This window comes from Callorhinchus milii, unplaced genomic scaffold (assembly GCF_018977255.1).
Source record: "Callorhinchus milii isolate IMCB2004 unplaced genomic scaffold, IMCB_Cmil_1.0 Scaffold13, whole genome shotgun sequence".
NCBI lineage: Eukaryota > Metazoa > Chordata > Chondrichthyes > Chimaeriformes > Callorhinchidae > Callorhinchus > Callorhinchus milii.
In genome coordinates, this window is record NW_024704754.1 from 11,733,099 (window position 1) to 11,877,277 (window position 144,179).

General features: G+C 42.4%; 1 protein-coding gene across 1 annotated transcript; it reads left to right on the forward strand.

Annotated features, from left to right (window-relative positions):
* Window positions 1-11,344: 11,344 nt before the first annotated feature.
* On the forward strand, window positions 11,345-108,308 carry jakmip2 (janus kinase and microtubule interacting protein 2). Its single transcript, XM_007891387.2, has 22 exons — window positions 11,345-11,413; window positions 63,196-63,451; window positions 65,356-65,853; window positions 71,702-71,917; window positions 77,287-77,385; window positions 79,273-79,419; window positions 82,798-82,938; window positions 84,005-84,061; window positions 84,752-84,871; window positions 88,306-88,434; window positions 89,783-89,866; window positions 90,896-90,958; window positions 93,988-94,086; window positions 95,491-95,589; window positions 100,133-100,186; window positions 101,345-101,410; window positions 101,884-101,952; window positions 102,758-102,835; window positions 103,879-104,082; window positions 105,570-105,635; window positions 106,873-106,947; window positions 108,253-108,308. Exons 2-21 carry the CDS (start codon window positions 63,323-63,325, stop codon window positions 106,921-106,923), a joined length of 2,469 nt encoding a protein of 822 aa, XP_007889578.1. The 5' UTR covers window positions 11,345-11,413; window positions 63,196-63,322; the 3' UTR covers window positions 106,924-106,947; window positions 108,253-108,308.
* Window positions 108,309-144,179: the final 35,871 nt, after the last annotated feature.

Consider the following 144,179-nt stretch of genomic DNA (forward strand, 5'->3'; position numbering starts at 1 on the left):
TCTTGTAGCTTATTTTGCTTCCACAATCATTGCCTTTAAACCTGTTAGTTTGACACTCTGGTAATGAGGAACGCTCCCCAGAGACCGAAACAACTAAGACCTTAGGTTTCATATGTCACTCAATTCATGACTGTTTGTGGGACATTGCTGTGCGCAATTGGCTGCCACATTCCACCCACAAAATATACAGTCAATTCACTTTATAGTATATTCTGTGAAGTGCTTTGGGACGTCTCAAAGTGATAAGGCGCTACATCAAATGCAAAGATTATTATTATGGTGAAAGTGCATTCTCTGCACAGTCACCAATTATTATTCATAACTACAGATATATTTCATCTCTTAGTGGAATTAACTGCCAGATAAACAGATGTTCCTGACTATAGAAATAGGAGGGAAAATAGGGAATGTTATATGACATCATATACCCCCACCCCCAACCCCCATAATCCATCTGTTGTTCTATCATTTGCCCTGAATCTACTGTACATTCTGTGACATATGGAAATCACGTGTTCAGTTTGTCAGACAAGGCCAGGCCGTTGTTGAGTTGGCAGTTGAAAAATCTAATGCCTATTTATTCAATAAGCATAAGGAATAACTAACCAGGCTGATTTAACAAGAAGAAGAATCCTTGCATTTGATATAGCGCCTTACAACAACAACAACCTGCATTAATATAGCGCCCTTCAGGCTGGATGACATCTCGGAGCGCTTACAGTGGTGGATTCTGATCACATCATTAAAACTTCTGAAAGCATTTTACAAGATTTTATTGGAACCTATTTTTAGTGTACCTGTTGTGCATTTGTAGACAGATGTGGCAGCCAATTTGTGCACAGCAATATCCCACAAACAGCCATGAAGTGAATGACCAATTTAATCTGGGAAATTGTTGGTCAGAACACTGGGATGCAATCTTTAACATCTATATTGAGAAGATGAAACAGGCAGACAAAATGGCATCTCTGACAAGTTAGTGCTTCTTCCAGGATTCTATTGAAGTATCAGTCTAGACCAATGGTGAGCAACATTTTGGGTCGGCCAACAATATAAATGTTCTTGATTTAATTGTTTTTGATTTATACCATTAATTAAAAAAATCAATCAAGAAAAAAACTGGAAACAAAACAATGATTTAAAACAGACTCACCTAGATTCATGGGCCCTGGGTTGGCCACCACAGGCCTTGGCTGTGAGTTCAAAGTGTTGATGTTGGGCTTGAACCTACAACCTTCTGACTCACAGGCAAGAGTGATACCAACTGAGCAAGGCTAGCACTTAGGTGTAAGGTGGAACATTCCACCCAACAAGAGATAGGTTTCTTTCCAACCCTCTGATAAACAAACCTAACTCTTTCGGTAAAACCAGAAAATGCCGTAAATGCCCACATGTGAGCAGTCAGCGTCTGAAAGATAAAGATGGGTTAGTTTCAGTTGTAACCCTTCATGAGAATTTACAGTTCTGACGAAGAGTCCCACCCAAACTCTTAACCTCTCTTTCCCTTTCAGATGTTGACCAATCTGCTGCACACTTACATCATTTTCCATTATTGTTTCATGTTTCCAGTTCTCATCTTCACACACCCTTTTACAATACAATTTACATTTGCATAGCACCGTTCATGTCAAGACATCAAAAGCGTTTGACAAAGTTGAATTGGTACCTTGAGCTGAGCTTGAGAGCCAGGGGATAAGATGACCACAAGGTTAAAGAGATACTTAGAATCATAGAATCTTAGAATATTATAGCACAGAAGGAGGCCATTCGGCCCATCATGCCTGTGCTGGCTCTTTGGAAGAGCTACCCAATCAGTCCCACTCCTCTGCTCTTTCCCCATTTTTTGAGACATGCCTGGAACAAGGGGAGAGAGCGAGTCAGAGAGACTCCAGGATGACGTTACAGAAAGCAGGGGCCAAACGGCTGAAAGCCTGTCTCTCATGGTAGGGCAGATAAAGGCGTACATATTGACGTACATACAGATGTACTTATGAATATATGCACATACATATTAATGTACGTAAAGCTTGTCAGTTGATTTTGGTGTACATATAAATAAACTAGATAAGGGTATCTATTCCTGATCAGATTATTCCTGTTTTTCTAGTGGCTGAAGAGAGTGACTGGTTGACTTTGTTGGCGAGCAGCGGGAAGAGGAGGGGGAGTTCGGTGACCAGCAACAGGGTGGGGATGGGGTTGAGGCAGCAGGTGGTCGGCTTTATCTAGGAGATGGTGGTTGAGAGGGAGGTGGGAGTAATCAGGGCAAAGGAGTGTAGGGAGGGAGGAGTGATAGGGGCCGTGGTGGAAGGAGTGGGTGTGTAGATGATCTGGAGGTGCGGAAGGGGACGTGGGGAGGAGGATGCAGTCAAGTTAATATTTTCAATCTTTGACAGCTTGGGGGGTGCGAGGGGTAATGAATAGTGGAGAACAGTGCCTTTGGCTGTTTTTGGCCTCCAAAATGGTTTTGGAGTAAAAGGCAGTGTTGGCCTGTGAGAGGGAGAAGCAATGTCCTGACGACATGATAAGGGACTATCATCAAATCCAATAGGGACTATCATCAAATCTCACTTCTTCTTGGATCCCACTTGCACCATGTAAAGAGGTCAGGCAACACATTTCCACATTTTTGTCCTTGCCACACATGAGTAGGAGCACTGCTAACTTGCTTACTCTCCAAATTGCCCTCCATCTGGTAAAATATCTCACCTCTGCTCAGCACCTCTGTAAATAATCTGCCTCCTCACTGGGGGTGAAATATCAGAAGTTACCACGCTGTGGTGCCAAATGGCACACTATGCCATATCATATTTAATTCAGTATTATCCCTGAACATTGACATAGATGAGTAATTAGGATAATGTAACTGCACTGGTTTCTAACTTTCCATCATCATCTATGAGTTAAAGTATGTTTCCAGTCAAGGTTCTTTGAAGTCGTTTGAAAGCATACTGAAATGTTAATTCATCTAAGGCTGAACGTGTGCGCATGTGAGTGTATGCGTGTCTGAGAGAGAGAGATTAATGTTCTTTATGCTTCCAGTAATTGGCTAGAAAAACCTTGGGAGCTGAAGGCTTAAAGTTTCACCTAGTCTTAGCCTTAAAAAAACTTAAAATTAAAGAATTTAAAATCACGCAGAATTGTGAAAAATTAATGAGGCACAGAATCGTGAAAAAAATAAGTTCAACCTTAATTGGTAAGATTGTTTCTTTCTACAGACCAGCAAAATTCTGCACATTTAAATTTTACGGCAAAATGCTCCGAGAGACTCTGTCTGGGTGGAATTTCAGGCCGTTGTTTTTAACCAAGGGAGAATTTGATTCAAAAGCTGGATCCTACCCCCAAGTTAGTGCATTGATAAAGCTACAGGCATTGCATTCTCTACTTATAAAATATTCTATGTGGCATAGTTTATAATGGAAAAATTGGTCATTTGTTTGCCGAGCAAATTTACTAACAACTGAAGAATTAGCTCCTCGGAGAGTCCTCTGAAGTTATAAAAATTAGGAGCAGATAACAACATAGTTTTCACTCTCCTCTCCCTCTCCCACTCTGACACTCCGCCCCACATACACAAACAAAAAATCAGGTAAACCAGCGTCTCATTTATGATCCACATCACCAACTGCCTCACTCTGGGCTTCAGACAATAATCCTAAAACAGATGTTCAACAACAATGTAGAACAATATGAAACTACAATAATTACTGTAACTTCCAAACGATTGCTAAGCAATTTGTGACATTCAGCAATAAGCCTACAGCAACGCAGTCCACACAGGGTAACATTTCCATCTCAACCCTCTCACCGCCCCCCACCCCAGTTAAATGTTATAGAGTTTAGGGGTCATAAAAGTATTAATTAAATTCTATTAATTAATTAGAACTTTTATTTTACCTCAGCCAAAACAAACATGAATGGCTCCCACCTTGCTTCCAGTCAGACTCACCCTACTGAACATGTACAAAACTTTAAATAATCCCTAGGCTCAGCCACAACAAGAACCTCTTCCAGACTCTACAAATATTCCCATAAATGCAGAGATTATTACAGGCTGCAGGCATTTTTGTTTTAAAATGTAAGTGTGCAATATGTGGAAAATTCTTAATTTCAGTTTCAATTTGGAAGTTCTGCACATTCATATGTTTAAAGATAAAATAATATTACAAATTAAGACCCGAGAATTCAGACTCCACACGCCTAATAATAATCCCTCCAAAAAACAAAAACAATAATAAATTGGTCATTTTCAGTCCACGACTGTTTGTGGGACACTGCTGTGCGTAATTGGCTGCCGCGTTTCACCCACAAATATACAGTCAATTCAATTTACAGCATATTCTGTGAAGCGCTTTAAGATGTCTAGAAGACGTGAGAAGCGCTATATCAAATGCAAGGATTATTATTATTATTATTCAGGTTTGTGATGTGTGAAGTTGTCTGATCTCAGCTGGGCTATGAATTGGCAAGGTGTAGGGGTGTCTACCAAGGCCTTTGTATCCATGCATTGGGAGCATAAACATCAGCCAGATTTCCTGTTCTTATTCACTCCTGTTTGTTTCTGACTTGAGCGTAAGTAAGGATAGAATCAAGCTGGGCTTGACTTCTGTGTTAATACCAAATGCCTAGGGTTCCACATAAAGAATAACAATAATATAATCCCTGTATTTATTATAGTTCCTTTCACATTGCTTCCATAAGCGCTTCACAGGATTTACTGCAAAGTGTAATGATGAATGCGCACAGCAATATCGCAAAGCCATGAAGCGAATGGCCAATTTTATCTGGAGGATTGTTGGCGAGGACACCAGGAGAAACGCCCTTCTCTTCTGTCCATGGGATCTTTAGTGACCACCTGAACAGCATAGGAGTGTCAACTTGGACTACGTGAGTTCAAAGTCCCACTTTGTTCTGACTTAACGGCAAGAATGTACCAACTAAGCTAGGCTGATACGTGGGCACTCAGTAAGTTGCCAGAGCACAGCCACCAGCTGTCGAACAAGGAAAAACAAAAGGGAGAAATATCTCTCGGCTTAATGAATGATTATTGAAATGTTGACCAACTGGATAGTGACACTTTAATGATTTAGAAAGCTATAGTGCATTACACACTGTAGCTCCGTGCTGCTGGACATTGTGCACAGAGCAATGCCACACACAGATTTATGCACAATTGATCTCTTGAATATTTTGTTCACAATTTGCATAATTACTGTGTGTTTCAGCAGTTTGAACTGAAACCCACAAGTGGCTTGTTTAAACGTTCAGCAGCAGCATGGGTTAAAGTAGCAAATCATATTTGTAACACAATCTGACTTCACAGTAAATTTCAAAGGCGTTGTCTTAAAATTTAAGAGAAATCTGAGGAAAAAATGTTTAATTCAATCTTATTTTGGAAGTTTTTTTTAAGAACCGTGGAAAACTGACTTCCAAATAATTAAAAAATTATCTAAAATGATTTTTCGCTAGAGAAGAGACATTTCAGGGGGAACTTAATGGAAGTGTTTAAAATTATAAAAAGGTTTGATAAATTTAACATAAAGAGGCTGTTCCCACTAGTTGAGAATCCATTACTAGAGAACACAAATACAAGATAGTGACAGAACATCTAAAAGAGAATTTAGGAGGAATGACTTTACGAGGAGGATAGTAAGGTCGTGGAATTCGCTGTGTGGTTGAATACATTCAAGAGGAAGCTAGACCTTCACGTGAGGGAGAAAGGTGTTGGAGGGAGTAAGAAATGAGTGGAGACTTGAGTGGAGTATTTTGGGTTGAGGCAAGAGGCCTGTTTTCATGTTGGACATTCTTTGTAATTGTACTCTTTGTAATAAAAGTAGATTGTTAACATCTTTAATCTCTCTGTTGATTGATATTCAAATCCAATAAAGTCTAGTTGAATGGATCGCCCTGTCAAGTTTCTTTACTTCCCAAATAATACATTATCACCAAAATTACAGATAATATTTTATAATAATTTCTATTTGCAATCTGCGTGTGCGTAATTATCATGAAAATATCACACAAACCTGAGCTATTGTCAGAGAAGTCCTGTTAAAAAATTAGCTTGTTTAAAAGAGAAATTATATTGTTTTAAAGAGAAAGGCTTCCTGCACAGCAGAGGGACTATGTATAATGTAAAATAAAATTATCATTTTATTCCGTTTTGAAATGACAGACTGATTACAGACAACCATTTCCCTCAGGACCTGGTTTCCATCTATATTAATAAGGAGACAGATGTTTATCCCAAGACAGGAAGAAATAATGAAATCTGGTTGGTGGGAGCCCTATGTTATGGAAAACAACTTTATAATTCATCAAAATGAACGGACATATGTTATCTAGATTCTAGGCTTGGAGAGATTAGTTACTAAAAGCTACTGATTATGAGTGCGAGTTTATGTTGCTAATTTTTTTTGCTTCACAGTTAATGAACAGCATCTCCTGTCCATCTTAACATTAACTGTTGACTGAATCCATCACATGCAGTTTATCAGTCCGTTCTTTTCATCTTTCCCCTTTTGTAAAATAGAATCTGGAAGCATTCCGCCCGTCACGCCTGTCAACCAGATTGGTTATGGCCTAATCACTAATGCACTTCCACTGTAGAAGTTACCGACATTAAAGTGCACAGTTACTCAAAGTGAGAGCATGTTCAGTGCTGCGGTTATACTGCACAAATTAATAATATAATTTTGTATATTGAAAATTGTGACATCAAAATGTGTCGACACATTTCACAAGGAATTGTGGTAACTATACATCTGTAGGCAAATAAGGTGGTTAATTTACACATAGCAAGGTTCCACTAACAGCCATAAAGTGAATAATTATAATAATAATAATAATCCTTGCATTTGATATAGCGCCTTATCACATCTTCAAGACATCTCAAAGTGCTTCAACCTACCAATGTGGATCACAAATTTTTAGGGGGTGAAGAAGGTCCTTTGGCTCATGTAACCTCCTCGTTCTAGAGCACCCACACTACTGTCCCCCTAACACCAACCTCAAGGATTTTCTTGTCATTACAAAAGTGGGAAACGAAAAGATTATGGATGTTTTCTGGCTATTTTGCCACCAACTGAAATGAGTTATTGTCATCTTGAGGGTCTAGAATCCTGCCGGGTTCCCTTTGGGATATAGTGTACAGTTTTGGACATTGTAACTTCAAAAGCATTGCAGAGCTTGAGTCAGTCTCGCTTCTGAACATTATTGTGAAGTGGAAACTGATGAAGAGTAGACGGTTTGCAATGGTAAATACAGAGATCATCACCTTGTGGACAGACATAAAGAATATTACTAGCACAGTTAGGATTTCAGTGCCAAGACAAGCAGGACAAGCGGGTCTCAAGTACGTGAAAGGAAATTTCAGGCCAGATCCCAGCAAATATTTCTTTACACAGAGAATAATTGATGTCTGATAGGATGATAAATGACAGGTCACTGGGCTCATTTCAGAAACAGTTTGATATTGTAGTGGGAAGATAGTAGGGTAGGTATTCTGGAATAATTAGATCAAATGAGCCGAAAGAGTTCTTTATCCGAATCTCTCTTGTGATCTTGTAGAAATGTGTCCTTTTGCATCCATTAGCTTCATAAGGCCGCTATGGTAAACCAGTCTCCTTGCCAGCATACTGAAACATACATCACACCCTGGTCAGTAACACTAGCAATCTGTTTGTTATGTGTATACAATGAGTATTTGTTTCCATTATAATCACAAAATTAAAAGAATGCTATTGCTCGATCAGAGTATGTGGAACCCAGTAATATTTATGAATCTCAAAGCAGTGTAAAGACCAGTTACGTCTGACTGAATAAAGAAAGGTCAGTTTAGCACAATCACCAGTCAGTCCATCAGCAGGGAAACCTGGCATCCCCCATTCTTCAGCAGAGATGCGTCAAGCATGGCAGCACTGGAACATCTGGCTGAGCTTTTATTGCCACTGACGATATTTGAAGCTAGATGAGCACAGCAGGCTTGTTTAGATACTCTCCATCACGTTAAGTACAGCGATGCCAAAGACGGTATCCCTGTGGACTGCATTACCACCTGAGTAACTTACATTTATACGTGATGGAAGTTCCAAACATACTCACTGTTTTGGTACTTTATGCGTCTGTAAATTCAGTTGACAAGAGCCGGGTATTAAGAGATGCAGAAACATGGTTATGAACAATGTGTCTGATCCCACAGCAAAAGTTTTTAGCCCACATCAAAGCAGAATAATTAAATCCTGCTGGAAAAGCTAGTGCACGCTTCCTTACTGTCAAAAGATATGAGCAGTGCAATATGTTCATAGTATATTAATGCACTGGCAACTCATAACAGCCTGGATTGATCTTGAAGCGTGTATTAATTCAAGTCTGTCTGCAATGTGAGAGAGTGTGGCAATTATCTGCATTAATTGAAATGATAAATAAAACAATAATACTCCAAGTTTTCTTCTCTATTTCTAGGATCACTTAAAAGTCACAATGAGCATTGTTGACTGAAAAAAATAATATACTGTAACTTGCATTTGAACCTCTTTGAACCTGCAAGTAATATTATATTGCAATATCATCCAATTTGAAATGAATGTGGAGGGGTCTATCATGCGTTGATTGCTAACCCTAGCGATCTCTTTATTATCTGTTTATAGTAAGGTAATCCCACAGCAGTGATCAGTATGAACAACAACAATTTGTATTTATTCCATGCCATTCGCATAGGGAAGGTGTCTCAAAGCACTTTATTGAGTGGTTGCCTAAGCTTGAAGGGTGGTAGGAAAGGTTGGGGGAAGGTGGTTGAAGACACAATCAAAGAAATAGCTCTTTAGTTAGGCTCTGAAAACCGAAAGGAAAGGGTGAGTCAGAGTGATTTTGCAAGTGAGTTCCAGATGATAGAGACAAAATGGCTGAAAGCTCACCTGCTGCAGGTGGGGTGGAGTGGGCGGGGGGCAGGCATGAAGCAGATTAAGGACAAAGGAGGTCACAGAGGTAGGGTGGGCTAAGGACATGGAGGGATTTGAAGGCAAGGATGCTGGACCTGCAATGATGGATAGGGAGGCAATGGGGGAGATGGGTTCACATATCCTTATATCCTTCAATCTTGCGCCAAGTAGAGCTGTATCCAGTTTTGGTGTGAAATTAAAGACTGTATCAGCACCTGGTTTTCTTAGGAGTCTGTTTCACAGATCTATTTTCTTTCTGTTCTCATCATTTTAAACATTTGGTTCATGTTCCTCCTCAATTGTCCCTTTTTCAGTGTTGAAGTTACTCTCACTCAGGGCCGGTAAGAAATCTAAGCTAGAAATTCTATTTAGCTCTGAATGTACACACAGGGGAGGTATAACATTATTGTATACTGAGTTTGCTGTAGTTTGTAAAAATAATTGGCTTCTAAATTAAGACAAATTAAAAATATTCCACAATTCCGCACAATCTTAAAGTTTAAGACAGAAAGACGGGGAAGATTTTGAACCATAAAATTCTGTCTACAAGTTTATTTATGGAAGAATCTCTATCTAAGACCCTATTACTCTAACACTGACGTTTGTTGAATCCTAAGTTTCCTAACTACTTTTGCTGCAGAAGTTTCCTAGTCTGTCTTTCTGTTTACTCTGTCTACTCTTTGGAGGGCAGCGAGGGTGGCTGAAGGCTTGGTCGAAGAGGAATATTTTGAGACACGCCTTGAAGGAGGTTTGGGAAGGAGCGAGGTGAATAGAATAAGGGATGGAGTTCCATAGGGTGGGGGCAGAGAGGCTGAAGGCCCAACTGCCGATGGTGGTGCAGGCCGGGCGGGGGAACGTGGAGCAGGCCAGAGCCTGCTGAGCAGAGGGAGTGGACAGGTTGATATGAGGTCAGCAGGTTGCTGTGGAGGGCCTTGAAGGTGAGGAAGAGGAATTTTGAACTCTATCTGAGGGATGGGGAGTCAGCGAGGGTGGATTGATGGGGTCCCGGAACCTGCTGCGGAAGAGGACACAAGCTGCAGAGTTCTGGATGATCTGCAGCTTGTGGAAGGAAGAGTTGGGAACAAAACTAGAGAGGAAGGGAAGAACCCAGCCAAAGTACTAATTCCTGATTGTGATGCAGTTACACCTGTTGCAATGAACAACTGTGGATATTGACTGAGCATAGAATAGCTTCACTTTCCTTTCCAAGAATAAAGCCTGCTGATACTGGCCATTTGGACTCCCATATGAGGAATAGCCACAGAGTGTGGCCATTGTGAAACAAGGGAAGAAAACATTGCACTGACTAGCATCAAGTGCATCACTGGGGCTCCCTGTCCAGACTGAAATAATAGAATGTATGATTTGTTTTGGCCAGCCGTGTGCGTGACACATGCAGAAGCCCATTACGGTGCTTAAGTGTATCCAAACCAAATTGAGAGCTCTATGCATCCCAGCTACACATGAAAATTCCCGAGATATTTATTGGAATGGAATGCTCACTCTCTTCCTGGAGGAACACATCCTGCTTAGTATTAGGCACAGGTTCACAAGAGCTAATTTGCTGCTTGTTGTTATTGTCCTTCTGAATCGTCATCTTTCAAGACTAAAGAGGCCTATCTTGTCTAATCATTGCTCATAGCTCATTCCTCTGACATTGGGGATCATTCTTATTGCTCTTCTCTGCACTGTATTTACTTTCTATTTACTTTTTTTCTATTTTTTTTCCATTATTTCTATTATCTGGCAAGCCAAAATCAGTATTTTGAAGCGATGTGCAACGAAAATTGACTTTACTTCAATTATCATAGAATCATAGAATCTTACAGTACAGAAGGAGGCCATTCAGCCCATCATACATGTGTCAGCTCTTTGAAAGAGCTATTCAATCAGTCCCATTCCCCAAAGTCTTGCAGATTTTTCCTTTTCAAATATATATCCAATTCCCTTTTGAAAGTTATTATTGAATCTGCTTCCACTACCCTTTCACATTTCAGATCATAACAAATTGCTGTGTAAAAAAATCCTCCTCATCGCCCCTCTCTTTTGCCAATTATCATAAACCTGTGTCCTCTGATTACCGACCCACCTGCCAGTAGAAACAGTTGCTCCTTATTTACTCTATCAGAACCCCTCGTAATTTTGAACACCTAATCCTCATCGTAAAGAAAAAAAACTGCCCCTTTAAGGATGTGGATGTTGCATCTTCAGTGGATCTGATTCCAATGGTACTGTGCTGTCTGCTTGCCTGTCCTAACAGGATAGCCTCTGCTGCTTCCTTTGTCTTTGCCATAATGACAGCACTCCTGCAATGAGGGAGGACCGCGCTGCAGTTTTGAGGCTATCAATGAGCTCATTCTGTTCAGAGAGGGGCGGGTTCATTAGCATCCCCAGAAAGCCAGCTGCTGCTGATCTGAGAAGGAAATGTGTTTAGATCTGAGCTTTCCAGGCCTTTATCTTCAGTGGACATGTATGTGGTGAGTATTTTCATTTCTTATATTGCGACAAAACAAGATTGTAACTATTGATCTTGCCCCCCCGCAACCCACCCACACCCATGAAAAATAATTAAGCTCAGAGCTGAGCTGTGATTGTGTGTGATGGGTAGAGGATTTCAGGAGCAAATGAACCAGCGATGTACCATCCAGTAAATTTATCCCAACTTGACGTTGCAGTCATTATTTTATTTAAGATAAAAATTGTGAAATGCGGAATGGTTAAGATCAATCCGTAAAAAATTTGATGTTGATGTGTCGCTGGATTATTTTATTCCAATATCTGTGGCAGAGGTTTATCTGGCAAGCAGCTGTTTCAAGGGGCTGGGCCTGGAGTGAACACAGCACAGCAATGGTGACAAATACAGTTGTTGGCAAAGATGTAGGGTTGGAACGCACAGGTTTATGTTTTATTATGATAGTTTATTATATTCATAATGTTGCTTTTTTAAAAAAAATGTATTTATTTTGCATGATTTTTTGTTCAAAAAAGAGAAAAATTATTCAAGCTGTAATATTATAGATTGTGGGTGCAGGCCTGTGTGGACTTGCCTCTGGATTATATACGTGTGTGTGTATGTATACATGTCTGTGTCAATGTGTGGGTGCAGGCCTGTGCGGAGCTTCATTTAAAACCCCCTTAACCAAAATGAGTTTCATTATTAATTTACAGGCCTGCAATTCTTTAAGCATGAAGCTTGTGGCTTCCCAAAATAGCTACCTTTTCTAATTCATTCCATCTATAAATGCCTGCAGCTGAATAAATACACTATAAAATCGAATACTGTACAAAGAACAGAAATAACTAGAGGACGATTAATTTGCTTAACATTATTCGCCAAAACAATAGACACCTATTTGATATATGAGATAGACAAAATAAATGCTTTTCAGGATTATATAATCCAGCTACAATTTTATCCAAAATGCCATAAATATCACATTGAGACAAATGGTGACTGCGTTTCTCTCCATATCTTGCTGCTTTTAATTGCCATGAAAGCCCATTTTCTGGAGCAAACGAGCCCTCTTCCTCACCGGTAATGTACACTGTATTAAATATTCAGCCTTACAGTAACTCATTATAATTAGGTACTCTCATGCGTTGGCTGATGCTGTCAGTATACAAGCACCAGTCAAACAGTATTGCACACATACACACGAGAGAATTAAAGCAGAAACGAATGCCAGCAATGGAGTGACACGATTGAAGAGACTGATGATAGTGGATCAGGCTATTCCATAATGCATCTCGTCTTAGTTATTTCTGGGTGCCATGTGACCTTGAACTCTTGTTTTATTGCACCAAGCTAATGTATTTAATTACTTTTAGTCTGCACACTTCATTTCTTCAGCTTCCTCAATTTCATTGAGTTTAAGATAAGGTCAGATTGCACTGCTCCTAAGCCATGATTCATGTGGACCTTCAGGCTGAGATTATGGTTCATATCTTCTGGGCTGGGTTCATGGAAGATGGTTTATAATTGTAGATATGGAAATGAGAATCGTTTCATGATGGGGAAGGGGGAACGTCTCAAGAGATTCACAACCTACTGAAAATAGCGCCTGGAGTAGATCAGTGTAGACATTTCCCCAAATTAAACTATTCATTCAAGAATGCAACTGGGAGAGATAATGGATACACTGAAGGCAGGAAAGGACACAAATCAATGTGGGCCACATAAGGTGAGTTTGTTTCCAATTGAATGTTAAATAACCATGTTGATTTACAATTGCCATATTTTAGATGTAAAAGTACTTTGACGGATAATCCTGCTGTTAAAAAAAAACCACGATCTGAATCAAAATGGGTTTGGCAGACTCATTTTTCAAAGAGATTAAATAAGATGAGTCAAAATGTTATTGTCGCCTTTTCACACAATTGCAATGAATACTCTTCCCTGTCCTCAAACAAACCAAAACATTGTCACACACATTGGCCTGAGGACATGGAAGCCAGTTGTAGAAGTCACTACTGATGACATGGTTGAGTTTGCCTAACTGTGACCTTTCTGATCTGTGTGGCTCAGCATTGCACCACAAACCCAGGTCATTTGCCCCCATTTAGTATCTGAAAAAGATGTTACATAAACAATATCTGCAACAGTGGAAACTGCAAGTTTCACATTGTTGTCCTTCGTTAATTTTTACTGCAGTTTGTTAATGGACTTCATGATGCAATACTATGTGTGTGTGTCTGTGTGGGTGTGTAATGTGTTAACAGTTTGACATGCCATGAGTTCAGTAAGTTCAAGTGTGTTATTGCAGTTTTAAGAGGTCCACTTCCATCGGATTATTTCCCACAAACATAAAATGGCTGCATGTCAACCCATTGTACAACACTGTCAGGATGCATTGATTTTTAAAAGCAGAAAAGCAACATATCCACTGCTCAGAATTATTGTGGAATGACACAATCTTCATTTCACATCTGCCTATAAATACTGCATCTTAGTCCTGATGTTACTGTTACCTGGTAGATTCACTTGCTCCCTGGCGTTCACTCTGATGCATTTCCTCCTGTATGTTCACAGCAATCCCTGGCCTGAATATTTCGTGCTGAGCTGTGCAGTTCACTCCCAGTGAGGTCCTTTTTGATTTCAAGCCAGATATTGCATTGAAGAGTGACAGGAGAGTGACCGCAGTAACAGAGCAATGCAAATTTAGTTTATTTGTGTTTTTGCACAGTTGTGTTTAGTTTAGTGACAAATTGCCCATGTGAAGTAGACACAAGATAGCAAAAAGCACTCAGTGAATGACTGGAAAGTAATTCAGTGGTTAGTTTCTGGTAAAGTCTAAAACACCAGAGGAAAGATTGAGCATGTTTTAACTTTAAAACAATCCTCAAGTTTGAAATACCAACGTTAACCTAATTGCCAGCCATGTATTATCTTATGCCACTGGTACATGGTAAATCTCCATAATAATAGTGTTCTCTGCTCTTATCAGCAAATGTTGTCAGGAGGTAATGTGATGTAGGTGAAAAGATAATTAAGCTGATAGTCATGCAGGTCCTAAAAGCACACATGTGATGGATGTGATAGTGTTACAGAGCAGTAGGAGTTAGGTAAATCAATGTTTATTTCTTGTGTACAGAGCAAAGGATGGTCAAGTTGGAGTTTGGAGTTATTTTGAACCATTGCTTCTTTTACTTCCTGAAACTAACCCAGGAATACATATCACACGTCCTGCAACTCAGTCATTCTCTGATGGTCCATCGTTTATTAGTTTATTAGTGAAGCTCAAGAAGTTGTATCAGTTCAGCTTTATTACTGTTACTTTGTTCGCAACAGATGATCTACAGCTTTTTGATGGGTTCGTTTGGCCAATATCCCGAGCTCACCCTTCTCCCTGCTACAATCCTCAAGGTTTGATAGGATACTCTTTAGCGCTTTGATTCATTTGTTCTCAGGGAATGGCTGTGTATAAGTGCAACTTGTAGTTGATTATCTGTGCTTTACCAATTTAACTTGAAAAGTTACCTCCATGTACAAAAAGGAAAACAAAAAGCCTTGTGCTTATTTTCATTGCTTCTTTGCAACTACTATTTTCTGAAAAGAAAAACAGAAAGCCAAATGCAGTGGTAAAGCAGTGTGAGTGGGAGCAGTAGTTGCTGTGGGTAATTTGACAATGCCATTTGTGTTTGGCTCTATTATCTATTATCATCTGAATATAGGTCAGTTGGATGGCCTGTTTTGCCATATAGGTAGCATTGCAAGGCGTATGGGACTGTACATGAGTCATGGGTACAGAATCTAAATCTTCTTATGAGCTACTCGAGGCTGCTTGTAGTAAATGCGGGAGTCCTTTCTTCAAATTTGTCTGCTTTACACCTGTAGCACCCTGTCATATTGAATTTTTCCATTAGAATACATTAGAATACATGAGAATACACAGCACAGAAACAGGCCATTTGGCTTAACTGGTCTATGCCGGTGTTTATGCTCCATATGAGCCTCCTCCTGCCTTTCCTCAACTAAGCCTTCCAGTATAACCTTCTATTCCTTTCTCCCTCATGTACCAATCTAGCTTCCCCTTAAATACATTTATGCTATTTGCCTCAACAGCTCCTTGTGGTAGCATGTTCCACATCCCCACTACTCTCTGTGTGAAGAAACTTCTTTTAACTTCCCTGTTTGATCTACTTGTGGTTATTTTATATTGATGACCCCTGGTTTTGGTTTCCCCCATAAGTGGAAACATCTTCCCTATGTTTACCCTATCAAAACTTTTCATAATTTTAAAGACCTTTATCAAGTCACCCCTTACCCTCCTCTTTTCAACCAGTTACTGTAGTTTATAATGTACAATGGTTGTTTAATACCAGAGGGAAAAACTGGAATGGAGATGATGTCTAAAGGGCAACATTACAGATAAACTCAATTGTCTGCTCTAATGGCAGTGTCACTGCTTGAGAAAGCAAAAAGAGCATTGGATATGCTGGACTTGATCTCTATACTCTTCCCGTTTAGTAATCTATCAATGACTAAGCTTTTTATTTATCATTTACAATAAAGTCTAGAACAGACGCGAAAAAGAAAAGTCCTACAATAAAGTCTACAATGGACATTTGGCTAATAGCCCTTGGGCTAGCCACGCTGAATTACATTAATTATGTAATTAATCACCAACGAAAGAGATTACAGATGGTGTGTAGCATCCAAATCCACGTTTTGGACATGTGGATTCACCTGATTCCCACACACAGATCACAATGCCAAAATGTTTATTGTTGCGCTCATCCTAGAATATCAAGTAACCTTCTAAAAAGCGGTCTCTGCACTCCACAGTATTTTGTGACATGCTTCAAGACATTTCAACAATGTGATAAAAAACTATGTCAAATGCAAAGATTCTTAAGTTTATTCTATATTACTAGAATGTTGATCTTTCTCAACTAGTGTATTTAATATAAAGTTAGCTGTGAATTTCCTTTTAGAATATTTCTGATTGTAGGTTGACTGCGCTATGTATCCTCGTCCTCACTTTCAAAGCTCTCCATGGTCTTGCTCCTCCATACCTCCTCAACCTACTAATATCTTACTAACCATCCCTCTCCCTCCACTCGGTGGGCACTGGCCTTCTCCATGTCCCCTGCCCTGTCCGCTCCACCATTGGCAGGCCTTCAGCATTTCTGCCTCCATCCTATGGAACTCCATCCCAGAATCCCTTTGCCTTGCCCCCTCCTTTGCCTCCTTCAAGACCTATCTCAACACCTTTCACTTTGACCATGCCTTCAGTCATCCTCCCACCTCCACCCACTTGCTTACCACCCTTCTTGATTTCAGCCCTCAGCTCGGGTGCAAATCCTTGATGGTTCAATACTTTGGGATATCATCCCGATGTGAAAGGTCCTGTACAAATGCAATTTGTGGTTGTTGTTGTTATATTCTTTAGAGCTATTTAATAGAATAGCTATATCCACTATAACAATGTTATAAAATCTAACCAACACAATCAGTTCAAAACATTGGAGTTATTCAACACAATTGTTCATAAGTACTCCTGACTTTACAACAACAATTTACATTTATATAGCACCTTTCACGTGAGGAGGATGTTTCAAACCGCTACACACAGCTGACTGAGCTACGGGGCTGGAAGTTGGCCAAAAGTGCAGTCAATAAGATACATCTTAGAAAGTATTCTGACATTGGAGACCATCCTGCACCAATTCACCAGAGTAATGCCTAAAATGAAGGGTTTTAGTTTTTATAAGAGGCTGGGTAGACTTGGATTACATATTGAGTTCGCCTACAAAACACACAGTCACACCTCTTTGCAGTGTATGATCTCAAACACTTTGAGATATTTCGCCTAGCTTAGATGCTGCAAAAATGCAAGCTATTTACTGCTTGATGTAAGATAAAGCACTGAGGTAATCCACATTTTAGAGCATGTCAAAAATCGCCCTTTGTTTCCAATATATTGTTTTGGACTGAATGAACTTCAAGTCTCAGTCAATCTGTGATTGGTTGTAGAAGAAAGCATATTATATAATATAATCCTTGTGTTTGGTATAGCGCCTTATTACGTCTTCTAGATTTCTCAAAGCGCTTCTCAAAATATATTGTAAAGTGAATTGACTGTATATGTTGTGGGCGAAACGCGACAGCTAATTGATTGCGCACAGCAGTGTCCCACAAACAGTTGTGGATTGAGTGACCAAATTATTATTATTTTTTGGGGGGAGTTTAATGGTCTTATCTCTGTGTGTTGCTGGGGGTGAACGTTTCACCCACAAAATATACAGTCAATTCACTGCAGTATATTCTGTGAAGTGCTTTGAGACGTCTCGAAGACGTGATAAGGCAGTATATCAAATGCAAGGATTATTATTATTATTAACAAGGAACCTGCCTGATGGTAGACACTTATTTTACTTACAGTTGCTATTCTTCTATCTTATTCACAACCCATTATTCACTTATTTTTGGAGTCCTGCAGCTTAGTGTTTAGAGAACTTGCCTCGCAAGCGAGAGGACCTGGGTTCAATTCCTGAGCAGGGCGAAACGTTGGGCAAGTTTCCTTACTCCACTCGCCTCTGTTTAACTAGTAGTAAGTTGGAACCCGGTTGTTTGTTGATTGGTGGATCGCCTTTCCAGGGGTAATAATCCCTATCGGACAATGATTTTATGAGCACTGCTGTGTCAATTGGCTGCTGCGTTTCACCCACAAAATATACGGTCAATTCACTTCACAGTATATTCTGTGAAGGGCTTTGAGACGGCTCGAAGATGTGATAGGGCGCTATATCGAATCCAAGGATTATAATTATTATGTCAAATACACGGATTATTATTATTATTTTACTCTTCCAGTGTGGGGGATGTCCTCCCCACGTGAAAGGTGCTATACAAATGTAATCTTGGTTTTGTTGTTGGTCTGCTGTCCCCTCTGTCGAGTAGGAAAATGTTTAACACTGCCCAAATATTGAAGGAAGCATTTTTATCCAGATATACTGTACTTTCCATATAATTTCTCTACTAGTCTTGAGTTCTGAATAAGCAGTGAGTTTTAATAAGAGCTAGATTATCATTGTCAAATACAAATATCCGGGACCCATTTTTGCATTGTTTCTGAGACATGTTTAATCCTTCCTGACCCAGTTCAGGCTCAGTGATACTAAACTACAGTTAATTACATTGAATGACACAGCATGAAAACAGGAAAACACATGAGCCTCCAACCCTCCTATTACCTTCTCTTAAACTGCTCTCTTCCCTTTTCCCTTGTGAATGCATCATGTTTGGTCTTAAATATGTTGATGCTGTCTGCTTCAACCACTGAACTGTCAGTGAGTTCCACATCCTCACCACTCTCAGAATAAAGAAGTTCCTCCTAAACTCCCTTTTAGCAAGGCTACTGGCTATCGTATATTTTTGATGGTCTTATAATACTGTTTTTCAAATTGGTTCCAAATGAAAAGGAAATATTGTAATATTTGAGGTCATATTGCAATGCTACAGATCCAAGGTCAAATTATGCTCAATTTTGTTCTGAACACAGTATTCTCAGGTATCAATTGCTGATGATGTTTTTGTAATCCCAGTGATAATGACATGACTATTAATCTTTCTGTTTGAATGTCATTGTTTATTCAACATGCACCTCAATGTTTAGTACCCACACCCACTGCCTCCCCTCTCAGAATATAATACGGTATACCTCCCATGTCAAAGTGGAATTTGTAACATACATATTACATCCTGCAGAGTGAATTGAAGGCTATTTTGTCATCTCGAGGTCTCCAGTATGATGTCTTCTGAACCCTTTCATCAGATCTCATCTTGCACTTTCTCCGCTATACAATAATCTCAATGTAACTACACTATGCCCTTCCCCTTCACTTAATAAAGCATGACCTCTGTTATGTTAAGAATTAATTGCTCGCTTTCCAAGAGAGAAACCGTGAAAAATGCACTCTTATAATAATTCCTTTCACTATGCAAATATTCAAGATTTCTGTGCGGCTCCCACAGATAGACTTGTGAGCCTATCTCCATGACAACAGGGCCATCATTTTTCAGGTAGAATTGTGAGCCACAAATAATAATTATATTAATAATAATAATTCTTGCATTTAATGTAGCTCCTTATCACATCTTCAAGACATCTCAAAGCACTTCACAGAATATACTGTAAAGTGAATTGACTGTATCATTGTAAACGTATAGAATATTTATTGTTTAGGTTAGATCTTGAAGAATTTGCCTTGAAAATGCTTCAAAACCAACCCCATATTCCTAATTCTCTGAAATTCTCTACTTGAGTGTTTTCGAATCCTGTTTGTTTAGCGATTGCTGCATTCCTGGCAGGTGCTGTGGAACAAAATCATGTTGAAAAATTCTCTGGTTCTGAGCTGTAAAAACTTAATCCAAACACATTTGACATAGTGTATCGGATAATGATTTTATGAGCACAGCATACGAGTGTGCTGCCCTTTCTCTGGTGGTTATATTAAAGTATTAATAGAGGATGTTAAAAATTTAGAGCATATTTCAACCAGTATTAAAATAAGATGCTGGTTCTCGAATGAAGTGCAATAATTACAAGTAGAAAAGTTAAGTAGAATAATCATGAACAATTGTAAATTGGTAGGAAAGAGTGAATGTAGGGACACATGGGATTATTGACCTGGAGGACTGTACAACCTCAGTATAACCATGAATTAAAACTTGATCAATGTTATTCACATACCTGGATGCAATCTAAGAGTAGCACACTCGGTTTTAATTCTGCGTTCTGTTATTAAAATCTGCACTCTTGCTCTTGGATAAGATCCCGTTGTATTGTTCTAGGGCCCGAGCACTTCTAATGGTTAATCTTATCCCTGTTTTGTACTCTGACCATCTCTCCCTTTGTTTCCATTTTGGTCCCTCTGGAGTTACCCTTCACACACAGATAAAACAAGCTGAATAAATTTGCAGCCCCACACACAGAATCTCATCCATATACAGATAAAAACACACATTTATGTTTCACATTGCATCTGGTGGGAGAAGAATCTAGCCCGCCACAAATTTAACGTCTCTATTGTCGTTGCTAATGATATTCAGTTCTAATGCATTGAACACTGTATAAAAAGCTTTAAAGGAAGGTCAGTTGGATTGTTACAATATTAGCGCTTTGCAAGCTCAGCTTCCTGTTCTACCTGACTTTGCTTTGCTGAAGCTGTACTTTTCTAAATTCATACAACAATTTTCAGTCATTGTTTTTAATATTTCTGCTAAAATTAAATTGTGGAAATCCATTTGCTGCCAAGTCCCATGGCTCCAGGTCACAATAATATTCGTTGCATTGGGGCAGTGCTTAGAATATTGAAATAGCTTGGAGAGGATTGATTCAGGTGAAGTGACTGTGTATTAGTTTTCCATGAGATGTTAACCTGAGGCAGCCAAAATGCTCACAGCAAGGTCTCACAAATAGCCCTGAAATATATGATTATCTGGAGGCATTTTGGCCAGGACACCAGGAGAAGCCACTTTCTCCTTTCGAAAAGTGTCATTATACCTCTTGTATTTTAACAGGCAGATGGGACATTGGTTTTAACGTCTCACTCGAAGGACGGCATCTCTGAAAATGCAGCTTCTCCAGTATTGCAGTGGAGTACAGTCAATATAGTGAGCTCAAACCCTTGGGATGATCAGGTTCACACAGCTCAGCCAGTTCTTCTGGCTTCACAAGAAGTGGGGATATAATTTAGTGTGATTTGTAATACACTAAATTAATAATGAGGAAGGCTAAACCTCCCGTCAGATATCTGCCTTATATACTGTGCAATTGTAGAAACTGAAAGAGCACCAATGTCTGCACCAACATCAGAAAATGTCTCTGAGAACGTTGTTAGTTCAGGGCTTTTTCCAATCATTGTGTAACATTTATCATATAATATAAACTCTATAATATGCAGTTCTCCAAGACTTTATCCTAACTGAAGGGCAATATATTTATGCATGTTTTTGTTTAAGTTGTATCACTGGAGGCTGATAGCTGGGGCCGGATCCTACAGGGACAAGAATCCATTTGTTATAATTTTATTTGAGAGACAAACAATACCAGTGACTGATGTTGCAAGTTTGCATATACAAAAACAGAGATAAGGCAGGTCTTGTCTGAATGTGCAATTTAGTCTACAGATGAATGAAAAATCATGTAATTTGGGCAATCTAATTCAAGAATAGCACCCACGTAATGTTTATTCGTGCACAGAAAAGGTTTAGATCCTGAAACGAATTTAAACTGGGTCACAAGTGAGATTGAAAAAGTGTTTGTTTTGCAGCTTTGCCCAAATAAATGCTTTGCCTAAACTTGCTTTGCTTTTGTGCTCTGAAGAAAGCTCACAGATTGGCAGTTGACAGTTGCCTCGGCAGCTGATGAGTCATCAATGAACTGAGAAAAGAACTGAAATGTGAGGTGTTTGGTGGAGCTGTAATTGTAAATGTTCTAGCTTCGAATTCAGCCATTTGGTCTGGATAATTTGTAGTGAATTTAAATACCACTGATAACAAATCTGTTTAACTGCTATAATATCAAAGTTAAGGCATATCATTTAATTAAAGATGGAATTATAATAATAAATGGCTTGTAACAGTAACACAGAAGACCAGAGAAAGGGCTGTTTTAAATGAATTTAACTCTTTGATCGTCCTTGTTCTTTATAATAATCTGCAATGTGACTTTATTATACTTTTTGAGAGAATTTAAGACATTTTTGATGTCAGCACTATTTGTTAAAGGTCAGCACATTTAGATTTTGATAACCCATACGTACTATAAGTACAAACATTTATAAATAGCGTTGAAGCTATACTGTGCCTGATCTAGTATCTGCCAGAGAATAGTCTTTGTAGCAGATGTCTACATTTATATTTGTGTAGCTTTCTAACACTGAATATTCTGAAGGAAAATTGGGGACCTGCTTACAATCCAAGGACATTCCTACTTACAGCAAGCTAAAACATGCCAATATTTTTTATTGGAAAGTGAGGAGAGCACTAGGCTCTCCCGGAGCGTGGTGATTAGTGCGCTCGCCTCGCAAGTGAGAGGACCCGGGTTTGATTCCTGGGCACTGTGAAACCTTAGGCAAGTTTCCTCACTCCACACACTTTCTTTAACTAGCAGTAAGTAGAAACCAGGTTGTTAGTTAATTGGCGGATCACTTTCCAGGGGTAATAATGCCTAAAGAAATTGGTCACTCATTCCACAACCGTTTGCCGTGGTTCACCCCACAAAATACAGTCACTCCACTTTACTGTGTATCCTGAACAACGCGATAAGCACTATATCAAATGTAAGGATTATTATTATTATTTATTTTTTGGGTTAACACGATCATCAAAAGGAACATATATATCCAATGAATTTTGCCTTTTAATTTGATCTTAATTTTTGCAAGAAATTGGATTTGGAGCATATCTGAGAAAAATGAATCTGAACTCTAGATATGAATTTTCCAATGATGCATTCAGTCCCCAGGGTGGTTCAGGTGCTTTCTTCCATCTTGCCTCTCCCTTGGGTACCTCGGTCTGAAATGTAAATTGGTGACAGCCAGGATCACCCCAGGCATGTTTGAACGCTATTCTGACTGATCCACAAAGCTTTATTGCTTGCGGAATTTAAACCGTTCAATGTTTGTGAAGTCTAAACTGCAGGCAGTGGTGTGATAGCACTTATCTGAATCTGGACTGAATGTGGGCTGTGGGGACTCCCATGAAGGATCTCTGACAGTAGTGAGGAGGTTTTTGTTTTTTTGAAAATAACCTGTGGAATGTGGCAGATTTAATTTATATACGCTAATTGTCTTGTGAATACTGCAGTGAGCGCTCACACTCCACAAACAGCTTAATACTGGTGGAGGGGAGTGAAGAGCTAGATCTCCTTGGGGCTAAGGTGGCTCCAATTCATTGTCTTGTTGGTCTGGTTCCTGAATAAGGTGGGTTACGGTAGTCTAAGGCACTGCTGATGACAAACCAGCCAGTCTCGTGCATCAGCAGGAATCGGAGGGGCAGACCAGTCACTGGAGGAAAGATTCACCCCTTTCACTTCTTTTTAAACCTGCAAATCAAAGCCCTAATGGCCAGGGTGGTCCTAGATGGACAAGCAGCCCGAAGCTTGCCAGGCAGTGCTCACAATGTTTTTGTGGTTTTAGCTGGTTAAACTCCAGCAATAGGGGAGAACAAGTTTGCAGGTCTATGTGGAGTCCTGTGGCTCAGTGGTTAGAGCACTCGCTTCGCAAGTGAGAGACCTGAGTTCATTTCCAGGCAGAGGGCGAAACCTTGGGCAAGTTTCCTTACTCCACACAGAGCCTAATAATAATCCCTCCAAAACTAAAAACAATAATAAATTGGTCATTTTCAATCTACGACTGTTTGTGGGACATTGCTGTGCGCAATTTGCCCACAAAATATACAGTCAATTCACTTTACAGTGTATTCTGTGAAGCGCTTTGGGACGTCCTCCCGACGTGAAAAGCGCTATATCAAAATGCAAGGATTATTATTATTATTATTATTATAGAGAGCAGGGGAGTGGGATTGATTTGGAAAGCTCTTTTCAAAGAGCCGGCACAGACACGATGGGCCAAATGGCCTCCTTCTATGCTGTATAATTCTATGATTCTATGAATATCTCATAAGATGCAATGGAGTTCCCAAATCTTATTTCTCTATACAACAGTTACTGAACCTTAAATTCATCGTACAAAGCATATTGAGATAAGCATAATGTGACAAGATGCTATAATTTATAATTTATAGAAGATCATTAAGGCTGATATTCTTATTTATACTTCATTTATGAAGGATTAAACTCCACTACTGACTATAATGAAGATTCTTTTCTAGCAAAGGCTAGAATTTGCTTTATAAATAATGACCTTGTTTAACATAATAATAATCCTTAGCACCTTTCATGTCAGAAGGATGTCTAGAAGTGCTTCACAGGATTTACTATAAGGTGTGGTGACTATATTGTGTACAAGAACATTGATGTTCATCCACAGATACATTTTCAAATTGGCAAATCACATCCTACTAATAGTTTTACAGTTTGTCGGAAAATGTGTTATGTAGCATGATACATCAGTGACAGTTATCCCCACCGTAATTCTGAAGTAGTCCAGAAGGAAAGTTTGCAAGAGTGATCATAGTGATGGATGTGACTATCTGCTCATTTCACTGGTGATATTTGCAGAATAGCGTTTCCTGAGGTAGAGATCAGGGATTGTAAAGGAAACAGCAAGATGAAACATATTAAAATCTTGCTCAGTAATAACGGGAGTCATCAGTTCCCCCTGGAATTGTTTCTTTCGATACTTCCTAACTGTTAAGTTGCTTTTACTTTAATTAGACTGAACCCAACTTCAAAATAAATCCCCTTGGGCGGGACCTTGGTATAATTTAGTGAAGATTTGTAGTCATTTGTGTGAGGTGTGGTGGTTCTAATTGCTGGACAGATAGGTGCATGGATGGATAGACATTCTATATTCATTCCCTATAAGAGAGGCATCTATCAACCCTCACTTTAAGAGTCCTGTCAATGTCAAGAACATTGTGCAGCCGATGGAAAGCGAAACATAATTTAAGCACCTTTCAAATACAAAGAGGGGAGAAAATTAGTGCAGAGAGAATTTTTTTTTTTAGTTTTTCTTTATGTCAGGTGTAGATTCCTGGAGAGGTACCACGGGTTGTTTTCATTCAACAGGAATTGGGTTGGGTAGAGTCAATGAAGGGGCAAATTGTACATGCTATGTGGGCAACAGACTTACTGTGTGAATTGTCTTTTCTCATTCCACGCCCTTCAATATTTTCATCTTTTCATTTCTTATTATAAAAGTTGCCATTGTGCATGGGCAGGTGTGTCAGAGGATGTGTGGCAACTGATGACAAGGGTCCTCAAACATGCAAATCACTGGGTCCTGCTTCTTTCAGGGTGAAAAACGAGGAATGAGGAATAATTTGGTCACTCAATCCACGACTGTTTGTGGGACACTACTGTGCGCAATTGGCTGCCGCATTTAGCCCACAAAATATACAGTCAATTCACTTTACAGTATATTCTGTGAGGCGCTTTGAGACGTCTCAAAGACGTGATAAGGCGCTATATCAAATGCAAGGATTATTATTATTAATCTATTGACACCGCAAGATGTTAATTTCATGTCATTACAGAACTCCGATTTGTCTAATTGTGTTCTAACTTTAATGTGTATACTTGATAAATCAACATTTTCTGAGGAAAACATGAGACAGCACAAACCTGTTTACGGCATCAATAAGTGTCCACACACGACTAACAAATTTAATGGGATTTCAGCTTTATATCAAAAGAATGGCCTCTCAGCATTGAATCTGGTGCCGATACACCAAAAATACCCAATGACAGTTTAATGGGCCAATTGATCGAGAGGTTAAACTTAATTAATTTACTGCACATTCACTGGCGACAGAGCAGATTTCATCTATTACGTAGCCAATGATAGCCACAAGAACTGAAATAATGGATGGCAACTGATCCATTATAAAGCAGTTATAGCACTGACGCCTGAGATTCAAGCATGGGCCCGAAACTCTATGTGTTTATCTGCTATTTTATTGATTAGATTTGTAAAATATTTATTAGACTCAGTTCTGCCGCCAAGACCTCTGACATTAAAGATGCATTGCTCTGATAACAGCTTGGTATATACAGCGATAACTATTAGTGTATTTGGTCTTTGCAAATGTTCATGTGTCAACAACTATAGTTCCCATGACGTTATTCAAAAAGAGAAAGGAGTTTCTTTCAGTGCTGCCAACAATCCTCTCGATAAATTGATCATTCATGTCATGGCTGTACCTTGCTGTAGGCAAAATAGCTGCCCTGTTTGCCAACAAAAATAGTCAGGATGCTGTGAAGTGTCTTGATTCAATGAGCTGCTTTATAAATGGAAGTTCATTCTACAGACATCTATATTATCCCAGTCTATCCCAGGCCACATTGGAAGACAATATTGAGCTTTTTTTCCCCCTTTTTCTTTCTCTCCCATTCAAAATCAGGGAAGAACATTCAAATGCCCATGGCCTGGGAAGGTGTGCTGCTCATTTTATGTCTTTTTTTGAAAGACTGAAGATAAAATGCTAGGGCGAAGTTTGACAGTAAATATAAGACGATTGTTCAGATCATGTAGCAGAAGAATTCTGCTGGTAAGTTTCATATGAGGCAGAAGTCCAATAGGAAAGAATTCCTGGATGATCTGTATTTCCTACTGAAATTTCCAACCTTCGATTTCCTGGCTTAGATTGCCTGTGTCTTAACTATGCTCTTTGCTTTGGGTGGTTTAACTTCTTTGGCACTGAGATCTACGCTGACTGTAGCAGCATTCCAATGTGCTCAACATGCATTACATGTTACTAAAATAATAATGCATTTGATATAGCGCCTTATCACGTCATTGAGATGTCTCAAAGCACTTTATCAAATTAAACAAATTATTATTATTGGGGAGGGTGATTATTACCCCCGGTTCACAATCCGTCAATCGACTAACAACTGGATTCCTACATACTACTTGGTAAACGGAGGTGTGTGGAATAAGGAAACTTGCCTAAGGTTTTGCGCTGCCTGGGAATTGAACCTGGGTCCTCTCGGTTGCGAAGTGAGTGCTCTAACTAATACGTAGCAGGACTCCCCTCTTTAAATATTAAATTGATGTTTAGGACATAACATCAGATCCTAAATAACAGATTGAAACCCAAGGTTATGAATAACACCCATGTGTTTATTTACTGTCTCAAAGGAGAAAAGGCTGGTGTATTTTCTCAGATTAGCAGAGAGTAAATAATTTCATTAAACTGGTGAATGAATGTTCATTGAACTAGAGAAATTGATACAAATTCTCTTTTTCAAGCATCAAGCATGTAACTATGTCTTGTAGCTCAATGGTTGGAGCACTTGCCTCGCAAGCGAAAGGACCTGGGCTCGATTCCTGGCAGGGTGAAATGTTGGGCAGGTTCCTTATTCCATACACCTCTGTTCACCTAGGAGTTGGCAGGAACCCGGTTGTTAGGCGATTGGCGGATTGCTTTTCCAGGGGTAATAATAATAATCCTTGCATTTGATATAGTGCTTTTCACGTAATAAACCCTTTAAAAGAAATTGGTCACTCAATCAGCCTCTTAGAACAGAGTTGAGGAAACATTTCTTCACTCAGAGGGTAATGAACTTATGGAATTCACTACCCCAGAAGGCTGTAGATGCTCAGTCCTTGAACATTTTCAAGGCTGAGACTGATAGATTCTTAAAAAATAGAGGGATTAGGGGATATGGGGATAGGGCAGGTAATCAGAGTTAGGTGAGAAGATCAGCCATGATCTTATTGAATGGCGGAGCAGGCACGAAGGGCCGAATGGCCTACTCCTGCTCCTAATTATGTTCTTATGCTCTTAATCCACAACGTGAAAAGCGCTATATCAAATGCAAGGATTATTATTATTAACTGTTTGTGGGACACCACTGTGTGCAACTGGCTACTGTGTTTCGCCCACAAAATGTACAATCAATTCACTTTACAGTATAGTCTGTGAAGAGCTTTGAGACGTCTCAAAGATGTGATAAAGTGCTATAACAAATGCAAGGATTATTATGTCCAGCTTCTTAAAACCTGCTGAATGGCCCTAATAGGGATATATTCGTTCAATACCACTTTTGATCAGCTTTGCTTGTAGAAACTGCAAGTTGCCAGATATAGGATCCACTCTCTAACATGGCTTGTTCATTTCATTAATCTATAAAGCAGAATGATGAGAAATTATCTGTAGTCGTTATTACAAGGAAGTAATCTTACCAAAGCTATTAAATTCACATTCCTATCTGAATACAGATTCTACACATTATTAACATCTGAATGTGGATTTTCCATATCGTGTCGAGGTCATGAAAGGTATTTTGCTACCTTTTTAATTAGCTACCATGTTTAAACATGGTTTGACCACAAGATCTCTTGTATCAGAAAATAATAACAGTTGATATAGCACCTTATAATGATATATATAGTCCTCTCCCACACCAGGCTCCATGACCCTATCACCCATACCCTCGCCCAACTCCACTGGCTTCCCATCACACAGAGAATACAGTTCAAGATCCTGGTCCTCATCTTCAAAGCCCTCCGTGGCCTTGCTCCCTCTACCTCTACAATGTCCTAACCCCCTACCTACCTGCCCGCTCCCTCCGCTCAGCGTGCTTCGGCCCACTTCATGCCCCCCGCCTCACCCGTCCCACCGTTGGTGGGCGAGTGGGGCTTCAGCCACTCTGCCCCCACCCTCTGGAACTCCATCGCACAGTCCCTCTGCCTCGCCCCTCCCTCCCTTGCCTCCTTTAAGACCCATCTCAAGACCCTCCTTTTCGACCGTGCCTTCAATCATCATCCTTCCCTGCCTGCCCTTCACCAAAATTCCTGATCCCGACCCCCAGCTCGGATCCGAAACACTAATTCGGAGCCTTGAGAATTTCAGGTGGCATCAGCACTTGATTTTGCATGAGAAACCTTTTCTCTTTTCAAATATATGGATTTTTTTTTTACATGATAAACATACTTTCATAATTTAATGTTTTTTTAGTTCAGTTTTTACAAATTTTACAGAAAGAGGTGGAGTTAATTCATTTTTTGTTTTAATGGTGCCATTAGCCTTCATGAAAAATTTCAGAAAACATAAACAGGCAGGTATTTTGTGTAATGAAAAATTTCAGTATGGACAGAGTTCAAAGTGTGATACATCATCTGTTTGTGTGCAAACTGGCGGCTGCATTTGACTACCAAAATACAGTCAACTCACTTTACTGTGAAGCACTTTGAGACATCTCAATGACATGATAAGTTGCTGTATCAAATGTAGTGATTATTATTATCATTCCCTGGCTGTTCTGCTCCGTGTGCTAAACGTCACATCACTGATATTTTTCCCCTCTCTCCTCTTAACACGTTCAAGCCATTAAGGTCATTTTCGTTGCTGACAAAAGCATTTTAATGGAATAACCAAGGTGCTGGCCTACACAGACCGGGAAGAAAGGCTTTTGAAAATGTCTTTTACAGTTCAGAGGAAACAAAATATTTATAGTGAACCATTTAATGAGATCAAATGAGTGTAATTATAAAATGTTTTCAGTCCAGCTTCCACAGGGTAATAGGAAAAAATCCAAATAATAAGAGGTTAGGGTAGGAATATATGAAAATATATACTGGGACTGCATACAGGTCATCGATTAAAGAGATGACAGTGTGACCAGACGTGACCGTTTGAATTTTTTGTGGCATTGTATTATAGGATTTTCTATTGTAACTGTGGAACAAAAAGGTAACCCTGGCAAACTGCTTGTCTCTAGTGCTGATGCCACCTGAAATTCTCTCCCCACTTTAATTTTATTGTCCGAAAAACCATGGGACTCAAATCCCACACTGTGTCAACCTGCTACCTCGCTTCTTTCTACAGTGCTGGAGCAGAGTTACTGATGCACAAAAGCTGCCATCTCCCAGCTTTCCTTTCATTACCATATGAATTACTTGCAATTTACCACATCTGTGACTTTGGGGAGAGATGTCACAATTGTGCAGGGAAAAAAATAATTCCATTGTGATCTCTGCATGGTGGCTTTGTGGGTCATTTTTGTTTGAAAGCAGTGCCCATTATTCCATTATGGAAATTGAAATGAAATTGTTATTGCTGTGTTTAATAGGACTATATTCTATCCACGCTCCACCCAAATGGACTATTGATACTGCTGAATGTGTACAGTTCATAAATTTGAACAGTAATGAGGTACAGGAGTGTCATCTGTAATTACGGGCAAATAGATAATAAGAACAGTTCAGCCCTGGGCCATGGGGATCGTATGTCCTTGAAGCTGGGAGTCTCTCTGCTCTCACACTGTTAGGATTCAGATTTCCTGCAAGAGATTTTGGAATATCTTGTATTTGTATTGAATTAGATACAATATTAGTCTAAATATTGCCCAGCTATTACAGGAGCCGAAAGAAAGGGAATCAGGTGGAACAGCCGGCCAGATGTTGGGTAAAGAATGTGCAGAATGTCAGGCCGATTCATTAATGTGCATGCCTGGGACTGTGACTGGCAATTATATTTAGCTGGTAGACCGTGTAATACCTCCAGCATATTTTGAAACAAAAGAGGAGAATCTCATATCTTTTGTTGCGTTTTTTTTATTTGTATAAATTATATTTTAGCAGAAGTAAAATAATCCTTGCATTTGATATATCATCTTTCACTTCAGGAGCACTTTTTTTCCGGTCAGCTGGGTGCCTGACATATGTGGAAACCCATCACCATGCTTACGAGCATCCAAACCAAGCTGAGATTTGCATGCATCCCACATGCACCTGGAAATCCCGGAGATAGATTGTTTGAATGGAATGTGCACTCTCTCCCTGGAGCGATGCATCCTGCTTACCTAATTCCTGAAAGTATCAGTCACAGGTTGGCAAGAATCAAGGCTTAGGAACCCCAGACTGTGTGTTGGGGTACTACTGGAGTCTAACCAGCTAAAACTGCATAGCTAGCCATTGATATTGCTGTCCAGGAAGCTTTCCCTCCGCTTGTCCAGCTAGGACCACCTTACCCGTTGGGCTTTGGCTTGCAGGGTTAACAGGAATTGAGTGGGATGACTCCCTGCCCCCAGTGACTGGTCTGCCATTCCACATTCTGCTGATGAGCCAGGCTGTGCTGGTCATCAGCAGTGCCCTGGAATACTAGGGATCCCTCTAGGCTCAGGAACCAGACTACCAAGACCACCACAGAGGGCTGACTTGATTCTGACATTCCATTGCCAGGCATGTCACCTTGGAGCCAGCTCAGCTCCAAGGAAACCCCACTTACCTCCCCCTTCCCCCAAGGAGGATAGTCTGGAGGATATCTGTCAACAACAACAATAACAACAACAAGATTACATTTGTATAGCGCTTTTCACGTCGGGAGGATGTCCCAAGGTGCTGGACAGTGTACAGCATTTCAGACCCGAGCTGGGGTCAGGGAGGGAGAAGGGAGGGGAGAGGAAGGGGGCTGACCAATGGCATGGTCGAAGAGGAGGGTGAAGAGGTGGGACTTGAAGGAGGCTAAGGCGGGGGCGAGGCGGAGTGATTGGGGGATGGAATTCCAGAGGTTGGGGGCAGAGTGGCTGAAGGCTCTCCCACCAATGCTTCGGGGCGGGGCGGTAGGGGGACGTGGAGCAGGCCAGAGCCGGCTGAGCGGAAGGAGCAGGCGGGTTGGTAGGGAGTTAGGAGGTCGCAGAGGTAGAGTGGAGTGAGGCCATGGAGGGCTTTGTAGGTGAGGACCAGGATCTTGAACTGGATCCTCTGAAGGATAGGGAGCCAGTGGAGTCGGGTGAGAGTGGGGGAGATGGGGTCACGGAGTTTGGTGCAGGAGAGGACACGGGCTGCAGAGTTCTGGATTATCTGCAGCCTGTGGAGGGAGGAGTTGGGAAGGCCGACAAGCAGGGGGTTTGCATAGTTGACCCTGGAGGTGATGAAGGCATGAACAAGAGTTTCAGCGGCCTGAGGGTTGAGGTAGTGGCAGAGTCGGGCGATGTTACAGAGGTGAGGAAAGGCAGAGTAGGTCATGGCTTGGATGTGGGGAAGAAAAGACAGTTGAGGGTCGAACAAGACACCGAGGTTCCTGACTGGTTGGTGAGTTGTCGTGTGCAACCATGGAGGTTGATGCTGCCAAAGCCTGCAGTGCTGAGGCGCTGGCGTGAGCCAATCAGGAGGGCCTCAGTCTTGTTCACATTCAACTGTAGGAAATTTGCCCTCATCCAGGACTTGATGTCCGACAGCCAGTCTGTCAGGACAGCAGTGGTCCTGGAGTTGAGGGTGGAGGCAGGAAGATAGAATTGGGTGTCATCCGCATACATATGGAATTTGACCCCATGTCTGCGGATGATGTCACCAAGAGGAGAGGGCCAAGAACAGAGCCCTGGGGGATGCCAGACGTAACAGTGCGGGGGCTGGAGGAGATACCATTGGAGGCAACAAAGTGGAGACGGTGGGAGAGATAGGATTCGATCCAGGCAAGGGCAGATCCGAGAAAATTAAGTAAAGAGGAGAGGCGGTGTATGAGGATGGAGTGGTCAACAGTGTCGAAGGCGGCAGAAAGGTCAAGGAGGACAAGGAGACAGAGGGAGCCCTGATCACAGATGGTCAGAATGTCATTAGTGACTTTGACCAGGGCTGTTTCCATGCTATGTTAAGTGGAGTCACTGTGTTTTTTGAGCAAGTACCCACATATGAACAGGTAACAATAATAATAATAATCCTTGCATTTGATATAGCACCTTACCATGTCTTCGCGATGTCTCAAAGCGTTTCACGGAATATACTGTATATTGAGTGAAACGCGACTGCCAGTTTCACACAGCAGTATCCCACATACAGTCATGTATTGAGTGACCTAATTGAAGGTACGTGCTTATTAGAGAAGCTAAAGGTAAGGGAAAAACTCTACACTTTTTGAATAGTGTCATAGGATCTTTAATGTGCATCTGCACAGATGGAAGGGTCTTCAGTTTAATGTATCATCTGAAGAACAGCATGTCCAACAAAGCATAAGCATGATTATTAATAATAACAATAATAATGCTTGCACGTGATAGACTGTTCTGCACATTAACAACAACTTTTATATAGCGCCCTTCCGCGGGGTAGTGTCCTGGAGAGCTCTGACACTGAGCCAGGGGGAGAGGGAGGAGGAAGGTACCATAAGCATGATCAAAAAGGAATATCTTAATATCTGAAAGTGGGAAGGGAGGGGGCAAGGCGGAGGGGTTGATGGAGAGATGTTATCTATCTTCGAGATAAAGAAGTCCAGGAATTCTTTGCACTTGGCATCTGAAGTTAAGATTAAGGGTGCTTGGGAGGGCGTGGAGGAGGTGATGGGTAGTGGAGAACAGGATTTTTGGGTTGTTTTGCGCATTGAGAATGACCTGCGGTTTTGGCTTGAGAGAGAGAGCGACGGTTGGTATGAAGATGCTCGAACCACAGTTGACGGTGAACCGTGAGGCCGGTTTTGTGCCATCTGCTCTCGAGAGGCTGGGTCTTGGATTTTAGGGAGCGGTGATGACTGTTACACCATGGGGAATGGTAGGGTTGGAGATGGACCTGGTTTTCAGGGGGACAGGGGAATTGAGGAGTTAAAGAGAGGTGATCGTTCGGATGCATCTGGATCACTGGGGGATGGATGCATCTGGATCACTGGGGGAGGAAGACCAGAGGGAGCGAAGATCCGAGGATGAGAGGGCATTTGTGAAGGAATCAGGGGAAGCTTTTTTCATGGGTGGAAAAAGATGGTGGAGGGTTTGGAGGAGGGGAGGGTGATACGGGAGGAGAGGGAGATGAGGAAGTGGTCAGAGATTGACAGTGGTGGACAGACCAGAGATGTCTAGGCCATGGGTGATGATGAGGTCAAGGGGATGGCCACTGTTGTGGGTCGGGGAATTTATGTGGAGGATGAGGTTTAGCTTGGAGAGGAGGTCATAGGAGATGGGGCAGGGGAATTGAGATGATGGTTGAAATTGCCTATTATAGCAGCTGTTTTGTGCAGAGGGATGAGAGAAGAGAGGAGAAATCCATGAGGAAGGAGCCAGGAGGTTTGGGGGGGGTGTTTTCGCCCAGAAAATATGCAGTCAGTTCACTTTACAGTATATTTTGTGAAGAACTTTGAGACGTCTCAAAGACATGATAAGGTCCTATATCAAATACCAGTCCAGGTGGGGATCCATGATATTGGTAAAAAAAAAGGGCTGAGACTCTACAAGGTCAATATCAAAAGCTGGGGAAGATACTAAAGAATCGAACATCCAAGGTGGCGATCTCTGGATTGCTCCCTGTGCCTCGGGCAAACAAGTACCAGAATGGCAGGATCAAGCATATGAATGCTTGGCTGGAGAAATGGTCCAGAAAAGAGGGCTTCAAATTTCTGGATCATTGGGACCATTTCTGGAGCAGGTGGGACCTGTATCATATGGATGGGTTGCACCTAAACAGGGCTGGGGCGAATGTGTTTGCAGACAGTCTATCTAATGCTGTTCGGGAGGGTTTAAATTAGTTTTGAGTGGGGGAAGGGAATGCAAAAAACGAAGAGCTAGAAAATGGAGAAATAAAACAAGGGGGAAGCGCAGAACAGGTCAAGTCGGTCTTGGAGTGCATGTGCCTAAATGTACGGAGTTTAGCAAACAAGATTGGTGAGCTGCAGGCTCAAGTGGTCATAGGGGGATACGATGTAGTAGCAGTAACAGAGACTTGGCTCAAGCAAGGACAGGAATGGGAGCTGAATATTTCTGGCTATAATGTATTCAGGAGAGATACGGAAGACAAAAAAAAAGGGGGTGTGGTCCAATGTTAGTCAAAGATACGGTTATAGCCGTGGAAAGGGTCGAGGTGCTGGAGGGCCCCAAAACGGAATCTATCTGGTTAGAGTTAAGGAACAAAAAAGGAGCTGTTACGCTGGTAGGGGTATACTATAGACCACCAAATAGTGGGAAGGAAATAGATGAGCAGATCTGCAAGCAGATCTCAGACAGATACAAGGCCAATAGAGTCGTGATAATTGGGGACTTTAATTATCCCAACGTAGACTGGCAAAACAACAGCGCAAAGGGCAAGAAGGGGGAAATATTCCTAAATGCATACAGGACAACTTTCTTGATCAGTACGTTTCCAGCCCAACAAAGAAGGAAGCAGTGCTAGATCTAGTTCTGGGGAATGAAGTAGGACAAGTGGAGCAGGTTTCAGTGGGAGAGCATCTGGGTAATGGTGATCATAACATCATTAGATTCAAAGTGCATATGGAAAGAGACAAGGAACCATCTAAGGTAGATATTCAACTGGAAGAGGTCAAATTTCAATGAGTTAAAAAAGGACCGAGCCAAGATGGACTGGAAAGAAAGATTGGCAGGTAAAACAACTAAAGAACAGTGGGAAGTCTTCAAGGATGAGATAGCTCCGGGACAAAATAAATACATTCCCACAAAAGGGAAAAGTAGGGCTTCCAAACCTCTGTAATTGTATCTAAAATGAAGCAGAAAAAGGAGGCGTATGACAAATGTCAAACCCAAGATACAGAAGACAACCAAATCGAATATAGGAAGTACAGAAGAGGTTTAAAAAGGAAATAAGAGGGGCAAAAAGATTATACGAAAAAAGGTTAGCGGGTAACATTAAAGGGAATTCTAAAATATTTTACAAACATATCAAGNAAAAAGGCTAGTCAAAGGTAGGGTGGGGCCAATTAAGGACCAAGGGGGAAATCTTATTGTGGAGGCAGAGGGCATGGCTGATGTGCTGAATGAGTACTTTGCATCTGTCTTCACAAAAGAAGTGGATGCACCAAATGCCGCAGTATCGGAGGAGAGGGCAGAAGAAATGGATAGGATAAGTATAATAAAGAGGAAGGACTGAAAAGGTTGAATGCGCTGAAGGTAGATAAATCGCCCGGTCCGGACGGAATGCAACCAAGGTTACTATGGGAGGCACGGGTACAAATAGCGGAGGCTTTGGCTACAATTTTTCAATCTTCGTTGGACACAGGAGTGGTGCCAGAGGACTGGAGAGTGGCCAATGTGACTCCCTGTACAAAAAGGGACAGAAGGACAAACCTGGGAACTACAGGCCAGTCAGCCTAACATCAGTAGTGGGGAAACTCCTGGAGACTATAATCCGGGACAGAATAAATCTTCACTTAGAAGAATATGGGTTAATTAGGGACAGCCAACACGGATTTGTTAAAGGCAAATCTTGTCTAACAAATCTAATAGAATTTTTCGATGAGGTAATGGAGAGGGTGGATAAAGGTAGTGCAGTTGATGTAGTTTATATGGACTTTCAAAAGGCATTTGACAAAGTGCCACATGAAAGACTTGTAAGAAAGATAGAAGCCCATGGTATAAAAGGGACAGTGGCAGCATGGATCCAGAACTGGCTGGGAGACAGAAAGCAGAGAGTTGTGGTGAACGGCTGCTTTTCTGACTGGAGGGAAGTGTACAGTGGTGTCCCCCAGGGATCGGTATTAGGACCACTGCTCTTCTTAATATACATAAATGATCTGGACTTGGGTATAGCAAGTACCATTTCCAAGTTTGCGGACAACACAAAGTCGGGTAGGGTAGTAAACAGTGAGAAGGATAGTAACCAACTGCAGGAAGACATAGACAGAATGGTAAAATGGGCAGACACATGGCAGATGAGTTTCAATGTGGAGAAATGTGAGGTAATGCATTTTGGTAGAAAGAATGAGGGGAGGCAATATAGGCTGGTAATACAATCTTAAGGGGGTAAAAGAACAGAGAGACCTGGGGTGCAGGTAAATGAATCCTTGAAGGTGGCAGGACAGGTAGATAAAGCTGTAAAAAGGGCAAATGGGATTCAGGGTTTTATAAATAGGGGCATAGAGTACAAGAGTCAGGAGGTTATGATTAACCCATATAAAACACTGGTTAGGCCTCAGTTAGAATACTGCGCCCAGTTCTGGGCACCACTTTATAGGAAGGATGTTAAGGCATTGGAAAGGGTGCAGAGGAGATTTATGAGGATGGTACCAGGAATGCGGGACCTTGATTATGAGGAAAGACTAGTGAGGTGAGGATTATTCTCATTGGAGCAGAGAAGGTTACGAGGAGACTAATAGAGGTCTTCAAAATCATGAGGGGATTTGATAGGTTAGAAAGGGAAAAACTTTCCACTGGTGGGTGTGTCGTTGACTCGAGGTCACAGATTCAAAATAGTTTCTAAAAGAAGCGGAGGGGAGGTGAGAAGAAATGTTTTCACGCAGTGAGTTGTTGGAATCTGGAATGCATTGCCTGAAAGGGTGGTCGAGGCCGATTCGATAACTACTTTTAAAACGCGGTGGACAGGTATTTGAGGAGGACGGGTCTGCAGGGTTATGGGGAAAGGGCTGGGGAGTGGGACTGACGTTACATTGCTCTTTTCAAAGAGCCGGCACAAACTCGATGGGCCGAATGGCCTCTTTTTGTGCTGTACGATTCTATGATTCTATGATTATTACTTTATTATAACCAGGCGGGGAGGCTTCAACGAGGGGGATGTAGTCACCGGGGGATAGCCAGGTTTCCATGAGCTTGAGCATGTCTATTTGTGGTCATGGATTGTAAGAGATTGATTTGAGGGGGAGCGGACATTTTGCGAGTGTGGGCACAGGCGGGGGAATGACTGTCCAACATGAGTGGGGAGAGTTAGGAAGGATGTGGATGAGAGAAGGGGTTTTACCTGACGGAGATGGGGGACGTAATGTTGGGACTTCCTCCCGAAGTGAAAGCCGCTATATAAATGTAGTTTTGTTGTTGTTGTTGTTGTTGTTGTTGAGGCGGGCCTTGCAGAGTAGGTGGGCGATGGGGCAGTCATGGTGGCTGCTCTGGGACAAACCATCGATGAGGGCTGAGGAGGATACCCAGACTGGAGCAGAGAGTATCCTCCGCCAGACTGAGTGGGTTTTGGGAGGGTTTGGCTCGGGTCAGGGGGCAGCCAAATGCGCAAACTGGGAGCAGAGTGATCAGAGGGACTTCGTCAGCCCACCGGCATGGTGGCTGCAGGAGGGTAGAGGAGTGTAGTAGGGAGAAAGGGGTTAGGGCTCTCCCAGTGTTATTTACCAGGTTGCCACTACCTCTGGCCTTGGCCTCGTGCCGGTTGCTGATCGTTGGCTCACCCGAGGCCTCTGATCTGGCTGCTTCGACCTCACCGCTCGCTCCTTCCTGACAGAATGCAGCAACAGGCAGCTTTATTTTGACTCCCCCACAGCTCAGTGAGCTGCAGTGGGTCAGCAAGTCTCTCCTGAGCTGAGGAGAAAGCAAGCGGCTCTCCTTACCAACTGCGTCCTCCCAACCGCCGACTCCAGCTACTGCTAGATAGTGGCATCAGGCGTACGTCACAAAAAGCTTAACAGAATATAATGTAAAGGTAGTGACTGTGTATTTGCAGGTAAACATAATGCAACATTAGACATTTGAGCCCATATAAATGCACGGAAATGTACAATACGATACAATACAACACAAAATTACATTTGTAAAGCGCCTTTCACGACGGGAGGACGTCCCAAGGCGCTGAGCAGTCAGGGATTAGGACCCAAGCGTGGGTGGGGGGGTGTTGGGATCAGGGAGGGTGGAGGGCAGAGAAGGTAGGAGAGTGGCCTAAGGCACGGTTAATGTGAAGGATCTTGAGGCATGCCTTGAAGGAGGCAAGGGAGGAAGTGAGGCAAAGGCAATGTGGGATGGAGTTCCAGAGGGTGGGGGCAGAGAGGCTGAAGGTCGACCGCTGATGGTGGTCAGGCTGGGTAGGGGACGTGGAGCAGGCCGGATCCTGCTGAATGGAGGGACCGGACGCGTTGATAAAGGGTTGGCAGGTTGGAGAGGTAGGAGGGGACAAGAGCCATGGAGGTCCTTGAAGATGAGGACGAGAATTTTGAACTCGATCTTCTGAGGGATGGGGAGCCAGTGGAGCCGGCCGAAGGTGGGCGTGATGGGGTCACGGAGCCTGGTGCGGGAGAGGACAAGGGCTGCAGAATTCTGGATAATCTGTAGCTTGTGGAGGGAAGAGTTTGGAAGGCCGACAAGCAAGATGTTTGTATAGTCAAGCCTGATTGTAATGAAGGCATGTATGATAGTTTTGAAGGCTGAGGGGTGAGGCATTGGCTGAGTCAGGAAATGTATAGCTTAAAGTGAATAAAAAGTGGACTGTGTATTTTGTGGGCAAAACAAAATAGACGCAGCACAGCACATTGTGCCTGTCCTGGGCCTATTAACAAGCAATGCTTTCAGTCCCAGGGCTTTATCGTGTCTCCTGAAATGATTTGATGAGAAATATGTTGTGGACAGAAAGTCTGTTCTAGCAAAGATGGGCTCACTGTCCAAATCAACCCTTAATTTAATCCAAATCCAAACCAACTGACCACAGAGTGCTCTGGGACACTACCCTGCGTGATGAGCACTATATAAATACAAGTTGTTGTTGTTGTACTTTGGGACTGAATTGGGATCCACTTTTGAAGAGATCATGGTTTGGCTACTTTGGAACTAGAAATATCACAAGAAGCACTTTTTCTGAGGTTCAAGCTTGTTGAGAGAAGACCAGAGGGAACCTGACAGTGCTGCACCTATCCTGGGAGTCCCTAACGCTGGCTTGGTGCTGTAAATAAGAAAATGTTGCATTCACCAAGCAAGAATATGTTTCACTCTGATGACCACAAAGAAAAAAATTGAAACAAAATTGAGAAGTCTCACATCATGAATATTGTAAGTTAAGAGAGATGCACTGGGTGCCAGTCAATGTGTGAAATATAGGTGAACAATACAATATGACATTTATATAGTACTTTTCACATTGGGAAACATACCAAAGTATAATACCAAAGTACATGAATTAATCTCAAACCATGGCTGTTTCATAAAGCCAAGATCAGACAGGATTTAATCAAATGGAGGACTGGAAAGCTTTTTGCTAATCCTTTCTCCAGCTCCATTTGTTAAATCACAAAGAACTAAATGGCAAGAATTCACATTATAGGGGTTTGATTATCGTGCACATCAGATGGTGAACAGAATGATACTTAACCAGGTTCAGGTGTATAACTGGTCTTCACAATGTGACATAGAAGCAAATAAGCTACAATTTGTGAAATATGGACATGCATTGCTCTGCTTATACAAAGAGTCAGACTTATTAAGGTAAATTTAAGAAAATAACATGTAAAGAAATTAAGCTGCTAACATATCACACAGTATGTCAGTTACCGGTGAGATTTAGACAGATTAAGGGGCCAAGACGTTTCAAGAGGCAATTTTTAATGTTAGTTAAAGACCTTTCGGGGACATTTAAAGACTTGAGTTTGTTCTAAGGTTCTAAGGTTCACATGTCTTAGAATACACTCCCCTGAGCCAGTAAAGTATAAATCCTTGCATTTGATATAGCATTTTTCACGTCTTCTAGACGTCTCAAAACGCTTCACAGAATATACTGTAAAGTTAATTGACTGTATATTTGTGGGCGAAACATGGCAGCCAATTGCACACAACAGTGTCCCACAAATAGTCGTAGATTGAAATGACCAATTTATCATTGTTTTTTTCTTGAGGGAATATTATCAGCCTTGTGGAGTAAGGAAACTTGCCCAACATTTTGCCCTGCCGGGAATCACACTCAGGTTTCTCGCTTGTGAGGCGAGTGCTCTAACCACTGAGCTACAGGACTGCAGGATTTATATAGTGCCCCTTAGGCAAGGTAGCGTCCAGAGTGCTTAACCCTGCAATAGTAATAGTAATAATCTGCTCTTTGCTTCCAGTACATATCAGATTACTGTTTGGGTCCTTTCTTGTAATTTGTAAGAAGAGACAACAGCGACAACAGGAGGAGCCGATGAAATGCCAACTTTCAGATGAGACGTTAAACTGAGGTCTGTTCAGGTGATGAAGGATCCCAGGGCTCGACCCAAAACGAGAAGGGGGATTACCTAGGTCCCGGCCAACAACCTCTCCCCCCATCCTGCCCCCAATAAATTGGTTATTAACTTCAATGACTAATTCCATGTTGCTCTGTTGAAGAACATTATGGAACATTGCTGTGCGCAAATTAACTGTCATGTTTGCCTACAAATACACAGTCACTTCATTTCACAGTTGTGAAATGCTTTGAGACATTATAGGTGTGATATCAATTGCAAGGATTATAAAGATTATTATTATTATTTATTATAAAAAAGTGGGTTTGTACTTGCAGATGCATGATTTTATTACATGGTACCCAAATGAAAACAAGCCCCGCTTAAAGCAAGATATAGTATTTATATTCTGCTTCAGCCATTTAGAATATTCAAGAACAGCAAAATTACTTTTGTATAGCGCCTTTCACACCGGGAAGACATCCCAAGGCACTGGACAATCAATGTTTCGGACACAATGAGACTCAATGGGCTGACTTCTCTTGTTCCTGTGTTTCTATAAATCCCTCCATAATGTTTGGTGACTGGTAATGTTCATGTATATTGGAATATAATTACACTCAGTGTAACAGGAGGAGGAATAGGAGCATTGAGTTTGTTCCGAGGGAAGGGATTGAGGTATTTAATGTTATGAAAATAATTGACAGGTTAGATAGTGGCCGAGTCTTCTCTCTCGGAGACAGATCAGTACCCTTAGTATGTGGGTATGAATGACATTGGATGGAAAAGCCTCAGCTGTAAGCCAATGCTCCAAGCATTTTTGTAGTATCTAATACATAGAAACTCATCTCATTCAAGCAGTAATAGTGGCACGGGTCACTTTACCTATAGGCAAACTAGGCAGCTGCCTAGGATAGCAGATTTCTGGGAGAAGCAATTTTGTAAATTGTGAAATTGAGACTTGTGGGGCTGTAGCAAGTGCCATAACAGTTTGTAGGTAAATTTATCTCTCTTAAGTTAAAGCTAAAGCTCTAAGGGCGGGGTGGTGGTGGTGGGTGGAGGGGGCAGGGGGTTTGTCTCGGGTGAGAGATTGTCTTGAGCGACTTCTGAACAGAAGTTTCCTCAGAAATGAAAGGCTGGACAATTCAAGACTATTGCTCGAGTCCATCAATTTCCCAGTCTGGCTTTAATTTGACTGGACGGCATAAGTTCATCCATTACTGTTATCAAAGCAATTGATAACAGTAATGTCAACCCCAACCCCATTTATTCAGAAAAAATCGATTGCATTGCAATTTCAGTTGAAATTGACAGCTACTTCAGCAGCTTGAGATGGGAAAGAGTTAAAGATTTGTTGATCTTGCTGTTGCATTTGATTGATGATAGCTGCAGATATTGTAAACCCCAGCGAAAACAGCAAACTCCTGGATGATGTAATAACATGGACCCAATTTGATACTAGTGGCCTGACTTGTACCTTAATGCACTGCATTGTTCTGTGGTGTGAAATCGTGTTTTGGTCAACCCAATAAATGTAAATTATTCTGACACATTTTTACCTCAGTGGCAACTTCTTTGCATTTGGTCAACACCGTTAATTCTCCTGTTCCCTCCCACGTATTTGTGAAGCGCTTTGATGTTCATCACAGGGTAGGTGCCGAATAGAGTAAATTGTTGTATTTCAGCTGATTCATTAGAGAGGAAATGAAGTCACACAGTCCAAAAAAATGCTAACAGTCACTCATCACACTGCTGTGTCGGAACAAAAATGAAGGGAAATTAAGCAGAGATGGGTAAATTCGTCAAAAGACAACTGTATCTTTTGAGAAATTTCACAAGGTCTCTTTCACAGTATCTCTTGTGAAGACTGAAGTTTTGGGATTAAAGGTGTTATATTGCTGATAATTGAACATGACTGTTAAGAATAAGACAATATTGACCAGATGTGATAATAGTTCATTTTAATCAGTTCAGTGGTTACCAAATACCTCATTGATTGGTATCAGACCAAGGGCAGACCGTTGATTTAGTGGCACAGAATGACAGCTCGAGATGAATGTGCAATTTAAAATAAAAGGTGCGTGTGTTTTAAAAGCTGCTGCAGTGAATAGTCTTCAAGTGTTAACAAATAATATTTGTGCAGAACCTCAGCAGAGAGATGTGGAAGTCATCAAACTCTGTTTGATGAATGAATGTCAGCAGCACTGATGTTTGGATTGATTTTTGAAACGTGAGAATAAGCAATGATGGAGTATTTATATCCGAACTTATAGAAACCGGCAGAAATGTGTAATCAGCGCATAGTTAGTATAAAACAGCTAGACTGAGCTGTCAGTGTTGCATGCCCTTTTCTTCACTGGCACCTATTGTTTTCATTGCTTCACAAGAAAGGTTTGGATAAAGAAGGCCTTTTGGTCCATTCAAACTCAAACCTTCCAGAATGCCAACCCTATCATCTTCCCATTACAGCATCAAAGTGTTTCTTCAACAAGTGACTTAATAAGATGAGGTACAACATTACAGAGTAATCCCATTTCCTCATCCACGTTCTCTCGACTCAGGAGAACTCAGCAGTTGTCCTTGTTGCAGGAACAATACTTAATTATGCTGAGATAAAAGACTGGAGAAAATTTGTTAGCTTACCGTGTATATTTCAGCAGTTTAGTGAGAAATACAGACAGTGTAACTGATTGTAATTTTAACTGAAGGTGGGGATTTATCAGGTTGCCTCTAGACTGGAGGGTGAAAGTTGGATTAAAAATATTCTCAATTGCCATTTCTTCACAATATGAATATAATCCACAGCTGTTTGTGGGACACTGCTGTGTACAATTGGCTGCCGCGTTTCACCCACAAAATACAGTCAATTCACTTTCCAGTATATTCTGGGAAGCGGTTTGAGACATCTCAACAAAGTGCTCCTTAAGATCATTGCACATTACTTAAGCAATTGCTCTAACAGACCTAACAGGTGTGGTTTCACATGCCTATGCGTGGAATAGAAAGATGTATGATATGCCACAGCATTCCACTCATCACTTGAGTTCCTGCTGGTGATATTCTCCAACCTTATTTGGGGTTGTAAATAATTTCTGATGCATTTGTGTATAAGTGCATCAATGACGGTCAACTAGTCTCTCCTCAGGCTCTGTTCCACACCCCCTGAAAACCACTGTTATCCTCCTCAAAAAACCCACCCTCGATCCCTCTAATCTCTCACACTACTGTCCATTTCCAACCTACACTTCCTCGCCAAAGTCCTGGAACGCATTGTTGCAGATCAACAGATGGAGTCCTGTAGCTCAGTGGTTAGAGCACTCGCTTTGCAAGTGAGAGACCTGAGTTCAATTCCAGGCAGAGGGCAAAACCTTGGGCAAGCTTCCTTACTCCACACAGAGCCTAATAATAATCCCTCCAAAACCAAAAACAATAATAAATTGGTCATTTTCAATCTACGACTGTTTGTGGGACATTGCTGTGCGCAATTGGCTGCCGCATTTGCCCACAAATATACAGTCAATTCACTTTACAGTGTGTTCTGTGAAGCGCTTTGGGACGTCCTCCCGACGTGAATAGCGGAATATCAAATGCAAGGATTATTATTAACTACGGTCACACCTCTCCCTCCACTCCCTCCTCGAGCTCCTGCAGTCTGGTTTTCGCCCTGCCCACAGCACAGCACAGAGACAGCGCTCATCCAAGTCACAAATGACATTCTCTCTATTTGTGACCAGGGCTTCCTTGGCCTCCTCGTCCTCCTGGATCAATCTGCTGCGTTCGACATAATCAACCACACCATCCTCCTCCACCACCTCTCCTTCCTCATCCCACTTTAGTGGGTCCGCACTGACACGGTTTGAGTGCTACCAACTGCCTCCATTTCACCTCGGCAAATAGTTTCTCCTCCCGCCCCTGCCTGGTCTCCTGCAGGGTACCCCAATGCTCCATCCTCGGCCCTCTTCTTTTCCATTTATATGCTCCCAATGGGCAATGTCATCTGTAGTCACGGGGGAAAACTTCCACATGTATGCAGATGACACACAAATCTATATGTGCCTCCTCCAATACCAACTCCAGGTCCGCCGATTTTCTATCAGCTTGTCTGGCAGACATCAGGGCCTGGATGAGTGCAAACTTCCTGCAGCTGAATGCGGAAAAGATGGAAGCCATACTCCTTGGCTCCTGTCAACTTCTTCACTCCTGCGGATCTAAACTCCTCAACCTCCCTGGGCGCTCCCTCAGACTCACCAAACCAGAGTGTAATCTAGGCATCCGATTTGACCCCTAGCTGTCCCCCAAATCCAGTCCCTGACCAGGACCGCCTTCTTCCACCTCATTGTCCACCTCTGAACATATCTTACCCCAAATGCAGCCAAAACCCTCATGCATGCGTTTGTCATCTCCTGCTTGGATTACTCAACACACGCCTCACCGGTCTCCACAGCTCCACCATTCACAAGATTCCAGCTCATTCAAAACTCTGTTGCCCGCATACTGACCCAGACCAAACTCTGTACTCACATCTCACCAGTTCTGGCCAGGCTCCACTGTCTCCCCATCACCTAATGGATCAACATCAAGATCCTCACACTTGTGTTCAAATCCTTCACTCTGGCACTTCCCTACCCACCTCTCTGACCTCCTCACTCCCCAATCCACCACCCGGCACTTCCGCTTGACTGGCACCGGCCTCCTGCTCATCCCTCGCACCCCACGCCCCACCATCGGAGGTCACGCTTTCAGTCAATAACCCCTGAAACTCTGAAACATTTGTGAGAAACATTTTTGGTTGTGTTTGGTTTTGTGTGTGTTAACCTTGCAACATAGATAGTATTGTGATCAACACAAATACACATTGGTGAATGACATCCTTCCCAGTGGGGATTTACAGCATTTCTTAAAGGTTCTCTTTAATATGGAATTCTTGCTAATCTCCTTTCATACTTACCATGGGAAAATGGCAACAAGTTATAAGTTAATTTAAGAATGTACACATTGCTTTAAAGGGTTCTTGTCTTTCTAAGACTCTTGAAGTGATACAATCCCGTGATTAATCTAGCACAGAATTGTGCCCTGCAAACTGCAATGCCACCCTGTGTGAGGGGCGCTATATAAATGTAAGTTGATGTTGTTGTGTATGGAGTTTTCCACACTGCAATTTATAAAGAACCTTTCCATATCAGTAAAAAAGAAAGCTTTTTTTGCTTGTGATAATTATAAAATATATTTATAAACACTATGCACAGAAACAATTTAGTAGCATTGCAGATACATTTTGGCTAACTTTAGCATTACAAAAAACTGAAATATGATGGATGGATAACTCAGTGACTCATCATCACTCGTACGAATGAAATTAAAGAGAAAATGTAAAACCCATTCTCTCAAGAGTTACAGTGGAAACTAACATCCTAGTGCCTTCTCTTTCATTGCTTCTTGTGCTTTTTGCTTTTAAAATAGTGGTTGGGAGGAACAGGCCCTAATGTAAAGGTCCACTCCAATGACTTCACAAATGGTGAATACTGCCCACATTACAATCGTGTTTTATATCAAAGGTGGAGAAAGTAGATTGCAATCATGCCCCAACCCACACCACCACCACCACCAACAAAATTACATTTATAGAGCGCCTTTCACGTCAGGAGGACGTCCCAAAGCGCTGAACAGTCAGGTGTCGGGGCCCGAGCATGGGGGTGGGGTGGTGTAGGTGTGAGGGAATGCAGAGAGAATTGGGAGGGAGACCAAAGGCACGATTGAAGAGAAGGGTCTTGAGACCGACCTTGAAGGAGGCAAGGGAGGAAGCGAGGTGAAGGGACCGTGGGATGGAGTTCCAGAGTGTGGGGACAGAAAGGCTAAACGTCTGGCCACCGATGGTAGGGTGGGTCGGGTGGGAGACATGGAGCAGGCCGTAGCCCGCTGAACGGAGGGAGCGGGCTGGTTGGCAGGGAGTCAGCAGGTCAGGGAGGTAGGAGGGGGCAAGGCCATGGATGGCCTTGAAAGTGAGGATGAGGATCTTGAACTCGATCCTCTGGGGGATGGGGAGCCAGTGGAGTCGGGCGAGGGTGGGAGTGATGGGGTCACGGAGCCTGGTGCGCCTGTCTGTTGTATACTGGTGAAAGATAATGTTTGCCCTACATCTTCACATTATATGAGATGTCAAACTGCCTGATCAGGGGCAAATACTGTACTCCAGTATTCCAGGACACTACTGATGACAACCCAGCCAGCCTGAGCCATCAGCAGGACTTGGAAGGGCAGACTAATCACTGGGGGCAAAGATTCTTTCCACTCAAATTCTGTTAATCCTGCAAGCCAAAGCCCTAATGGGTTGAGTGGTCCTAGCTGGACAAGCAGCGGGAAAGCTTGCCAGACAGTGGTTTCAATGGCAAGCTATGTGATTTTAACTGGTTAGATGCCAACAGTACCCCAAGCTTTGGGTCTTGCCAACCTGTGCCTAATACTTTCTGTAATTAGATAAGCAGAATGCGTCCCTCCAGTGAGGGAATCTACATTCCATTCCAATGTATATCTCTTAAATTTCCGTGGTTAGGTGGGATGCACAGAACTCTCAGTTTGGTTTTGATGCTCCTAAATATGGCTATGGTTTTACGCACGTGTCAGACACTCGCCGACCAAAAAGAAATTCCATGGCACTATTCGGAAAGGGAAGGGAGTTTCTCCTGGTATCCTGTCCTACAATTCTTAGATATATATGCCATTCATTTAATGGCGTTTGTGGGATCTTGCCTTGTGCAAAATGGCTGTCATGTTTGTCTACAAGTATAGTAACAATTGTTTGTAGATGTTGTAACTTTATGTACATGAAAGGGGCTATATCAATTCCAGGGATTATTATGATATTCATATTATTGCAGCAAGATTTATTATTCTTAACAAACTTCAATTAAGGGAGACTCTACTCCAATATCTGTTGATTGTCTTGTTAGCTTTCAGTGGGTCTGGGACAAATTATACAAATTGTCCAAGTTTCAATTAAGACAATATTATCAAACTTTCTCTCAAGAAGCAGCAGTGTAGAGAATGAAAAGACTGGGAGCACATAAGGAATTTATTTTTACATATACTATTGAGGCATCAATGGAACTGCATCTTATTGATGTAATATCCTGACCTGAGTTTGCTTGCTGTTATCACTGCGCGAAAATATTTTATTTCCTGGAATCATCTCTGCCCTTTCTCCTAATGAGAACACGAACACCAGGGTGGGGATAACAATTAATCTGCTGAAAATCTGAAGATATGTAAGGATAAGATAAAAAGATATGCGAGGATAAGATCAGTCTTGGCTGTTAAACCCCTCCAATTTATAAATGAAGCCTGATCTTGTACATAAAGGATAATAACTTGAATGGCATTCTGGTTAACTGTTGGCACCCATTGAACAATAGCACGTGTGACTAGTGATATCTTACAGTATATTCTATGAAGCACTTTGAGACGTCTCAAAGAATTGATAAGACGCTATATCAACTACAAGGCTTGTTATTATTGTTATCTTTTAGGTGAAGAAGAGTAAAATCAGAACAACAGATGAAAATTGGAAATGTTTTTAAAAATTTTAAAAACAAATTCTACACAGCTAACTAATAATGTATATATATTTAAAAAAACTTCCTTTTGATTTTTGATAACAATCCTTGCATTTGATGTGGCACCTTATCTTGTCGTCAAGACATCTCAAAATGTTTCACAGGATTTTGTTGACTAAATCTGTGTAGTTTTTAAATGCAGCACCCAATTTGTGTACAGCAATGTCCCACACACAGCGAATCATCAACTTTATCTGAGGGAATTGTTTGCCAGGACACCCTTTTCTTTCCAAGCAGTGACATGGAATTTTTAACCTTCATCTGAAGAGTCAGACAGGGACCTTGGTTTAACAGTTTATTCGAAGGACAGCACCTGCACCAATGCAGCACTCCCCAATACAGTATTGCAGTGATTAAATCAGCCCAAGGGTGTGTTTTTGAATTCACAGAAAGTTGAATTGTCTCGTGAGCACATAGTTTCTTAGGATTCCAGTCTTCTTTTGGGCAGCTTCAGCAATGCATTTACAACTGTAACCGAGTAAGAGATTGAATGATAGAAGCTTTATAAATAATTTCTAAATCTAGTGTACATATCAGGGCCTTTTTTTGATGTAAAAGCCCCTGATATCTACAGTAAAAAAAACTTTAGAATAGTGTTCTGATAATTTGCTACATTTATTTCAACTATTTGTTTTATATATTTCATATATACAAGAAGCATATAGAAAGACTATAGTCACAAAAAATATCTTTGCACAGAAGATGGTTGGAAATGTGGATTTCTCTGCCACAAACGTGTTCATGCAAAGTCAATAGGATTTGATACATGCCTTAAAATGGAGCAAGAGGAAAGGTTATGGGGAGCGAGCAGGAGTGTGGGATTAGATGGTTGTTGTGGAGAAAAACAGATGTAATGACCTGGCTCTGTGTTGTAACATTTTATGATTCTGTACACTTTAAGATATAGTAACTCCCCTCCCCGCCTTTCCTGGGACGTCCTCCTGACGTGAAAGGCGCTTTATAAATGGAATCTTGTTGTTGTTGTTGCTCGTATACAAATTTTGTACCGAGCCAGAACGGACAAGAAATGGAAATTTAAAAAAAAATTCCACTGACCCAAATTTTTCACATACCCACATCTTCTGCTTGTGGATTGAAACAATTACAATGCCGATATTGGCATTGTAATCACACTTAGATGGAAATTCTGTCTGGCTAGGCTTGATCTTCCCCCTTCTCACCCAATAGCCAGGGTTTAAGTGCACTTATTTTGGGGAAAAGGATCATAAATATTAAATACTTCTTGCTTCCAATACAGCACCTTTGCCGGGCCTGTCAATTTCCATTCAGATATACTGAATGGAGTCGAACTGTGTGTAACCACCCAGTCACATGCTGAGCCCATCTCTCAGCAGCTCGTGGCATAGCAACCGACACGCGAAGCATGCTATCACATCTGTCTCTCCATCTGACCCAGAGGCGGGGTGGATTGCAGAGATGTAGAACTGATTGGATTAAGGAATCTGTTCCTGAATTTAAATATAAAATTCTGAAATCGATTCTGCATCAAATTGAAATTTATTTTGTCATAGTCCAAATTTGCTATCAATTTGATGCTCCCATTCACACACTCAGACGTTCCAGGTTAATTTTTGAGGACTTTTATTTTATAGAATGAATAATATTCACTAAATCCTTATGAAAGTATTTTTCAATCAATCTTTCTCTAAGCACATTGGCATTTGTGATCTACATAACCCAAAGCTATATTCCAGAATTGTTGCGTATGATTTAATTGCCTTTGCTTAATTCAAATTTATTGTCAAATTATGGCTTTGTAAATTCTTTGGATATTTTATTTGAATCAATTGCAAAGATGAGGGTTTGCGACAGGGCACTGAGGAGAGAGAGCCACTTAGAAAATACTTGGAATGGCAATAAAATAGAAAGTAAAATTGCTGGTTCAATTGGGTGGCAAGCTCTACATTCTGGGAAAACTTTCAGGGATGGGCACTGAGTTACACTGAATGACACTGAAAGAGGCCACTCAGCCAATTAATACATGTATACGTTTTATACTCCACAGGAGTCTCCAGTCATCCCCTCTCGGTCTCCTATAACACTCTTTTCTAAATTAAGACAGAATTTACGATTTTTCCCAAAGTTCTGCACCATCTTCAATTTTCAGATAATTACATTGAGGTATTATCTGTAACAATGGGAGTATCACATGAGGAGACTGTATAGTACAACTTACAATTATATAGTGCCCCTCACGCAGGGTAGTGTCCCAGAGCGCTTGACAGTGACAGAGCACGATGCCGAGCCGTGTTGGGAGGTTGAAGAGGATGGTCTTCAGGTGTGACCTGAAGATGGGGAAGGACAGGGCAAGGCAGAGGGATTGAGGGAGAATGTTCCAGAGTTTCAGGGCGTAGTGGCTGAAAGCGCAGCCACCGATGGTGGAACGGAAGGCACGAGTGACAAGCAGGAGGCTAGAGCCAGTTACGCAGAGGCAATGCGTAGGTGGTTGGAGCGTAAGCAAGTTAGAGTTAGGGAGGTGCCAGGGCATGAGGGGATTTGAAGACCAGTGTGAGAATCTTGAAATCAATCTGTTTAGTGATAGAGAGTCAGTGGAGCCTGGCTAGGACTGGTGTGATGAGGGTATGAAGTACAATAGAAGGTGATGAATGGTAAAGAAATGAAATATTGATTTTCAGCGTACAAGTTATCTGTTGTTCCAAGAATTCCATCAATCCAGTTTACATGCATACAACAATTAGAGAGAAATGTGGCCTGCCTACAAGAGAATAACATTCTCCCCATTAATGGAATCAATTTCAAGACTTTTAAAGTAATTGACTAATGATCTTGTCATTGATCCATCCAGTGCCTGCATGATTTGGAATCTGATCTGTGTGCAGAAGACACAATTTGAAGAAACTTACACTGAGATGTTAGTTACCCTCAGGGTAAAGAAATTTTAGTTGGCTTAATAATTTCCAGACTTATTTGTTTGAAGGAGGGTAATACTTTGCTGCTCAGGGTTAGGGATGTGAGTGCATACGGTGCATAGGTAAATTCACTCGTTCCTCCCACTGAGCCATCAGCACAAGTGGACACCTGCCACCAAAAATCTGACGTTCAGGAGTCCTAACTATGAAAAACAGAACTGTGCTCAGTTCTTAGATCTTGTTGCACTGCAATATAACATACAGGCAGTTTACTCTAGTGGACTTTTTTGCTCTACACTTATTCTAAGAAACCCTATTCTAAGACCATAGTGAAAGCTTGCTGTTAAGTGTTAAGTGAATCTCACTGTCTAATAATATGCCTCAAACTCACTAGAGTTTTCAGTGCTTTGTTTTCTATGCTCACCACCACTGTGACCAAAAAAGTGGATTACCAAAGGAACAGGCAGTTTTGTCGAAATAAAATTGGTCATTCAGTCCATAGCTGTTTATGGGACACTGTTGTGCTCAAAATGGTTGGCACATTTCATCCATAAAGTATCCAGTCAATCCACTTACAATATATCCAGTGAAACGCTTTGAAGTGACTTGATGACGTGATAAGGTGCTCTATCAAATACAAGGATTATTATTATAGTTTTGTGCTATTCACTCAGGTCTAGTAAGAACCAGGTTAGGACAGACACTAGGAAATGTTTCTTTACCCTGAGGGTAACTAACAACTGGAATAGGTTACCAGGAAGGGTGGTTGAGGCCAGAACACTGGACACATTTAAATAACATCTCAATGCTGCGACAGGAAGATGGTAGGGTGAGTATTCTGGAAGGTTGGGATCAAATGGGCTGAAGGACCTTCTTAATTCAAAGCTGATCTTGTGAATTGTCGTGCCTCTTTTACTTTGAGCTTCAACAGCTACTGGAGAAGAGTTTCACTGTACAGTGTCTGTCAAGACAAGATTCAGATACAGATTGCAGAGGTGACTGAATGCTTATTCCACTTCTTACAAATGCATTGTATACAATTTAATTTCTTTACTAAGTTATTGTCTTGCTATGCATGCTAACTGACCAATATTGCTAACAAGCCGTATGTTATCATTGCACAATTCTCTGAGCGAGATGCTATACCTCTAAGTGTAATATTGTAAACTATTGGTAGTATAAAGGACCACAGTCTTCACTAAAGCGACCTTGGCAAACTTTATTTTATTTTAGGAACTTAAAAGATTTGTATGCCAATTGGATCATAATGATCAGTGTAAGTGACTTGGTGATATGTTTTGACAGGATTAAAACATTGTTTGTGTATAAATAAAGCAAGGCTTGCCAAATAATAGATAGGCCTCGCTGTCCTGTGAACACATTCTGCATTGCAATTTCAAGGCTAATTTGAAGGGTAACCTGTGCTATTGGAATTATTTCCTAGCAATTAATCCTTAATTATCACTCCATAAACATATTAATTGATTGTTTCTGTTATTAATCAAGATACATCAAAGCAACAGGAAAGAGAACAGTTAACATTGTGAGTGGCAATTTCACAACAGACACCAGGAAGTAAGGGCAGGAGCCTGAGCTGGGGTAGGGGAGCTTGGGAGGCCCAACGGGCAGTCAAAGACATAGGTTTGCAGGTGGGATTTGAGAGCAGAGGGAGAAGGAGGCGAAATGGGATTTTGGGACAGAGTTCCAGAGAGATGGAATAAAGTGGCTTGAACACCTACCTCTGCCAATGGTAAAACAGTGCTGTTTTATGGCTGGCGGTTGTGTATTGTGCTTACATTGCATGTAGCTCAAGTGCTAGAACAATAAAGAAGAACAATATTTCTGTAATACTGTGCTATGCACTTGATAAGTGTATCTCTCCCAACTGAGAAAACAAAAACAATCTGAAACATTGATAGACCCACAAACATTTTTTCATGCTTTGTTTTCTGTCATAAGTTACATTTTGGGTTTTAACGCACTAACTTCCTGCAAACAGTCACCGTAGGTTTGTAATGCTGCCAATATTCCAAATATTTCAAAAACAGGCTATAAATGTCATCAGTTCTCAGCAAGGCTGGGTTGTCTCCAGAACATGCTATCTGTTTTTACCGAATCGGGGAATGTCACCTCATGTCAGTGATTGGTAATATTCAGAAGCCAAGGAGGAATCAGCAGTCTGTTTGCCCTTTACACGCAGCTACAGACGGCATACAGAGGTGAAACTGAGGACAAATGATATGCATTCACTCGAAAAGGTGCACTGCAGCACAAAATCTTGTCCTTCCGAAGCAAGGCTGCACCTCCTGTCTGTACGTAACACTGTCTGTTGGTGTTATTCAATCTATCAAAAAGCACTGCACATAATTTTTCTAATCTTTATTACTGTGATTTGAATACCGCTTCACCGCAGCATATAGATGACCATTTGGGCTTTGGAATTTGAGAATGCCTCAGTGCTTACATTGCAGGGGCCCTTGTTAATGGTGTGATTGAATAATTTAGTTTATAGTTACCCACCGTCTTTTGCAATGTGTTAGCAATGAAGGGATCTCCATTTGTGAGTGACACCTTTGTCGTTTCCCCACCCCTTTCTATTTCTGGGTGAGTTGAACTAAAATCGAATTAAGGTCTCGTTTTGCAAAAGAAAATCTTTGTGGCTGTTGTGCCAGGTTCTTCTCCACCTGCTACATATTTGCAGTATTTTGAATTTCAAACTCAAGATTTGCTAAAGCACTGATTGAAAGAAGCTCGTAAAATGGTACATCATCTCTGCAGAAACAGATGAGGAGGTTGAAAAGCAGCCAATATCTTGTGAATAAATCGCCCTTTCTCTCAAGTGGATTGCTTGCACTTCTGCGTGAAGGAACTGCACACTTAGCAAGTGTTCATGCATAGCACCCGAAACACCACATTTGCATATTTTGTCTTCTGTACAACATTAGCCACATTGACACGTGGATTCCTGCTCTCTCGAGATGGTAACTGGTTAGTTAATCCGTTGAATGAAGAGATGGAAGTTTAAACCTTTCCTGCTTCATATACAGGCCAACTAATCCTCTAAAGAGCTTTATCTATCCAATACGGTAGCAGAGTGTCTCATGTGATACTATCATGCCGCAGTCTAGCCATCTAGGGAGTGAATATGTTATGCAAATTACTGTTTAATAAAATTAGCACTGTTATTGAGACTGTATACACAGACCTGCAGATGGGACTGGGTGACTTGAAAGCTTGGATTTGGGGATGTAGATTGATGGTTCTAATACATTGCAATTTGCCTACTACACATAAGCAAACCCATGTCTTTTTTAATGCCTTCTCCTTTTCTCGGCTTCAACTCTCCACAGAGATCCTCTCTATTAGACCTTAAAAATTATTTTAAAAGGGAACACTGTAGAAACACGTTTGAAAAGAAGAATATTAAAGAGTATGGAGAGCAACCAGGAGAATTCAACTAGATTAGGTGTCTCAGATGGAGAAAACAAAATACTCAATCACTACACTTTACAATATATCCTGTGAAGTGCTTTGCTAACCACGATGAGCGCCCACCCCCCTCTGCACCACCTCTAGCGCCCGCAGCCTCCTGCAGGCTGACAATGGCCCACTAAACCCGCTGCCTCTCATCCCAGCGTCCGGGTCTTGCCTGCCGCCCCCGACCTGAGCCGGCCTTCCCTCAAACGCCCCCTCCCTGCAACTCTCCCGCTCTGTCCTGCTCTCTCTCCGCCCTCCCCGCCTCCTACCTCTGCTTGACCCCCCCACTGCCTCCCTCTGTTCCAGCCTGGGAATCCTTTGCTGGGCTCATCGAGGCACTCTGCGTTGGCTGTCCAGCAGCAGCCACACCGACTGCCCCATTCCCCACTACTGCCACAAGCCATCCTGGACCCTGACCCCGGGGGCTAACCTCTCCTCCCTTATCCGTATCCCCACCCTCCCTGCCAACCAATCCACTACCCCCTCCCATCCCACAATCCACTACCCCCTCCCATCCCACACATCTCCCTGCCAACTGTCCACTCCACATTGGGCTTCAAAATGTCCGCTCCATCGCCAACAAGACCCTAGCCGTCAATGAACTCATCCTTGATGAGAACATTGACATTATGGCCCTCACTGAAACTTGGATCACTCCAGGTGATACCTTCCCCCTCACTGAGGCCACACAACCCAGCTATACCTACCACCATGCCCCACCCCACAACCATCGTGGCGGTGGGGTGGCCCTCATCTCCAGGGCATCACTTGCCCTATCCCCCTACTCCACTGGCTTATTCCTCCCTTTTGAACACCTTACCCTCTGCCATTCCTCTCATCTCTCACTAAAAAATTTCCTAATTTATCGCCCCCTCAAATCCTCCCCCACCTTCATCTCTGACATTTCCACCCTTCTAGCTTCACTCTGCCTCTGCTCCGACTGCCTCATCATCCTAGGCAACTTCAACCTCCATTTCATCCCCTCTTGCTCCATCTCCTCAGACTTCTCTCTCCTCTCCTGACCTCTTCCTCCACATCCACTCTGCTACCCACACCCACGGCCACTCGCTTGATCTGGTGAACAACCGGGGCCTCAGCGTCTCGGATGTCACCATCACCGACAAGGCCATCTCTGACCACCATTTCATTTCCATCAAACTCCTATATCCCTCTCCCCACTGCCTCGAAACCCTCCACCATCGCCCGTGGAAGAAGATCTCCCCGCAATCCCTCTCCGCTGCCCTGGAGTCCTCTGAACTTCTCCCCCTCTGGCCCACCTCCCACACCAACCCACCCTCTGCGTTTACTCTCCTCCACAGCACCCTCTCCACCATACTCGATGCCCTTGTCCCCCTCACCTCCCGAACTGCCTCCTATTCCCGATCCTCACCCTGGTTCACCAGCCACCTCTGCTCGCTCAAGGGCCAGGTGCGGGTTGTCGAACGCACTTGTCTCAAATCCGGCCTAACGGTCCACCGGCACATCTGGCTGGACCTCATCAAAACCTACCACTCTGCTCTCGCCTCGGCCAAATCGTCCTTTTATTCCAGATTAATCCTGGAGGCGAAAGGCAACCCCAGGTTCCTGTTCTCCACCACCAACCGGGTCCGCCGCCATCCTCATCATGCCTGGCAGATTCTTTCCTCCGACTCCTACTGCGAGGAAATGCTGGACTTCCTTGAGTCCAAAATCGAGGGAATCCCCTCAGCTGCCACTGCCCTCCCAACTTCCAACCCCTCCCTACACCACCACCCCCCCACACCCCCCCCCCCCACGCTACGACTACTACCCAACCCTCCTTCCACACCTTTGAACCTGTCACCCCCTCCTTATTCATCACCACCATATCCTCCATGAAGCTCACCACCTGCTCCCTGGACCCCATCCCCACCCCTCTCCTTAAATCCCAGCTCCACCTCCTTGCCTCATTACTCGCCGACATCCTCAACTTCTCCCTGTCATCTGGCACTGTTCCTATCCCTCTCAAACAACCACTATCACCCCCACCTTGAAGAAATCTTCCCTTGACCCAACACAACTATCCAGCTACCTGCCCATCTTCAACCTCCCTTTTCTGTCCAAGGACCTTGAAAGAGCTGTTGCCTCTCAGCTTTGCTCTTTCCTCTCCTCCCACTCCCTCCATGAGCCCCTCCAATTCGGGCTTCGGTGCTGCGCACAGCACAGAAACTACTCTGGTCAAGGTCAAAAATGACATCCTGACCATGTTTGACCAGGGCTCCCTCTGCCTCCTCGTCCTTCTCGACCTCTCCGCCGCTTTTGACACTGTGGACCATTCAGCCCTCCTCCTCCACCGCCTCTCCTCCCACCTCAACCTCCAAGGTTCTGTCCGTGACTGGTTCAGGTCCTAACTTTCACACCGGCTCCACTTCGTCTCAGCTAACGGCTTCTCCTCCAGCCCCCGCACCGTCTCGTGCGGCGTTCCTCAGGGCTCTGTCCTCGGTCCCCCCCTCTTCACCCTCTACATGCTCCCCCTTGGTGACGTCATCCACAGACATGGGGTAAATTTCCACATGTATGTGGATGACACCCAACTCTACCTCTCTGCCTCCACTCTTAACTCCAGGACTACTGGCGTCCTGACCGACTGCCTGACCGACATCAAGTCCTGGATGAGGGACAACTTTCTCCAGCTGAAAGTCAGCAAGACCGAGGCTCTCCTGATTGGGTCGTGCCAGCGCCTCTATACCTCGGGTGCTGGCAGCATCAGCCTCCATGGCTGCACACTCAACCTCACTCAGCCAGTCAGGAACCTGGGTGTCTTGTTTGGCTCTTGAGTTGTCCTTTCTCCCCCACATCTGCCCATGACTGACACTGGCTACAAACATCCATGAAGTGAGTGACCAATTTTATTTGGGGAGTTGTTAGCCAGAACATTGGGAGAAACTCCATTCTCTTTTCCAATAGTTCTGTGAAATTTTTAACGTCCAACTGAACAGGCAACGCGACCTTGATTTAAAGTCTCATCCAAAAGATGGCACTGTACTGACATGATCTGTAGTTGTTTGATGTTGTGATTTCCTGGAGTGTTTCCTGCTGCAATTTGTGCTCATTTTGGGCAGAGTGTGGGATAGCACGGAGGGGGCTTTGTGAAGTAGAATTGATGCTTTTGACTCTCATACTCTTATTGTAACCGTATTACTTTGTTGCTCGCATTCTTGCAGAGAATGGGATTTTCGGTTCTTTGTGTCATCTTGGCAAACTTGGGAAGGCTTAAGTTTTTTTTCTTGAGAACCTCTGCTCTAGACTATGAACTCAAAGTCCCAATGAAGGGCTTAAACCCACACCCTTCTGACTCAGAGGCAAGAGTGGTAACAACTGAGGCCAAAGCTGAGCCACAGATTACTGTCCGTGATGCTGGGTTTGAAAGGGGAAATTCCCATTACAATTCCCTTTAGATACGAAGATTGAGGTCAGCAACTTCACCAACCAGTGGAATTTTATATCTTTTCTTTAATATACTAAAGTAAGAAAAAATAAGAGGTAAAGAAAGTTTGGGTCAAAAATGACATGGCTCTGCTGCTTTAAACACCAAAGTTGCCAAATTTACTTGAAACTGATTTTAATATTGAATTCACAAAATAAAAAGAATTGAAAATTTCATACCCAGCTATGAGCCTGACTCAGTTGGTAGCATTCTCACCTTTCAATCAGAAGGTTGTGGATTCAAGCCCCATGTCAGAACTTTGAGTTCTTTTCTCAAGTTTCCTCATTCCACACGCTTTTGTTTACGTAGCATTAAGTAGAAACCTGGTTGTTAGTCGATTGAGGGATCGTTTTCTGGGATAATAATCCCTGAAAAAAAATTTGGTCACTCAATACATGACTGTTTTTGGAACACTGCTGCGTGCAATTGGCTGCCGTGTTTTGCTCACAAAATATACAATCAATTCACTTTACAGAATATTCTGTGAAGCGCATTGAGATGTTTCGAAGACATGGTAAAGTGCTACATCAAATGCAAGAATTATTATTAAGCGCTCTGAGATGCTACTCTGCATGAAGGGTGCTATATAAATGCAAGTTGTTGTTACATTCATTGACAAAGAACACAGTCACTGCACTTTACGGTAAATCCTTTGTGCACTTTGAGATGTATTTCCAAAGGGATGAGACCCTATATCAAGAAAAGAATTATCATTATTATTGTTATTATTACCATTATAATACCCACGCTGTAGGTCTGGCTCAGAGAGCAATATGTTTCTCGGCTCTCACTTATTCTCTTTTCTCTCACTTGTTCATGTGTCTATGTTTACAAAGCATTTTCCCTCAGTGTTGTGGCTGAAGTGTACTTAAGAACATTTAAGATTGTTGTCAGCTGAAGCTGCCAAGCAATTGGATTGATTCCCTACGTGGCAGATCAAAGACTTCACCTGTCAATCAGGGGATTAATTCAGTTAGTTCTTGGTATGTATGCGCTCTTAAGATTTAATTGCTCGAGTTAATCCATGGAATGACAGGCAGAGGTGTTTGATCTGCCTCATACAATGTCTGAGTGAAGCTCTCTTTGTAGATGGGTCTTTTGTTGTGTTATTCTGCTTCCTGAACCTGAAGATTTTGATATTACATGTCTCAGTCTGTCATTGAGGTACTGTATGATATTATTGCCAAGGGCCTGACCATATGCCAGACAAAGCCTAATCTTTTGAACCTGCAAGCTGTCTAACAGTGGGGGAAAGAGCAAGATCTCTTCCCTACCTGTGCTTAACACAGTACACCATTTAATAATAACTTTTGTTATGGCGCCTTTTACATTAGGAAGACATCGCAAAGCACTTTACAGGATTTATTGTAAAGTCCAGTGACTATGAATGCAGTAAATGCATATTGCAACACAAGTCAAATCAAACAAAGTGCATTCACTGCCACCCAGTTGTCAATATCATCTCTGTGATCAAGCTGCCCTTCGGAGCTTTTGAAAACTCGCAATCCTTTACTATTAAATGCAAGCTTTGCTGAAATTACAGTGTTTCCAATCCAACCATTATGTTCCATAATGAAGTGAACCAAAGTCTTATTACTTATAACTATTGATAGAGTCAACAAAATAAAATTGAACAGAATTAGTTTTAGATATTCTGGTACACTTGGGGGAAATGGATTGGAGTCTAATTTGCAGTATTTTTTCATAATGTGAATCCCAATAATGAATCCCTGTAGAATTCCCGTCAGCCCACGGGAGCTTTTCTCTGGAAGGAGAGTGCACTGGGCAGAGCTCTGCAGGGTTGGTGTAATGCATTTCTAGTGACTGAAAGGAGCATTCATTTACATTTCTTATTAAAGAATCATGTTAGGCAATATTGTATTGGAACTAAGACTCCAATGTCTATTTACTGCAAACATAAGGCAGTGGTGAATCAGCAAGTTTTACATCAGTGGATTTTAAAGAATAGAGAAGTTAAATGTCTTATACTTTTAGTTCCACTTGTCTATTTTCTAATAAACCACAAAACTGTTAATTACATCTGGACCGTCACCAGACTGTCACCTCTTCTGTCACCCCCCCTCCCCCACCACCCATAGGTATCTGATTTTAGGAGTTAATGGTGCCACATTTTGATTGTATTTTTACCCTTACGGTAGAACTCCCACCCCCTCCTTATCTACCTTGTATTTTGTTAACATTTTTCCTGTACACATATAAAAGCTGAACCAAAATATATTTCTGTGCCTAAACCGTTTTTTAATAACGTCAGTGCTGAGGAACTGGAATATATTTTATTACATGTTGCATTAGACTGTGGTCAGAAGATCTATTCCATAAACTCGTGTTCTCTTTCCGTTTTCATCCATTTTTCCTTTCAGTTTTCCAACGTTTATCATTATCGTTCTCCTTAGTGCACCCTGTGCTTGTCTTCAGTGGAAGATGAGAGTGCAAAATATATTACAGATATTCCAATTCCCCAGCACTGTCTGTATTATTAATTAGACTTCTTCAATTCACATTCAAAATAGATCACCTTAGGTCAATGAGATGACCTGTAGCTAAAGAGAGGGTCTATGTCTGAGCAGAGAAGCTGGATTCTAAAAGACATCAACTGGAAAAAAATCCATATCTGTACAGTGAATATTGACAAGAATGAAGAAAGAGCTTATAATTTTATAGCTCCTTACCTTATTGAAACATCTCAAATAGATTTGCAGTAATATCAGTCACTCATATTGACTTTTTCTTAGGAAAGCAGCAGTCATTTTGAACACTGGAAGGTGGACATTAAAAACCTCCTTATAGTATTGGAAGAGGGAAATGTCCTGGTCATCAACCCTCCAGATCAATCGATTGTTTGGCCGATTGTTGGACTGTGCATCATAACTGTTATGTTTGCCTACAAAAAGCAGTTATTGTACATGACAATAATTTCTCTTGAGACATTTTGAAGGGTAAAAAGCTATAAAAATAAAACAAATTTATGTAATTCAAACTTCCAGTTTAGACAATGTATTCCAATTGAGAGGGATGTATAGACACTTAGCCTGCTTCACTGTGCAAGCAGGACAGTACACTTGATTCTGGGTCAGAAGGTTATGGATTCAAGACCCAGGATTCGAGCTGTAGTTAGTTTGATTCAAGGGATTGTGACCAAACAGTGGTCTAAATGAAAATGATCCGAGAAAAATCCTGTATAGTTAAAGCTGAAGAAACAGTTTAGTTTGGCTAACAAATTATATTGGAAGGGCTAATCTGATGAGTGTGACAAAGAAAGTGTAAGCGGTCCGGGACACTACCCCGCGTGAAAGGCACTATGTAAATACAAGTTGTTGTTGTTGTATCTGAATCCTTGTCCCGCTGGAATTTAAGTGGTATTCAAGACATACACAGTATTGGTGGTTACTGTCCCTGCCCCCTTTTTAGGTAAAACATGGGTTAGATACAGAGAAAAGCGATCTTCAATGACAATAATAATGAGAATTAAGCTCCATCTCAGATACATATCCCCTGCTGCCAAACTACGTCTTTCCATATACTGTACCAGCAATCTTTGTCCCTCTGAAGTAAGACTGCCAGTTCGGTGTTGAAATATAGAGTTCTGTGTAATGGACTTGGGGCAACTCAGAACTAGTTGGATAACAGGGAAGTGAAATTAGTTTGAGACTGGGATGTCATAGGCACAATATGCAATATGCAAAGAAAAAAGATAAATGACAGAAATCTGAAGGTAAACCAGAAAGTGCTGGGAATGCATAACAAGAGACAGGCTAGGTAATACTTTGGGGTTTCAGAGCTGTCCAATACTGATGAAAGGTCACAACTATAATGTTAAAATATTTTTTCATTTCATTTGGGATATCTACCACCAGTAGAGAGGAAGTTTTCATCCATCCAGGAGACTGGATTTAAGTTCAAGAGGTGAAATGGTTGGGCGAGTAAAACTGTGCCTTATAATCTAACGATCTTTGTTACTAGGTATCCCGTGTGATTCAATCAAAAATATTCTGGTGCTCTGTGCTTCAAAGTAATAATAATAATCTTTGCATTTGATATAGCACCTTATCACATCTATGAAATGTCTCAAAGCGCTTCACAGAATATACTGTAAAGTGAATTGACTGTGGATTTTGTGGGCGAAAGTGTTATCTATCCGTGATTCCCAGCACAATGACTTCCCGATCTCTTCTGACTCTGGGTAAAGCACTTTCTCAAGGGGAATGAAGAATGTAAGGAAATATAGAAGGGCAGTGAACTAGCCTGTGTCTCTCAACAGCTGTTTCTAGTCTATTTCTAGAAATTTCCTTTGATTAACATAACATTTCTCTCTTTTTGTATGATAACATACTATATCATCGCAATTAAAAATAAAATACAGATTGTTTATATTTACTGCCTATCTTTGCTCTTTTATTTGACAGTTAATGGCTGTTTTGTTTGATAACTGGATGGTGATGGATGGATGAAGGTATGACTAATAAACAAAAATCACATAAGAAATTGCCATAACAAGAATCATTGGCTCAGTACTATTAGCACAAGTCAGACAGGAGTTTTGCAGCAAGTGTGTGCATTCTCTCCGTAAGTGAGTTAGACAGAAACTAATTTGCAGTAATTTGTAACAGGAGTCATTAATATTGCCTCCAACCAGCAAAACAGGAATCTGGAAATGAATAGTGAAGGAATTAGAGAGGTTGGGGGCAGATCAGTCACTGTATTGATTAGCCTCATCAATGATGTGATAATTATCAGAACACACTAGTGATAACACATTACACATCAAAATACTCACCTTATCATCACAAGGGCAGCAATTTTCCAATACTTATCGTAATATCACTAATGGATGCAGAAACATGCACCTGCGTTTTCCATCCTAACTGCATCATTACCTTTGTCTGTACTCTAGGCCTTGCACAGTCCTACTGGTGATGGGAAAGATGCGAGGAATGTGAAACACAATGTGCGAGTGGATTTGCACTAAATAAAATGGCAATTTATTCTTGAATTGAGTGGAATAAAAGGAATCCCTGAAGATGTCCAAGAAGGGGCGTGGGAAGGCTGAAAAGCCTGAAGCCCTGATTACAGCCTTGCAGGCTGCTAATGAGGACCTCAGGACTAAACTGACAGATATACAAATCGAGCTTCATCAGGAGAAATGCAAGGTAGGTGATGCCTATTTATCTGGTTAAATCCTGGGCTAAAATTTGCCACATTTCTAAACTTGTACCTTGACAGAGCGAATGAATCATGAATACCACATCTTTCATCCCAATGTCTCAAACAAATATAATCCACGTTCGAGATTAACTTTGTGGTCAATCTCTAACTTCTGTGAGTAATTGTTTAGAAAATGTGGAGTTTCTCAAGTGCTTCTCTGAACAATGTATGGTTACTAAGAATGGCCTACTGTTCACATGTTCCTATTTAGACCCCAGAAATAGGGTCCCTTCTGCCCATCAAGTCTGATTTCCTTCTCTACATGAATTACTAAATTAAATCCCATTCCTTTGCTGACGTTTTTTTTTAATCTTTAATATTCTTTTCTTGTTGCTGTGGTGTGAAAGTCCTGGCTGAATCTCACCTTGTGGTATGTCAGTAATGAGGGCGATTCACTTTGAGACATCAAACCGAGGTCCCATCTGCATGGATGTTAAAGATCTCATGGCATTATTTGAAAAGAGAAGGGAGTTTCTCCTGGTTTCCTGGCCAATAGGATTTTAAAAAAATGATCATTCATTTCATGGCTATTTACAGGATATTGGTGTGTTGTAAATTTGCTGCCTTGTTCATCTTCAAATATAAGTTGCTACATTTTAAAGAAAAATTCTGAAGGGTTTTGAGATGATTTGATGTGATAAGATGCTGTAACAAATCAAGTATTATTAGATTTATTATTATTAACACTCTTTCAGTCTTTTCTATTTGAAACTGTTGGCGGCCAAATCCCAAACAATATTGAGGGCATCTCACTAATAAAGGCAAAGTAAGCTAAATTATTGACAGCTTTAAAATAGTGTAAGATTGCACTGCAGTTAGTTAATGGATGAGAAATAGTCTTTTTTTATTCTTGAATTGTTCCGGATATATTCAAAAAAGTAATACATGTCTTAGAGGAGGTTGTGGGATATTAAGACAGATGTGAGCAGTCTCTTTTGATGGGATGTTTTGCTTATTTGAGTCTCTATTCAGTGAATACTATAAAGCCAGTATTTCACTGAAAGCTAATCAGCTTTCTTCAAGTTATCATTTTTGCTCACTTACATAAATAATCAAAGTGCTCAACTCCAACCAAAGAGTACCAGACCAACTTCCAGGACTATTGTCTTTCTAAGTCGCTCAATTACACAAACCTTGTCAATCCAATTCAGGCAGTCGGGAGAATGGTATATAGAAGCAATATATCCCATCTGAGACAGAACAGAGATGCAGACTACTTTTTGGGTTGAGTTTGGTTTCAGCTGATACTGAATTTATAATCTACATTAGAGTGTTAGGACAGGCACTGAGAAAAAATACTGGTCCTATTCAACTTATTACCAGCCACTCAGCAAAGAACCCTGCCCTCTGACCCCCTCCTCCCATATCTCATCCCAAGCAAATGACTTTCACTATTTATATACAAGAACATGGAAAAATATTACGACTCCAGAAGAAAGCAATATTTTGCAGCATTTAGCATTGCCAGCAGACAGCCTAATGACTCATTTAATAAATGCTCTGTCTGATGATGAAAGCTGATGAATAATGTAATTTAAATCATGTAACAGGAACCTCTTGGGTCACTTTATACCACTCTGTTTTGACTTCTTGCTCACTTCAAGAATGAGAGTACATCTTACCCATTAAGTCACTCACTCCTTCCAATTGTTGGCACCTTGCATTGTCTGCCTGTCAACCTTTGTTGTGGTTCACTCTGAAAAGATGAAAGCTTCATTCAGATGAGTGAAATGACTATGCAGACATCTCGTTTGCCACAATTGCTCAAGGGCGCCTGAGGGCTTCACGTATTTCCCCCACAGAAGAGTTTTTGATCTGTTGGCCTATGCTTTGTGTGCTCTATTTGTAGGTGAGCAAGCTTGAACGAGAAAAGGTGCAAGAGGCTAAGCGAATACGAGAGCAGGAGCAGCACAAGCACACGGCAACGGTGACGGATCTGAAAAGCAAGCTGCACGAGGATAAGATGAAAGAGCTGCAGTCTGTTCGAGAGACACTGATCAAGCAACATGAGCAGGAATTGGCTCGTTTGAATAAAATCAAAGACCATGAGATTCAGCGACTAAAGTCACTTGTGAACTCGCTGCGAGATGGCAGCAGTGACAAAGTAAGAACAGCCTTAACCAACGAGGCCCGGGATGAGGCCAGGAAAGCATTTGACTCCGAGCGCCTTAAACTTTTACAGGAAATCCATGAACTGAAATCATCCAAGAAGCAGGTGGATGAGGCACTGAACAACATGATTCAATCGGATAAGATAAAAGCAGGCAATCTGCGCAGTGAGCATCACTCCCACCAAGAGGCCATAAGCAAAATCAAATGGGAGTGTGAAAGGGATATCCGAAGATTGGTGAGTGGCAGTGACTCCCTAACATTGATATTGCGGGTAAAGTTTAAAAGGAAGATGCTATTGTCATTTTTATTTTTGCTCACAATATAATAGACTTGCAAAATCCCCCAGTTTTGTGCTGTTTCCCATTGTTCATTTTATGCTTTTTAACTTCCTAAACTTCTAAGCATTGAGGTGACCATTTGTCCAAAAGAAACACATCACAGGGCTAATGCTATTAGTGACATTGTATTCTCAAACAATCAAAATACAATAAGCATAAATTCCGATAAACTACAATGTTAACTCTTTGCGCCCACCTCTTATCATTATTACACAGACATTTAAAGGTCATCTGGACTATGCCCTCTTCTGCTGATAAAATTGTGGTGAATCATGCAACTTGTGATAGTTTTGAGCAGAAAGCAAAATATGACCTAAAGCTGTATTTTCACTAATCCATTCAAACCAAGATTTTCTATCAATTACAGAGCATGTTCTGTGACATTTATTGGTGAAACTAATCTTTACTCAGTTGATGAAGGTAAGTGCATACTTAGAAATCACAACTGAGGCAAGAACCAACATCTGCAACTCGGATTCCCAGTTTGTTGTGAGGTGAAACTGGTGGGAAGGTGGTTGGAGATGCACTTTGAAAATTAAAACCAATGTTGAAACAATTACCTGAATCATGAGGTTTCTTTTCCTGCCTGTAAAAATAGAATGGGGGTTGCACATAAATATGTCCTACTTTTGAAGCTGCAGTGTGGTGCCTGATTTAATCTTCTTTGTTCCTATGTCTCTCAGAAGTGTGGATCAGACCTGGACATAGTGACTTTTTTTGTATTTAATTGTTATTCCAAAATCAGCAGAATGTAGGAGTTTGGTTTAACTTGTGGACATATCTTCAAAAGCCCTGGTATTTGTGGAAGAAATGGCACACTTGCAACCTTTGTCTTATCATTCCAGAATCTGGACAGACATTAAGCATGCACTTACTTAGAGAGGTCCAGTGATGATGGAAAAAAACATGATGAACCAGGCAGATATGTGAAAGCAAGTGATAGCTTTGGTGGAAGATCATAAGAAAGTGATATATTTACAAGGACAGACCTGTCAAAGGAGGAGCCCAGGGCAATAACAAATAAGATATCAAATTGTCAAAAGTACATAACAACAATAACAATACACAGGAATAGGAGAAGGCCATTAGATTTTATTAGAATGGGGCAGATCTTTTAATCCAATTTTCCACCTTTTCTCTCAATACCTTTAATTCCCAAGGACCAATGTTCAGATGCTTCATGAGGGCAAGAAAATCGACAGTTTAAAGTCAATTCCAAAAATTATTCTCATGATTATGATTGTAGAAAGATTTTTTAAGAGGATGGACAATTTGACAATTTTCAACACTTTAGAGGTATTGGGGCGTAATTTGAAAGATAAGTGCAGTTAGGATGATGCATAATTTCCACTAACAGCAAAAGTAGATTATTTAACAGAAACAGGATTCAATTATTTTATTTTGGGCTCATAACCTAGGCCAATAGAAAAGTGTGGAAATATTTGCCCCAAATTGCAGGGAGATTTTTGGCAAATTTTGCAGCAAATGGCAGGGAGTTGTTTCTTCAGCATAAACTGTGTGGCCTTTATTGGGGGGGGGGAGGGGGTAAGGGGGGACACCAGCGAGGCTACAGGAGCTCTCAGGGCCCAGCACCGCACACAGACCCAGGGAGAGAGACACACACACTCAGAGACACAGACAGGGACACACACTCACAGACAGAGAGAGAGATACACACACTCAGAGACACAGAGAGAGACACACACACTCAAAGACAGAAACGTACATAAGGACATGAGAAATGCTAGACGAAAAGAGACCAAGGTCCATTTGGTTCGCCTTTCACCTTCCTGGTGGTCACATGAACATATGTCCCAAACTACCGATGTACTATATCTCATAATGTTATTTCCTAAAAGAAAACTATCTAATCTGTGTTTGAAAGAATCAACATTTCCTGCTTCAACTGTCTCCCTCGGGAGCCTGTTCCACAGGTTCACTATTCGCTCACTGAAATAGTGTTTGCATAGATTCCTTCTGAATTTATCCCCCTTCAATCACAGGCCATGTCCTCTGGTTGTGAAACACACACACACTCGCAGACACAGACAGAGACACACATTCTCAGAGAGAGAATTTTGAGGGGATCCGCTCAGCTGCCTCGCCCCTCAATCTACTCACCTCTCCCCATTTCACCCTCTTACCCCAGCCCCTTCCCATCCCTCCCTCCACAACTTCGAACCTGTCTCCCACTCCTCTCTCACCACCACTATAACCCGCATGAAACCAACCACCAGCTCCCTCGACCCCATCCCTACCCTTCTCCTTACGTCCCAGCTCCACCTCCTTGCCCCTCTCTACTCACAGACATCATAAACCTCTCCCTGTCCACTGGTACTGTTTCCACCCCTTTAAAAATGGCCGTCATCATTCCTATCCTTAAAAAAAACCTCACTGGACCCATCACTGCTCTTAAACTACTGCCCCATCTCCAACCTCAACCTTCACGGCTCTGTCCTTGACTGGTTCAGATCATACCTTTCACGCCGTCTCCACTTCATCTCCAAAACGGTTTCTCCTCTAGCCCCTGCACCGTCTCGTGCGGCATTCCTCAGGGCTCTGTTCTTGTTCCCCTCCTCATCAATATCTATATGCTCCCTTTTGGTGATATCATCTGCAGATATGGGGTCAACTTCCACATGTATGCGGATGACACCAAACTGACCTCTCCACCTCCACCCTTGAAACCAGGACCACTGCTGTCCTGACAGAATGTCTGTCAGACATCAAATCCTGGATGAGAGTTAACTTTCTTCAGTTGAATGTCAACAAGACCGAGGCCCTCCTGATTGGCTCCCGTCAGCACCTCCTCACCTCAGGCACTAATAGCAGCACCAACCAAGGATGCACCCTCCACCTCACTGAGCCAGTCCGGAACCTTGGTGTCTTGTTTGACCCTCAACTATCCTTTCTACTCCACATCGGTGCCATGACCCACTCTGCCTTCCCCCATCTCTGCAACATCGCCCGGCTCCGCCATTGTCTCATACCACAGACCATTGAAACCCACATACACACATTCATTCCATCCAAGCTTTACTATGTAAACTCAATGCTTGTCAGCCTCCTCAACTCCTTCCTCCATAGGCTGCAGATCATCTAAAACTCTGCTGCCCATGTCCTCTCCCACACCAGGCTCCATGACCTTATCAACCCCATCCTCGCCCGACTCCATTGGCTTCCCATCACACAGAGGATCCAGTTCAAGATTCTGTTCCTCACCTTCAAATCCCTCCATGGTCTTGCTCCCCACTAGCTCTGCAACCCAACCCCCTACCATGCTCCCTGCTCCCTCTGTTCAGCGTGCTTCAGCCTGCATCACTTCCCTCTCCTCACCCACCCCACCATTGGCAGGCGGGTCTTCTGCCACTCTGGAACTCCATCCCGCAGTCCCTCCGCCTTGTCCCCTCCCTTGCCTCATTCGAGACCCATCTCAAGACCCTCCTCTTCGACTAACGCTTTTGATCACCCTCCTTCCCCCCACTGCCCTCCACCCTCCCTGATCCCGACCCCCAGCTCAGGTCCAAAATACTGACTGTCCAACGCCTTGGGACATCGCACCGATGTGAAAAGCGCTATACAAATGTCCACAAACACAGGGAGTGCGACACAGACATACTCACACAGACACTCACAAACAGAGAGAGAAAGACGCACAGACACACTCATAAATGCTTATAGAAAGACACACTCACACAGACACACACACAGAAAACAACAACAACAATTACATTTATAGAGCACCTTTCATGTCGGGAGAACGTTCCAAAGAGCTGAACGGTCAGATGTCAGGGCCCGGTATGGGGGAGGGGTGGTGTAGGGTGAGGGAGGGCAGAGAGGTGGGAGGGAGACCAAAGGCACGGTCGAAGAGAAGGGTCTTGAGACCGACCTTGAAGGAGGCAAGGGAGGAAGCGAGGCGAAGGGACCATGGGATGGAGTTCCAGAGTGTGGGGGCAGAGAGGCCGAAAGCCCGGCCACTGATGGGAGGGCGTGTCAGGCGGGAGACATGGAGCAGACCGGAGCCCGCTGAACGGAGGGAGCGGGCAGGTTGGTAGGGAGTCAGTAGGTCAGAGAGGTAGGAGGGGGCAAAGCCATGGATGGCCTTAAAGGTGAGGACGAGGATCTTGAACTCGATCCTCTGGGGGATGGGGAGCCAGTGGAGCCGGGCGAGGGTGGGAGTGATGGGGTCCCGGAACCTGGTGCTCGAGAGTACACGAGCTTCAGAGTTTTGGATGATCTGCAGCTTGTGAAGGGAAGAGTTGGGAAGGCCGATGAGGAGGGAGTTCCCGTAATCGAGCATTGACACAGACAATCATAACAGCAGGCCTCTGAGTAAAGCCCATTTGCTGCTTGAGGCACATTGCGCCTGAGCGTCCGTAGCCGCTCCACCCACAGACGTCAGGTAAACAGCGGGCCAGAACCATAGAATCATAGAATTACACAGCAGAGCTTGTGCCAGCTCTTTGAAAAGAGCTATCCAATTCAATCCCACTCCCCCACGCTCTCCCCATAGCCCTGCAAACTTCGGCTCCCCAAATAATTGGAGTTCTGTAGCTCAGTGGTTAGAGCACTCGCCTTGCAAGTGAGACACCGGGGTTCAATTCCAGGCAGGGCAAAACGTTGGGCAAGTTTCCTTACTCCACACGCCTAATAATAATCCCTCCAAAACAAAAAAGCAATAATAAATTGGTCATTTTCAATCCACAACTGTTTGTGGACACTGCTGTGCGCAATTGGCTGCCGCATTTCGCCCACAAATATACAATCAATTCACTTTACAGCATATTCTGTGAAGCGCTTTGAGAAGTCTAGAAGATGTGGAAAGCACTATATCAAATGCAAGGATTATTATTATTATTATCTACATTTGTAGAAACTACATTTCTAGCAGGTTTGTCACAGATTCTGCGGCCCCACTTTTCTATTAGTCCAGCTCCTGACCCATAGAGGGATGGAGAGAGGGTGAAGGCTTTTAAATTGTATTTAAGTCTAGGTTCAGGAAACAAACAGCATATTCTAACCCCAGTTGCTGCATAATATAGCTATCAAATGAGTAGTTTTTGAAGCAGTTTCAGAATTGTAAAGCTGCCAACTGAAACAGGTGGGTAACTAATGTCAGAGAGTAAACGGATAGAAGCAGGAGAAGGAGCTGCTAATAAAGAAACAGCTTTTAATATTTACATGGTCATATATCAGCATCATACTGTACTATACAGGTGTATTATATGCAAACACTGTATACAAAAGGGTTGTTTACAATAAAACAACTGATTTATTATCTGAGTAATTAAAAACAATCCCCTTCATTGGTTGTTAATGATTAAGGGCACCTATAATTCTCTCTGTGAATTATTATTATGGGGCCTTCTGCCACTCTACCCCCACCCTCTGCAACGCCATCCCACAGTCCCTGCGCCTCGCCCCCTCCCTTGCCACCTTCAAGACCCATCTCAAGACCCTCCTCTTCGACCGTGCTTTCGAGCTCCTTGCTTCCTCGCCTGACCTCCACCCTCCCCGATCCCAACCCCCAGCTCAGATCCGTAACTGTCTGTGCAGCGCCTTGGGACATCCTCCCAACGTGAAAGGCTCTATACAAATGTAATTTCGTTGTTGTTGTTGTGGGCAAGTATTTACACATAGTTTAATAATATACATAATGCCTCTGATCGATGGGTGTAAACGTCAAAGGAAAAGCCTTTGCTCATACCAGCATTTAACATCTGTCTTTTTTGTGTGTATTTTAAGATGGATGAAATAAAATCTAAAGACAGAACCATCTTTTCACTGGAGAAGGACCTAGAGGTGCAGGCAGGATATGCACAGAAGCTCCAGCTGCAGAAGGAGGCTCTGGATGAGCAGCTCTTCCTTGTGAAGGAGGCAGAATGTAACATGATCATGAGCAGCCCCAAGCGGGAGGTGCCAGGCAGTGCACGGGATGGCATGGACCACCCAGGCAGTCCGGTGAGCACCACAAACGCAGAGCATTGTCTGAATCTAAGCTGCTTTCACAAGACACAAGTAGAGATTAAATATCTAACGCCTGAAATTTTAATAGCCTTGAAGACATCGTCATAAACATTAAGATTATAGAGAATTATAGAATCATAGAATTATACAGCACATAAGGAGGCCATTTGGCCCATCATGTTTGTGCCGGCTCTTAAAAGAGGGCAGTACTATACAAATCAATCCCATTCCCCCGCTCTCTCCCCACAGTCCTACAGACTTGTCCTCCCCAAATGATTATCTACTTCTCTCTTAAAAGTTGTTAGCGAATTAACTTCCACCACCCTTTCAGGCAAAGCATTCCAGATCCGAACTACTCGCTGTGTGAAGAAAATGTCTCCTCACCTCCCCTCTGTTTGTTTTAAATCAGTACCCTCGGGTTACTGACCCACCCGCCAGTGGAAATAGTTTCTCCTTGTTCACCCTATCAAGTTCCCTCACCATTTTGAAAACTTCTTTTCAGTCCTCTCTTAATCTTCTCTGCTCCAAGGAGAATAATCCTAGCCTGTCTAGCTTCTCCTCATAACTGAAGTTCCTCATTCCTGGTACTATCCTGGTAAATCTCCTCTGCATCCTCTCCAGTGCCTTGACATCTTTCCTAAAATGTGGTGCTCAGAACTGAACACAGTACTCTTCCTGAGGCCTAACCAGTGTTTTATAAAAGTTCAGCATAACTTCCTGACTTTTGTATTCTATGCCCTTATTTATAAAGCCTACTATCCTGTATGCTTTTTACCTACAGCTTTATCTACCTGTCTGCCACCTACAAAGATTTACTTATATGAACCCCCAGGTCTCTCTGTTCCTGCACTCTCTTTAAGATTGTACCATCAGCTTATATTGCCTCTCCTCATTCTTCCTTCCAAAATACATCACTTTGCATTTCTCCACATTAAGCTTCATCTGCCACGTGTCTGCCCATGTTACCAGTCTGTCTATGTCCATTTGCAGTCTGCTACTATCCTCCTCACTGTTTATTACTTTTCCTAGTTTAGTATCATCTGCAAACTTGGAAATTGTACTCCCTATACCCAAGTCCAGGTCATTTATATAGAGCAAAAACAGCAGTGGTCCCAATACTGACCCCTGGGGGATCCCATTGCACACCAGTCACCATCTCTCTCTACTTTCTGTCTCCCAGCCAGTTCTGTGTCCATGCTGCCACTGTCCCTTTAATACCGTGGGCTTCTATTTTGGTTACAAGTCTCTTATGTGGCACTTTATCAAACGCCTTTTGAAAATCCATATAAACTACATCAACTGCATTACCTTCATCCACCCTCTCCGTTACTTCATCAAAAACTCTTATCAGGTTTGTTAGACACGATTTGCCTTTAACAAATCCATGTTGGCTGTCCTTTATTAACCCATATTTTCTTAAGTGAAAATTTATTTTGTCCCGGATTATAGTCTCTAGAAGTTTTCCCACTCCTGACGTTAGGCTGACTGGCCTGTAGTTCCCGGGTTCATCCTTCTGCCCCTTTTGTACAAGGGAGTAACATTCCATCCTTCCAGTCCTCTGGCACCACCCCAGTGTCCAAGGATTGAAAGATTGTGGCCAGAGCTTCCACTATTTCTACCCTTACTTCCCTCAGTAACTCAGGATGCATCTCGTCTGGACCGGGTGACTTATCTACCTTGAGCACCTTTTGAGTGCCTCTTCTCTATTTATTCTTATCCTATCCAATGTCTCTACCCTCTCCCCTGATACTGTGGCATTTTCTGCATCCTCTTCTTTTGTGAAGAGAGATGCAAAGTACTCATTCAGTACATCAGCCATGCCCTCTGCCTCCACAAAACGATTTCCTCTTTTGCCCCTAATGGGCCCCACCCTACCTTTGACTAACCTTTTATTCTTTATATGCTTATAAAATACCTTACCTTCTCCCCCATGTCTGCGCCATGACCGGCATTGCCTACCACCACCTCCGCAACATTGACAGATTCTGCCACTGCCTCACCCCTCAGGCTGCCGAAACCCTTATCCACCCATTTGTCACATCAAGGCTCGATTCTAGAAATTTGCTTCTCCTCGGCCTTCCCAACTCTTCCCTTCACAAGCTGCAGATCATCCAAAACTCTGCAGCTCATGTACTCTCGCTCACCAGGTTCCGTGACCCCATCACTCCCACCCTCGCCCGACTCCACTGGCTCCCCATCCCTCAGAGGATCGAATTCAAGATCCTCGTCCTCACTTTCAAGGCCATCTGTGGCCTTGCCCCCTCCTACCTCTCTGATCAGCTGACTCCCTGCCAACCTGTCTGCTCACTCCATTCATCAGGCTCCGGCCTGCTCCATGTCTCCCTGCCCTACCATCGATGGCTGGGCTTTCAGCCTCTCTGCCCCCACACTCTGGAATTCCATCTCACGGTCCCTTCGCCTCGCTTCCTCCCTTGCCTCTTTCAAGGCCGGTCTCAAGACCCTTCTCGTCGATCGTGCCTTCAGTCACCCTCACACCTCTCTGCCTTCCCCCACCCCTTCCCCATGCTCGGATCCTGTCCCGACTGTCCAGTACCTTGGGATGTCCTCCCGACGTGAAAGGCGCTCTATAAATTTAATTTTGTTGTTGTTGTTTACGGTTCCCTTTTATGTTACCCACTAATCTTTTTTCATGCAATCTCTTTGCGCCTCTTATTTCCTTTTTTCAGTTCTCCTCTGTACTTTCTATGTTCTATTTGATTAGCTTCTGTATTTTGGACCTGACATTTATCATAAGCCACCTTTTTCTGTTTTATTTTAATCCCAATTTCCTCAATCATCCAGGGAGGTTTGGATGCCCTACCTTTCCCTTTTGTGGGAATGTATTTGTTCTGTGCCCAAACTATCTCCTTGAAGATTTTTCCATTGCTTGTTAGTTGTTTTACCTGCCAATTTTTCTTTCCAGTCCATCTTGGCTAGGTCCCTTTTTAAATCACTGAAATTATACCTCTTCTAGTTGAGTATCTTCACCTTTGATTGTTCCTTGTCCCTTTCCATAAGTACTCTAAACCTAATGATGTTGTGATCATTGTTGTCCAGTTCCTCTCCTACTGAAACCTGCTCCACTTCATTCCCCAGAAGTAATTCCAAAACTGCTTCCTTCCCCATTGAGCTGGAAACATACTGATCCAGAAAATTATCCTGCGCACATTTCAGGAATCCTCCCCCTCCTTGCTCTTCACACCGTTATTTTCCCAGTCTATGTTAGGATAATTGAAGTCCCCCATTAGCACTACTCTATTGGTTTTGTATCTTTCTGAAAGCTGCTTGCAGATTTGGTCATTTATCTCCTTCCCGCTATTTGGTGATCTATAGTGAACACTTAACAGAGTAACAGCTCCTTTTCTGTTCCTTAACTCTAACCAAATAGATTTTCTTTTTGGACCTTCTAACACATTGTCCCTTTTCAGGGCCGTAACTGTATCTTTAATCAATATTGCCACTCCCTCCCTTTTTTCCTTCCTTGACCCTCCTGAATGCATTGTAGTCAGGAATATTCAACTCCCATTCCTGCCCTTGTTTGAGCCAGGACTCCATTATTGTCACTACATCATAACCCCATGTGGTAACTTGAGCCGCAGCTCACAATCTTATTTGTCACACTCCGTGTATTTACGCACATGCACTCCAAGACCAATTTAGTCTGTGCTGCATTTCTCCCCCATCTAATCCCTCCTTTTTCTGGATTATTGCTTTGCTATTCGTCTCTCCCATCCCTCTATGTAACTTGATTGCCCTCTCGAATGCTACATCCTGATTCCCTTCCCCACAGCACTAGTTAACCACCCTGTAAGGACATTGGTGCCAGCCCTGTTCAGGTGTAACCCATCCACCTTGTACAGGTCCCACCTGCGCCCAAAAATGGTCCCAATGATCCAGGAACCTGATGCCCTCCTTTCTGCACCATTTCTCCAGCCATGCATTCATGTGTTTGATCCTGCTGGTTTGACACTCTCTTGCACAAGGCATTGGGAGTAATCCAGAGATCACCACCTTTGAGGTCCTACTCTTTAGCTTTTTCCCAGCTTCTGATACTCTCCATATAGGATTTCAGACCATTTTTCCCCTATGTCATGGATTCCAACATGCACCATGACTTCTGGATATTCCCCTTCCCCCTATAGAACATTTGCACCCGTTCCATGATGTCTTCAACCCTGGCACAAGGGAGGCAACATACCATGTGAGAGTCATGTGTTTGGTTGCAGAAACCCCTGTCTACTCCTTTCACCGTTGTGTCCCCAATGACAGTTGCATTAAAACTCTTCCCTGTGTCCCCCTGTGCATCCATTTGCTTTTGACTCTTCTCCCCAGAGGTTTCATCACCCTGACCGGTATTCAGTACAGAGAACCAGTTTGTGAATGCCACACTCTCAGGGGATTTCTGTACTGCCCGTCACCTCTTCCTACCAGGCCAGGTGGTCACCCACTCACTCACCTTCTGAACCCTCTGTGGCTATGGGATGACCATCTCCTGAAACATTTGATCCCTGAACTCTTCAGCCTCCCGTATGCTATGTAGTGACACCAACCTTTCCTCAAGCTCAGAAACTCTGAGCTGCAGCTTGAGCAGCTGGAGGCACTTCCTACACACGTGTGTCCAGGGCACACAAAGCACACAAAGCATCCTGGAGTTCCACATAGCACCCATTGTGCAGGCAACCGGTCTCAGCTGCCCTGCCATATTCCCAGACATGTTTTACATTATTTTATAATTTAATATGAATATATATATTTTATAATTATGCATCTCTCTCACTCTCTGTTCTGTCCTCACTCAGGTACATCCTTGCTCTGCTGGGCTCTCTGCTCCCAGCAGAACGAAGTAAAGTGTTTTTTGTCAGCTGGGTGTCAGACACATGCGGATACCCTTTCACCATGCTTAAGAATATCCAAACCAAGCAGAGTTCCACGTTTCCCACCTACACATGGAAATTCCAACGATATTTATTTGAATGGAGTGTGAACTCTCTCCCTACAGGAACACATCCTGCTTACCTAATTCCAGAAAGTATAGAACTGTGGACTTTTCTCACCCTCCAAATATATGTCAATCACATAATTTCCAATTGCACAACATTCTGTGATTAAAAAGATCACAATATACACTAACTCTAGTTATGTATCCTCACCAGATGTTTTGCCTTATTGTGAACAAGTTTTTTTTAGCATTGCCCTCTGAGTTGGAGCAATAATCATAATCCTTACATTTGGTATGGTACCTTTTCATGTCAGGAGGATGCCCCAAAGCGAAGCGAAGTGTGTGTTTTGTGGGCAAACATAGCTTCCTGTCCTCAGTCCTTACTTTGCAATACAATATTTCATGTAACTTTTCTGATTCACAGGATTTACGGAGAAACCAACGCAAAGTAGCAGACCTTAATTCAACCATTCGCAAGCTGGAAGACAGGAACACATTGCTGGTGGATGAAAGGAATGAACTGGTGATTATCACATAATATCTCAATTGTGCTTGACATGTAAATAATAATAATAATTAAATAATAATAATATAATAAAATAATAATAATGATAATAATCCTTGCATTTGATATAGCACTTTCCACGTCTTCTAGACGTCTCAAAGCGCTTCACAGAATATGCTGTAAAGTGAATTGATTGTATATTTGTGGGCGAAACGCGGCAGCCAATTACGCACAGCAGTGTCCCACAAACAGTCGTGGATTGAAAATGACCAATTTATTATTGTTTTTTTGTTTTGGAGGGATTATTATTAGGCTCTGTGTGGAGTAAGGAAACTTGCCCAAGGCTTTGCCCTCTGCCTGGAATTGAACCCAGGTGTCTCACTTGCAAGGCGAGTGCTCTAACCACTGAGCTACAAAACTTGAATATTGTCAAGTGTAGTCAATAGTTCTTTTTGAGGGCAAACACAGCAGCCATTTACCCCACAAAACAAACATGAGGTGAATAATCAATTAGTCTGGACACTGGAAAAAAATCCCTTCTCTTTTCAAATAGTGCCATACCATGTGTTCTTTATCATCCTCCTAAACAGGTGTATATGTTTCATGTTTCATCTGTAAAATGGTACTTCTTATAATTTAGCACTCCCCCAGTATGGTACTGAAGTATCATCCTAGACTATAATAATAATAATAATCCTGCATTTGATATAGCGCCTTTTCACATATTTGAGACGTCTCAAAACACTTCACAGAATACACTGTAAAGTATGTATATTTTTGTGGGTTATAGATGAAACCAGGTAATATCAAGAAATATTGTTTAGCTTTCTGAGCTCTGTATTTTGCAGGCTTTTAAAAGATATAAAATATTGGTGGTAAGAGAAAACAACAGAATTTAACTATGACTACAGCAGGTACTGACATGGATTGGTGGACATTCTATCATTCCCCTGGGCAGTTACCTGTACCTAATGAATTACTACCTAGAAAATAATACTCATTTGACTTGGGATTGTCTTTAATGCGACAAAGTGGGGAATCTTTTATTGATGCCATGCAGCTTGTTTTACAGGAAAGAATATTAATATTAATAAATATTGATATCAATTTAGACTATGACCTTAAATCCTGACATGGACTTGCCCACAACCCCTCTGACTCCGAGGGTGAGAGTGCTGCCAAATAAACAAGGCTGAGTTTATACTCGTTAATCTCACAATAAAATCCAGTTGTTGGCTTATGCTAGCGAACCTTTTTTGTATCTTCCTTGTGGGATGTTTTAATGTGGATTGAAAAGCACACTAGCATGAGACAACAGAGCATGTTTTACCCTACAAATGGTGTCAGATCAGTGTATGAAAAGCTGGCATTGGAATGAACAGGAGGAGCAAGGCCCCACGTGAGCAATGAGGCAAATATTTCATTGACTTAATCCACCACAGAATCACTCAAGGGAATTATATGTCCACTGCACTCAATGGTTCTAAATGTCTTATCATTTATAAATTTCATTGAAACCAACAGCCTTGGGAATAAATGTACAAATTAAATCTGAATTCTACGGCTTTTTTTAATTCACAATTTAGGTTGTCAGTGAAACATAACTTGTTTTTAGCTCTTACCTTGCACGTAGAAATATTGAGATTCTTCCATCACAATCAGCATCAGTACTAGTCTGCTTCCGAACACTGATGTAATAGTGTTTTGGTTGTATTGAAGTATATTGGCTGAATTTGCTCAATCACTATAACAGGTTATTGATTCAAAGAGCCCTATGGGACCACAAGTTGACAGCGCTGAGCATTTGGAACTATGTGTAGTGCCTCAGGACATGTTGCTGGTGTGTGGCATCTGGTAAGAAAACAAGAGGTCAAGCTAAATTAACTTTAATTCATGTTTCCCCAGCTGAAGCGAATCCGCGAAGCTGAAAAACAATATAAACCTCTCCTGGAAAAGAACAAGTGCCTCAGCAAGAGAAATGATGACTTGACTCAGTCCTTGCAGCGGATGGAGGAGAAACTCAAATCACTGACCAGAGAGAATGCTGAGATGGTAATTTCAGACACTTACACTTGCTTCACCTCTGTACAATTATAAAAACTAATTACAAGATGGCTATATGATTATATGACTATCCACGTATCCCCAATAACAATAATAATAATCCTTGCATTTGATACGGTGCCTTATCACGTCGTCGAGACGTCTCAAAGCGCTTCACAGAATATGTAGTGACTGTGTATTTTGTGGGCGAAACGCAGCAGCCAATTGCATGCAAAGGTGACCCACAAAAAGTCGTGGATTGAATGTCCAGTTTATTACAGTGTTTTTTTGGGGGAGGAATTATTATTCCCTGGAAAGCAATCCGCCAATCGATTAACATGCAGATTCCTACTTACTGCAAGGTAAACAGAAGTGTGTGTGGAGTAAGAAAACTTGCTTAAGGTTATACCCTGACCTGACCTACCCGGGAATAGAACCCAGGTCCTCTCGCTTGCGAGGTGAGCGCTCTAACCACTACGTTACAGAACTCCACGATTACCCCAAATTATTGAGCCCAAAACACATATGGTTTGGTGTTCGTAAAGCCTATCAGGCCCATGAACTCCAAAAGAAGACTTTTGGAGGCTGTATATGATTACCTAATTCCTCTTTATTTCTGTTTAAAGTCTTCTTTATTTGGAGTCCTGAAGCATATTGGTTAGAGCACTCGCCTCGCAGATGAGAGGATCTGGGTTCAATTCCCGGGCAGGGTAAAACATTAGGCAAGTTTCTTTACTCCACACATCTCTGTTTTCCTAGCAGTAAGTAGAAACCGGGTTGTTAGTTGATTGGTGGATTGCTTTTCTGGGGGTAATAATCCCTCCAAATAAATAAATAAACAAATAAATAATTTGGTCACTCAATCTACAACTGTTTGTCGAAACTGCTGTGCGCAATTGACTGTCGCGTTTCGCCCACAAAATCTACAGTCAATTCACTTTACAGTATATTCTGTGAAGTGCTTTGAGACATCTCGAAGACGTGATAAAACACTATATCAAATGCAAAGTTTATTATTATTATTTCGCCCTTGGAGAGTCTTACTTGATCTGGTCCTCACTTGGCATTCACGTACATAACACCTTAGGAGTCCTTAGATAGTGATCAGGAGCAGGAATTCTGGATCTGCAGTTGATGCAACTTCTGTTACTCAAGGCCAATGACAGTAATTTGGAGTCCTGTAGCTCAGTGGTTAGAGCACTCGCTTTGCAAGCGAGAGACCTGAGTTCAATTCCAGGCAGAGGGCGAAACCTTGGGCAAGTTTCCTTACTCCACACAGAGCCTAATAATAATCCCTCCAAAACCAAAAACAATAATAAATTGGTCATTTTCAATCTACGACTGTTTGTGGGACATTGCTGTGCGCAATTGGCTGCCGCGTTCGCCCACAATTATACAGTCAATTCACTTTACAGTGTGTTCTGTGAAGCGCTTTGGGACGTCCTCCCGACGTTAAAAGCGCTATATCAAATGCAAGGATTATTATTATTATTATTATTATTATTGTGCCGTACCAACACCTTGGCTGAGATCAGCCACACAGCACAGAAGGGTGATCAGTACTGCCATTTCTGGGTCACTCAGCCTGAGTTTCACTCTGGGCAGCAGCTTTTGTTTACAGTTTATTGAAAGCTATAATAATAATTACAGTGGTTTAGGCAGAGAGCTAAATTCCTCATGCAGTTGGTAAATATTTATCGGTGAAACTAGAGTAACATTAGATGCTAAGCATCTACCATTTCCCTCCAATGTGCATTGAAATTGGTGCTTTGGGACAGGAGAATGATTACCTGTAAATAGCCTGATGGAATAATCCAGATTAGTGCTTCTTGAATTATACCCTACCTACCTGCCTACCTACCTACCGTTCCTCTGGCTCTGGTCTGCTCCACGTCCCCCGCCCCAACCGCCCTACCATCGGTGGCCGGGCCTTCAGCCTCTCAGCCCCCAGGCTCTGGAACTCCATCCCCCAGTGCCTTCGCCGCCTCCTCCCTCCTCCTTCAAGGCCGGTCTCAAAACCTTTCTCTTCGACCGTGCCTTCAGCTCCCCTCTCGACTCTCTTCCCCCTCCTCGCTCCCTCCCTTCCCTCCCCTCACCCTGACCATTTCCCCCCTCCTTGCTCCCTCCCTCCCTTCCCTCCCCTCACCCTCACCATTTCCCCCCTCCTCGCTCCCTCCCTTCCCTCCCCTCACCCTGACCATTTCCCCCCTCCTCGCTCCCTCCCTCCCCTCACCCTGACCATTTCCCCCCTCCTTGCTCCCTCCCTTCCCACCACTCACCCTCACCATTTCCCCCCTCCTCGCTCCCTCCCTTCCCTCTCCTCACCCTGACCATTTCCCCCCTCCTTGCTCCCTCCCTTCCCTCCCCTCACCCTGACCATTTCCCCCCTGCTCGGGTCATGACCCAACTGTGCAGCGCCTTGGGACGTCCTCCTGACGTGAAAGGCGCTTTATAAATGGAATCTTGTCGTTGTTGTTGTTGATGTGTCACTGTGATTAACAATTGCAACCGGTTATGAAAATGCAGAGAAACAGTGAAGGATTGCTTTACTAAAAAAATGTTCTGATCACTCATCACATTAAGTGTTGGTTTTGTGACAGGTGTGATATTTTGTTTTACTAAAGGGCAATCATACTCTTTTAATGTTGTGTATGAAAGCCTTGTTGACACTGAGGCAAAATGTTCTCTAATGGCCTTAGCTACATGTTACCGATGTGAATTTGCCTTTTAACCTTTTCTTCATGCTTCAACAATCAACTATTTGCTTGTTTGCCAAACATCATAGGATGAAACCTTTGTCCCCACAGCTCTCCTTTTCAGCTGCTTTGCCACTTATGTAACAACAAGGTTTGCTTACGCCATGATTTGAGCTTTTTGCTTGAAAGAATATGCACTTTTATAGCACCTTTAAAAATCTTTCTCAGGGACAGCTCAAAGTGCTTCACAGATAATTACTGTCAAGCGAATGTTTTATTGGAAAGAATGCCAGCTTAGACTAAGAGCTCAATTCCCAATGTAGTGCTTGAACTCACAACCTCTGAACCAAAGGCGAGAGTGGTACCCAATTCTAGCCCTCCTCCCCCCATAACCAATGTTTTCAATGAATTGAGATATATGACTGAGGGGGAGAATGTTTGCTCTGTTCCACGAATCATCCTGGAGTCTACAAGTGATCATCAGATACAGAGCAAAAGAACCAGCCCAAACTTATTTTTAGAAAGTGACACAAATTAAGCCTAAACAAACAAACAAATTCAGGTTCCCTGATGGCTTCATATGTCATTTTCTATTTGGCCAAAGCTAAGAAAGGTCTTTCCAGGTCAATATGAACTAAAAGTCAAAAGTCACTTCATCCAAATGCCTCTTTTTTACTATTTTTCATCATAGAAAGACAAGATTGGCTTGCACCCACCTCTAAAAAAATTACGCTCCTTGAACGACCTGGACCAGGCCCATGAAGAGCAAGAAATAGAATTTTTAAAACTTCAGGTTCTCGAACAGCAGAATATCATCGATGACTTGACGAGGGTGAGTGAGCCCTCACTGCTGTGCTGCTTTGTGATATTCCACATGCAGTTTTATTGTAAATGTTCTAACCGAGGCCCCAACTTTCACCTTGTCTTAGTCCATAAAATATTTTGTCGTAATATTTATAACAATTGATAAAAATTCCTGGATTCAGTCTTAATTTTTTAAGGCATTTCTTACGAAGGACCGGTTCCAAATGAACTTTTTAATTTAACTAGTTTTAAAATTTTAAGACAAAATGATCTTACAGGCTAAGAGTTGGTGGAATTTCATGCCTTAATCGGTCAGTAAGGGCAAGCGGGCAGTTGTCCTCTACACCTCCCAATCGCCAGAAGTTAGATGCAAAAACACTTATCCCAAATACTAAGGAATTGATTTGATGGAGTAGGAATTGTATTTTTCACTTGTCCATTCACTTAATATTGGTGTGTGTGTGTGAATCATATGTGCAAGTGAAAAATCCTTTAAGGGTTTAAGTGGTATTTCCATATTGAATATATTGCAGCAATATCAAAAATTAGGAAGGCAGCTTTTCTCACTTATGTCTACACTTGCGTTTTAACCCTTATCGGTGGAAGTTGACTCCAATTATTTTAACAGATAGCATATTGTTCATTTTGAACAATATAAAAACTCTTCACTTTTCCCAGGGTTAAAAACTGAAGATATAACAGCCTCTGAAGTGTTGGTGTGCACCAGGCACTGTATCAACCACAATATTGATGTCTAGCTTACTAGATTGGTAAAAGGATTAGTAAATAATGAATCCCACATTTTGCAGCTGATACCCTGGAACTCACACATTGACTTTACATGAGTCAGAGCTAAGGATCGGTGTCTGAGCAGAGCTCCTGGGATGAGCTCATGAGATTTTAGATTGCCATTTATAAATTCTTTCGCCAATCTCACAAATGTCAAAGTGGGGCAGAACTGCCTAGAGGATGGTGTTTGTGGATATTAAGCTGTATATTTGTTCTGTTTGTTTTTGCCTGAGAAAAGACCCTAAACACTTCTGATGCGGTGTTGCCCACATCACCACTATGTTTCACGTTTCCCCGTTTTATAGGACCGAGAAAGATTGCTGCGTCGCAAGAGGCACAGAAGAAGTACAAAGCATATCAAGGTAATTAACGCGAGTTGATATTGGGCAACACAATGGTAAGATTGTCTGAAGAGTTGAACAGTTTATGTCGTCCCCTGGAAACAATTGGCAGTTATATGTGCCTCTTCCCTTTCCACCCACCCACTATGCACTGAGAGAATGTAATTCACACCTAGGATAGGTACACAACTACGCCATATCCCTTATTTTCTTCTTTCTTTTCCACGCAGTAGAATTCTAAGGAATAATCTGGACAGAATGATGGGAAATATCTTTAAAAGCAAATCTCCAAAATTAGTTTTAATCTCTCTCCTAAAAGTGAGCAGGGAGCTAGCCTCTCATTCACTCCTCCATTCCAAAAAAAAAATCTAATCCCTGTAGTAGCAGCATCAAGTGCTCCACACGGCTGGTGTATTTGCTTGATGCAAAACACAAAAAAACCTGCATGACCTGATTTCCTACGAATTTCAGACTCTCGTCACAGATGCTGTACGTGCTGGTCGTGTAAGCCTGCTTTGCTCTCATTCACAGCAATAGAAAGCAATACCATATCTGTGTGCCTTTAATGTCTAACTTACTGAAATATACCCAGTGCCTAGAGGTTCATTGCAGATTTATGCACAGATAGTTTTTCTTTTATTCATTTGCTTAGAAAGAGGTGGAGAATGGAGCGTTTCACTTATTTGGGATGTGTTTTTGTTATCCACATAGAGGCACGTGGTGGAGACGTGTTTTGGATTCGATGAAGAATCAATGGATTCAGAAACCTCATCCTTGGCTTCATACAGAACGGACAGAACCCCAGCAACACCAGAGGACGACTTGAACGAAGTGAGTAAACTGCATAAAACAAAACGAGTTATGAGAGTCAAGGACTGAAAGGAACGTTTTATTTATAGTTCACAACAGTCAGCCACAGAGGACACAATGGCCAACTCAGACTGACTGACTCAAGAAATTAGGTCATATCAAGTCATATAAACTCAAGACTGCCCCTGGCCCAAGTTACTCCTGAAAGTCTACCACAGTATATTCTGTGAAGCGCTTTGAGACGTCTCAAAGATGTGATAAGGTGCTATATCAAATACAAAGAGTATTATTATTATAAATTTCTCCCCTTCTCCCACTGCAAAAAGAGGAATGTCGCACAGTTACTGTTTTGGCCTAAAAGGAGGAACCCGAACACTGTGCAGGCCTCTTTATTCTGGTAATAACTAAATTTTAACTGGCATCTCAATCCATTTCCTACTGGGGTTATGGGGTACAAAATGCTCAGTTTGGAGATTTGGGTCACAAGCTTCCAGGACCCTGTTAAAGGTACTATCTTAATCCATTCGAAATTGGTACCTTGTATCATATGTGAGGTGATACTTGTTGTATAATTCATCCAAAATGACATAGTCTCTTACACAGGATACTATCAATATGAAATTGAGGCTGTTTTATCATTTAAAAGATCAGAACTTCACTGACCTGCATGAAATACTAACAACAGTCAGTGAATCACAGCCAATCTGAAGGTTCAGCTGACAGACAGCACTGAAGCTTAGATCATCTTAGATCATCTACAGTAAACTCCTGATGACTCTGTTAACCTGTCACTACCTCTTGAGTCATCATCCTGTTAACAACAACAACAACAAATTAAATTTATATAGTGTCTTTCATGTCGGGAGGACATCCCAAGGTGCTGGACAGTCAATGATTTGTACAAAAGCTGGGGGTTGGGATCAGGAGAGTTGGAGAGCAGGAAGTTTGGGAGTAGGAAGGTGCCTGAAGGCAAGGTCAAGGAGTAAGGTCTTGAGACGGACCTTGAAGCAGGCAAGGGAGGGGGCAAACAGGCAAAGGGACTGTGGGATGCAGTTCCTAAGGATCAATGTCCTACCCGCATTTATTTATGCCTAACTCACCACTCGGGTCACTGAGCCCTTTTCCCTTGGAACGATGATTTATCAGGAGTTTACTGAATACATTTGTAGGACATTGCTATGCAAATTAGCTGACTTATTTGCTGCAAATACAGTCACTACACTTCACAGTAAAATCCTATGAAACACTTTAAGACATTTCAACAGCCTGATAAGTCAATTGCAAAGATTATTTTATACTTTAAGCACAGTTTCAGCCCCACTGAGAAGTTGTGGAGTTTTCATTCAATTTTGTGTGCTGTGAAACTAATGCGTTAATGAGTTATAAAACACTTGCTTGAGGTGCTGAACAATGTAAGATACCTCACACCATTCTGGGACATGTACCAGGGTCTAAAATATAACTCGAAAAACAAGCCTAATTTTAAACATAAAATTGACTTTGTTTCAGACTTGGCTATCTCTCGCTATGCCATAAGAAGGGCACGATATAAATGTAAATTGTTGTTGATTATGCTGTTGTCATCATTGGAATTACCTGAGCACTTACCCCAGTATTTTTTGTTCTTTTGTTCAATTGTTAATTTCTATCCTGAAGGAGTGGGCTTTATTTTACTTGATCACAAGTGAAACAGCAGTTTGGGCTTGCTTTCAGAAACTGGGGTTAGAAAACAGTTTATTAAACTTTGCTGTCATTACCGCTGTTCTTAAATCAGAGGAACTGCTAAGTAATGCAATCAACCTGTAATTTAAGATTATCACGTAAGATGAGGGGTCAGCCTTGCTCACTTGGTAACTAACACTCTCACCTCTGTGACAGAAGATTGTGAGTTCAAGCCATCAGTTAGGATATCGAGTTGAGGCTGGCACTCTAATTCAGTGCTGGTGGGTGTAGGGTGAGCACTGCCTTGAGGCAAGTGCTGTCCTTCAGATGAGACGTTAAACAGAGATCCCATCTACCTGTTCAGGTGAAATTTAAAGATCCCGTGGCACTATTTGAAAAGAAAAAGGAGTTTGTCCCAGTGTCCTGGCCAACAGTCTCCCAGCTACAATTGGATGTTCACTTCTTGGCTGTTTGTAGGATTTTGCTGCGCAAATTGGCTGCCACTTTCACCTTCTCAAATACACAATTTACAGTAAAATCCTATGAAGCTCTTTCAGGTGTCTAGACTAAATGATAAGTTGCTATTATTAAATGCAAGGATTATTATTATTATCCCGACATATAAAAGATCCTATCATATTCAAAATGTGCAGCACTCTCTGGTGACAGTCCTGTATTTAATACTTAAGCCTCAAAGTGAATTTGTCTTCATTGGCACGAAATGCCTCATGTTCTTATTCTTAAAACCAGTGTCTTAACATTCAAGATTGCATTAAATTTTGAAACGTTCTTAAAATCAGTCGTAATTTAAAAGCTGTTTTTCCATAGTCCTTAACAAGAAGTTGCCAAATACATCCAGACCCCAGTGTGTATTATATCCTCTGCCCCAGAAAATAGCTTAACATAATGCTAAGTACAGACAATGAAGTGAAGTATCTTTTCCAGGTCACTTCCACATTCCTCAATAATTGTTAGCTTCTGCCCTCTCTGACAAAATGTGTTCTCACTAATCATTGCTTTACAGCTAGTTGACTCATATAAAAAACAATCACATGACTCACGATTTATCAATGACTGGCAGACAGCGGTATTTCTGTAGCATTTCCATCTTATTTCATAAAATGACTTGTAGAACATTTCTTATTGTATATACTTGATAACAACATTTGAGGAGTCTTGTAGAAACAATCGAGATAAGGTAGGGTTCTTCAGCCTTGAAAAGACAGGTATCAGAGGGTGTTTTATGGAGATATCTGAAATGTTAAATGAAATGTAGAAAATTAACCCAGAACGGTAGCTTCAGATCCGTTATGGCAGCAAGATAAGAGGGTATAGATTCAGAGGTGTGAAGGACAATTACAGAATGGATAACACAATGTGACTCTCTGGGACACTACCCTGTGTGAGGGGCACTATATAAATGCAAGTTGTTGTTGTTACACCAGGGGTGGTGGGGGAGGGATGGTGGGGTATTGATGGCTAGAACAGGTTATCAGGAAAGATGGATGATACCATGTTGCTGGTCTCCTGCAAGAAACAGGGTGATTTTATGCTGAGAAGATGTAAACGTGGACATTCTGAAAGGATGATTTCAAATGAAAGCGTTCACATCCAAATTGCTCTTGTAACGTTTTGAAATGTAGGACACGCTTTTCAGGGGGCATTTTATGTGTATTAACAAAACAATGGATTGTACAAAGTGACTTCTGATGGCTGTAATGCTTTTGTAGTTTAAAGGTTGCTCTAATCGTGGTACCGAGCAAAAGGCTGATTCACGTTCTATTCACTTTAAGAGTTTGGCAGCAGAAGAATCTGAACTACGTTTCAGGCAGTTAACGAGGGAGTACCAGGCTATGCAGAGGGCGTACGCACTACTACAGGAGCAGACCGGAGGCATCCTGGATGCTGAACGTGAAGCAAAGGTGAAAAAGTTGCTTTTGTTCTATAATCTGTGTGATCATCCATTCTTATGCTTAAGTTCTAGAACCTTAAATCCTTTCATAAGTACAGTGCATATCCGATTGTAATTAACTGTTGCATTAAGTACATTCGCAAGTAGCTTATTCTGCAAAGCTGCTCATCTGTGGGAATAGGGGAATAAAATTTGAGGGAAACTAAAAGAATTAATAATTTTTCATACTTCTACACTTGCCAATTTTTGTATTTTATCTACAATGCTTACAAACCCCACTTTAGGAAAAGTAATCCGCTTTGCTCTTTTTTATCAGTATTTGCACTGCTATCAATTATGTTACTTTAATTGCTGACCTTGACCCACTGAGATCTATACCCTACGTTTAAAGTGCAATTATTTTTTCTTTTAATACATCATCACGTTTTTGATTTAAATAGTCATGATATTTTTAGGGACAGTGGTCATTTCATCTGGAAAATTTTAATTATTAATACATTTTAAAATAGAAAAATCAAGTCAGTGGTGAGGGTGGTTTGCTGGGCCCCGACACTTTGTTTGACTTGACATTTATGCAAAGTTATGTTAACCCAAGTCACAGTGTTTGGCCCCAGATAAAAATAAGGTCACATTGAGGTTTAAATTGTGATGATTCATAATAGGATTCCTTAATAATGACTCCGGAATAGGGACTTCTTCCAGACACATGTCACTCTGCGCCAGAACACTTTGCGATTGTTTTGGAGTCGCATCATGTGGTTTGACATGACACACTTTCATAGTTGAAATCTACAGCACAGAAGGGCTTTCGGCCCATCATGTCTTGCTGGCTTTTTTAAGAGCAATCCTTTCAGTCCAATTAACCTCCCCTTTCCCCACATCCCCCTAGCTTACTCTGTTGTAGCTATTTCTCTATTTCCCTTTTATTGATTTAATTGGTAACTATCTTATCTTTACTCACTGGCTCACCAACTATGGAAACAATTTCTGCCTTTTGACTATCAAAACTCCTCATAATTTTAAAGACATCTATTAGGTCATCATTCAACTTTCTTTGTTCCAGCAGAATATGCCCCACTTTTCCAGTCTCTGCTCACAGGCCAAACCACTCAGAATGGTGTGTTTCTTGGAGATTATCTTGATGTGGTGACAACTTGGAAATGAAATTAATCCCCTCGTGTGGCTTTAAATTATATTTGTTGAAAATCTAGCTTACTCAAGATAGTAATACAAAATTCATTCTTACTGTGTCTCAAGTTCTATATTTAGGAAAACGTGCTTTAAATTTTAGTTCCTATTTCCGCACTTGTAAATCATTGATTCCAAGTAGCATGAGACTATTTTCTTGATGTCAACAGGCTCATGAGCAACTGCAAGCAGAAGTTCTCAGGTACAAAGCCAAAATTGATGACCTAGAAAAAGCTTTGGCTCAGAAAGGACAGGTAAGCCCGATTCTATTGCCCAGCTCTTCCAACTCAGCTACATTGCTTGTTCCTCACCTCCTCCATTACACTATGGGTAGTTGAGCTTTCAGCCATTACTGTCTCATCCACTGGAATTCACTCTCATAGAATCATAGAATTGGCTGTGCCGGCTCTTTGAAAAGAGCTGTCCAAATTAATTCCATTCCATTGCTCTCTCCCCATAGCCCTGCAAACTTGTCCTCCCCAAATAATTATCTACTTCTCTCTTAAAAGTTGCTATCGAATCGGTTTCCACCACCCTTTCAGGCTGTGTATTTCCAAACAACTCGCTGTGTGAAAACATTTCTCCTCACCTCCTCTCTGTTTCTATTAGCAACTATTTTAAATCAGTGTCCTCGAGTTACCGACCCACCCGCCAGTGGAAATAGTTTCTCCTTATTCACCCTATTAAATCCCCTCATAATTTTGAAAACTTCTATTAAGTCTCCTCTTAATCTTCTCTGCTCCAAGGAGAATAATCCTAGCTTCTCTAACCTCTTCTGATAACTGAAGCCCCTCATTCCTGGTACCATCCTGGTAAATCTCCTTTGGTGCCCAGAAATGAACACAGTGCTCTAGCTGAGGTCTAACTCTTAAATCGCTTTGCCTTGTGTCCTCTGCTTCTTCAAAACCATCTTAAAAACATAGAAACCTCTTTCACCATGCCTTTGTTCAATCCTCTTAAACCTTCTTTCTCCTCCTGCACTGTGATCCCTATCATTGTTGGGAAGTACGTGAAGTCATTCTTGCTTAGCGAAAGCTGATAAAAATGGGCAGTTTGTTGAAGGAGATTAAATAGGAATTGAAGGGATGAAATTTGCTTTGTTACAGAGCTTATTCATTGCATTAATTAACATATTTTTAAAAAATGCTAATTTCTTCCCATTCAATAACTATCAACAGGCAACACTCACCTCCCCTCGCAGCTCTATTCAAGCCAACACAACCGTTATGAGACCACTGTAGCTCTTCAATGAGACTCTGAACTTTTTCTGTTTTCTACCATAGGATTCAAAATGGGTTGAAGAAAAGCAACTGTTCATGAAAAGAAATCAGGAGCTTTCAGACAAGGTACTCTGAGTGATTAATCTGCATAACCCCAAGTGCTTGTCCCTCGTGCCCTCCGTTCTATCGTTGGTGACAGCACTTTCAGCCACTATGCCCCGAAACTCTGGAACTCTCTCTCTCAATCCCTCTGCCTTGCCCCCTCCTTCCCTATCTTTAGGTTGCGCCTGAAGACCTTCCTTTTCAACCGTGCTTACTGTCACTTCATCTTCCCCCCGGCTCAGCTTTGTGCTGTGCCACAATCAGGCACTCTAGGGTCTGCCCTATGTGAGGGGTAGATGCAAGTTGTTGTTGCGGTTTTCTTTAAATCCTTCATTATTTCATTTTGAAAGTTTTGAGTTTTTTTTAATTGTGAAAAACTTTACTTTTAACATTCTTTACAATAAAAGTCTCACCGCTTCTGTTAACCGGAATTGCTGGGCGGTAGGTTTCAAATATTGTGCGAAGTGTCAGCAAATGTATCAGCTTGGTTTAGTTGGCAGCACTTGCCTCCAGTTGTTTGTTCGGCTTTGCTGTGCGCAAAATGGCTGGTGCAGTTGCCTACAAATACCTGGAAGTATTTTGTTATAGATACTGTGTTAAATGTAAAGATTATTGCATGTGCTTAATATATCTAGTGCCCTTAACAGATGGTACAGTAGATTCAATATTTGCATATTAAAAATAGCATGTCTTTGCTCTCTAATTTTATTCTGTAAATTTGGAGACTAGTGTGCTGTTTCACCTCTTTTGTGTGGTGACCAAACAATTTGCAGAATGAAAACAAGCAAACAAACCACCTACATATGGAAATTTCCCTTTGTCTCGAATTAGTATGTACTCCCTTCTTGGAGGGAGACCTGCTGTTTATCTAATTCCGCAAAGTATTAGGTGCAGGATTGGCAGGGACCAAGACTTGGGCACCCCAGAGTGTGCTTTCAGGTCACTTCTATGGTTTAACCAGCTGAAACTACATAGTTTCCATTTGAGCATTGTATGATAAGCTTCTCATTACTTGTCCAGCTTGAAACACTCTCTGTGTTAGGGCTTTATTTTGCAGGGGTAACAGGAGCCAATTGGGAAGAATTCCCTCCCCCCATGATTTATCCACTGTCCAAGACTTGCCAATTAAGCAGGCTGGCTGGTCTGTCTTTAGTATCTTGGAATACTATGGATCTGCCTGGTTCAGGAACTGGACTATCGAGACTACCATAAAAGATTGATTTTAATTCTGATATTTCGTTGTCAGACATGTTACCTTGGAGCCAGCTCAAGCCCATCCTTGCTACCACTCCCCCCCACCCAGGAGAATAGTCACTAGTTAGCCATTAGACATCCAACAAGCACAGGTTTGAGCCCTCATAGGTGAATAGCAGGTATCAGAAACTCATTGTGAGCCAGCATGGAGAACAGCATAGGTCAGTATGAAATAACAAAGACTTTTCCTCATCTTGTGGCCTAATACATCTCTCATCCAATTTCATCCAAAAAACACAATAGTTTAATTGATCAATCCCATTGTCGATTGTGGGAAACTCCTGGCACAGGTTAACTGCTGAATTTTCCTACTCACTCCACTTCAAATTAAGTCAATAAGTGAAGCACTTTGAAAATAATGTACTTTTGAATGTACTGCTGAAACCCTGGTCCACGCCTTTGTCACCTCAAGGCTGGACTATGGGAACTCTCTCCTCGTCGGCCTTCCCGCCACCTCCCTCCACACTGCAGGTTATTCAGAACTCTGCAGCTCGTGTACTGTCCCGCACCAGGCACCGGGACCACATCACTCCCACCCTCGCTCCCTCCACTGGCTCCCCATCTCCCAGAGGATTGATTTCAAGATCCTCATCCTCACCTACAAGGCCATTCACGGCCTCGCTCCCTCCTACCTCTCCAACCTACTATCCCCCTACCTACCTGCCTGTACCCTCCGTTCCTCCGGCTCCGGTCTGCTCCACGTCCCTTGCTCCAATTGCCCTACCATCGGTGGTCGGGCCTTCAGCCTCTCAGCCCCGAGGCTCTGGAACTCCATCCCCCAGTGCCTTCGCCTTGCTTCCTCCCTCTCCTCCTTCAAGGCCGGTCTCAAAACCTTTCTCTTCGACCGAGCCTTCAGCTCCCCTCTCGACTCTCTTCCCCCTTCTCGCTCCCTCCCATTCCTCCCCTCACCATTTCCCCCCTCCTCGCTCCCTCCCCTCCCCTCACCCTGACCATTTCCCCCCTGCTCGGGTCATGACCCAACTGTGCAGCGCCTTGGGACGTCCTTCTGACGTGAAAGGCGCTTTATAAATGGAATCTTGTTGTTGTTGTTGTTTTTCAGTTATTTTAAATTACTATTTTTCTCAAAAGTATTGTTGGAACAATTGGTACGATGATGAATTCAGACACATTTTTGCACCATTTTGCGGATGCAAACAATGTTTGATAATGAATATACTCTCTAGAAATAAATAATAAGTCTTTCATTTAATAAAGTGCCTTTCACAACAGCAACAACTTACTTATATTATTTCATTTATATAGTGCCTACTAACCCTGCTAACCCCATATCAACCCGTCTGCTCCCTATGCTTATTATTATGCTCAACAGGCTCTGCCTGCTCCATGTCCCCCGCCTGGCCCTCCCCACCATTGGCTGTCAGGCCTTCAGCTTCTCTGCCCCTACTATGTGGAACTCAGTCCCTTTCTCTTGCCCCCTCTCTTGCCTCCTTCAAAGCACATCTCAAGACCCTCCTCTTTGAATGTGCATTCGGCCACCCTCCTACCCATACTGTCCCTGCCCTTCACTCCCTCCGATCCCAATCCCTGTTCGGGTCCAAATCCCTGACTGTCCAGGGCCCAGGATGTCCTCCCGATGTGAAAGGAACTATACAAATGTAATTTGTTGTTGTTGCCCTTCATGCACGGAGTATCTCAAAGCTCTTGAATAATGTCTCAAAGGGTCTGACAGGATTTACTGTAAAGTTTAGTTGCTGATTCATACGATGCAAAACACAAAGCATTAAAAGATAGATGTGTAAGTGTTATAATCACATTATTTTAATCCTTGTTTCCTACAGATTGATAAATTGGAGATTGAAGTCAGTCGACTACACCAGGAAGTTCAGGATTCCCGGGACCAGAATGAGCTGTTAGAATTCCGCATCCTGGAACTGGAAGTAAGAGAACCTTCTATCAGGGAGCTATGGGGAAGGTTTTACAAGGATTTAGAATCAACGATTTACAGGAATCCTCAGAGCGAAGTATCCTATTTCATCCTGCTCAGTTTAAGTGAAGGTTGGCAAGAGCCAAGGATTGGGGACCCCAGAGCTTGTACAACTGCTGGAGCTTAACCAGCTAAAACCATGTAATATTCCATTGCTGGTAAGTCTGGTAAGCTTCTTGTTGCTTCTCAGCTTGGATCAGTCAACCATAAATTGGGATTTGATTGGTTAAAAACAGCCAAGAGACAAGGATATCTGCAAATCTACCTGCCCAAATCAGGTTCAAAAGTTTATATTCTATGCAAGTTTGACATAACTCATACATAAGTCATATTAAATGTATGGTTCCAACTGGTGTGACTTAAGTGAGGTTTACTTTAGGATATAGATTATCCAAGAAGTTACTGGAGGGACATTCTGTCAGTAAATTTATGAGGGAATTAGGTAGCTGTTTGTTACAGAAAGTGATTGATAGGAATGAGATAGATTAGTGTAGGACTATTGTTTTACTTTGGGATTGGATGGATAGACCGCAGTGGTCTTTTCAAGTCCTGGAAACTGAACTGAATTTCTATCTAACTTTTACTAGAGTCATAAGTACATAAGTATATAAGTACAAATAGTAGAGCAGTCAAATGGTGGGTAGGAAGAGGGAAAAATTGGAGTAATAATATAAATTATAAACCTTGTTTCTCTGAAATTGATTTATCAAATCGTGTTTATTCAGGGGAAGCTTAGCCCTGAAATTCAACCTAGCATTAGTTTCTAAGATTATTTTGTCTTGAATTGTGGAAAATTCTTAAGATTCAATAATAATAATAATCCTTGCCTTTGATATAGTGCCTCATCACGTCTTCGAGACGTCTCAAAGTGCTTCACAGAATATACTGTAAAGTGAATTTACTGTATATTTTGTGGGGGAAATGCAGCAACCAATTGCGCCAGAGCATGATTCACTGTGTTTAGCGGAGAGAGTAATGGCAGATGTGGTGTAAACTGAAGCCTGTCAGTCGAATGTTTAAAATCTCAACACTTTTGGAAAGGGTGGGGTGGGGGGAAGGTTCTTGCGGTGTCCTGTTTGTGCCACATTATTGAGTACAAATTGGCTGCTATGCTTGTAAACAAAATATGCAGTCACTACACTTCACAGTAAATCCCTTGAAGCGCTTTGAGACATTCTCCCATCATAAAAAGTGCTATAACAAATTCAAGGATTACAGATTAGGTATTATATCCTGGCTAATAATCCCTCAAATAAATGAATCATTCACCATAGCTGTTTGGTACTTGATAGTAATTACCTGCAGATGTTTCAATATGTTAAAACACAATAAAATGTGAGTTTTTCTTTCTTCTTAGGAGAGGGAGCGACGATCTCCTGCTTTTAACCTCCAGATCACGCCTTTCTCTGACGGTGTAAGCGCTCTTCAGATCTACTGCATGCAGGAAGGTGTGAAGGTAGGTGTGCCACATCCTCTTGCTATACTGTATACTGTGAGTCCTGTAGCTCAGTGGTTAGAGCATTTGCTTTGCAAGCAAGAGACCTGAGTTCAATTCCATGCAGGGCAAAACCTTGGGCAAGTTTCCTTACTCCACGCGCCTAATAATAATCCCTCCAAAAACCAAAAACAATAATAAAATTGGTCATTTTCAATCTACGACTGTTTGTGGGACATTGCTGTGCGTAATTGGCTGCCGCATTCGCCCACAAATATACAGTCAATTCACTTTAAGGTGTGTTCTGTGAAGCGCTTTGGGACGTCCTCCCGACGTGAAAAGCGCTATATCAAATGCAAGGATTATTATTATTATTATTCACATCATTAAAACATGATGCGGTATGATCCATTTTTAAAAAATCTTACCTTTATGAATTCAAGATCTGCGACTTATTAGTGTTAACCTCAGTATAAAATTATGGTACTCGCTAGCAGCCATTTACTCATGGTATTTACTTTCCTTCCTGCTTCCTAATGTCAGTACCATGTTGAAAGCTGAAAAAAAGGGAGTTAGTTTTAGGATTTTATTACAATTTTTAGAATTTTACCAACACTCCCTTTAATCTGAATGTTGTTCCACCTTGAGACAGATTGAGGTAACCCAGTTCTTCTGACCTGTACAGTTTTCCTAACGTATCATACACAGTAGAATATAGATTGTACTGGTTAATGTGGAACTCCGTTATAGGGTCTCCGCTCTTGGGGAGGACAAGTTTGCAGGGCTATGGGGAGAGAGCGGGGGAGTGGGATTGATTTGGAAGCTCTTTTCAAAGAGCCCACACAGACACGATAGGCCAAATAGCATCCTTCTGTGCTGTATAATTCTATGATTCTATACCATGTTGTTTTAGGTATAGCCCAGATCCATTGTAATAATAATCCCTCCAAAACAAACAATAATAAATTGGTCATTTTCAATCTACGACTGTCTGTGGGACATTGCTGTGCACAATTGGCTGCCGCGTTCGCCCACAAATATACAGTCAATTCACTTTACAGTGTGTTCTGTGAAGCGCTTTGGGACGTCCTCCCGACGTGAAAAGCGCTATATCAAATGCAAGGATTATTATTATTATTGTGATAATGAACACCCAGCTTCTGCCAGATTGTCAAGTCACTGCCTGCATACTATACTGTGCTGATGGCAGTTCCTGCCGCCTGTGAATGCACAGGAAGTGCTGCTAACATTACTTATTATTGTAATAATAATCCTTGTGTTTGATACAGCGCCTTTCATATCGAGACGATGTCTCAAAGCTCTTCACAGGATATATGACTGCATTTGTAGGCGAATGAACCAAGTGTGGAAGAGTGGAGCTTCCTGTGCACAGTGAGCATGTGCAATACACAGCAAGTGATGTTAGAGGCAACCTGACGACCGAAACGTCAGTCATTATTTTGCACCTTATTTGTCACATGGCCGCTAAGACCCTGGACCCAGCCCTATAATGAGGTTTTCCTGTATTACCCTTTATTGCTACATTAGTTCATAACATATCTAACACTTGTGCATTGATCTGTGCGATACACCGTGTTTAATAATTACAGTGTGTGTGAAGCAGTTTTATTGGATTTTCTGTGGTTTGTTTATACATTATTAACCAACACGGTCAGCTTTGATGCTACAGTACTTACAAGGGTTATATTAATGAGTTTAATTCCTGAGAACAGTGAATGGTTCTGAGTTTGGAGTGGTACCAAAGAATGTGTTACACCTTTAAATAGATTTTAAGTATGTACATTCTAACTTTTTTAGCCTTTGAAAACGTTTCTATTCATGTTATTTGGTGTTCGGATAATCCCTTCATTGATACAACAACAACAACAAATCGCATTTATTGAGTGCCTTTCATGTCCCAATGATGATGCCCCAATGCGCTGGACAGTGAAGGGTTTGTACCCGAACTGGGGTTGGAATCAAGATTTGTGGGGGGTCAAGGGGGTTGGGGGGTCGAAGGCACGGTCAAGGAGGAAGGTCTTAAGATGGGTCTTGAAGGAGCCAAGCAAACGAGAGACAAAGGGACTTTCAGAGGGTGGGGACAGAAAGGATGAAGGCCTGACCATGAATAATGGGGCAGGCGGGGTGAGCTACATGGAGCAAACCAGTGCCTGCCGAGTGAAGAGAGCAGAAAGATTGGTAAGGTGTTGATAGATTGCAGAGGTAGGGAGAGGCTAGAAGGTGGCGGGCATCGAAAGTGGATCTTAAACTGAAGTGAAGTGCTTAGGTCAAGATCATGAGGGTTTTCAGCCATGCTCCTATCCTTAAAAAACTCTCCGTGGACCCATTCCTGCTCTCAAACTACCCCCCATCTCCAACCTCCCTTTCCTTTCCAAGGTCCTGGAATGAATCGTGGCTTCCCAGCTTTGCTCCTTCCTTTCCCGCCACTCCCTTCACGAACCCCTCCAATCAGATTTCCGTGCTGCCCATAGCACAGAAACAGCTTTGGTCAAAGTGACAAATTACATTCTGTCCATTTGTGACCAAGGTTCCCTCTGCCTCCTTGTCTTCCTTGACCTCTGCTGCCTTCAATACCATGTAACACTCTATCCTCCTCCACCGCCTCTCCTCTCACCTCAACCTTCATGGTTCTGTCCTTGAATGATTCAGATCCTACCTCTCACACCATCTCCACTTCGTCTCCACAAACGGTTTCTCCTGAAGCCCCCGCACCGTCTCATGCGGCATTCCTCAGGGCTCTGGCCTTGGTCCCCTCTTCAATATCTATATGCTCCCTCTTGATGACATCATCCGCAGACATGGGGTCAACTTCCACATGTATGCGCATGACACCCAACTCTATCTCTCTGCCTCCACCCTTGACTTCAGGACCACTGATATCCTGACAAAATGTCTGTCAGACATCAAGTCCTGGATGAAAGCTAACTTTCTTTAGTTGAACGTCCACAAGTCCGAGGCCCTCCTGATTGGCTCCCGTTAGCGCCTCCACACCTCAGGCGCTGACAGCATCACCATCCTTGGATGCCCACTCCACTTTACTAAGCCAGTCCGGAACCTTGGCATCTTGTTTGACCCTCAACTTTCCTTTCTGTCCCACATCTGTGCCATGACCCGCTCTGCCTTCCCCCACCTCCGCAACATCGCCGGCTCCACCATCATCTCACGCCGCAGGCCGCCGAAACCCTCATGCACGCTTTCATTACATCGAGGCTTGACTATGCAAACTCCCCAATTGTCGGCCTCCCCAATTCCTCCCTCCATAGGCTGCAGATCATCCAGATCTCTGTAGCCGTGTCCTCTCCCGCACCAGGCTCCAGACCCTATCACTCTCATGTCCGACTCCAGTGGCTTCCCATCACACAGAGAATACACTTCAAGATCCTGGTCCTCACCTTCAAAGCCCTCCATGGCCTTGCTCCCCACTACCTCTGCAAACTCCTAAGCCCCTACCAACCTGCCTGCTCCCTCCACTCAGCCTGCTTCATGTCCCCCATTTCGCCCAATCACCATTGGCAGGGGAGTCTTCAGCCACTCTGCCCCCACTCTCTGGAGCTCAGTCCCACAGTCCCTCTGCCTTGTCCCCTCCCTTGTCTCCTTCAAGTCCCATCTCAAGACCCTGCCCTTTGACAGTGCCTTCGATCACCCTCCTTCCCCCCCACCCTCCACCTCCCTGATCCCGATCCCCAGCTCGGATCTGAAACACTGACTGTCCAGGGCCTTGGGACGTCCTTCTGATGTGAAACGGGCTATACAAATGTAATTTTGTTGTTGTTGTTGTTGTCTAGGTCATTATCTCTCCAACACATAGTGATTGGATTAGTGTATCCCAATATATCCCTCGCGCTTGGTGGCAGTTTTCACAATCGTGTTCATCGAATCAGTCAACCCAGATCAATAGATGTCAGACACACAATATGGGGATCATACTGCTATTAGGTTCAAGCACTTTATCATAGTTTAATCTGGTTGATAGATTGGGCTAGTTCAACAGTTTGGCTCAGTTGGTAGCACTCTTGCCTCCTGGTCAGAAGGCTATAATAACACTGATTTGAATTTATATAGCGCCTATCACACAAAATAGGTTTTGGGTTCAAGTAACAGACTGAGGCGTAAACTCACAGTCTAGGAGGACATTATAGTAAGCAACTGGGGACAACTACATTTGACATTTGGATGAAACATTAAACTGAGATAGCATCTCTGCCTGTTCAGGTGGATGTTAAAATCCCATGATACTATTGCAAAAAGAAGCTTCTTTCGATGCCGTGGTCAGCATTCCTCCAGACAAGGGAGGGCCAATTTGGGGCCACCCAGGTGACTATTTTACGCTTGTGATCCGTGGGCCATAAGTTGGCCATCCCTGTTCCAGACCATTCGCTTTCTGGATGTTTGTGGGACTTTGGTTGCTCGAAGGGCTGTTGGATTTTGCAGATGAGAAACAGTCTCTACACTGGGCAGTAATTACTGGGAAAAATTTTGAGACAGTTTTAATGCTAGCTTCTTTCTTCTAAGTTGCTAACTCTTGTCATCACTTATTTTGCAGGATGTTTGTATCCCTGAGCTTATAAAACAACTGGACATCCTGGGCGACAATGGGGTAGGCGGCTTTTCTCAGAGTGCATTCACAATGAAACATTGGTAGTATAAATTCTGTATCTACAGAACTCTCAGTAGAAAATTATTTTTCTTTATGATCATAGTTCAAACTCTCAAATGGGATGGACCTTAATTCAAAAGAATTGTTTTGAGCTCTCTTGATGGCTGATTACATAATGTTAACACCTGATGCAGCATTGAGCCATACAGACCAGAGGGTTTCTGCTGTGACTCTTGACCTGTGAGTTAGCTGATTTCAACACCAAGAGGAACACATTTGGTCAATCTCGGACAGGGAAACTGATGTCTTGGTGATGGTTTCATTCTACAACAACAATGACGAATTGCATTTACATTGCATCTTTCACGTCGGGAGGACGTCCCAAAGCGCTGGAAGGTCAAGAATTTGCACCCGAGCTAGGGATTGGAATCAAGAGGGTTGGAGGGCAAGGAGAGTGGTTGTGGGAGGATGACCTAAAGCACAGTGAAAGAGGAAGGTATTGAAATGGACAGGCACCATATGAGGCAACAAGATGTATCCTACCATATATTCCAGTAATCAGGTGCTCCCAACTCTCTACCCTGCACCTACTGATCTGGCAGTTAGGAGGCATACTGGAGCAATGCAAGGCATCTCCATTTCATGCTCTCTTCCCTGAAAAACGTCCTAAAGGCAAAAACCTTGGGATTTCTGCTTTACATCTCAACTGATAATTGGGTGATTTAAAACCCTGCCTGAGATCCATTATTACAAAGAGGAGCGGTAATATTAACCGCATTGTTCAAAACCTGATACTAATCTATTGAGGCAGAAATTGGATTTGCCATATGTAACCATAGCACCAGAGGAAGCTGGAGTCTTAAATGATGATTTTTAATTATATGATAGAACCGGCTAACTATATTTTGCCTTCTAAAGTATTGCTTCCTGTGATAAATTGGCCTTTTTTAAATACATCTCAGTTTTTCACAATCACTTTGCAATTCTAAAGAAAATAACTACAGAATTTTACAGTATTTGGCAGTATTTCAACTTTTAATTGGCCTGTGGCCAAGAAATATTGGAGAGTTTATAACTGCTTAGTCACATGGATGCTCCTTTTCAGATGAATGTTTCTGATTTTAGTAAGATATGTGTCTCTGATCACTTTCTTTCAAGAATTTGAGAAATGAAGAGCAAGTTGCCATCATCCAGGCAAGCACGGTGCTCTCTCTAGCTGAAAAGGTATGCCACGCCTTTCATTCAAAGATCTTTTCTTTATTTATTTATTGCAGTGAGTTAAAAAGTAAAATATGATTCCAGGTGTCTGCCTGGTTGTCCACGCCAATTTTTCACAGATATATTTCTTACGTTAATGAGTCTCCATCATGTTGACATCTCAGCGTAACATTTGCATAGTCTACTTAACTTTTTGAATCATAAATGGATTTTATCAAAATGATAACATTCTGGGTGTGGTGCCTTCTACACACATTTGTATCTCATTTAATAAAATTCTGAAAGTTAATATGTGCCCTCTAGTGGTTCTGTGTGGAATTGTCTGATACCTTTTCCTCTGTAAATCCATGGTCCAAACAAATTACTTGTGTGGTTTAGAGTGTAACTTAGTCCCAGCGCAGCCATTGACCAATGCCTGCATTTAGTCCAGTTTCTCAGTTCCATGCATTAAGCATTAACAGTGCTATATCCTTCCCCAGTGGCTGCAGCAGATAGAAGGAACCGAGGCTGCACTACACCAGAAGATGATAGACTTAGAAATTGAGATGGTAAGAAATAATGCTCTTAGATAAGTAACCACCCTTTATAAAGTACAATTCTAATGCAAGTGTAAAACGCCACTGTCTCTCTCCTGTTCACTTCCTTTCTGTAACTGTTCTGCTTATTAAATACTGGTTCAAACTGGTTGTGTGTTTAACCCATCACCTGGAAAGAGCTCTCCTAAGACACAGGAAGGAAACAAACAACGGAGCACAATGTTGTACGAGCATCTCTTTTCAGTGGTAATAATTAAAACAATAATAATATTCCTTACATTTGGTGTAGCTCTTTTCCTGTTGGGAGGCTGTCTCAAAGCACTTCACAGGATATACTATAGAGTAACTGTATTTTGTGGGTGAACGTTACAGTGATACCAGAGAAAAGATAAACAACTGCTGTTAACCCACCAATCAATTATTATTGGTAAAATATACAAACGCTTTAATGCTCAAAAACACAGTTTGGGGTCATGTTACTTTCAGAAACATAAATGGAACCAAAATTTTGAAAAGAATGGGTGCAAAAGCAAAAAGGATTTGAGTGTATTACGCTAAATCATTTCCATCCTGGTCTTTTATTGCAATGTAATAATCCTCGTATTTGACACGGTGCCTTATCATATCTTCAAGACGTATCAAAGCGCTTCACAGAATATACGTAGGATGTTCTTACAATTTGGTTACTCTTTCTACAAAATATGTCATGTTCTGACATATAAAGATGACCAAGGACATGCTGGTTGATGTTTACAGATTTGCCTTTTTGCAGTGGATACTTCCCAAACAAAAGATAATCTTTTCTTTATCCTTGCAGGATATGTTTTGTAAACAGAAAGGCTATTTAGAGGAGGAGCTAGACTACAGGAAGCAAGCCCTGGACCAATCTTATATGGTAAGTTATTGCAAGTCAGGCCCTATTTGTGCAGCTGTTAAATACCTAGTGCACATTGCTTCAAACATAGTTTGCATTCAACAGAGCAAGTTCAGAGAAAGAGATTCTCTGAAGTACATTTTTACATAATCTTCCTCCTGAAATCTGACCTTTTATCAAGATTCTCACTTCCTGTTGACCTTTACAATTGAGTTTGTTTCTCAGTGAATGCCTTTCTTTATGCCAGCTGATGCCATTTTTATCGAGCATCACAATATTGGTAAATGCTCCTCTTTTATCAAATAGATAAACTTGTGAAATGTATGTTTTTTCTGGTAAAGCAGGCAGGCAAAGTCCAGAAAAATACATTCCTGATAGGATGTAACTCTCTTACGATTATAATAACTTTCACAAATTCTTCAGTTTCCAATTTCCTTCTGAAGTTATTTATTGTTTTAATGTAAATCTCTTCACCATGTCTCCCCCTCCTAATCCATCTTTAAATCCCAACTTAAGCCCTACCTCTTCAACCATCACCTCTCCCTTCTCACTTGCTCAGCGTCTAACCCTGTCACTTTTGCAGCGTTCTGAGACGCTGTCTTGGATGAAGGACGCAACATAAATGGAAGCTGTTGTTATAACTTTGGTTGAAGAAGCCTATTAGAATTGTGATGGGGGAAATTGCAGATGGTTCCCTAGATTTATCTGTGCTGTTTTAGTTACTGTGCTGGTTTGAAGGTTAATCTGGTTTGGATCTTATCTAGAGCTACTTTCACAAGACCTATAAATGAATGCCTTGACATTTTCCTGCACTCACACCTATCACGGAAGAGATATTTGCTCATTTTATTCCCCAGTAAATCAACCTACTTCTGGGACAATGTTATGCCAATATATATCAGAAAGTCAGTTCCTTAAGTGTGCATATCTCTTACAGCACAAAGTGCTGATCTAAAGTAAATGACCAAGTAATCTGGAGGATTGCTGACCAGGACAGCAGATGCAATCTCTACTCGCATTGTTACACTTACTGACTATTTCCTGTTGTGAACTCATTCTTTCAGCATATCCAAGAGTTGGAAGCTACCTTGTATAATGCACTGCAGCAGGACACAGTAATAAAAATGGGGGAATCTCTGACTGAGAAACAGAAGGATGACTTGCGGACTGCCGTGGAGAAATTGAGACGTCAAATGCTGAGGAAGAGTAGGGAGTATGATTGCCAGATCCTACAGGAGCGCATGGAGCTTCTGCAACAAGCACATCAGGTAACACTTTACTACAAGAAGATCAGCTATTCAGCCTTGGAATCTGCAAACCACAAAATGAAACCATCTGTTTGTAGATGCAGTTTTCCTCAGTGTAAAGTGAGCACTGAATGTCTTTGGTTTAAGACTGAGTCTCGTGGCACCAATTGAAGTACTGTGATCCAGTGTACAGTACACTGTGATGCAGTGTAGTTTTGCCTTTCAGTGTAGTGTGAAAGACACTTCTGACAGCACTTCAAGCAGGATATTATTTCAACAATATACATGCTCGCTCTTGGTGACATCATCCACAGACATGGGGTCAACTTCCACATATACGCGGATGACACACAACTCTATCTCTCTGCCTCCACCCTCGACCCCAGGACCACTGCTATCCTGACAAACTGCCTATCAGACATCAAGTCCTGGATGAGAGCTAACTTTCTCCAGTTGAATGTCAAGAAAACGGAGGCCCTCCTGATTGACTTGAGTCAGCGCCTCCACACCTCAGGAGCTGACTGACAGCATCACCATCCAAGGATGCACATTCCACCTAAGTGAGCCAGTCCGGAACCTTGGTGTCTTGTTTGACCCTCAACTGTTCTTTCTCCCCCACCACAGCAACATTGCCCGGCTCTGCCACTGCCTCTATTCTAAGGCCGCAGAAACCCTCATTCATTCCATCTCGGCTCAACTATGCCAACTCCCTGCTTGTCGGCCACCTCAACTCCCCACTCCACAATCTGCAGATCATCCAGAACTCTGCAGCTCATGTACTCCCACACACCAGGCTCCGTGACCCTATCACTCTCACCCTCACCCGGCTCTATGGGCTCCCCATCCCCCAGAGAATAGAATTCAAAATCCTCGGCCTCGCTTTCAAGGCCCTCAACGACCTTGCTCCTTTGTACTTCTGTGACCTGCTAACCCTATATCAACCTGTCCATTCCCTCCACTCATCAGGCTCCGGCCTGCTCACATCTCCCGTCCGATCCCCCCCACCATCGGCGGTCGGGCCTTCAGCCTCTCTGCCCCCAGCTTTTGGAATTCTATTCCACAATCCCTTTGCCTTGCTCCCTCCCTTGCTTCCTTCAAGACCCTCCTCTTCGACTGCGCCTTCAGCCATTCTCTTGCTCCTAGCCTCCCTGCCCTCCACCCTGACTGATCCCAAATCCCTGCTTGGGCCCAAATCCCTGACTGTGCAGCGCCTTGGGACGTCCTCTTTGACCGTGCCTTCAGCTCCCCTCTCGACTCTCTTCCCCCTCCTCGCTCCTTCCCTTCCCTCCCCTCACCCTGACCATTTCCCCCCTCCTCGCTCCCTCCGTTCCCTCCCCTCACCCTGACCATTTCCCCCCTGCTCGGGTCATGACCCAACTGTGCAGCGCCTTGGGACGTCCTCCTGACGTGAAAGGCGCTTTATAAATGGAATCTTGTTGTTGTTGTTGTTGTCCTTCCGGTGTGAAAGGCGCTATACAAATGTAATTTGTTGTTGTTGTAACTTGCAGAGAATAAGAGATCTGGAGGATAAAACTGATATTCAGAAACGGCAGATCAAAGACCTAGAGGAAAAAGTGAGTTGGTAAACCTTTTCCTTGTCAGAAAATGTACTATTTTAAACAATGTATCAGATAATTAGAGCATTAAAGCAAGGCAACCGGAATGCTGGGCTATATCGCCAAATCAGTTGAATTCAGATTTCCATATGTCATACTCAAGCTGGACAGTTCTCTGGTCAGGCAGTGCAGGGAAGAGCAACGAGGACGATTCCCAATGTTAGAGGATTGAGCAATGATTAGACAAGCTCTTGAAAAGAGATGTTTAAGGGGGGAACTTAAAGAGGTATATAAACTTTTAAACAAGATTAAGAAATTAAATTTAGAATAATACTTTCAGATATACCGCGGCAGTGGAATAAGAGGACACTGATTTAGAGTTGCAAAAGGCAATTTCAGGACAGACATTAGGAAATTATTTATTAACTAAGAGGGAAATTAATGACCGAGATAGATTCCCAGGAAGGGTGGATGAGGGCAGGATGCTAGACTCATTTATTAAATCAGTTTGATGCTGTGATGGGAGGATGGTTGCGTGGGTATTCATATGTGCAGAAAGGTTTTCTTCATCTTTATGATCTTGTGGTATAATACATCAGTGAGCACAGTATTGGTTACAAAAATGAAGACCTTCATATGGACCGGGTAATTGTCTGATCACAATAACAGTGAGGTGCCTTCGATCAGTCAGGTGGAAACTTTACCAAATGATATTCTTACCTCCATTGGAATGGTTAAAGAAACCAAACTGGAAGAGCTTTAGTGTTTTCAGTGAAATTAATGCCGTGGCATTGTGTGATAAAACACAAGTGGGGGAAAATGCGTTATATGATGTGATATATCATTGCCGAAAAGCCGAAGCTTATCTTTAACTGTTGACCATGTTAAGCGTGAAAACATCCCCAAACTTTGTCTTTAATGGTTTGTTCTGAAGCCAGTTGAGTTCTTCACAGGCCATTATACTGGTGTAACTCAAGTCTGATTGGTGCTCCACACAGAAGGACTGAAAGGACTGATTGTGGATAATAAAACAAATATGGTGGCCGTCAGTTTGCTGCAAATCATTGTGATCAAGATGGGGCCAGGGGGAGTGCTCATTGCCAAACCTAACCATAGTTACAACATACTTGGATCACACTTTTCGGCAAGGTGTTAATTATATCACATTTTCAACTCCCATATTTCTACACTTGATGTTTGTTTGTTCTAAACATTTTTCCTTTCTTCTGTCTTTCCCTTTTCTCTCCGCCTCCAGTTTCTGTTTCTATTTTTGTTCTTCTCCCTTGCCTTTATCCTTTGGCCTTGATGTCAATGAGACTTCCAAATGAAGGTAAGTGGATTGTGAGTCCTTTCACATTGTTCATCTGATGGCAAGTTGAATCTAAGTTAAAACTCCTGTTTTTTTTCCACTGGACCTCTCCACACTAAAGCTCTTGGATCAGACTCCATGCAAGCGATGGGGGGTGGGGGGAGGATAGGAGGAGAGGGAAATTGGCTTGGGTGGGGAGGAAACCTCTTGATTTGATACATTTTTGACCAAATCTCTGGTGGTTAAGGGAAGTGGAATTATGGGGAAAGCTTTTGAGCAACATACAAGTCAAAATAACAACGGTTCTTCCCCATGATTCATAACAATATAATAATGCTTACATTTGGTGTAGCACCTTTTATATCAGGAAAACATCTAAGCACTTCAGAGGATATACTGCAAAGTGCAATGATTGCGTTTTCTAGACGCAAAGGGAGCCAGTTTGCACCCAGCAATGTTCTACAAACAGCTATGAAGTCAATGACCATTTTTATTTGGAGATTTGATGATTCTCAGTCTAGGTGAGCCCAAGCTATAAAACAGAACATTTTATCAATATTTAAGAACTGGAAAAGCCTTGCTGCTATTTTGACTTTGATATGTTCAGGGCACAAACGTCTGAATCTCAGTCTGTCCAAACTCTGGGGTTTTGGTCCCAGCATAGACCAACAGGCCCCTCCCTTCCCCCCCCCCCCCCCCCAGACTCCAGCTCGGGTCTGAAATGTTGTACTCTGTCCAGTGCCTTAGGACGTCCTCCTGACTTGAAAGGCGCTATCCAAATGTAATCTTGTTGTTGTTGTGTTGCTTTATATTGAAATATAGATTTTGTTTATCATAGAAGTGAGTGGGCCAATCGTGCTATTGTGTCTGTGCCACTGTTAACCATTTTTCTAAATCACCCCTTGTTTACTAATCCCATTTTGCCCACATCCCATGCTGCCTTTACTAAATAACAGGATAATGTACTAGCATTTTCAGGGAACATTACATGACTTTCAGTAATGAAACATTACTTTCATTACTGAAAGTCAAATGCCCTTCAGATGTTTAATATTCAAACTCTCCAGATGCCAGACATTTCTTATAATCCCAGCCTTAAAATTGCTTTAAGATCTTGTAGAATTTAGAAAATTCATGCATTCAGTCTTTATTTGGAAGAAATTTTTTTGCAGTGCTGTTTTAAGAGCTGTGGAAAAACAATTGCCCGATTGAGATTGAATTTAAGAATTTTCCAAATTTTGCACAATCTTACATTTTTAAGGCATGTTCAGGCCTCTGATGAGGGAAGTGTTGCTCAGGTTTACGACTGTGTTCTGTATTTTGCAGGGTGTGAAATGGATTAGAATGGGTCCAACTGGATTAAAATGCTTCCGACACAGTGAAGAGAAGACAACATTACAGAGTTTGAATCACCTTGTAACTGGGGCTAAAAGAATTGACAGGAAGCAGCAAAGATTACGTCTGAAAACATCTGCCTTCTTTGCTCAAACCATTATTCTAGGTATTGTGATTTGCTTGATTCTCCCCTTTGAAGAATGTCGCCTGCTCCAGCAAATGCCGCATTTGGTTTTATCTGCATCGCAAAGCGAGAGTATTTTGAAGCAAAATATTATCTCACACACACACGCACACACACACACACGCACAAAAGTGTCTTAGACATTGAACCAAAGTAAAAGCGAAACAGCTTATCCCTGCTGTGTAGGGGACAATTAAAACATCAATCAATGAAGGCAGAACAAACGACCAAGGAAATAACTTATTATTGCAAATTTGTAATTCATTTGCTCAGAGAAACCCAAACTATTGAACTATACTGGAGTAAATCTGAGTAAAAGGACATTACGTAGAATTACAGGGAATCTGTTCATTTCTTCAGTCATGTTCACACTGACAAGGGCATTTATTGACTAAGGAAGGCTTAATGGGTTGTTAGAATGAAAGCCTGAGTAAGCCTTGAACTAAAATAAGCAAAGTAAACCTGCAGTGAAGCAAGACATTCATCAGGAGAAGAGTGGCTGAAGACCCAGATGGTGAAGAGCCTTGGTAACATTTATGTGAAATGTTGTATAAGTGTTTACGGTGATTCAAGATCTGTCAATCTAGGTCCTTCCCTCATAGCTGACAAGAGTACATTAACTCACTCCCCACTACTTGTACCCTTTGTCTAACAGACCCAGGGCCTTACAGCCCCATTCAGCTTCAATGGTAAGGTTTTATTTCTTCTATCTATTCTTTTCGTGTTGCAAAACATCCAAAACTAAATGTCTTCCAATCTGTCCAATATGACCCCCAAGTCTGTAACCTTGCTTTCTATGTTCCCAGGTCCATATCTGTTTTACATTTCAACACAGACTGTTTTCTATTGGTTATACACGTCAGAGATTTGGACTGTCTGTACTGAAAGGACAAGGATTTAGTGGCTATGCAGACACTAGGGTTGAAAACATATGATCAATGTGGTGTTCCTCTGCCCAAAGTAACCCACAATGCAAAGTTCTGCAGGAAATGCTCTGAATGTAACACAGGCTTGTGAGACCTGAGGTCTGAGGAGATTCCTTGTGGAGCCAAGTCTCCCGAGTCAGCGTAATGTGCAGAGCATTCAAATACACTCTACATTGTGACGTTCATTTTTTCAGCATCCAAGTACCAGTAATGGTACAATTTTAAACCCCACTGAGGCTCAACTTGGAGTATTATTGGAATAATTCTAATTTGTTAACTTTGAGTCTCCTTTCCATTGAATTATTTTTAAATATGCCAGATTTGTTCCTCTTCTAACATTTTGGAGTCCTGTAGCTCAATGGTTAGAGCACTCGCCTCGCAAACGAGAGACCTGGGTTCGATTCCCGGCAGGGTGAAACCTTGGGCAAGTTTCCTTACTCCACAAGCCTCTGTCTACTCTGTAAGTAGGAACCCAGTTGTTAGTCGATTTGGAGAATCGCTTTTCCGGGGGTAATAATTCCTTCAAAAAACAATTGGTCATTTCAATCCACGACTGTTTGTGGGACACTGCTGTGCGCAATTGGCTGCCACGTTTCACTCACAAAATATACAATCAATTCACTTTACAGTATATCCTGTGAAGCGCTTTGAGAAATCTTGAAGATGTCTGCTTCTTGTCCCCTGCCCACCCCATAGTCAGCAGTTGGGCTTTCAGCCTTTCTGTCCCACCTCTCCAGAGCTCCATCCCAGAGTTCCTTTACCTCGCCTTTTCACTCACTGCCTTTAAGATCCGTTTCAAGGCCTTCCTTTTTGACCACGCCTTTGGTTACCTCCCCACCCACCTTGGCACCACCGATCCTAAATCCATCCCCAACTCACATACAAAACCCTCAACTGTCCAGCACATTGGGACTTCCTACCAATGTGAAAGGGGCAATATAAATTCAATTTGTTGTTGTGTCCTTTATTGATGAATGTTAAGAGTACAATGAATAGCAAGCCGTAGAGAACCATCAGCTATTTAATTGAAATTAGAAGGAGTCTTGCAGTGAAAGATCTGCTTGTCTCATGGGCCATGTGGAGTAGGAACATGACCCATGTCAGCCAGCAGCTCTTGCTGTGCTTTTTGTATTCAGTCTTCTGTTCTTAACATACTGTACTCATAGTGAGGTAAATGGCTTCTCACCCATTGCAACTGACTTCCCTTTTATTTTATGTAGCTTTTATAATTTTCCTTATTGCTGCCCTTTGTTGTACCTTACTTATACTTTAAATTATTTTCTTGCTTGATCAGTTTGTTTTTATTATGCTTTGTGCTCTTTTGTTGTAACAAGGGCCGCTAACCAGAAACAATTCAGTTAATTGCAGAGTTGGATCCTAAATCAAAACATTTCAGCCCCCTCCGATGGCCCAGTGGAACATTAGGCCTTACAAAAAAGTTGTATGATTGATCTCAACTCCCTCAAAGCCACTGCATTAGGGATGGGAACTGATTCAACCAATGGCTCAACTGCTCCTGATTACTATCCAGTTACCCTTACTGGAAATTGTGGACAATGTTTGAGAGAAAGATTGGGCTTGGTAGTGCCAACATCCAATTTCTACACAATCAGCTCTGTAAGACTATTAAAAACAACCTCCATTGAATGTTCCTGCCCATTCTCTTGATGTGCCTGTGGATTTTCAACAGCTGATATGGGAGCAAGCCTAATGTAATTTGCACTCATTATATTTATCCTACAGCAGGTAAAAGTCACGTCACTCCTGAAGCTCTCGCTTCCTCTGACCATTAAGTGGAGTTTTAGTGTGACTTTTACCGGCTTAGCCCATAGTTATACCACGCCTCTGTTCAACCAATGCCTAAACTGAAGCCATTATCACCAAACAGTTATACATTAATGCTTGTATGGTGGAGTCCTGCCAGGTGTAGTCCCAATCCTGTCCAGCATGATGTAATTTTTTTTAATTACCCCAAATCTCATTTAATGCCGTCGGATGTATATCCCATTCCCCCAATCCAAATTTGAACGATTAGTGGGCAACGATAGATTTTAATTTTCGGTTAAATCTCCAAAAATGTTCAATCTCTTGATCCATCTGTGAATTATATAAAAGCCCAATTTTGGCAATTTCATGTGGACGTCCCAAACAGTCCTTGCCCCTTTCTGCATCATGCCAAAAGGCACTTGTAGCTGTGAATGAGTTGAAGTATTTAGTGCGAGTTTATCCAGAGATGGTTGAAGGACAAAAAAATTGGCCTATTGTTATTTTGCAAAACCTAATTTAAAGTAATTAAAATGATAGCTAGCAGGCCCTCTCCCACCAGCCCTCAGAGTAATGCCTGGGGGGTGGGGTGGGGGGGAGGTTAGGGATATGGCATATTAATGCCATATTAATGCCATGTCATGTTTATGAACGGTTATTTTTTAAATTTATTATTGGACACTATTTAAACAAGTATTTAGTTGGAGTTTGTATAAAAAAATAAAACCACAAGTTTTCCTATAATCTCGTATTATTTGATCTCTTCTCTTCTTCTCACCCCTGCTGCTCCCATCTCCTGTGTGAATCTTTTGTATTTCGGGGGCTCAGTCCATCTTAACATAGAGCAAAACATAAACTATGAACAAAATAGTCAATCTGTTAAATCCTCATTCAAGATGCTTTTGGTAAAGTAACCCAATCAGCGAATCATGGAATAAGTACTAACGAATCTCATAAATGTAGCACTGCTCACAGCAATGTTCCAGTTATTGACATTGTTTGGTTATAATGGATAACTCTTTTATATAACAGAATGCAATCTGAGCAGGTTGACTAACTAATACTGTCCTTTTGTCCAGCAGCAACTTTTACTACTGTAGTATCTTTCACACAGGAAAGCACCCTGAAGCACTTTAGAGAAACGAGAGACTCGCGTCTTCAGTGGCGTAACCTCTTACTTCAAAGTAATGCAATGTTTCACGTGTTTCAGCATGATGATGAACTATATCAAAGTATTTCAAAAAGTGATATTTACTGACAGGAAGTCATTCTAGAGAATAAAGCACTGTTTTTCCAGGGAGTACACAGTATATACCCAAGTGACCACGGATGGTAATTCTTGAGCAAAAAAAACTCAAGTAAGTGTTTGAGGTGAAACTCTGACTTGTGTTATATTGTGTACCCATTAGGGCTTTGGCTTGCACCATGTGTCTTAAGCGAAAGCAGCAACTCATCGGGTGGAGAAGTTAGCCAATGTTGAACCGCGTGATGCACTGTGCTTTCAGGAGCCTGGCCCCACAAATGATGGCAGGAACACAGCAAGCTTACGCAATAAATAACGGAGCGGGGGAGTATAATTTATGAATGTATCAGAGCTGATTTGCAATGTACACAACATAATGGATGTGCTGGTAACAAGTTGCCAATAATTTCTTTCAGAAGTATTTTTCCAGTCTTGGCTCTGGGAACTTTTTCATCCGAATGCAAATGAGATTCAAGCTTCGGTTCAGGGCCAACCCAGTTCAGGGTGGTTTTATTGATTCTTATTATAGGATTAAAAACTAACAAATACAGCAATGTCAACAAATTTACATTTATATACACTAGTGCCTTTCACATCGGGAGGACGTCCCAAGCCACTGGACAGTCCAGGGTTTACACTTGAGCTGGGGTGGGAGTCGAGGAGTGTGGGGGTCGGGGGGTAAGATGACCGAAGGTGCAGGCAAAGAAGAAGGTCTTGAGGCGCACCTTGATGGAGGCGAAGGAAGCGGCAAGTCCTAGGGACTCTGGGATAGAGTTCAGGAGAGTGGAGGCATATAGGCTGAAAGTCCGACCACCGACCACTGGTGGGAGGTGGAGTAGAAGGAAGCGGGCAGGTTTGTGAAGGTCACAGGTAGGTTGGGGCAAGACCGTGGAGGGATTTAAAACTTAAGATGAGGATCAAGGACAGTGAATGTCCCACAGGGTGCTGGGTGCTCAAGACTCGCCATCTATAGGTGATCCATCAAGTGCTATATTTATTTTTGATGTCTAATTCTAAGGATAGAATGTGGAGTGTCATGCAATCCTTGGTGGTCTTATGAGGGAGGAATCCCTCTGATCAATTTAGTGCTGGAGGACACACTACAATCTAATGGAGGTGTGAAGATTTGTGAAGCAGGTGATGGGCGAGGAGTAGCTAAGGTAGTTATTGGTAGAGAGGCTGGTTAATTGAGGGTGCGATAGGGTAGTTGGGAATGTGGCTGGCTGGCACGGCTGGATTAATTTGTGAACGTAGAGGGTGTGTGGGAATCTCTATTTCATACCAACCAGTAGGACCAGTCAAAATTTTGCTCATGCCTGAATTTTATGGGGTGCAGTGTTAGAATCTTGGGTAGGAACTGGTGAAATGATATTCAGTAGGGGGATACATTGCTGATGTGTGCCGTTATAATATTCTGTGATTTACATTATATTGAGGTTGCATTAATGCTTTTGCCGATTTGCTGACCGTATGGCTCTGGAACTCCCTTCCTCACTCCCTTCAGCTCTTCCTACTTTCAGGTCTCAGCTAAAGACCTTTTCGACCGCGTCTTTGGTCACCTTGTTCCCCCTCCCCCTGACTTGGCCCCGCGATCCATTATTGTGAAGGGCTCTGAGACGCCATCCAGCGTGGAAGGCGCTATATAAATCCAAGTTATTGTTGTTGACACACTACAGTATATTACTGCCTCTGCAGGCATCAGGCCTTCCTTTTAGAAGATGATGATGATGATGATAATAATAATAATAATAATCCTTGCATTTGATATTGCGCTTTTCATGACGGGAGGACGTCCCAAAGTGCTTCACAGAACACACTGTAAAGTGAATTGACTGTATATTTGTGGGCGAACGCGGCAGCCAATTGCGCACAGCAATGTCCCACAAACAGTCGTAGATTGCAAATGACCAATTTTTATTATTGTTATTGGTTTTGGAGAGATTATTATTAGGCTCTGTGTGGAGTAAGGAAACTTGCCCAAGGGTTCGCCCTGACCTGCCTGGAATTGAACTCAGGTCTCTCACTTGCAAAGCGAGTACTCTAACCACTGAGCTACAGGACTGTCAGCACAGTTGTAACTATTTTTGTTTTTACCATTTGCTGATCGCAATGTTATTGCTGTATTTGCAACCTATTGATCAACCTGCACTTGAACCAGTAACTTAAATGAAATGGATGCTTAGCTTAGACCTGTATGGCAGCCTATTGATTGAATGAATAGAAAATTTTAGTCGATTCCTTGACAGCAACATTTATAAAAGATATTTGTTGAAAAGGTGAAAATCAGGAGACTGACTCACTAACTGTTAAAGGGACACACTCACCATCTTATTATGAAGTGTTTGGCAAACCCGTGGAATCATCACTTAAATATCACAATGCTAATGATGTTTAGGATCATTGCAAAGAGAGCCAACCGGCCTATCTTCTCCCCAAATGGAATAACATTTGCCAAACATGTTTTTGTTTTACAAAGGTTGTGTCCCTTTAATCAGGATACAAGCAAATAACAATGAAATGAACAAAAAGGATGAAAACATTTCTTCATATAACTATGACTTCACATGACTATAACTTTACCTGATATCACCCTAGTCAAAATCTTCCCATTTACTGAGTGCTGATCTTATATACTGTGTATATATTTCACTCTGATTTTTTAAGGCACCCCACACATGCCAACCCATTGCCAAAGCCTAAGTGTATCCAAACCAAACCGAGCAGTAGTTACCAGAGGTTTAATCATTAACTACAACAACTTGCATTTATATAATGCTCTTCAGGCAGGATAGTATCTCAAAGTGCTATTTTAACTAATTGTTAAAATGTTTTTGTTGTCTCTTTTTGACGGAAAATCCCATTTGAGACTTGGGTTGCACAAGTTATTGTGATTCAATAATATTGTTGTTGTCAGACATAATAATAATAATAACAATAATAATAATCTTTGCATTTGATATAGTGCTTTATCACATCGTTGAGATGTCTCAAAGCGCTTCACAGAATATACTGTAAAGTAAATTGACTGATTGTTTGGTGGGGAAAAGACGGGTGTCTGACACATGTGGAAATCCACCCCCATGCTTAAAAGTATCCAAACCAGACTGAGAGTTCCACATATGTATGCCACCCACACATAGGACGTATGCATATTATTTCAGCTTCCAGGACTTTGGGGAACCTTTTGAATCTGTTTTTGGAGTGACAGGCTAACTTGAGTCTCTGTGTTACTGCTGTGGTTTAAACAATAACTGAGGGTATGGGGGCCATATGGAAAGAACTTTAAACTGCTTTGGCTATTAGCTTGTGCCTGCGGAAGCAGCTGTGCTGTGCCATTATAGGCCATTTGCAGCTGGAAGCATCCCTAGAAGTTCCATACATAAAGAGTACATAAGAGCACCGATGCTCTGAGCCAGCCTCGCTCCACACAGTAGAACATTACTCAGATCACTGTCTTTAGTGAGCTGCACTGGAGGTGGATATCAGTGCCATCAACAGATTTGGCCACAGCTGAGTTCTTGAGTTGTATATTTATGGCTCCAGTCAAAAAGGTTGAAAAGTTACATTCCAAAGTACTGTAAATATTATCAACTTTAATGCTTTTTGGCCACACAAATGCTGATGGGTGAATATTTGATGAAATATTCTACAAAAACTGACTCTTGCATAAGCTGAGATGATTTTTTTTCACTCCGTTGTTCGTCTCTGTCTATAATCAAGGGAGGGGGTAAGTTTTCATGTTTAAAGTTGTAGACTTGTCAGGGTGGGGAAGAGGGGAATAAAATGAATTCTCGTGAAAAGATGACCATTAATCATATAAATGTGCTAACTCTCCAACAACAACAAGATTGCATTTATAGAGTGCCTTTCACGTCAGGAGGACGTCCCAAGGCGCTCCAAGATGAATCCCTGATGGTTCATTGGTTAAATATAGCATGTGTGGGTGTTGTTCTAGCTCAATGTTATACTGAGCCATAGGGAATATCTTGTATCCAAGCCCTAGGGCTGGTGGGAGAAGTATAATTGCCCTCAGCATCCCTGGATTTGGGGGGGAAATCAGCTAGGGCTAGCCTTCCAATTACCCCTGCTGGGATGTTTTTCTGCTTGTATAACAATGTGTACTTCCTGCTCCCCATTGCTCTTGTGGGCCAGGGACGGAGCTAGATTTTGCAGGGTTGGGGTGAGGGGGTGGTGATGGGCCATCAGTGGCGCCAACTTCCTGTCACTCTCAGTGCTGCCTCTCAAAAGGTTGTATGAGGCAAGAGGCAGCCTGGAGAGTGATGGGAAGAGAGGCGGATCAGGAGGTAAAGCAGCCATACATACATCTAAAGCTGCTAGGCGTATTGATCCGGGTTTACTTTTTCAGTCTCATTTAAACTTTCTATTGGGTCCCCTCTGAGTCGTCAAGCCTAAAGTGCCCTAGTTTGTCTAGTCATTGCTCATTTCTCCAACACTGAAGCAGATCCTTTTTCTGACATCAAATCCCTTCATGATTTTCCCCTCCCTACCTGTGCAATCTATTTCAGTCCCACTCTCATGCTCTGTTCTCTTTCAAGCCCTAAGACACTATTACCCTGCAATCTGGGTCTCTCCTAAAACCCCTTTGCCGTGTGACTCTCTCTTTGCTTTCAAAACCTTCTTAGATATAATACCTCTTTGACCATGCCCTGGGCAGCACTCATATCTCCTCCTCATTTCCTTCCAGCTCAAAAATATTATTTAGCTGTGTGATATTTTAATGATGTGATAAGATGCAATATCAAATGCAAATATTATTGCTATTAAATTATTTTCGTCTTCCTGATTGCGGTCCTGCATCATCTGGTGATTGCCACATGGTGGCGGCAAAGCTGTACCACCTTAACAGCAATCTTTCAAGTATCGTCAGCTCCAGGCTTCAGTTAATGAAGACCAGGTTAATCCGATTCCAAAATAATTTTACTCTTCTCAGTTTAACAGAGACTCGTTGTTATAAATTGCTCAGATTTTTTCACCCCAGTTTCCTTTCATATCAGAAGAATCAGAAAGCCACTTGACTAGAGAAAGACATAAAAATCCAAAACGATGGGTAAAAACACAACACACTCAGAAAATAAATATCAGAGGCAGTGAAATCTTCAATCCTTAATGTTAAAGGATCTCAAAATTATTTTCAATTGGCATATTAATTCCAATTTACCTTCAACCTTTCCTTCCCATCCCAAAGGAGTTTAACTTCACCTATTCTGAACAGAAATTAGTTCCATCGTGTTAACCTGTGTTGCCTTCAGTGAAGTTGGCAGGCACTCAAATGCTAGGTGAAGAGAATAGAATCAAAATGTGGATTTTTATAACATCTTGTCAGGCCAAAACACATAGCGTTTCACAGTAAATACTGTCAATTCTTATCAAGTGTGGTGACATTTTCGTAGGCGAGCACCACAGTAAATTTTACACATAGCAAATTCTTATAGACAGCCATGAGGTGAATGACTAAAATTTCTGGTTGAATATTGATGAAACCCAGGGGAAAAAACTCCTTTCTCTTTTCAAATAGTGGGATCTTTAATCTGAATAATCGCTGCATTATTGGACATCACCCCCAGCACTTTATTGGGGAATCAGCTTAGACTATGTGAGTCCTAAAGTAGAGCTTGAATCTTCTGACTCAGAAATTAGAAGTACTATCAACTGAGCCAGGCTGTCACCTGATAATGTTGATAATGCAGTGTTCTCTCATTATTGCAATAGACTATTTCTGGACTACGAACTCAAGTCCCATCACGGGCCTTGAATCCACAACTGAATCAGAGCAAAATTGTTACCAACTGTCCTAGCTTACCAATGATTAAGTCAACACCTGGGTTGACTTAGTCATTGGATTTACAGATGAACTATATGCAGGACTACATATTAAATAATAGCCTCCAGGCACGGGTAAGCTATACAAATTGATTATTGTCTATTTTTTGTGTCTCCTAAACCCCTACCATCCTGCCCGCTCCATCCGCTCAGCGGCTCCGGCTTGCTTCACATCCCCTGCCTCGCTCGCCCCACTATTGGCGGGCGGGCCTTCTGCCTCTCTGCCCCCACCCTCTGGAACTCCATCCCAAAGTCACTCCGCTTCGCCCCCTCCCTTGACTCCTTCAAGACCCATCTCAAGACTCTCCTCTTCGATCGTGTTTTTGATCACCCTCCTTTCCCCCTCCCCCGCCCTCCACCTTCCCCAACGCCAACCCCCAGCTCGGGTCTGAAACTCTGGCTGCCCAGCACCGACGTGAAAGGCGTTATACAAATGTTGTTTTTGTGTCTATCCTTTATTCCCATCCTGGTCTGTTGAGCACTACATTTAGGATCAGAATACTCTAGATTTGAATCCCAGTGTGTGCAGTCAGCCTCTCACACTTTTGAGGTTAATAAAATCAGCCTTAAAATATCATTCTATTAATGAAAACAAGTGGGATCTTCCTGATTTGAACCAGCTCTGAGAAAACACACAGAAAAGTCTATCGATCTCATAATAGTATATCCTCAACTCAATGAGACAAAGCCCTTGTGGGTTGAGTTGTTGTAGCTGGTGAACACTGTAACTGTAACTGTGAAACACTGTGAAACCAATACTTTATACTGATAAACTGTGCTGTTATCATCATTATTAAAGCCAATTTTAGCACCTCAACTGTTGCCCTAGCTGAGAAGGCTGAACAGTGTAGACTGGTGATCAAACATGGGAGCTTCGGTCTGCCTGACACTGTCTCATGTGCATCTATACTAATTAAAGAAATTCAGACCAGACATACTTCTAAAACAAATCAGTGCAATAATTTTGACTCACTTCAATGATCTTGCTGGAGCCGAGTTGAACTTTGATGCATCCCGTTTTTTTCCCGGTGTATGTTAAAACAGGAAATAGTGCAACAAAACTCAAACACATGATGTAATGGGAAATCCAGGTCATTTGCCAGGTATTGTTGATACCATTGTGTCCTAGATACTGCAATCACTTAAAGCAGTGTTCCTGTATGTGCAGACGTGTGCTTGAGAAGTAATTTAAGGCGAAGTGGAACAACATGTCAGTGGCGCCTGGAACTTTAGGACAAATTCAGCCCTGACTAAAGGAGTGAATGCCAGGAGCTGTAAAGACCCAATATTTGTTGGGTTTGCAGTAGCCGAGGGTTCATAGCACACAGTAATGCAGACTTTAGCGACAAAATATCTTAAGATGTAAGTGAGGTCAAGCAACACATTGGAAAATTCTTAAATTTAGTCTAAATTTGGAAACTGGTTCTTTTTCAGAACAGCTGAAAAACTGCACCGAGACAACATCCTGGATGAAGGGCGCTATATAAATGCAATGTCTTATTGTAGGAACTGCATCCTGGAGCCGCAGAATCCCTCCAACTCCACCTTTAAAATCTGCCCTAGACCTAGCTGCTTTTAGTCATCTTTTGCTCCACCCCTTCTCAGCTACGATCCCCACCCAGCTCAGTTTCCCAACTCAGTTGTGTGAAGCGCTATGAGTGTTGCCGAAGGGATTGCTGCCCTTTTCAAACACTTTCTCTGTAAAAGCATAGAAAATACATGGTGCTGCATCAGGGTCTTGTAATATAAGGATCTTGTATCAAATTGTCTAGTGAACATTGAGAGCAAAGTGAGAAGTCAGTTCCATTTCCTTAGCACTATCTATTGGAAAGATCATGGTGCACAGAGCAAGTCAGCTATAATCAATAAAACTATTATGTGTTGTGGTCAATCAGCCTTTATTTTAGCTCAGTCAGCATTTCATTAACCTTATCTCCGAGACCTAACCAGCTTTGTGAAATGAAGACAGCCGAATGCTAAGCTGTTAATAACCCAGCCCAAACCTGAGCCTCTCGAATACAAGCTGCTCTGTTTGGCAGCCGTGCAGTGGTTAATCAGGCACTGTTTGCTGTTGGCCACCAGCCAGCCTCACATCTGTACTCGTGAAGTGACTCAGGAAATGTAATGCAGATGTTTCTGTGGGCTGAGCAGAGGAGGAATGCAGTCATATCCAAAAAAAGAAGTGGAGTCACTCGCACAGTGAACCCATGGCAAAACAGGGCACCGCGCCAAAACTGTAAGATTAAAACACTGAATGTGCTTAATGTGAGGCACTGCACTGCACATAGAAGCTTAAAGGTGAACGTTGTAACTAAGGCCAAAGGAAAACGAACAGGAAATATTTATGCTAGGATATCCCACTGCCGGCCGATGTCTGCTCCCATTGTTCTTTTACAATCATAAGTGCCTTTTGTGAATAGCTTAATATGCAAGTTAAGCTACAATGGTCTCTTCTTTTCCTTGCAATACAAATTTCTCTCCTCAAATTCTCTCTCTTCCTGAAGATGTTTGACTCCTTTTAGCCTTAGCTGGTTGTTATGATTCCTTGGCTGGCAGATATCCTTTGTGCCCAAATTACCACTATTCATGTGTAATCTTTAGGCTATTGGTCTAGAAGGGGAGACAATGTGGTCAACAGCAATAATCCAGGTTGATTTTCCTCCTTGACCCAACAAGCACTAAAGGCCAACTGTAGTCAACCAACAAGTCTGAGCTAGGCTATGACACAACAGCCTTGTTTGTGAAGAACGGCCACTTAGGTGAGGTCCTTAGAGTAGATGACCATACCATACTACAGGCTGAGATGTTCGAAAGAGGAGTAGAAGAGCAACATTTCTTTAAAAAAAATTCACTTGAAGGAATTGCACTGTATCAAAGACCAAAATACCACTTAAATTCAAATCACCCTGAAGTTTAGGCTGATCTATACTTAGGGTGATCTGTACTTAAATGGTAGTTTAGTCTCTGACACAGTGCTGTTCAAGGCCTAAACAATTTCATGTGAGTTCTGAGTGCTGGAATTGGAGTCTCTTGAGCACAGCCAGGGGGAGAGTGGGCACAGAGAGGGATCCACGTGTGTCAGTTGCAAGTCTGACCAAAATCGATCAAACCAATACTTTATGCGTCTTCAAATATTTAGCACTGGCAGCTTCCTTAAAAACTTCTGGCAATTGATCAGGTCTCTGGACTGCAGAGGCAGCATCGCAGTTGGAATTCAGCTGCTGCCTCGAGATTTCAGGCTCGCTCCAGGTTATTGACATCAAGGCAGTTCAACAGCAACAACAGCAATTTGCTTTCAAAGAGTACCTTCCATATAGGCTGAACATCTCATAGAAGCAACAGAGAGAGAGCTTTGAGCACGGAGAGGAACGAGAATTTAAGGTTGTTGGCCGAAGGTATTGTCCAAGAGATAGGTATTTAAGAGGCATTTGAAGGTAGGGAGAGAAGGAACAAGGTGGAGGATCTGGGAAACAAGTTTCAGTGAACAGCAAAACAGTGGCTGAAGCTCAGTTACAGATGGTCAACAGCAGCAGATTTTATACGCATCTCTGCAGTTAACCTGGTAATTCTGCAGCTATCTATCGAAGACTGTGGTGTCAATTTTGTTTCCTCCCAAAACGGACAAGAAGCCTGCTTTTTTATAGTCTATAATGACGAAATATTTCAAAGCACCTCCATGTAATAACTATGAAGTTGAATTGTCTCATAAGCAAATGCAGCATTTTGCGCATAGACACACCCCGCTAACAGTCTTGAGGTGAATGACCAATTAATCTAGAGATTTGTCAGTCAGAACACTGGACAAAACTACGTTCTCTTTTGAATAGCACCATGTAATCATTAATGTCCACCAGAAGAGGCAGACAGGGCCTCGGTTTAACATCTCATCTGAAGGACAGTCCCTCTGACAATGCAGTGCTCCCCCTTGGAGTGTCAGTCTAAAACTAGGAGGCCAAGTGCTAACGCAGAGTTTGAAGTCACAAGCAATTGACTGAAGACGAGACTGAGCCAAGCCAACAGCAAATCCTAATCATTAAGATATTTGTGCTATTGACATACAATTTGTACTATATTATAATTCATAAATAAAGTATAACTTTACAATGCACAGGCAAGATGGACATGACAAATGAATGGTTTGACTGGTGTGACTGTGCTTGAGTCCATTCAATGTAATATAAAAACAGTCTCATTCCATCACATACAGAGTTCTCTGTAAACATATTAATATTGACTGACAGAATGCCTAGGAAAATTAAATATTTTGTTTGCATTTACAATGTTTCCATAGTTACTTTAGTTCCCTATTTCCATAGGAAAATAGCATACCGATATAAACAGGAAAACACAGAAATTCTGGCAATCAGTGGAAATTACACACACTGACAGAGATCTCCCCAGGGAAAAGTAACCAGATTCCGTCAAACGAACAACATTTTCAACACATACGAGCCATTGTATGAGCGGCAGTGGAACATTAATGAGGTGTGCAAGTTGCAACCATTACATTTTTTTACTCCTTTGCTAAATATATATAATAAGATTGTGTCCTGGGTGCATTTGCACTTTGTGCAATTTTAGAGGCAGCTCCTATTATTATTACATTGTACAGCAGGCATGCTGATCATTATAAATCTGATTCCTCATCCTAATTAAACTGTCTTCCTCACTCTGAGCAAAATTGATAAGGTAAAAGCAAACTGTAAAATCACTGCATTGCTTTCAGTGTGATTAGCACTAGGTGCAGTCCATTAAACCTCAAAAAGGGATGATGCAATTTATTTAGTCTTTGACGTGTTAACTCTTTGTAGGATCTCACCTTTGATCCCTGTCTATTTCAAACCTCTAAACAAAGGATTGGTTGAGGATTCTTAGCAAAGATTTATTTCCATTGTTGCCATATTTACGATAATAAAATAAAAATAATCCTTGCATTTGATGTAGTGCCTTATCACATTGTCAAGATGGCTGCTTCCACCTCACCATCGGCGACTGGACCTTGACGCCATATCAGGACTTGGAATCACGTAGTCTCAGCTGTAGTCAATGCAGGGCTGGGACTGCGTTGCATTGTCAGAGATGCCGTCGTTCAGATGAGTCGTTAAACAGGTCTCATCTGTCTGTTCGGGTAGATGTAAAGATCCCATGGCACTATTCGAAAAGCGAAGTGAGTTTCTCTCAGTATCCTGGCTAACAATCCCCCAAATAAAATTAGTCATTCACTTCACAGTTGTTTGTGGGACATTGATGTGTGCAACTGATTGCCGCATTTTGCCCACAGTCACTCCACTTTACAGTTGGCCCCCCAGCCTTCCTGAATCCAAACCCCAGATTGGGTGCAAAACCTCAACTGTCCAGCACTTTGGGATGTCCTCCAGACATGAATGGAGCAATGCAAATGCAATTTTGTTGTTGTTTCAAAGCACTTCACAGGAGATACTATAAAGTTGATTGACATTTTATGGGTGAAACGGCACTCGGTTGCGCACGCAATGTCCCACAAACAACTATGAAATGTATGACAAATTTTATTTAGGGGATTGTTGGTCATTCACCAGGAGAAACACCCTTCTATTTTCGAATAGTGTTATGGGATCTTTAACATCCACCTGAACAGCCAGCGGCAACTTAGTTTAACCTCTCTCATCTGTAGACACCTCCAAAAATACAGCGTTCCCTTTGCATTGGACTGTCAGCCTAGATTATGAGTTTAAATCTTTTTAAAGGCGAGAGTACTACCAACTGGAGCAATTCTCACAACAAAGTTTTGGAATTTAGTTTGTGTTTGTGTTCTGAGGAGAGGATCCAGCATGTTCAACCATCAATTCATCAATCTAACTTTCTCTTTCAGATGCTATATGACCTGCTCTGCATTTGCCCTTTCTATTTATATCGTTGAAATAGTTTTGTGTTTGCTCGATTTGTGGCAGAGATTCAAGCCGTTAAATAAATCAACTGGCACTGAAGGATCTGAATGAGTCTCAACAAGTCAGCTTCATCCCGAATGTTTTGAGGGAAGGAAAGGAATGAAAAATTAGCTGGTCTATTGATAAATATTTAATTTTTCCAGACTCGTGAGCTCCATGCTTGGATGCTCTTTAGAGGTTATACAGGATATCGCTTTTCTGGTGGTTGTGTATTTTTTGTTGAAGGGAAATGCCTCATAGATCATTCTCTTTCATCATGAAGTCAGGCTAACCGGTCCAATAATATCAGATGTTATCAATAACAACATCTATATTATTGGACAATTCAGGTGAATCATAAAAATTACAGAACAGAAAGAAATCATTTGGTCCTTTGAACGTAAGATGGTGCTAGCTGCTCCAAAATGGAACTATCTGCTCTAATCCCCATTCCCTGAACTTTCCCATACCCTTCAATTCAGGTAGATTCCTTCAGTTGAATATGTAGGTTGGTTTGTAAAGCTGCTGTGAGATGCTTCTTGTTGAATTAATAGAAAAAAATGCAGTAATTGTCCTCTGGAGGTCACCTAACTGATAAGCTACACCACTGCTAATCTTCTGAGATCTGCCACCTAAGCTGATGTTATAAACCTAAAGCCTTTCTCACTGTAACCTCACAGTACAATTCTGCGAAAGCCCACAAGAATCCTGTTCTAAAATCTGTGACCGAATTATACTGTATTGTGAAAATGTCACTGCGATGTGATGAATGCTCAGAACTGGCTGACCAACTACAAACAGTTATCAGTTAGTTTAGCATTCCAAATTTGGCCCTCCTCTCCTTAAAACACCGACTCACTTTTAGGAATGGTTTCAAGGCACTCCAATAACTCCCTTAATGATCTATTCTTCATGTGTAGCAGTGTGTAGTGTAGTGAGTGTCGGGAGGCCTTAGGTAATGAGTGTATTGCCCTGTTATAGTGTCCTTCAATAAAATGGTGCCTCTCTTGTAGCACTGTGGATCCACACCAAGCGGAATATACTCAGCTTAAAAAAATACTAGCCAGCTGGCCGTGATAAAAAAATGGCAACATAAGAACATAAGAAATAGGAACAAGAGTAGGCCATTCGGACCTCGAGCCTGCCCTGCCATTTAATAAGATCATGGCTGATCTACTAACCTAATTCCATTTACCCGCCCCATACCCATATCCCTTAATCCCTTTAATTTTTAAAAATCTATTGATCTTAGTCTTGAATATATTCAATGACTGAGCATCCACAGCCTTCTGGGGTAGAGAATTCCATAAATTCACTACTCTCTGAGTGAAGAAACGTTTTTTCAACTCAGTTCTAAAGGCCTGACCTTCAATCCTGAGACTATGACCCCTAGTTTTAGATTTTCCAACCAGGGGAAACAGTCTCACACTATCTACTCTGTCAAGACTCTTAAGAATCTTATAGATTTCTATAGGATCGCCTCTAATTCTTCTATATTCTAGAGAATATAGGCCTAGTCTACTCAATTAGCCTTCCTAATTGCTTGCTGTACCTGCATAATAACTTTCTGTGATTGGTGTACAAGGATACCTGAATCCCTCTGAATACTAACACTATCTAGTCTCTCCCACTCCAGAAAATAATCTGCTTTTCTATTTTTTCTACCTAGGTGAATAACTTCACACTTCCCCATATTATACTCCATCTGCCACCTTCTAAGCCACTCACTTAACCTGTCCATATCTCTGTGCATCCTCCTTGTTTCCTCTTCACAGCTTACTTTCCCATCTAGCGTTGTATTGTCCGCGAATTTAGATGTATTAAGCTCCATAAAGCATCTAGGTTGTCAGATGGGCACTAACATCACTGTGCATGCTGTAGGCAGGAAGAGCTGGTAATGTCATTTCCTGCGCACGCACATTAATGACGACCCAGAAGTCGGCCATTCCTTTGCGTCTTGCTTATAATGTAGTCAGTGTATGTATGTGCATGTTTACAATATGCTTCTGCCTGTTTGTCAACTGCATCAGATATCTGGCCCGACTTGCGTTTAGTGAATAAACAGTCTTGCCTTTGGAACCTCGCACATTCTTAATAAAATCTTGTGAGTTAAAAGTTAATGGTGCAATATTTCATCTCACTGCTACTTTTAATTTGTTTCTGAACACAATCTTAGAAATTTCAGCAAACAAGGGAGACATTTGTGTTTCCATCATATCAGCTCCACCAACTGAAGCTGTCTACGTTAATCCAATTACTCTGCTCTCTCTTCTTTTTATAACTTTACTCTTTAAATGTTTATTTAATCCTTGTGTTTGATATAGGGTCTTTCACATTGGGAGGCTGTCTCAAAGTGCTTCACAAGAGTTGCTGTAAGTGTAGTCACTGTGCAGTTTGTAACCGAATGTGGCAGCCAATTTGATCACAACAAGTTCCCACAAACAGCCATGGACATCTGGAGAAACCCCCTTTGTGTTCAAATAGTGTTCCAATAATGGGATCATTAATGTCCATCTGAACAGGCAGACGGGACCTTAGTTTAATGTTGTATCTGAAGGACAGCAACTCCAACAAAGAAGTGCATCCCAGCAACGCATTAATTGTCAGCCTAGACTGTGAAGTTCAAAGCCCCGACATGAAGCTTGAACCTACAACCTTCTAACTTAGACACAAGAGTACTACCAATGAGCTCGGCTGACAAAATTGCTGAAGCTGCTGCAGTTGTGTACAATAGGAGCCTTCTTCAATTCTCAGCCTTTATGTGAAAGGTTGAGTAATGCTATTAGATTCTGCAGATGTCACTTCAGAGTACTTGGAATTAAAACAGTTTTGTGTATTATTCTTGTTTTAATGAAGCAAAATTTCCAGTTTAACTTTTCTCCTAATCTTGTAGCACTGAGCCAGCTGGCTGGTTGCAGTGACGGAAACACTAGCGAGCACAAAATGTGCAGTTTCACAACATGTTTATGTCTTGCGTTTTGACATTGAAACACAGCTTCATTTTAACTCCTGCTTTTCCAGCACAGCAATCAATGCACTGCAAAGGAGACCTGTGTTACCAGCAGAGCCTGCACTCACCAACATATCAGAGTAATTGGTATTTAATACCAAACAAAGTTGCAGTAAACCCGACAAGTTATATTTTAATACACACAGCAAAACAGCCTAGAACCTTAACAAGATATACAGAAATGAAGGAAAACTAGTTTAATTCACAGTACTCATATTCCTCTCATTGATGGGCTAAATGTTTTAACCCAGACAATCAAAGGGGTGCAGGCATCATCTTATACTATCTTAGAGAATCCAGTTGTAAAAGTGAAACATAAAACGTATTGTTCTAACTATAAGGCAACTCAAATACAAGATGAATCCTCTCACACTCAATTTTTGTAGATATATTTGAGCTATACTTAATAACCATTATAATATTTCCAAATATTTTTAGAGTATTCTGCATGACTGCCATGATATTACATTGAGTTTATCCTTTATAGAGACTCTCACTCTGAGTCTCTTTAACTTTTAATTTGACTCTATGACTTTTAGTCTTTATTTTGTTTCTCTCCCTTTTCTCTAAATGTACAGTAAACCTGCAATGCAATACCAGCAAAATCCAGTGTGCATGTGCGAACATTGTGAAATTATATACAAATATACGACATCCCTAGACCTGTGTTTAATCTGTATATAAATCGCATCCCTAGTAACCTCATGCACATGCTATAAGTTTGTAATACATGCACATTCACAGCTGGATTGTGCACTGGATTCTGCTCATAACGCACTCCAACACCTGCTACTTTCGCTCATCTGGCTCGATTCTTCTGTACATCCCCCGTCCCCTCCTCTCCAAAATTGTCGGCAGGGCTTTCAGCCGCTATACCCAGATTCTCTGGAACTCCTTGCCTCAATCCCTCCATTTTGCCACCTTTTTGCCCAACTTCAAGTCACATCTGAAGACTTTCCTCTTCGATCGTGCCTTCAGTCACATCCTCTCTCTTTCCAACTCCGCTCAAACTACACTACTGTTAAGTGCTCCCAGATGCAACCTGTGTGAAGGGTGCTGTGTAAATTCAAGTTATTGTTGTTGGGTATGTTTCACCATACAGTGAGTACGTGAGTAGAAATAGGTGAGTAGAAATTTTCTAATTCAAAGGATAAATCACGGCTTATATTTGCAACAACGTGGTACATCTTTAGTGTCAGTGATTTGAAGCATGATAGACCAATTTTAATTGTCTTTCATCCAGTTTCAGACTCACTGTCAAGAACTTAGTTTCATTCTTATATTTTAACTCGTGTTCCACCATGAACTTTGAATCCATGCAATTCTGGTACTGAATTAAGACCAATGTCAACTCAGCCGACGCTCCCTCATACATCGCATGAATCCCAAGTAGCAAAGCAAGTATTTCAGACAAGGACTCAATCATGCAATAAATGGCCTAGCTAAGCAAAGCATGTGCAATCTGACTGGAAATTTGGTTAAATTACTGTCTCTTGTGACCGTGAACTGACCAGACAGCAGATGGATTTTGGAAACTGCTGAGGCTCTTATCTCTCAGAAAGTGATATCTAAATATAAGAGCTCTCAATGCACACAAGCTATGAAGTACCAGAGGGAATCTCGGGGGCAAATGGTATATGCTAAAGTTGCAAAGTAGAATTGAGTGTGATATTTGTGACCCACATACAAAGTCTAGCCTTGCTACAAACTCAAAACTTGTATTCAACGCTTTGCCATATTCAAAGGTTTATTTTTTAGAATGTAACATCAAAATTGTATTACATGTGAAAGAAAACCAAAGTGGAGTTGTAGGTTTCTTCCCTCTCACTCCTACATACTTCAGGAAGTCTTTATTAGGCTGTGATGATTGAGTGTCTCAGTGCTACCTTCCACAGACTGGGAAATCCAAAGCTATTTGCTGGTTTACAAAGCTATTTGCTGATTCTTCTTAACACTTGGATTTCGATCAAAGGAAACTGCAAATGCATTTCTGCCATTAGTCATCAGGTCTGTCGTCTACTCAGTAGTAATTGTAGCTGGTACATGATTACACTGGGCCATTTCTCTGACTACTGAAGCTGACTTTGGAGGATGTGTTTGGTTCTGAAATGATTTTCTGACAGTTCACTCAGGTTAAAATGCGTCTCTGCAGTAAAGTGGTCAATAACTGCTCTCAGCTCTACCACAATATACACTTACAGCCATCTATGCAATGGCTTATACGGTAGTGTAACAAATACTTCTATTCTGCATGATAAATGCACATTACCTTATGGGCTGACTATTAGCTTTATGACATTTTAAAGCCTGCAGTAAATCATGCAAAGTGTAGCGTGAATAAATAGTGTGTTCAGGCAATTTGCAACATGTGTTTTCAGTGAAGCTTCCCACAAAACTGTAGAATCTACATTGTGATTTATGCAAACGTCTAAGCTTTGCAACCTCGATCAGTATTTCGACCAAGGAACCCCCAGCTGAGGTTAAAGAAATTCTTACAGTTACACTTACAACACTCCTGTGAAAGTAGAGTTTGTAAATTACAGTGTAAATTATTATTTTGGCACACAGTAAGCATTCAGAGATTATAACTTCCAAAACAAGTCTCCCAGTGCCTCAGTGAGTGAATACAGGCTGGTGTGATATGGAGGGAGTAAGACCACAAAGGTCCTTGTTTGCATCAATGTTCTGTGTAGAGAGCTGTTCTCATCTGGAGAACACAATGAATATATTACAGATTGACTGTATCGGTTGTGGTTGGGAGGGGTAGGGAGCACTAGGGTTCATATTCCTGATTTAATGCCCTGCCACTTGTGACTATCCTTCCTGAGGAGGGGGTGGGAGGAGGTTGGAATGTCCGGAGGCACCGACTGGGACCAGGGATTATGCCCACTCTGCTCATTTAACTTCCAAGCCAAAACCTTAATGAATAGGGTGGTGCTAGCTGGGCAAGCAATGGGAAGCTTGCCAAACAGCGCTCTCAATGGCAAGCTATATTGTTTTAGCTGGTTAAACTTAAGCCATGGCTCTTGCCAACTTGTGCCTAACTTTTTTCAGGATCTCTCTTTATCTCCATTGAAAACTTTCTCTTCCTTCCATCTTTTCCTTGCTGACTTTGGGATCTAAATTGTGAAACTCACTTAGACGTCAATCTTAGTTTCGACTTCTGTAGTGTCCAGTGCAGTTTCATAGAGTTGGTCATGACACTGGGGTATTTGTTATTTACATAAAATCATTTTGTAAATCCATCAACTTACACTCTAAACAGAAGCATCACACTGTGCTGCTAATCCAATGTTGCAGAAGACTTCAATCCCCTCACCCCCCCATCAACCTGCTGCCGATGATGGGCCAGGCCAGGCAGAGACATGGAGCAGCCCGGAGCCCACTGAGCAGAGAGAGCAGGCAGGTTTGTATTGAGTTAGCAGGTCACAGAGGTCGGGAGGAGCAAGGCTGTGGAGGGCTTTAAAGGCAAGGGAAATGATTTTAAACTCCCCTGGGGGATGAGGAGCCAGTGAAGCCAGGTGAGGATGGGGGTGATGGGTTCATGTACAATTAAATTCATCTCATCCTCTCCCATGTATTTTGTCAAACTTGGTAGTGAGCTGCTTGCCCTCCATCTAGACTTTAATTAAATAAAACATAGCGGCACAGCTTGGCTCCTGCTCAGACATTAATAAGAAGGTTCCATATGTAGTGCTGACAGCACAAATGCTATGTATTGTGTCTCTACTGCCATTTTAAAGTAACACTGTTATTACGTTAACTGCAGCACATGTTTAGAAAGATAACCTATATGTGGGCTTGTTACTGTGTATTCAATGGATTCTGATTCAAATGTTACTCTGACAGTTGTCCCTTATTGCTCTGGCTCTCAGATGCAAAGTAACTATTATTCTATTTGTGTAACTCTCAATAACATTCTGGTGCCTATTCCTTCCATTCAGTGGGTCTGCATTCAATGGGATTGAGTGCTCCACAATTGTTGCCAAGTAACACATTTGTTGAGGTAAACTTTGACCTCAAGCTTACTTTGGCAATGTTTCAGCAAATTCATTTTTTTATTACAACCCATAAACATTCCCGTGCTACCCACCGACCCACTAATTAAAAATCCACCCACTATCCAAGCCCTTAGAGACAGATGTTTTTTGAAGCAGCTATGATTGAAGATTTGTATAATTTAATTGTATGAGCTATGAATTTCTATCAATCAATCAATATTAATTTCGTTTGAGCAGTGTGTGAAACCTGAATTGCCATTAAATAGATTGGAATAGATTTCATACAAGCACCATTTCCCCTTTTTTTAATCATGAGTTTGAATAATCCTGATTCAAATAATCATTGAGCTTTGTTGAGTAACAATGGAAGAGATTTAAACATGAGATTGAAAAGGTCCAAGAGAAACATATTCTTTTCAGAAATAAGGGAATATTATCTAATAATAAGATGAGTAGAATTCAGGAGGGGTGGAGCCTCATGTGAAGTATAAACACTGGCACGGATTAGTTGGTCCGAATGGGCCTGTTTCCATGCTGTGGCGTTCTATGTAAATAATTCTGCTTGTGCTTGAAATGGTCTGACATTTATTGTGCAGATTATTTTTTCTTACCTTTTATCTTTCTCATAGCTGAATGGTTGCAGCTCCCACGGACAGGGACACAGTCTGCAGTTTATAAACGGAATGCATATATCCCTCTGTGTAACTCTCAAAAGTTTAGTATGAAGACTATTAAGCATTGTGTTGGATTTCCATGTTGAAATTATCATTTCCAAAATATAGTATATAACTTTTCATTTTGTACTTTAAAACATTTTAATAAATGTCCAATTTTAGCAAAATGATTTTAACTGTGATAGGAGTATTGCATAAAGTTCAATGTATATTGATTGATCAAGTTAAAACATTGTACAAATGGGNAAAAAACAGACTTGTAAAACGTATTTCGAATACAGTATTGAGGTGTCTGCAGATAAGGTTTTGCCACTGTATTTCACTAACACAAATTTAGCAGTGTGATTAGATCAGAAAACATATTTTTGCAGCCTTTTATGAGAGGATGGAATACACTGTAGATGTAAAATCAATTGGGATGTTTGAAAGACAGTAATAAATAAATTAAATAAATAATCTTTGGATTTGATACAGCACCAATAAAATGTCTTAAATATTTAATCAAGTGGAATGACTATGTAGTTTGTAGGCAAATACAGCAGGCACTTTGCACATAGCAACGTCCCATAAACAGCCATGAAATGAACAATTAATTTATCTGATGGATTGTTGCCCAGGACATTGAAAGAAACTGCTGTCTCTTTTCAAAACTCCCTGCTTGTTTGAAACAGTGCTTTGGACATCTTTAACTTGAACAGGCAAACAGGAGGGAATTAATGGTTCATCCGAAGGACAGAACCTCTGATAGTGCAGGGCTCACTTACTGCTGCACCGGAGTGTTAGCCAAGACTTTGAGTGTATTCCCTTCTTGGAGCTTGGCTCCACAGTCCTCTTACCCAGAAGCAAGTGTGTTACTAAGACAAACAAACACTACAGGTCAGTGCATACAGATACTTGTGGAAGTAAAGATTTTAAGGGAAATTGAGGAAACACAAGGAAATGGTATTATAAGATCTACCATGATCTAATTGCCTTTGCCTATGACTATGCTGGTTCGGAGAATATTTTCTATAACTGAGAGCAAGCACCAAAATATTAGTGGAGAAGACAGGTTTGTAGGGTTATGAGGAGAAAGCTGGTGAGTGGGGTTAATAAAAGTCAGTTGCTCTGTCAAAGAGCCGGCACAGACTCGATGGGCCGAATGGCCTCCTTCTGTGCTGTAATATTCTATGATTCTGATTAAGAAATGGTTACATAACTTATGAAGGCCTGATTAGCTACATGTCATACACAGCAGCTGTAATTTTCTGTGAAGTTTATGAGTGCTATACTTTTTTGTTCCACTCCCTGATACAGCTGCCATCTGCCATAGAAACGTTCCTAATAGCATGAGACAATGTTTTCTTATGATCGTATGACGCAATCTCTCAATATGTCACCATCAATGGCAGTAATTGAGCTTTTCATTCCAAAGCTGAATTTTGGCCAGTCTGCCCGACCGTCTCCATTAGCTGTGTCTCTAATCCAATTGTTACGGCCACCAGAAAGCTCTGGGTGCCTGAAGGACAGTAACACGTGTTTAGAAGAAGTTGAAAACCAACTGAAACAGTCACCTAGGGTCCAGTTGTGAACCAACTTATTAGGTGCAGAAACTAATAAATTGTGTGAGATGTATTGTAAATTCTAACGCAATTTACGATAAGTGGTTCCACATGCACAGATCCCAATTTCAAATCCACATTTGTAACGAAAGTCTACTCTATATTTTTAAATACTGGCCCAACTCGAGCCCTAAATCAAATCTCCGAAGATTCATATATCACCACATAGTGGTGCGCTGCTCAATCATCAAGCAGTCTTTGTAGTGGGTGGCCAACTCTGATTTATAACTGTCACAGCAGTACTCCAGTTGGACTTGTGTTCCAATTGAACTTCAATTGTCCTATTCAGGACAAAATGTCTGCACTAATTGCTATTGGGAGTCTTCAGATGTACTATATATCGTGCTCCTTGCTCCCCTAGGGAAGTTGACAGTTCAGTTACTGGATGTTAGAAATGATTCTCAGGGAAATTATGACTCCACAAGACATTGATTTCCTGTTCTTTCTCCAAGTTACTGCATCTGGATAACAGCTGGAGTTTACTTACAGTGAATCATATCGTTCCCTCTTTGGAACAATTAAAGCTGCAAAACATACAACAAAATGGCCCAGTCAGATAATTCTCACTTAATTAAGCAAAACTGCCTATTGGAATCCTGGAGGATCTGTCCCTGTTCTAATCTAACTGCTCTAGGACACGACCAGATTAATGAAGCAAAATGTGAATCCTTTTGTGAAGTCTTGCAACAGTCGTTGAGAAGTGGCTATCCTTTCCCAAGAACAAGAGAGAGAGTGCCCATAACTATGCTATGTGAAAGGAATGATCTTCCACTCTGCCGACAGACATTAGGCCCAATATCCACGCCAAATTGTTGCAGCTTGGGAATGCTTGCCTCCATCTGCCAGATACGCACATAACTTAATGAGAACGACACCATCCCTGTCATAAAACAGGACTCCACCACAATAATCCTCATCTCCTGTAGAGGGTAATGTTTCTCCTGCTGCTCTCCATGGGAATCTTATCAAGAGCATTAGTTCTTTGATGGCTCATTCTGAAGAAGGAAGAATATTACCAAATAAGGTAGCAAAAAAATTCTAAAGTTAGCACATCACCAAAAGAAATCAGCAATCTAATCAACTTGGTCGCAGAGGGCAAACAATGCTAGGAAATAGGATCAGGATATATTTTTGGAAAGGTTCAGACAATGGATACAGACATTTTAAATTGAGACATCTTAAGGGCCTTTTGTAAAATCATAGAATTTTACAGCATAGAATAACGTGTTTCAGTACATTAGGTCTGCACTGGTGTAATTTCTCTATATGACCTACCTGGTCTAATTTCATACTCCTGCTTGCTCACTATACTCATAATTCCACCAACTCCAACATCTCTGTAAAGAAATATTTCATAAATAACTCCGTCCTTTTAATTCCTCTTGATATCCAGAACCTGGGTTCAATTCCAGGCAGGGCAAAACCTTGGGCAAGTTTCCTTACTCCACATGCTTAATAATAATTCCTCCAAAACAAAAATAAATTGGTTGTTTTCAATCCACGACTGTTTGTGGGACACTGATGTGGGCAATTGGCTGCCGCGTTTCGCCCACAAATATACTGTCAATTCACTTTGCAGCGTATTCTATGAAGCGCTTTGAGACGTCTAGAAGACGTGAAAAGCGCTATATCAAATGCAAGGATTATTATTATTATTATTATTATTTGGTGACTGGTAAACTGGATGGTGTGACAAAGCACCAAATTCATATTTTATTCTCATGAATTGAAAACCAAATCTAACAAATCCATAAATAGGTTGTGGAATTATAGACGTTTATGGTACAGAAGAAAGCCATTTAGCCCATTGTGCCTGTGCCAGCTCTCGGAAGATCCCTGGGGGAAAAACCCCATTCAAACATGTGTAGAATTAATGATGGAATTTGGAAAGTAAAATACCGCAACACACGCTAAAATCATAGCTGAATTCTATAGGTCTTTTTTTTACAGCATTAAAAATAATTCTTGTTATTACATAAAACCTTAATTGACCCTACTGGGCAAACTGTAGATCAGCATTAGTTTGTGAATTCTTTCAGTTTAGACTACCTTAAGACATTGTTAATTTACAGCTGTCAAACATTGATGCAAGCGTGTTTCAGGCTGATCAAGATTGGTCTAATATGGTGACTTGAATAACAGGTACAGACATTCTTTTATTTCAACATTTAGGCAGACAAATGTCAGTTTGCAGACAGATAGATGGGATCCTGGTTTATTGACTCATTCGAAGTACAATGCAGCACTTCCTCAGATCTACAACAATGTGAGCGATTCCCAGGCTATTAGTACTGCCATCTCTATATAGCCTGATATTAATTGTGAGCATTTCAATACTATAGAGCTTTACATCCGTCACTTGGCCCAGTATCCAATATGGTGAGCACAGAGCACAAGATCTCTAGGTGAGTCCACTCAAAACACAACATCATCCTGCTCTCTGGAACTCCACCTCGGAGTAATATAATAATAATATTATAATAATCCTTGTATTTGATATAGGGCTTTAACACCTCTTTGCGATGTTTCAAAGCGCTTCACAAAACATACTGTAAAATGATATTTTTGTTGGTGAAACACGGCAGCCAATTGCGCACAGCAGTGTCCCATAGACAGTCGTGGATTGAGTGACCAATTTATTATTTTTCTCTCTCTCACTCACTCCCTCCCTTCCACTGTCAAAGGCTGCCTCAAGGTGGCACTTTCAGTCATTGCTTACCCACCCACCAACCCCTTCAGACTCACCCCCCCACACCACTCATCCCCATGGCACAGGTGCCCAGCCAGCAATGAAACGTGCTTTGAGGCAGCCTCCCAACATGAAAGCCACTATATACATGTGAATTGTATTGTATCTGCAAACAGAAACACTACAATTCTACCAGAAGTAGCTGGAACACAAGTCCAGCCCACGTGATGCCATCTAACAGATCGTTGATGAATTTGACTCAGCTGTTTTTATCTAGAATTATACATGATTATGCAGAGGGAATAATAATACGGTAGAAACACGGTTTGTGGTCACCTCGGTAATCCAGCCACCTCACAATTGCGGGCACTTTTCACAGTCTCTTTCATGGTCTATGTTAAAAGATAGGCTTTTTGCTTCAGTAATAAACAAGGCACCTCATTAATCAGGACAACAGTCATTGATTGCAGTTTGGGCCAATAGAATGTGTGGCCGCTACAAGCGCCCTTCTCCGCTAAAACGCGGTACAAACACCCCCTCACCTACTAACGTGTACACAGTGCACTAGACCTCAGGCCACTCGCACTGTTTGTTCGACGCTGCTACTGTGGGCGGAGTGGGCTCTGGTCGTGCATGCGCGGTGCAGGGCGTGTTGGGATCGCGGAAGCAGCGGGAGAGGAAAATCAACTTCGCCCGGCGCCCGCGGCCTAACCTGAGCTCCTGCGACTAATTCTTGGTACGTGTTGTAAACATGCCACCATGGAAGGAGTTGTCCTCAACTGAGAGAATGGACTTAATCAAAAGCAGGGAAAGCAAAAGACCTGAGTTCAATTCCAGACAGGGTGAAACCTTGGGCAAGTTTCCTTACTCCACACGCCTAATAATAATCCCTCCAAAAAAACAAAACAATAATAAATTGGTCATTTTCAATCCACGGCTGTTTGTGGGACACCGTTGTGCGCAATTGGCTGCCGCTTTCGCCCACAAATATACAGTCAATTCACTTTACAGCATATTCTGTGAAGCGCTTTGGGACGTCTAGAAGACGTGAAAAGTGCTATATCAAATGCAAGGATTAATTACTTAATTAAAAGTCATAGACAGTTAGCTGTGATTTATGGCATTGGCAGAACACAAGTTGGCTGCATTTCAAAAAGAAGGCTGAATACATGACAGATTTTGAAGAAAATCAACAGCCTGATAGAAAATGTGTGTTTTGTACTCTCAGTATGAGGACATTGATAACCTGATACGGGAGTGGTTCCAGGATGCCCGTGGCCTCAAGATGCCCCTGTCTGGCCCTATGATACAGGAGAAAGCACTCAGTTTTCCAGCTTCACTTGGCCAGACTGGCTTCAAGGCATCAAATGGCTGGTTTGGCTGTTTCAAGTCCAGACAAACATTGGGTTTGTGACTGTTGAAAAGAGTGACGTTGAGCCTGTTATTGTTGACAACTGGAAGGCAAAACTCCCTGAGATTCAGCTGGCTATGCACCCAAGGACATCTTTAACATGGATGAATCTGCTTGTATTTAGGGCTCTCCCTGACAGGAGCCTTTCAGTTTGTGATGATGGCTGCACTGGTGGGAAGAAATGCAAACACTGCATCACCATATCTTTGACAGTCAACATGGAGGGAGATTTTGAAAAGACAGCTGTGATAGGGAAGGCTGCCAAGCTCCATGGCTTTAGGAATTTGAACATCAAGACTCAGCTTCCCATCAGTGGTACAACAACAACAAGGCATGGATGACCAGTGTCATTTTTACAGAGTGACTTCAGACCTTCAAGAATAATGTGGGCACAGGGCAGCCATGTGTTGTTTCTGGACAATGCCCTAGCTCACCCTCACAGCATTTCTACTCTAACCAATATCTAGTTAGTGTTTTTCCCAGCTAACACCACATCCATTCTCCAGTCCCTTGATCAGGGCATCATCAAGAATGTCAAGATGCACTACAGGAGGAGTCTTCTTCCCATGGTTCTTGGAGAGATGTTCAAAGGTGTGCAGGCTTCACAAGTCGCCAAATCCATCAATATTCTTCATGCAGTCACCTGGATTCATTCATCAATCAACATGGTACGTAGATCAACAGTGCAGAGTTGCTTTGCCAATGCTGGCTTTAGTGTGGATGAGCCTGTGGAGGAGGACCCTGATGATGATGTGCCACTTGCTCAGTGTTGCCTCAGGCCAGTCAGTGCCTGTCACTGAACATTCCTATCCTCAGTGCCGAGGAGTATTCAGCCATCGACAGTGACGGGCCCTCCACTGAGGACCTGAATGAGGGACAGGAGGAACTTCTAGTGGAGGAATTTCTACCAGGGACCAGGGACACTGAGGAACAAGATACACCGGAGAAGGACCAGGAAGAGCAACCGACAAAAGCAAAGTCCTCTTTCATTTATGTAGATGCACTGGGTATGTTGGGACAAGTGAAGAACTTTTTCCTTGATCATGAACTTGAGGTGTGGCAGACAGAGGCTGAGGGTTAGCTGCAGGCCAAGGCAGTGCAGTTTAAATCAGCAGCCAGGCAAACAACGCTGGACTCTTTCTTCAAGAAATAAACATTTTGTGTGATTTCAATTCTCATGTGAACTTTAAATAATAAAAGCTAAGATCTGTTTTGAATGTAACAATGCTTTTGTTTTGATTGAGATTGCAAATTATGGTTATTGAATGTACATCACCCATTACCAATGCCCTTAACATTACATCAATGACCTGAATCACTCGACCTGTTTCAGCAATCAGGTCAGCTCACTAAGTAGGTCACTTTTGGCCAATCACTTGAGTGACTGGATTAGTGAAGTTTCATTGTAATAATAATAATCCTTGCATTTGATATAGCGCCTTATCATGTCTTCGAAACATCGCAAAGCGCTTTACAGAATATACCATAAAGTGAATTGACTGTATATTTTGTGGGCGAAACGTGGCAACCAATGGTTTGAGTGAACAAATTATCATTATTATTATTTCATTTATTTTGAAGGAATTATTCCCCCTAGAAAAGCGATCTTCCAATCGATTAATAAGCGGGTTCCTACTTACTGCTAGGTAAACAGAGGCATGAAACTTGCCTAACGTTTTGCCCTGGCCTGGAATTGAACTCAGGTCCTCTCAATTGCAAGATATAATGTTTAATAAACAATATGAAACTTTGCAAGTTTCACGCTGTGTAATTTCTAGAGCACAAAAGGAGGGCACTCTGTCCATCAAACCTGTGTCGGCTCTCGGAGAGAACTATCAGCCTGACTATTGAACCCAGGTCCCCTCGCTTGCGAGGCGAGTGCTCAAACCACTAAGCTACAAAACTCCACAGGATTTAATTGCCAGCAATGGAATCCAATTAGATTTTGATCCTCATATATTACAACAATAATAATATTGATTACATACTATCCAAGTACTTTTTATTTTTATTCTAGAGTATTTGTTTTGGTCATACATTGATTTGCCCAATTTTTTTTTCTGTTCAACAAAATAGCATTTGCTACTTTATTGTCTTATAGTGGACATCTCTGCACTGTGGTAGAGGGATATGAGAAAACAAAGCCATGGATTATTAGAAATAGAGCTGGTTAAAAGTGAGATCAGAAAATCTTTCTTCACACAGTGTCAAAAATCTTTAAACATGGCTGAGATATTAATGATGTATAAAACTTCGGGCATCTTGGTAAAGGGTTGTATGTGAGAAATAACTTTTACATGAACAACAACAAATCAACAAATTACATTTTTATAGCACTTTTCATGTCGGTAGAACATCTTAACTGCCTGCTCACTGGACTTACTGAACCCAGCTCTCCCCTCCACAAGCTGCAGATTATTCAGAACTCTGCAGCTCGAGTCCTCTCCCACACCAGGCTCCGGGAACCTATCACCCCATTCTTGCCCGGCCTCACTGGCTCCCCATTCCTCAGAGAATCAAGTACAAAGCCCTTGTTCTTGCCTTCAAGCCCCGCCACGGTCTTGCTTCCCCTATCTTTCCGATCTCATAAATCCATATCAGCCTGTACGCTCCCTCCGCTCGATGAGTCGGGGAGCGGCAGCAGGACAGCGCGGGGAGGAGCCTGGGCCTACTGACCCAGGTACTTAAACTCGACGCCGGAGCGAGTGCAGCTAGGGAGGGGAGGGAGGTGTGGGGGCGGAGCGGGGGAACTGCGACGTCATAGATTAGTTTTCAGGTGAGTGCGCGCGCACAAAAAAAAAAAAAAAAAAAACCCTCTGCGCCCCCCCCCCCCCCGGGGCTCACATCAGAGCCCACTATGGTCCTGTTGGGTTCGATGCCCCAATCTGCGGGATAATGCCATCCACCTGACCGCTCGCTCCCGGTCCCCGCGTGCGCACTATGGCTGCCGCTTTGACCCGAGCCCCCTCACCCCCTCCCTCCCTCCCCCCTCCTCTCTCCCCCCAAACCCTCCCCCTCTCCATCTCTCCCGCTCTCTCCTCCTCTCTCTCCGTCCCTCTCGTCTTCTATCCCCACTTGACCCTCCCACAACCTCCCTCTGTTCCAGTCTGGGAATCCTCCGCCGGGCTCACCGCGGCACTCGGCGTTGGCTGTCCAGCAGCAGCCACACCGACTGCCCCATTCCCCACCACTCTCGCCAGCCACCCCGGACACAGACCCGGGGAGTCAACCTCTCCTCCCTCATCCCCATCTCCCCCACCCCTGCCTCACAACCTGGACCCCCCTCCCCTCCCACACACCCTTCTGTCAACCGCTCCCTCCACATCGGACTGCAAAATGTCCGCTCCCTCTGCAACAAGGCCCTGGTCATCAACGATCTCATCCTTGATGAGAACGTTGATATCATGGCCTTGACAGAAACGTGGCTCACCCCAGGCGACACCTTCCCCCTCACGGAGGCCACGCCACCCGGCTACACCTCCCACCACATCCCCCGCCCCAACCGCCGTGGCGGTGGTGTTGCCCTTATCTCAAGGACACCACTTGCCCTATCACCCTACTCCTCTGGCTCTTTCCCCTCCTTCGAGCACCTCACCCTCTCCCACCCCTCATTCCTCTCCCTTAAAATCCTCCTCCTCTACCGGCCCCCTAAAACCTCTCCCACCTTCATCTCTGACATTTCAACACTCCTCACATCTCTTTGCCTCTCCTCCGATCGCCTCATCATCCTGGGCGACTTTAACCTACACTTCACCCCCTCCTGCTCCATCTCCACAGACTTCTCTTCCCTGCTCTCCTCACTCAACCTTTCCCTACACATAAACTCCCCCACTCACAGTCACGGCCACCCACTCGATTTGGTGATCACCCGGGGCCTCAGTGTCTCGGATGTCACTATTACCGACAAGGCCATCTCCGACCACTACTTCATCTCCTTCACCACCTCCACCCCCCTCCCCACCTCCACCAGACCCACCACCATCTTCTACCGCCCTTGGAAGAAGTTACCCCCACAATCCCTAACCGATGCCTTGGAGTCCTCTGAACTCCTCTCCCTCTGGCCTTCAACCCTCACCGACCCCTCTTCTCCTCTCTCCCTCCTCCACAATATCCTCTCCTCCACACTCGATACTCTTGCCCCCATCACTTCCCGCACTGTCTCCTACTCCCGCTCCTCCCCCTGGTACACCACCCACCTCCGCTCACTGAAATGCCAGGTGCGGGCTGCTGAGCGCACCTTTGTCAAATCCGGCTTAACGGTCCACCGACAAATCTGGCTGGACCTCCTCAAAATTTACCGCTCCACTCTAGCCTCGGCCAAGTCGTCCTTCTACTCCAGGATAATCCTGGAGGCGAAGAACAACCCCAGGCTACTGTTTTCCACCACATCCCGACTCCTCCGTCCCCCCCGCCACCCCGCGCAGGTCATCTCCTCCAACCTTCACTGCGAGGAGATGCTGGATTTCCTTGAATCCAAGATCAAGGGAATCCGCTCCGCGGTCACTTCCCCTCCAACTTCCACCCACCACCCACCCCTTCCCTCCCACACTCCGACTCCTACCCATCCTCCCCTACACACCTTCGTACCCGTTTCCCCACCCTCTGTCACTGAACTCATCCTATCCCTAAAACCAACCACCTGCTCCCTTGACCCCATCCCCACTCCACTCCTTATCTCCCAGCTCCATTTTCTTGCCCCACACATCACTGACATCATAAACCTGTCCCTCTCCTCTGGCTCTGTCCCCATTCCATTAAAAACTGCCATCATCACGCCCACCCTGAAAAAACCCTCCCTTGATGCGTCGCAGCTATCAAGCTACCGGCCCATCTCCAACCTCCCCTTTCTCTCCAAGGTCTTGGAAAGAGTTGTCGCCTCCCAACTGCGCTCTTTCCTCTCCACCCATTCTCTTTTTGAACCCCTTCAGTCAGGTTTCCGTGCTGCTCATAGCACAGAAACTGCCCTGGTCAAGGTCACCAATGATATCCTGACTATCTGTGACCAGGGCTCCCTCTGTCTCCTCGTCCTCCTCGACCTATCGGCAGCATTCGATACGGTCGACCACGCTATCCTACTCCACCGCTTGTCCTCCCACCTCAACCTTCAAGGCACTGTCCTTGAATGGTTTAGCTCTTACCTTTCCCACCGTCTTCACTTCGTCTCAACGAATGGCTTCTCCTCCACCCCCCGTACTGTCTCATGTGGTGTCCCTCAGGGCTCTGTCCTCGGTCCCCTCCTCTTCACCCTCTATATGCTCCCCCTCGGTGACATCATCCGCAAACATGGGGTTAACTTCCACATGTATGCGGATGACACCCAACTCTACCTTTCCTCCTCTACTCTCAACTCCACGACCACCGATGTCCTGACAGCCTGCCTGTCCGACATCGAGTCCTGGACGAGAGACAACTTTCTTCAGCTCAACGTGCGAAAAACCGAGGCCCTCCTGATTGGCTCACGTCAGCGCCTCCGCACCTCAGGCGCTGACACCATCAGCATCCAAGGCTGCACTCTCCACCTCTCAAAGCCAGTCAGGAACCTCGGCGTTTTGTTCGACCCTGAGCTGTCCTTTCTCCCTCACATCCGCACCACAACTGGCACCGCCTTCCATCACCTCCGGAATATCGCCAGATTACGGCACTACCTCACCCCTCACGCTGCTGAAACCCTGGTTCACGCCTTTGTCACCTCAAGGCTGGACTATGGGAACTCTCTCCTCGCCGGCCTTCCCGGCACCTCCCTCCACAAGCTGCAGGTCATTCAGAACTCTGCAGCTCGTGTACTGTCCCGCACCAGGCTTCGGGACCACATCACTCCCACCCTCGCTCGCCTCCACTGGCTCCCCATCCCCCAGAGGATTGATTTCAAGATCCTCATCCTCACCTACAAGGCCATTCACGGCCTTGCTCCCTCCTACCTCTCCAACCTACTATCCCCTACCTACCTGCCCGTACCCTCCGTTCCTCTGGCTCCGGTCTGCTCCACGTCCCCCGCCCCAACCGCCCTACTATCGGTGGTCGGGCCTTCAGCCTCTCAGCCCCGAGGCTCTGGAACTCCATCCCCCAGTGCCTTCGCCTTGCTTCCTCCCTTTCCTCCTTCAAGGCCGGTCTCAAAACCTTTCTCTTTGACCGTGCCTTCAGCTCCCCTCTCGACTCTCTTCCTCCTCCTCGCTCCCTCCCTTCCCTCCCCTCACCCTGACCATTTCCCCCTCCTCTCTCCCTCCCTTCCCTCCCCTCACCCTGACCATTTCCCCCCTGCTCGGGTCATGACCCAACTGTGCAGCGCCTTGGGACGTCCTCCTGACGTGAAAGGCGCTCTATAAATGGAATCTTGTTGTTGTTGTTGTTGTTGTTGTTGGACACCTGTTTTAGATCCCCCTCACTTCCTGCCCCACCGTTGGCAGTTGGGCATTCAGCATCTCTGCCCCCACCCTCTCTTGCCTCTTTCAAGTGCTGTCTGAAGACCTTCCACCTCAACCATAACTTCAGCCACCCTCCCATCCCCACCCCCCTGCCCTCCCCTTTTAACCCCAACTCCCAGTTCAGGTCCCAAATCCCTGACTATCCAGCACCCTGGGAAGTCTTTCTGACATGAAGGGTGCTATACAAGTGTAATTTGTTGTTGCAGTTGTTAATACGCTGGACAGTCAGGATTTGGAACCGAGCTG

Bases quoted from the DNA above. Each gene is read 5' to 3' on its own strand.
- jakmip2 (XM_007891387.2), top strand. From the start codon at position 63,323: ATGTCCAAGAAGGGGCGTGGGAAGGCTGAAAAGCCTGAAGCCCTGATT. The intron at 95,590-100,132 runs GTAGGTGTGCCA...CTTATTTTGCAG, and splicing joins GCATGCAGGAAGGTGTGAAG to GATGTTTGTATCCCTGAGCT. The intron at 101,953-102,757 runs GTAAGAAATAAT...TTATCCTTGCAG, and splicing joins TAGACTTAGAAATTGAGATG to GATATGTTTTGTAAACAGAA.